Source organism: Entelurus aequoreus, linkage group LG15 (genome assembly GCF_033978785.1).
Source record: "Entelurus aequoreus isolate RoL-2023_Sb linkage group LG15, RoL_Eaeq_v1.1, whole genome shotgun sequence".
In the NCBI taxonomy this organism is placed as follows: Eukaryota; Metazoa; Chordata; class Actinopteri; order Syngnathiformes; family Syngnathidae; genus Entelurus; species Entelurus aequoreus.
The window spans coordinates 39384954-39529132 of NC_084745.1; the positions used below are offsets into that span (position 1 = coordinate 39384954).

The 144179-nt window shown below is 40.4% G+C and overlaps 2 protein-coding genes across 4 annotated transcripts in view; both read right to left on the reverse strand.

Annotated features, from left to right (window-relative positions):
* Positions 1-1849: 1849 nt before the first annotated feature.
* LOC133630148 (kinesin-1 heavy chain-like) lies at positions 1850-93934 on the reverse strand. 3 transcript variants are annotated; one of them, XM_062021506.1, is made up of 28 exons: positions 93579-93934; positions 87148-87291; positions 81221-81457; positions 68761-68848; positions 68612-68685; positions 68430-68534; positions 68307-68355; positions 68178-68233; positions 53790-53877; positions 52654-52778; positions 50802-50906; positions 46437-46582; positions 46122-46270; positions 36648-36856; positions 30261-30329; positions 26454-26660; positions 26211-26354; positions 21405-21593; positions 21050-21167; positions 18005-18060; positions 17833-17942; positions 17657-17758; positions 17526-17586; positions 15869-15940; positions 15122-15226; positions 8314-8527; positions 2869-2977; positions 1850-2297 (listed from the first exon to the last, which is right to left on the reverse strand). In XM_062021506.1, exons 3-28 carry the CDS (start codon positions 81344-81346, stop codon positions 2291-2293), a joined length of 2883 nt encoding a protein of 960 aa, XP_061877490.1. In that variant the 5' UTR covers positions 81347-81457; positions 87148-87291; positions 93579-93934; the 3' UTR covers positions 1850-2290. The 3 variants fall into 3 exon arrangements, with proteins under 3 accessions (XP_061877490.1, XP_061877491.1, XP_061877492.1); XM_062021507.1 differs by lacking the exons at positions 81221-81457; positions 87148-87291; positions 93579-93934 and adding an exon at positions 77240-77403; XM_062021508.1 differs by lacking the exons at positions 46122-46270; positions 46437-46582; positions 50802-50906; ... (8 more) ...; positions 87148-87291; positions 93579-93934 and adding an exon at positions 41583-42739.
* A 6099-nt stretch (positions 93935-100033) lies between these two features.
* The window catches only part of gfod1 (glucose-fructose oxidoreductase domain containing 1), a 44530-nt gene continuing 384 nt past the window's right edge, over positions 100034-144179 (reverse strand). Inside the window, exons 1-3 of the mRNA XM_062022075.1 lie at positions 143945-144179; positions 105182-105375; positions 100034-102423 (exon numbers count right to left, since the gene is read on the reverse strand). The exon at positions 143945-144179 is cut by the window's right edge and continues 384 nt beyond it. Coding sequence (XP_061878059.1) covers positions 101701-102423; positions 105182-105375; positions 143945-144179 — 1152 coding nt within the window. The 3' untranslated portion in view covers positions 100034-101700. The remainder of the gene's footprint in view (positions 102424-105181; positions 105376-143944) is intronic.

The following is a 144179-nucleotide window of genomic DNA, read 5'->3' on the forward strand; positions in this document are numbered from 1 at the left end:
AAAACCCGGACAAAGTTCAAATCCCCCTCAAAGGGTCTGGGGCTGGCTATCTTGGGTTCCCGTAGGAGGGGCTCCAGGAGGTTGGCGGCTGCCGCAACACTGGAACTCGGCACAGGCAGAGGAGCAAGGCTTGGACTAAGGTTGTCCAGTCTACTCAGCCGGCTAGCGAAGGCGACATCAAGCTTGTTCTCCAGGTTCGAAAAACGAGACTGGTGTTCCTGGAGCACAGCGTGCATGGTCGAGAGGTCGGGAGCCGCGGGGGTCGGGAAAGGTATGCGGACTTGGGTCTGCTTGTGCCGTCTGGTTCCGACATGGCTGGAACGTACTGTTGTGTACGGCGGGGGAAGGAGATTTATTGTGAGCTTGATGATGCGGTGGAGTGTGTATGCTACTGTGTATGTTGCAGGACTATGTGAAGCGTTACAAGCGTGGCGAAGTTGGTAGAGTGGCTGTGCCAGCAATCGGAGGGTTGCTGGTTACTGGGGTTCAATCCCCACCTTCTACTATCCTAGTCACGTCCGTTGTGTCCTTGGGCAAGACACTTCACCCTTGCTCCTGATGGCTGCTGGTTAGCGCCTTGCATGGCAGCTCCCGCCATCAGTGTGTGAATGTGTGTGTGAATGGATGAATGTGGAAATAGTGTCAAAGCGCTTTGAGTACCTTGAAGGTAGAAAAGCGCTATACAAGTATAACCCATTTATCATATATCATAATATTACCAGTGGTTGTTGTAAGTGCGTGTTGAGTGAGAAGGCGACAAGTCCAGTAGGGCGAGGCTGGAATGAGAATCCGTGATACAAGCGGGAGGTCCGTGGGGCTGAGAGAGACGTCAAGAGGTCCGTGTCCAAAGTGGGGGTCGAGGATCGAGGGAGGCAGTCAGAATCCAGAGCAGATCCAGGGAAGTAAGGCGCACAGCTCACTTCCAAGGCGACGGAGGGAATTCTGAGGAAACAGGGAAACGACAAGGACAAATGAACACAAGGGCGGAAGGACACTGAGAGCTAGCAAACAAGGTGAGGAGCCAGAGACATGAAGCTTACTACAAGTAGAGATTACATTCCAGCGCTGGGTCTCTGGACACGCTGGCTTTTATGGGGCGTGGTGTCATCAGCAGCAGGTGTGTTGATTGATGATTGCGCACAGCTGTGCAGGCGCGTGGCAGCAGAAGCAGAGCGTGTATGGGCGTGTCCTGCGGCGCATGCTGAGGAAAGAAAGGCTGACTGTGCACACGCCGTAACAGTGTACAGTATTTATCATTGTTTATGTTCAACTGTTGTACGTTGATGAGCAAATAAACACTTAAATTACATTTTGATGATTATTTAAATATATTTTTTACCGCTTGTCCCTCTCTCTGAGTCACGGGGGATGCTGGAGCTTAACCCAGCTGCACTCGGGCAGAAGGCGGGGTACACCCTGGACAAGTCGCCACCTCATCCCAGGGCCAACACAGATAGGCAGACACTATCACACTCACATTCACACACTAGGGTCAATTTAGTGTTGCCAATTAACCTATATCCCCAGGTGCATGTCTTTGGAGGTGGGAGGAAGCCGGAGTTCCCGGAGAGAACCCACACAATTACGGGGAGAACATGCAAACTCCACACAGAAAGACCCAGAGCCCGGGGATCGAATCCAGATCTTCGTGTATATATATATATATATATATATACAGTATATATATGTAACATAGATGTAAAGGTAAAATAAATGTCATCTTCGGAATACTTCAGGACATAATGACATCATATCAGGATTAATAATTTCTCTTGCAGATAAGTAACACCACTCACCACAAAAGTTTCCAGTGTAAATATATTATTTATTTCAATATAAATACGATTCAAAACCCACGAATAAGTCAATATTTTCAGCTGTCAGGTTTCTGCAGTTAAACCAGAAATATGTAAATATTTATCACCTTCATTTATCCATGGTAACAAGAGTAAGTTTAATATGCTTTTAGAAGAAGACCGTTTTACATTTACAATAATTTTGTTGATGAACATGTGACCATGTAATAATGCAATTACAAATGAATAACTACATGCTCAGAGAATGTTGAACACATTTTAACTAATTTTTCTACACCAAATGTTCAAATGAATACAAAATTGTATTGTTAGCTTACATTTTAATTCAGAATTGATAAATAAAAAATCCACTTGAAGTCATATTTTTGTGAAAAACTAGACAGTAGTAGACAGCGTAAGAACACAGGAGCTACGCACACTTCGATGGAGGAGTGTGTGTGACTTTTCTTAATCTTCATCTTCTGAGATGATCTTCAAGAACTGTTAGGAAAAAAGATAAAACGATGAATAAGACGGAAATAAATATAAATGCACAAGCTGTCTTACTGAGGGTCTTGTTTGGAGGACATAAATAAAAAAATTAAAAAACATGTTCATGCGGAGACTCCTATTTTGAAATGTATACTTTGAAAGGGTGTGTCCTTTGCACTATGATTGGCAACACTTTTCTCTCTGCTGCTTTTTATAGCTGCAGACTCCAGAATGATCCATTACTGAAATTACATTATTGTAGGGGTGCTGGGGCGCATCTCCAATATAATGTACCATAATACATACAGTATGATACTAATTCAATATTGTTGAAGTTTAAGTTTGAAATATGTTTCAAAAATTGTCCAATTCTAGCAAAAATGTAGAATGGATTTCACAACTAAAATGACTTAAGTATTATACAGTATATACTTGACATAATAATAACAGTCATATATATATATATATATATATATATATATATATATATATATATATATATATATATATATATATATATATATATATATATATATATATATATATATATATATATATGTATATTTAATTGCTCTCTTGCCTGTCATCCCCTTCTTTGATGCCAGAGTAGTTGTTGATGAGGTTGGATCTGTTTCCATTGGGGTTCAAAAGAGAGGCGCCTGGCAGCTGGCCTGGTCGAATGGGCTTGGCTGGGGTGACACGCAGAGACAGAGTTAGTCATGCAAACTATATATACTGTAATAATTATTGAACTATATGAATTAATAAATGTAATCAATGATTTGTTGCAGACCTACTGTGACACATTTATACGATAAACTTTGTAAAACATTTCCCAGAGGACATTTTGGATTCGATTGCTTTTCATGGCTGTCAATCACAGCTGTCGTCTAACTTGCTGTAGAGACCATAAAACACTACAAACGATGCTTTTGTGTCTTGGCGTTGGCCATATTTTGTGCATAGAAGGAACTAGAGATGTCCGATAATGGCTTTTTTGCCGATATCCTATATGCAGATATTGTCCAACTCTTAATTACCGATTCCGATATCAACCGATACCGATATATACAGTCGTGGGATTAACACATTATTATGCCTAATTTTGTTGTGATGCCCCACTGGATGCATTAAACAATGTAACACAAGTTATGGAAAAAAATGCCAACATGGCACTGCCATATTTATTATTGAAGTCACAAAGTGAATTATTTTTTTTAACATGCCTCAAAACAGCAGCTTGGAATTTGGGACATGCTCTCCCTGAGAGAGCATGAGGAGGTTGAGGTGGGCGGGTTGGGGGGGGGGGGGCAGGGTTTTATATATTGTAGCGTCCCGGAAGAGTTAGTGCTGCAAGGGGTTCTGGATATTTGTTTTGTTGTGTTTATGTTGTGTTACGGTGCAGATGTTCTCCTGAAATGTGTTTGTCATTCTTGTTTGGTGTGGGTTCACAGTGTGGTGCATATTTGTAACAGTGTTAAAGTCGTTTATACGGCCACCCTCAGTGTGACCTGTATGGCTGTTGACCAAGTATGCCTTGCATTCACTTGTTTATTTACCCCAGTAGTCAGAGGTGTGGACTCGAGTCACATGACTTGGACTCGAGTCAGACTCGAGTCATGAATTTGATGACTTTGGACTCGACTTGACAAAATGTAAAGAGACTTGCAACTCGACTTAGACTTTAACATCAATGACTTGTGACTTCACTTGAACTTGAGCCTTTTGACTTGACATGACTTGCTACTTTCCCCAAAACCCAAAGATTAAAAAGTTATTTGGGAGCGCGCCGCTCCGTATTTTTCCTTTTCTTTGTCTGTGTCTATCAGCGTGTTGTTCCTGTCAGCTGGTGTGCTCTCATTACAACAGCCAATCAAATTAGATCTACGCTGTTTTCATCCCACAGCTCTCATCCAATCAAATTGCAGGACAACCAATGAAGAAGAATTGTCAAACAATGCGGCAGTGAGAAACAATTATGCCAAAGTTAATTTCGTTCGGGTATTAAAACTACGACTCGGTCAACAAAAAACGAATTGCCCTATGCAAATCATGCAGTTCGAATATTACAGACGGAGACGTAACAACTTCCAACGTCGTTCGACATTTGAAGATGCTCAAAGAAGGGTAAGTTTTGAATGTAAGCTAACGTTTATTGGCTAAGTAACGTGACTTTTATTTGCTGTGTAGTTAAATCAGTGAGGCTGTAAACTCACTGCTAACGTTATAACCATAGACATCTTATAAGGGTAGGCAGCATGGAGCGCTACTGCCTACAGGCGCAGACGAGACGCGGGGCTGCCATCTTGGAGTGGTGATCCGCTCCACTAGTGCAATTCATTTGGCAGGAGCAATGAACTGTCAGCGCATTTAATTCATCTTACCTCACTGAATACCACTCATTTTCACGCGCTTTTTTGTCATACGTGTAGCTATGATAAAGGACACATGTTTTGGCGTGTTTTATTATTCATAGTTTGCTTAACAGTAATATAATATTCTTATACGCTATAAGTGACCAGACGTCCGAGATCAAAACTGGTAATATAATCCCAGAGAAAGGGGAAAAAAACGGTCAGCTATTTTTAAATTGAAGAAACAATATGATTAGGTTATATATACATGCGTATATCCTACATAAACAATGTATGAAAACATTAGATATCTATATATCTTATAGACTGTATCTCTGTTGCTGCAGCAGCAGAGAGTTTATTCTGTCTTGACACTTTGTATTGATATTTTGTATTACATTCTTCCCTTAAATGATCATGTTTACAGTCATTGTTTTATATGTATTTTTTATGTATGTCGCTTTGGATAAAAGCATCTGCCAAATACTTCAACATAAACATATATAAACACCTGTAAGTCTTTATATCAGCTAAAACCACCAATCTGTTTCACTAGATTCAGAATAAAACCAAATTCTGTCTTACCCAACAATGTTAGTATTTGAATATTGTTACTTGAAGACTTATTCCTGGTTACAATTATACTGTTAAGAAAGTATTGTCTTATATTTTGCCTAAAATGAGAATGCATCATAATCAGTGGCGGCTGGTGAATTTTGTTTTAGGTGGGGCTGAAAGTTTGTAAACCAAACCTCTGTAGGGGGGTCATCCTCCCCCAGAAGATTTCTTTGTGATTTTCACATGCAAATATTAAAGATCTTTGCTCCTTCTCAACTCTGTGGTAATATTATTTTCATAAAATACAACCAATAGTACATTAATGTTAAATCTTACTTGTGAAAAGTAATCACCCGATTCCTATTTTCAACAGTCCGCTCATTTGAGCAAGAAAATGCTGAACACCATCTTTGTTTTCTACCTGTCAACTGTCAGTTTAGGCTGCTCGCCGGCTCCTCATCACCACTTCAAGATGGCGGCCAAATTGCTCGTGTCACAGCAGCCAATGCTGCGTCTACTTATAAGATGTCTATGGTTATAACGTCATTGCAAACACGGCAATCTGTTGCGTCCACTGCAGTTCGCTAACCTTATTCATACTTTTTGTCAAGTGATTTTTTTTAAGCAGGGCTGCATGAGGTACCTATACCTAACATTACGTTAATCAATGTATCACACACAGTAACGTAACGTTAGACGCGATCAGCAGCACCGCGTATTTTAGCCACCTACAAAAACACAAACATAGTCAAATAAAGGTCAGTTAAACTGTATACTATATTAAGAATATGTGTACATATTGCATAGGGCCCTGACATCTAAAAAGTACAACTCTGTTTATTGTTTTGTTCATGTTTTTGTTATGTTTTTCATATGTACGCACACATCAACACACATTCAGTATGAGATGAGATCAATGAGATCAGGTAAGAACAGGATAGAAACTGCTGTGGAACTAGTTACAATGCAATATGCCATGGAAATACAATGTTAACACTTTTGTACAAATAAGTACAGTTGCACTTGTTTTTTCAAATGTGTTTATTCTGTAAAGGAATGAGTTAAATGTTTAAAATGACTGGATAATAGTGCTATTATGAAGTGCAATGTCAGCACTATTTTTTTTCCTGCAATTTCAAATGCACTTTTTTTAATAAATAAATACAGCGTTTTAAAAGCATACACAATCTGTGTAAATATATTAGTCTGTGGTTAAAAGGACTTGAAATGACTCGAAATTCAAAATGCAGGACTTGGGACTTGACTTGAGACTTTCCAGTCTTGACTTTGGACTTGACTCGGGACTTGCCTGTCTTGACTCGGGACTTGACTCGAGACTTGAGGGCAAAGACTTGAGACTTACTTGTGACTTGCAAAGCAATGACTTGGTCCCACCTCTGCCAGTAGTAGTACCATAGACATATAGTTTATAGATCCAGAGGGGATTGTGTCCTCCCACTGCTTTGCTTCATCAGAGCGTCCGCCATCTTTTACAGATTTATAGTTATCCATGTAGCACAGTTGCAGTAGAAATCATGGAATATTTACATTAAATGGTGACACTGTGGCGTTCAGTCTTCTTTTGGAGCAGTTACATGTTGTAGTTCATGTAAAAAATATGAAAAACTATTCATTCATAATCATTTAGCGCTTGCAATGTGATTGTACCAACCGGAAAGTGTTTTGGGTCTATATTTAGCACATTTTAAATGTGCGCGCGAACTGGCACAGTTACGCACAAATGACTGAAAAAAGAGGCGATCGCTCAACAAAGACAGATGATGGAAAGAGAATATAGCATCCTTGTGCGTGTCTACATATTTGTGCGGTCAGAATATAGAAATATTAGCCATATTGTCTATTCATCAATATAATTTTATAACCATAATAATAACTGCTGGATGACTTATTGGGATTATTGAAGCCATCAGATACCAAAATGAATTCAGATGATTATTTTGGTCTCTGCTGGTGTTTTTTTTTTAATGGTGTTTGTTTTTTATATACAGTATAAATATACATTATCAATATAGTTTCTATGAAAAAACTTCTTGCAATATACATTGTCCTGCATCTGGATCATTCCAGTGCAGTGAGCGCACCATGGCAGAGTGCACCTTCAGCATGCTTAAAATGAGTTCTGTTATCTAGATTGCATTTCTATATGCAGAAAGGATGGCACAGATTACAGTTGGGTGCTGCATGTTCCACTGAGTCCAGACTGTAATGATGTGAAAATGGGCACGGCCCCTTTAAGAGACTGAGGTCTCGAGTCTCTCACGTGTTCCCGGAAGTTGGATGTTGATAGCACAGAGAGCTGTAGCGGTGCCGGTAAAGAGTACAACGGAGTAGGATGGATGTACTAAGGTGTTCATTAAACACAGTTATATAAAGCAAGAGTGGACCTCACGTTTCTACACAGACCACGCCAACCTTCTTCCTGCCAATTTTCGAGCAAGTATTTTGTCTTTGCTTTTTCATTTGTTACTTTGTTTTTGCACTCGGCCTTTTTGTCCGCCTTCCTACAGCCAGTTTAGTTTGTACTTTGTTCCCTTTGTTTTTTCATGGCACTGGTTCCTCCACCCAGTGCCATTGTTTTTTGTTCCTGCCCTTATTCGGATATTAGAGACGTTTTTTGAACTGTAACATCTTCCTGTCTGTCTGGGATCTAAACTTTGCTGAGCGTAACATCCACAACATAATAAATAAGAGCAAATGCAGTAGATGTGCAGAAAATGAGTTGTCCATGGTGATAGCAGGTAGTACACTGTAGACAGTACACACAAAATACTCATTTAAATATGGCGATCTGCACGACTTTTGTGCTTGTTATTAATTAGCAATATTATACTTTGTACACAATATTTAGTACAATTTAGTAGGGATTTGAATCTTGAAAAACCAATGACTGAAATTAATCCCAGAGTCAACCCCCCAGCGAGCCTACTTTTTTCCTGTGCCTATTATAAAGGTATCATTTAATTTTTGTGATCGATCCTCTCACAAGTAATTGATCACAGCTGCCACATTGTACAAAAGAAGTAATAGGAACAAGTGTAAATGAGTCATTAAAAGTGAAGAAGCAGTAATTTTCTGTTGTACTTTTACTGTACCTATCTGAGCAGAGCCTCTCCTTCCCATGTTTTTGGGCTTGTTGGTGTCCTTAATGCGCTCAACTTCTTGCTGGTATTGTTGGCGCTCACGAGCTGCAATCTCTTTGGCCTCCTTCAGCGCGCCCTCTAGGGCATTCACCCGCTCCACTGTGGTCCGCAGGCGCCGCTCCATCTTCGGGATCTCTGAACGGAGGTCTGCATTGTCCCGTAACAACTGCATGCACGTAAACATACACAGGACAAAAAGGAGGGAGTAAATACTGGTAGCTTTCATTTATCTGACATTAAGGACTTATCTTAAATCACGGCAAATGACGGCATGCTGATACAATTTCGCATCAGCATGCCGTCACAGAAGGAAACACCTCCTAGGTAACACATGAGCCAATCACCACGCCCCTACGCCTGCCTGTACCTACCCGTTCTGTGCCCTATATAAACCATGGTATGTGAATGCTTCTATTAAAATCTCCTGATGATTGAGGGAAACCCTTCATGAAACAGGCCTGTAGAGATGACATAGTCTTGTGATTTTTCCCACACATACATATTACGCTCTACCACGGTATCGAGCACAATTTTTTTTATTTTTTTTATTATCTCATTAAGACACACATATATATATATATATATCTCTTTGGCAGCTTAGTCACAGATGACCATGCTAATTTACGCTCTTGTGTCAGACACTTATTTCGATTTGGTGTTTAATTTTTTATTTAATTTATTTTTAATTATTTTTATTTTTTTTTTAATTTTGAAATGGTACTTTAATTATTATTAATAGTTTTTTTATTTTTATTTAAATAGTTTTATCATCCTATTTTAGTCAATTATTAGTAATATCTTTTCAGTTTTAATGAGGGTTGTAATTATACAATGCACATATCTAATTATAATTTTCACATTTTAACTTGATGTTTTGTTGATACGGTACATTCATGTTTGTTGACAACGCCTAGCATGGCTGTACAAGCCAATTCTTGAGTGACAGTCCCGGTTGCACTTAGTGCAAACATGTGTAGAGACTTCATCCCGCTCCTGCTGTGCGATGGTATTTGCAGTATGTTTCTCTTCTCCTCTGCGAGCTGGCCTCTCCTCAAATCAGCCTCTGTGATACCCCGTCTTATTCTTATATATATATATATATATATATATATATATATATATATATATATATATATATATATATATATATATATATATATATATATATATATATATATATATATATATATATATATATTTATTTATTTATATGTATATATATATATATATTTATTTATTTATATGTATATTTATATATATATATATATATATATATATATATATATATATATATATATATATATATATATATATATATATATATATATATATATATATATATATATATATATATATATCTTGAAAATATTCAAACAAAACTGTGTTTAGATAATTGATACTTCAAACTTGCATAAATAAATCTTAAGGAATATAACATAACTTGGCTTCTGAGAGCTTCAAAATGTAATGAATAAAATGCTAAAGTTGTTGATAAACAAGCAATTATTTTAATAATTAAATATGGTCATTTTAAATGAATTAATATGATCATTTAAAATTAATTACTTCAAATATGTATATTTTAATGTATAATTCCATTGCTGGATGTAATAAGGAGTCAGAAAAAATAAAAATAAAAATACAATTAATTTTGATGTTTTTAGCAAAATATAGTAAAAATGTATGGTGGTTGGGGGCGGGGGGCGTGGTTGGGGGCGTGGTTATTTACAGCTAGACTTCACCAACTCGAGTATTTCATATATATTTCATATATATATATATATATATATATATATATATATATATATATATATATATATATATATATATGAAATACTTGACTTTCAGTGAATTCTAGCTATATATATATATATATATTTATTTTATTTACATAGAAAAAAAAAAAAAATACTTGAATTTCAGTGTTCCGGTGGCTAGCCATTAGATGGCAGTATTGTCCTGTTTAACTTCTCCGTTCATGATGAGTATATCATTTCGGCCGCCATGTCTGTAATTTCCTCGTTCTTCTGCTTCGTCTCCTTGTTGTGTGCGCAGTTGTGCACTCTATAAAAGCCCTAGATGTTATGACGTCTTTAGGCAGGCAAGCTGTTTTTATTGTGGGAAAGCGGACGTGAGAACAGGCTGTCCCCACTCAGTCTCAGGTCCGCATTGAGCTGGAGGGGGCGTGGCCTCCAGCTCCGGCTGAATACCGGGAGTTTGTCGGGAGAAAATCTCTGCCGGGAGCTTTTCGGGGGAGGCGCTGAATACCGGGATTCTCCCGCTAAAAACGGGAGGGTTGGCAAGTATGCTTTTGTGTGAATGAGTGTAAATGGGGGAGGGAGGTTTTTTGGGTTGGTGCACTAATTGTAAGTGTATCTTGTGTTTTTTATGTTGATTTAATTTGAAAAAAAAAATTAAACTTTTTTTTTTTTTTTTTTTCTTGTGCGGCCCGGTACCAATCGATCCACGGACCGGTACCGTGCCGCGGCCCGGTGGTTGGGGACCACTGCCCTATGTCAACAACACGGTCGGCGGACCGTCGGTGCGCAGCTCGTACATCGCCGCCCTATACTTCACCCTCAGCAGCCTGACCAGCGTCGGCTTTAAACGTGTGCGCCAACACGGACGCAGAGAAGATCTTCTCCATCTGCACCATGCTCATTGGCGGTATGCCAGACGCCTCGTATGGAATAACGTGATCGGGCAGGCACGCTGTTTATATAGTGGGAAAGAGGACGTGAAAAAAGGCTGTCCTCTCTCAGGTCCGCGTGAAAACCGGGAGATTTTCGGGAGAATATTTGTCCCGGGAGGTTTTCGGGAGAGGCGCTGAATTTCGGGAGTCTCCCGGAAAATTCGGGAGGGTTGGCAAGTATGATGTACGCTGATGATATGGCCATTAATATCTCCCAGTAGTGCAGGGTTCCAACAGCTTTATTAACATATGCTCAGACTATGGAGTCAAGTTTGACATCAAGTAAAATGCCACAAAGAGTATGGTAATGATTAGGGTTGCAAAATTCAGGGAATATTCAAAGGTGGAAACTTTCCATGGGAATTAACGGGAATTAACAGGAATTAACGGGAATTAATGGGAAATTAATGGGAAATTAATGGGAATAAACATTGAATGCAACATGCTAGATCTTGCAGCATGATTATTAGCTAAAACAACCTGATTAAATGCAAATTCAGTAGAATTTCAACCCTGCACAATGCATTCCTCCATCACATGTGCAGATAATTCCCAGCATGCTACCCAATACAGCAGGGCTATTGAGGTCACACTAGTATTTGAGCCCAAGGATTTCATCCAGTCAGGTAAGTGTTGATGATATTACTGGGGTAAATATATTTGATACATGGTATATAAATTCAATAGAGGTGTAATTGCTTGTTACTGTATGACTGTAGACTACTCCAGCAGACTTCCACTCAAGCTAGCTAGCTGTTCCTGTACTTGTTAAATGATTTTGGGGCCAATATCTCTAGCTAGCTAGGTTTATGTACCATCACAGTCTCATAATGAACCAAAAATATTTGTCCGTTAGCCGTGATGCTAATTTTCTCTATGTTAAATCCCATTCATTTATGCTAACAACGTTAGCGATATCGAATTTACCTTTTTTGTGATCTGTGAAGTTAAACGGGCAAATACTAAATCAAAACGTGTAGTTTCCTCTGCCTTCTGTTCTGCTAGCCATTCTGCTGTTATACAAGAATGTAGGTTATAGTTTGATTTAGCATGCTGATTGAGTGTTCATTTATTCATCTAGCCTATTTCTATTCATTTGTCCATCAGTAAAATATTTTTAAAGACTACTCCAATTTTTTAGCTGACTATTTATATCTGTGTGTGGCATTGCATTAGTGTTTTACAAGAATAAATAAATACAAACAGAATAATGCCACGTACACCATCTGATGTGTGGAGACATTTCGGCCCAACCAATGTAGGCGAAAAGGCTGTGTACAATTGCAAATACTGTGCAAAGAGCTACGTCAAAAATGCCACAAAGATGCAGCAGCATGTAGACAAGTGCCCAATAATATTTAATTATTGTAATTCCCCATTAGTTCTCATATATTCCCATTAATTCCCATGGACGGTGTCCAACTTTGAATAATCAAAAAATGGTCAATATTTCCAAACTTCCCAAGCTTAACTTCCCGTGGTAAATTTCTGGAAAGTTTCCCGAAATTTACTGGAAACTTTCTACCCCTTTGCAACCCTAGTAATGATATGTAGGACCAAGGAGGATCAACATCTTAATTTCCCAGGGATCTACTTGTCTGGTCAAACCCTGTTTGTGTGCAATAATGTAAAATACTTAAACCACCCCACGATGGCGGATGATGGTGACATGCTTAGGCAAAGAAGAATGCTGTATGACACGAAGGCGGATGATGGTGACATGCTTAGACAGAGAAGAATGCTGTATGTCCAAGCCAATATGTTAGTGAGAAAATTTCACTACTGTTCTGATGAAGCGAAGGTGTACTTGTTTAGAGCTTACTGTACCCCTATGTACACGGCACCCCTCTGGGTAAGGTTCAAGAAAGAGAGCTTGCGCAAACTCCAGGTTGCATAGAATGACTCAGAATCCTGCTCAGAAAGCCCATGGGTAGTAGTGCCTGCAAGCTTTTTTTGTGATTTAGGGATAAACACCTTCCACGCCACCCTGAGAAAACTGATGTTTAAGTTTACATGTAGAGTGCAGGGGTCCGAGAATGATCTTATTATACAGATAACCAATCCTAGGTGTAGTTCTGTTAGGTACCAATTTTATATATCGAAACACTGGTATTTGTGCGTTTTAATAGAATGTGTAGAAGCATTTTTAAAGTATATTTGTTATTGCTACTTTTACTTATTAGATGCCTTTTTACTGAATATGCACAAGCACTGTTTTAATATGTGATAATGCCTTTTATACTGTATTATTTGTTTTATGTACTGTATGTAATTGTATGTCTACTTGGACGTTGGAGTCTGCAATAACGCTCGATTGTAATTTGTTTATCTGACATTATGGATTTATCTGACATGGATGTATCTAACATAAATGGTCAAAGTAGCTTAGCTAAAAATAAAACAAGAGTTATTTTTCTTGCATTTCAACTCTTTCCAAGGAACAAGTTGTGGGGAGGCGGGACCGGCAGACCGACAGCGAGGTGTGCCATGCTCCAAGATGGCGGCGAGGAGGCGTGGCTGGTAGTCCGACAGCGGGGCGGGGCACACCTCGCTATGTGCCCGCTCCAAGATGGCAGCGAGGAGGCGTGGCCGGCGGACCCGCGTCCAAATGGGCTGCAGGTGCGTGGATCGGGCAGCTGGGCACAATCAATAAATCCCCTGTCAGTGCTTAAAAGGACGGCAGCCGAGAACGTCGGAGCAGAAGGAGGGGGAGAGCCAGCAGCACGGAGGACCGAGAGAGACGGAGAGAGAAGCCGGAGCCGGGAGGAGGCGGATGCTGAGCGCAAGAGAAAGAGAGTGCGAGGAAGACGGCGACACACGCAGCTGAAAAGCAGGCGGCGGAGCAAGCAGCAGGTGGAGCCGGAGCTGAAAAGCGCCCGGCGAAAGAAGACTGAGTATTATTTGCAAAAATAAAACAAAGTCACAACCCTGCTCAACCATGTCCTTCCTTGATGGTCCTGAAAACCCGCACGACAGCTGGAGTCTGTCACACAAGTATTCTCCCCTCCCCCAGCATGGTGGGATAGGGGTTAGTGCGTGTGTCTCACAATATGAAGGTCCTGGGTTCGATCCCCGGGCTCGGGGTCTTTCTGTGTGGAGTTTACATGTTCTCCCCATGACTGCGTGGGTTCCTCCAAAGACATGCACCTAGGGTTAGGCTAATTGGCAACACTCAACTGGCTTTAGTGTGTGAATGTGAGTGTGAATGTTGTCTATCTGTGTTGCCCCTGCTATGAGGTGGCGATTTGTCCAGGGTGTACCCCACCTGCCGCCTGAGTGCAGCTGGGATAGACTCCAGCACACCCCGCAACCCCAAGAGGGAAAAGAAATAGATGAAAGATAATAAGTCTCCACTTTTTTTAATCTAGAGACACTATTTAAAAAGATGAAATAGTGTGCAACCAAGAAAACACCCCTGATTACAGTAATAATTATGTATATTATTATTATTATCTACAGCAGGGGTCTTAAACATTTTTTTCGCCAAGGACACCCAAACTGAAGGAGAGAAGGAGCGGGGACCCCCCACAATAAACTGGTCATTAAGGTACCTTGTTATCGTGGAATACTAACTATATTGAAAAGATAACAGTATTGTGCCGCTAATCGTTAGCTGGTAAATAGCGCTCTAATTGACAGCTGCCAACGAGCATGCTAATCGCTAGCTGGCAACTACAGTGCTAATTGCAAACTGACAACTAACACGCCAATCGCTAGCTGGCAACTAACTAGCTAGCTGACAACTAGCATACCAATCGCTAGTTGATAACTAGAGCGCTAATCGGTAACTATGTTAAATGCTAACATAATAATAATACAATTGTTTATCCATGTTATTTATTCCCATTCAACTACATGAATGAAAGTGTTTTGGCTCACTCTTCATGTGTATTTAAAGATATTTACATTTGTAAAAAAAAATAGCAGGGGGAAATATGTAAATATATATTTTAAAAAATCTACCAAAAATTTCACGGCCCCCCTGTTGAAGACCTCTGATCTACAGTACATTGTCATTTTTTTTTTTTTTAATGCCTGTGAGGACGGACATAAAGGAAAGATGTTTACCTGTTTGTGAGCTTTGGTTAGCTGCTCCAAGTTGTTTTCCAGAAAGCAGATCTTTCGTCTTTGTGCAGTACTGACTTCTCTTTCTTCTGAGCTCATCTGTTCATTCTGCATGAAGCACACATTTATTTGCAACAAATACTTTTTAAAAAATCTTTATTACTTTTCCTGGCGAACTAATATCAGCACATTTGATATGTTTACGCACTCACTAACAGTTCATTATTTTTGGTCGCTATATTTTAACAGACAGAGACATAATTTTCAACAAAAACATTACATAGAAGTTATAAAATACATTTGTATTTGATCCCCAAACAAAACATGACAAAATACTGGGTGGAAAAAGTCTTGTAGTTGGTCACAAATACTCTCCAAATCCTGATGGTTTTGAAGCGGTCGTTTTGAACTGATTGATTGTTATTCTGTGACCCACCCTAACACACCTCAATCTTTACCATCTTGGCTAACTATCATAGAGGGGAGGGATTAACCCAAGTGGTGTCAATGTACCATTAATAAGGACAGAAGAAGAAGAAGATATAATGTGATTAGACCATTGAATGGTTGATTGTTTGTAGGGAATCAAACACTTACTTCACTCAATCAAATATACAACATTTCTTTACAGAAATAAACACAAAAACTCAAATGTAATGTTACTGTTCATATCTTTGACAAGGGGTAAAATTGAGAAAATCAGCAGGAGATTCTACTGTACTACTGTACTATTAAAAAGTGTCCACTTACCTTCTTGACTCGAATGACAAGGTCTTGGACAAAAAGTCTTCTGAGGTTGTGAAGAGTCTGCAGCTCACGGGCCTGGTAAAGACAAAAAAGACAACAAAAAAAAGACACACAAAGACAAATTATGGGGATTAAAATGTGTGGCTTCTGGGTGTGTGACTTCCAAACTGAAAGGACATGAGCTTCTTTAATTATGCAGCTTTCAGGACACCACATCCACCACTGTACATTTGGGAATAAAATGACAAACAATATTAATTATGGACAGAAGTTAGGACAGAAACAATCAGGTACACATTCTGAAAACACGCATGGTATGTTCGTTGTAGACACTAAATTGGTCATACGTGTCAATGCAAAAGCGTGTTTGTATTTATGTGTCCTGTGATTGGCTGGAAACCAGTACAGAGTGTAATCTTGCCTCTCATCCAAAGTCAGCTGAGATTGGCTTAGCTGACTGAATTTCATAAACTTTATGGTGGTTTGTGTGCCAGTAAAGACAATGCTGGGTTTCCTTGCCACTTCACTATTACTTTGATTTTAAAGTACTATTGAGTACACTGAGATTTAAGCACTATTAAAGTTTCATGCTAAAACGATGTATGTTTTAGAGACTATGAAGAGTTTTTTCCACACTCTCAGGGTCTCTTGTTTGTTTGTATTTTATCCGTGGCATACAACATGAGTTTAATGAATCAGGTGATTGGTGGGATCAATAATAGACACTGTGAAAAGCATCATCACTGCCATATTACCCAAAAATATAACATGATGAGTTTTGATAATTTTATACATTTCTCATTTTTAAAAGCTATTTTTAAATGTCTTAATGTGGTGTGTCCTGATGTGATGTGTAAAGAACTACAAAGATACAGTAGTGAAGTCGTGCAAACTCGAGCTGCAGTCGGTGGGAACTGTAGAGTGAAAAGGTGCCGGACAACTCTGGGTCAGTCTGCGTTCTCAGGGAAGGCCTCACATCTGTGGAATTCTTTGCCACTGGAGTTAAAGTCACAGTCGGACATTACACTTTTTTCCACAAAACTGAAAAAGTGGCTTAAGAAAAATCAGAAGTGTGAGCACTAGAACTGGATGTAGTATGGACAAATGGGGCCAATATTTTTTTATGTATTTTTATTTTGTACTTGTCTTAATCTTTTTGTATGTGTTTTTCACTTTTCTCAACTTTTCTTTAAAAGCCTAACCAGGGACGAGGGTTGCAAATTAGCCTGTGGCTCGAAGTCTTATGTACTTTGACATTGGTTACCTATGGGTAGCAATGTTTAATTGTACTGCCCCTTGTTTTATTTATTCTATTACATAATATAAATATACAAGGATCTGCTATTCTTGCACTGAACTTTCAGTATAGTGATGCGGGCGTTACTGATGGAACGGATTGGAAGGGATAATAAGTGCTGACAAAGTGTCTTCAAATGAGTTATAATCATAGAGAATAAGGTTATTTTATATATTTTTTAAACTCAGAGTCCTGCATATTTATATAGATTTTTTCTGCATTTTTTGTAAAAAAAAAAAAAAAGGAAGAAAAAAAATCCCACCAAATTATTTTGGGGGGTTTTATGAATATTTTAGGGAGGCTTCAGCTCCCCTAAGATAGGCCTAACGCCGCCAATGGTGTGATTGCATGTTGCTAACATACCACAGTTTCCTCCAATCCTTTCAGGTCTTGCCTGGTTTGCTCCCGTTTGTCCTGCTGCTCCCTGAGACAGCAATTCAAAGTTTAACTGCAGCAGTAAGACAATTGTAGAGCTGGAGAGGGAGAAAAGTTACGTGAGCTCTTGTAGCAGGCGACCCTTCTCCTGTTCTGCTGCTTTGAGTTTGTCACGCTCCATTCTGAGCCTCTCTTGCTCCAACATGATCTCCTGGTTCAGACTGCATGATGACAGGATTGTGCAGGTTTGAACTGTGTACTTTGTTACAGCCATGCTGATATTGCTGGTTCTTACTCCTGCAATTCAGTGATCATCTTCTCCTTGTGATCCAGCTCGTCTCTCAGGTTGCTGATCTGCCTCTGCTGAGCTTCTCTGTGAGATAAGATCTGCTTCTCCACAGCATCCTGAGCAGAGTGAAAGACGTTCAGAACATCGAACAGAAGAAGAGAACCTACATTTCTAGTACCTTCACTTCATTGACAGACTGGATCTCATTCTTCTCTTCCATGACATGTACTTTATCTGAGGAGATGAAGAAGTGTGCATATTAATATGTTAATACAATTTAGAAACGTCTAGTAAATGAAAGAGAGGACACTTTACGAAATATTCTTATTTTCAATGACATCGACTTTTTCCGAGGGTGTGAAAAAGTGTGCATATTGATATTTTTTATACAATTTAAAAGTCCTGAGTCGCTTGGGCATTGTAGGAGCAGCAAAGAGGGCCATTAAATCCGCAAGCGAAGCCGCAGAGAAGGGCACACGGTGGCTGTGGATTAAGAGGGCTGATCGGTGGATTGCTACTGGGACGCACCTGGGCGAGGGTGTATGATGTTGCGAGACCCGAAACACCCTATGAACCCCCATCACTGAGGATGTGTCCCAGTGCATCCTTGAGATATTTCTTGTACAGCTAATTTCTGGCACAGACAGTGGCCCCTAGAAATAGACTACGTGACAACCAAGAACTGTTTGTTCGACAACTGGAGAGACAGTTGGCAGCACGGAGCGACGGCACCCGGGACAGTATGGGTTAGCACCCCAGTCTGTATTTTTCGTGAGAGAGAACCCAAACAAGCTACAGAAAGGCATAAAGAGAGATACCCCCAAGAGATCCCGAGAGGGGGGGAGGATGAGATCTCCAACCGGACGGACCAATGGTTAACGATCCATGAAAACGGACAGACGACGAAAGTTACATGTATTTGCGGAAAGCTGTGCAAGAATCATTGTGGCCTGAAAATCCATCAGACCAGAATGAAATGTTTAGAGCAGGAGAGTGAGGTACAACGCACAGGTCACGGACCTGGTGAGACGAAGGAGGTGGGAGTCAACCCACAGAGCCCATTGTGATAGAGTAATTAGAGCATGTGGACTTGTTTCTTCAGCATTGTCCACACGTTTAAGTCATGACTTTGAGAAGGCCAGTCTAAAACCTTAATTCTAGCCTGATTTAGCCATTCCTTTACCACTTTTGACATGTGTTTGGGGTCATTGTCCTATTGGAGCACTCAACTGCACCCAAGACCCAACCTCCGGGCTGATGATTTTAGGTTGTCCTGAAGAATTTGGAGGTAATCTTCCTTTTTCATTGTCCCATTTGCTCTCTGTAAAGCACCAGTTCCATTGGCAGCAAAACAGGCCCAGAGCATAATACTACCACTACCATGCATGACGGTAGGAATGGTGTTCCTGGGATTAAAGGCCTTTCTCCTCCAAACATATTGCTGGGTATTGTGGCCAAACAGCTAAATTTTTGTTTCATCTGACCACAGAACCTTCCTCCAGGATGTCTTGTCTTTGTCAATGTGATGTCAGATGAAACAAACATGTAGCTGTTTGGCCACAATAAAATTAAGGTTTTAGTATGGCCTTCCCAATGTCCTGACTTAAACAAGTAGACAATGCTGAAGAAACAAGTCCATGTCAGAAAATCAACAAATTTAGCTGAACTGCACCAATTTTGTCAAAAGGAGTGGTCAAAAATTCAACCAGAAGCTTGCCTGAAGCTTGTGGATGGCTACCAAAAGCGCCTTATTGCAGTGAAACTTGCCAAGGGACTTGTAACCAAATATTAACATAGGTGTATGTATACTTTTGACCCAGCAGATTTGGTCACATTTTCAGTAGACCCATAATGAATTAATAAAAGAACCAAACTTCATGAATGTTTTTTGTGGCCAACAAATATGTGCTCCAATCAGTCTATCATAAAAAAATAACAGTTGTAGAAATTATTGGAAACTCAAGACAACCATGACATTAAATACAGGTAATGTCCAAGTGTATGTAAACTTTTGACCACGACTGTATACATAAACATTATGTATATACATTTATATTTTCATATATATGTGTATGTATATATATATATATATATATATACATATATATATATAAATACAAACATATTAATGAAAAAAAAAATATATATATATATGTATACACACATATACATATATATATATATATATATATATATATATATATATATATATATATATATATATATATATATATACACCGCCCCACCGGCAACTGGGCCCCCACGAGCCCACCCCCCACCCCCGGAGAGCGCGGCGAGGCCAGCCCCCGGCCACCCCACCCAAGTCGGCCGCCACAGGGCCACGGGAACCACCCACCCCACCCGCAGGGACCCCAACGATGGAGATGGAACAACCAGCAACCGCCCCGCTGAGCCCCCCCCCCGAGGTAGGGGGGAAAAAATAAAAATAAATAAAAAACAAATAAAAAAATTTTTTTTAATAAAATATATTAAAACAATTAAAATAAAGAAATAATTAAATATATTTTTAAAAAAATAATTAAAAGAAGATCACAGACATGCTGACACACAAGGTCACTACCCCAACACCTGGCCGACTCGTCTTTATATTTAGTTGTTATTTTATAACAATAATTCACACAAGATCCCTTGAAATAAATGACATTTTAATTACAGGCTGGGATGTACTTGGGTTTTGACTTTGTGTATTATTTTGAGTATATATATTTTTTTCTAATATGAAATGTGGTCTTGAGGAGTGATCACATTAATTAAATGACGTGTTTTTAATTTGTGCTGAATGTGTTTGCAAGTGGGTGAGCGTGGAGGAAGTTTTGACTTTGTGGATTATTTTGGAATCTTTCTCTTGGTTTCCATTAAATAAGGTCTTACAAGCCTGTGGAGAGGAAGTGTTGTCATGATCTGCATTTTACCTTCACTTTGCCGATGGTCTCTGCATTCTGGGGTCCAGACCAATCAAGATCAACACCGAAACGTAACAAGTATACCAAAGTTGACAGCTGTTCAGTGCAGAACTTTAGATGTAGTGTAAGTATACTCCAATTTTCCTTCACAAAATAAGGGATATATATATTTTTGCCACTATAGAAGTATCTATAAGTATCAATACAGAAGTATATATACTTCTGTAGTTCAAATTCTAATTTGAACTTGCACACAGCCACAAATAGATCATTGGATTTTGTATCAGAGCTTACTGTACCTTGTGCTCCAATCCTGACTATTTCTTCATTTAGATAATCCACATTTTCTTCCAACTGTCTTTTCTTCTGCTCCACATTCTGTAGACAGTCTGTTAGGGATTTTATCTTCGCTTCATGCTGCACACAAAAAAGCAAAAGCACAATAAAACATTCAGTGATAGTATTTGTTTAAAGACAGAATATAGTAACAGAGTTTGTTCGTGGTGTACTATTGGTGACTTGTTAACATTGACAAACTAACACAACTATCCAACATTCATTACAGTTTTTTAATCAACTTCAGTATTCTTTGACCCACAAGACACTAACACCACTGACGACAGATGTTGCTATGGAGATGGTGAATGTGCTCACCTGAGAGACACGTAGCCGACAAGCAGTTAACTCCCTCTCAGTGTCTTCCAGCTTCTGGGTACTGTCAGCCTGGGAGCTTTCCATGTGTTTGCTTCGTTTCACCATGCTTTTCACCTCCGACTTCATCTTACTGATGCAGAGTCGCGCCGCCGTGAACTCCTCGTCAATGAGACCACTGTTCTCGTGTTGCTGGTGGATCACGCAAAATAATTGCATCCTTACATTGAGCAATCAGTGGAGCTTTTATATGACTGTAATACACATGAATACTATAACATAATACTAATACCTGCTCAGTGGCCTTGTGGTTAGAGTGTCCTCCCTGAGATCGGTAGGTCGTGAGTTCAAACCCCGACCGAGTCATACCAAAGACTATAAAAATGGGACCCATTACCTATTAGCATGGGACGGCGTGGCGGAGTTGGTAGAGTGGCCGTGCCAGCAATCGGACGGTTGCTGGTTACTGGGGTTCAATCCCCACCTTCTATCATACTAGTCACGTCCGTTGTGTCCTTGGGCAAGACACTTCACCCTTGCTCCTGATGGCTGCTGGTTAGCGCCTTGCATGGCAGCTCCCGCCATCAGTGTGTGAATGTGTGTGTGAATGGGTGAATGTGGAAATACTGTCAAAGCGCTTTGAGTACCTTGAAGGTAGAAAAGCACTATACAAGTATAACCCATTTATCATTTATCTATCATAGCATCAAGGGTTGGAATTGGGGATTAAATCACCAAAATTATCCCCGAGCGCGGCCACCGCTGCTGCTCACTGCTCCCCTCACCTCCCAAGGGGTGGAACAAGGGGATGGGTCAAATGCAGAGGGTAATTTCACCACACCTAGTGTGTGTGTGACTATCAGTGGTACTTTAAAGGCCTACTGAAATGATTTTTATTTATTTAAACGGGAATAGCAGATCCATTCTATGTGTCATACTTTATCATTTCGCGATATTGCCATATTTTTGCTGAAAGGATTTAGTAGAGAAAATCGACGATAAAGTTCGCAACTTTTGCTCGCTGATAAAAAAAAGCCTTGCCTGTACCGGAAGTAGCGTGACGTCAGAGGAGGTAATATTCCTCACAATTTTCCTTTGTTTACAATGGAGCGAGAGAGATTCGGAGCGACAAAGCAACGATTACCCCATTAATTTGAGCGAGGATGAAAGATTCGTAGATGAGGAACGTTACAGTGAAGGACTAGAGAGGCAGTGATGGACGTATCTTTTTTCGCTCTGACTGTAACTTAGGTACAAGCTGGCTCATTGGATTCCACACTCTCTCCTTTTTCTATTGTCGATCACGGATTTGTATTTTAAACCACCTCGGATACTATATCCTCTTGAAAATGAGAGTCGAGCACGCGAAATGGACATTTAAAGTGACTTTTATCTCCACGACAATACATCGGTGACAGACTTAGCTACTGAGCTAACGTGATAGCATCGTTCTCAAATGAAGATAGAAACAAAAGAAATAAACCCCTGAATGGAAGGATAGACAGAAGATCAACAATACTATTAAACCATGTACATGTAACTACACGGTTAAAAATTCTCAGCCTAGTAAGGCTTAACAATGCTGTTGCTAACGACGCTAAGGCTAATTTAGCAACTTAGCAACCGGACCTCACAGAACTATGATAAAAACATTAGCGCTCCACCTACGCCAGCAAGCCCTCATCTTCCCATCAACAGCCGTGCTCACCTGCGTTCCAGCGATCGACGGCGCGACGAAGGACTTCACCCGTGGGTTTGGCGGCAAGCATCGGCTAGGCGTCTGCTAAGTAAGTAGTCCTTGTTGTGTTGCTGTAAGTATTGTACTTAGCCGCTAATACACCGATCGATCCCACCTACAACGTTCTTCTTTGCAGCCTCCATTGTTCATTAAACAAATTGCAAAAGATTCACCAACACAGATGTCCAGAATACTGTGGAATTTTGTCGAAGAAAACAAGAGGTTTTTGTATCGGGTCCGATGGGGTCCAACCACTTCCGTGGATTTTGTAACGTCACGCGCATAAATCATATCCAAAGGAGTTTTTCAACCGGAAGTGTGGCGGGAATTTTAAAATTGCACTTTATAAGTTAACACGGCCGCATTGGCATGTGTTTCAATGTTAAGATTTCATCATTGATATATAAAATATCAGACTGCGTGGTCGGTAGTAGTGGGTTTCAGTAGGCCTTTAACTTTATAATACTCGATGCTTACTAAACAATATGTAATATTAGGGGTGTCTATGGATGGGCACTATTTACATTTGAACCGATACGGTACCAATTCCCAGTATCTGGGAATTGATGTGAGTGTGTTAATAAATATTAATTGTTTTGATAATAAACATTTTTTTTTTTTGCAACATTTTTTCTCTGTGGCTCTCAACGAAGAGGATCGCACCTCTCCTCTCCTCTTTTCATCCCTGCTTACTCTTCAAATCATTTGGTCTGAACTTTTTGAAGCGCTTCCCTGCACTGCTCTCCAAAATCGAAACATTAAATTGATCGGCTGGTCTCTCAGTGCAATTGACAAGATTTTCTCGATGAGAAACATGGGTTTAGGGCAGACCTGGGCAATTATTTTGACTCGGGTGCCACATTGTAGAGAAAAAAAGGTGTATCGACAAATTCGGAAGATGCTGGCAGCCGGTCAAGAAACCATCAAGCTGCCACAAATGATTGATGGGATGGGCAGGTCTGTGGGCAACTAACAACATCACAAGATGTTTAACATTTTGGAGATGCTCTGTTCTGCAAGGCACAGTATGATCAATTTGAGGACCAGAAATGGACAATAAGCGTGAAACGTTTAAATATGTTTCACTCACTAACGGCGTGGCGCAGTTGGGAGAGTGGCCGTGCCAGCAACCTGAGGGTTCCTGGTTCAATCCCCAGCTTCTACCAACCTAGTCACGTCCGTTGTGTCCTTGAGCAAGACACTTCACCCTTGCTCCTGATGGGTCGTGGTTAGCGCCTTGCATGGCAGCTCCCGCCATCAGTGTATGAATGTGTGTGTGAATGGGCGAATGTGGAAATAGTGTCAAAGTGCTTTGAGTACCTTGAAGGTAGAAAAGCGCTATACAAGTATAACCCATTTACTATTTACTAAAACACAAATATTCTGATCTGAACTTTGTCGTTTGCCTGGCGATTCTTTGATCCCAGGAGATTTAAGACATCTACCTATTTGGAATCATGATAACAGGATATCTGCTGATTGGAGTAAGCATTGCCCTGGTGTATCGACAAATTCGGAAGATGCTGGCAGTCGTTCAAGAAACCCTTAAGCTGCCACAAATGATTGATGGGGAGGGCGACTAAGAAAATCGCAAAATGTTATATCTTGGAGATGCTGTCTGTTCTGCAAGGAACAGCATGATCAATTTGAGGACCAGAAATGGACAATAAGAGTGAAATGTTTAAATATTTTTTCACTCGCTAAAACACAAATATTCTGTCCTGGACTTCGTCTTCCTGCTGGAATGGCTTGGCAAGGTCCTTGCACAGCGAAGATGGTCCAAATTCCTTCCCTGTCTTTCATGGACATAGACCTGTTGCTTGTTGACTTTTGTTGGACTGACAGGCTGTGTTATAGCGAAAACATGCGAGAGCACCAAGGTTGAGAGACAAGCGACTCTTCAGCCTTACATACATGGAAAATCCACGCGGAAAATACACGCCACACACACACCCCCATCTGCCATCCCACTTCAACTTAAGGACAGCATAAGTCCATTCCAGATGGTCAATTATAAATAGGTTAGTGATTTTCACACCGACCATTGTTATCTGTTTGACTAATTTTACCTGATCAAGCCTTTTCTAAAATTACACACTACAAAATAATAGTATCAAAAAACAGTTGTATCAGGACAGACCTAGTAAGAAGTTTAGTTTACAGTTTAGAGAGCTCAGCAGCGCATGCACTTTTTGCGTCGGATGAAAAGAGCACAGCTCCCTCTCCCCATTCTCACCACATTCTACAGAGGCACTATAGAGAGCCTACTGACCAACTGCTCTGTCTGGACTGGAGCATGCAGTGCCTCAGACTGGAAGTCTGCAGAGAGTGGTGAGGACAGCGGAAAAGATCATCAGGACTCCTCTTCCTCCTATCCAGGAAATCGCAAAAAGCCGCTGTCTGACCAGGGCTCAGAAAATCTGTAGAAACTCCTCCCAACCCCACCAAGGACTGTTTTCACTGCTGTACTCTAGAAAGAGGTCCCGCAGCCTCCGTAGCAGAACCTCTGTAACAGCTTCTTCCCTCAGGCCATAAAACTCTTGAATGCATCAAAATAATCCCCTCAATTACCCCCCCCCCCCCCCAAAAAAAAAAACCAAAAACTGATTAACTTGTTGGAATATAAAGACAATATAACATACCTCCATAAATGTGGATGCATATGCAAAAGTGCAATACATTTATCTGTACAGTAATCTATTTATTTATATCTGCACCTTATTGCTCTTTTATCCTGCACTACAACGAGGAAATGCAACAAAATGTCATTCTTATATGTACTGCAAAGTTCAAATTTGAATGACAATAAAAAGGAAGTCTAAGTCTAAGTCTAAGTCTAGTATTTATGTTCCTGTTGTTATAACTATTCATTTTTGTGCAATATATTACTCCTCGTCCTCCCATTGTTACGTCATTACTTTTTTGTTCAAGCTTCTTTTTCAGTTTTTTTTATTGTCTTCTAATGTCTTCTCCTTTTTATATAGTGTACTTTTATACTATTGACTAATATAAAACAAAACCAAAATGTTTTAAACTGAATGGTACCACTTGGTGACCAGCTTCTTGCTCACCTTGATGTCGTTACTTCCCACTGCAAGACCGATCTCTGTTAGGTCTTTGAGTAATGAGGACATCATCTCTGTCACCCTCTTCTTCTGGTGGTTGGTCATCTCCTTCAACTTCTGGAGCTCAGAGTCAATTGTGGCTAAAGAGCTCTGGTAAGGACATGAAAAGACAAAGAACCAGTAGTGATTCAATTGAAATAAGTGTCATTATGTTAAAAAATATATATGATAAATGTTAAACCTGCTTACAGATTTTTCATTCAGTTCCTCACTGAGGGCTTCAAACTCTTTGGTTTTGTCCTCGACCTCCTGACTTTTCAAGTCGTAGTTAACAGCGAGCTCCTCAAGAGCTTGCAGCACCTCCTTGACCTCCTCCTTGGAAGATTCATTCTCTGCCAACAGTCGTTTCAGCTCCGTCTGCAGGTTGCCATGGTCGCGCTGGGATGAGGCGAGGAGCTTAACACAAAGAAGTAACAGAAAGTTCTTCAAGCTATTTGTTTGACCATTAGGTTTTAGGAATATTTATCATAGGATGAATCACTACTTCTGCTAATATGTACATTAAATACAAACTAAGAATAAATAAATGATTGCAATATTATCAACTGAGTCCTTATCAGCTTTGCTGTTCAACAACATATTCTTTAAGGCTCCTTGATGGTGATGTGTATGCCTCCAAGGTCTGTGATGTCCTACAACACCTGGCAAAATGATGGAATTACCAATCTTGTAGGATGTTCACTCAGTTGTTTAATTTTAGACAGACATGATGCAAAACTATAGTCATTTCAAATGGCAACTTTCTGGCTTTAAGTAATACTAAAATAAATCAATAAAATACATTGTGGTAGTCAGTAACAGTTTATATTTTAGATTAAGCATAGTGAAAATATGGAATCCCTAAATTCTGAGAATAAAATTATGGAATAATGAAAAACAAAAAAACACTACAACACACCACTCGTACTTTGTTGCACCACCTGCGGCTTTTGCTTAACAGTCTTTAAGGCATGGACTTAATCAGTAAAAAACAGTACTCTGTATCAATCTTGGTCTAAAATTGTCTGAGCGCTGTTGTCTGATCAGATTTGCAGGTTGGCGTCTTGTCATGTACCATTTTCTTCAATTTTCACCACAGAATATCTTCAGGCAGTCGTCTCCATAAATCTCATCGGAACAGCACCAAACAAAAATTCCAGGATCATCACATTTCCCAATGTAGATTCCTAATTCATCAATGAATATGACTTTCATCCAGTCATCCATAGTCCACAATTTTTTTCCCTTAGCCCATTGTAACTTTATTTTATACGTTTAGGTGCTAGCTTTTCTGTATTTAAATCTTATTTTCTTTAGGCAGTTTCGTACAGTTTGGTAAATCCAGTTTATGACCATTTGTTCTTCATTTGTTCTGCTGTGCATTTTCTGTTTTCAAGACATTTTGCTTTAAGTTTTCTGTCTTGAATGCTTTGATGTTTTCCTTGGTCCACTAGTATGCTGGCTTTTTACAACCTTCCCATGTTGTTTGTTTTTGGTCCAATTTTAGACACAGCTGACTGTGAATAATCAACATTTATTTAGCAATATTGCGTGAAGAAATTTTTATAATCTCCTGTTGGAGCCATGATTCTTTTCAATCCACCTGGTGCAACAGCTCTCCAAGGTGTGAACACTCCTTTTTAACTGCAGACTAATGAACAATCTTAATCTGATGCAGTGGTTAGCTTTGAAAATTTATAGAGTGATTCCATAATTATATCCACCTTTTCACTCTGCTTGATGTAAAAAGGAAAAAGTTACTAACACAATTTATATTATTGATTTATTTTAAGTGTTTCTTAAAACCAGAAAGTTCCATCCATCCATCCATTTTCTAACGCTTATTCCCTTCGGGGTCGCGGGGGGCGCTGGAGCCTATCTCAGCTACAATCGGGCGGAAGGCGGGGTACACCCTGGACAAGTCGCCACCTCATCGCAGGGCCAACACAGATAGACAGACAACATTCACACTCACATTCACACACTAGGGCCAATTTAGTGTTGCCAATCAACCTATCCCCAGGTGCATGTCTTTGGAGGTGGGAGGAAGCCGGAGTACCCGGAGGGAACCCACACAGTCACGGGGAGGACATGCAAACTCCACACAGAAAGATCCTGAGGCCGGGATTGAACTCACGACTACTCAGGACCTTCGTATTGTGAGGCAGACGCACTAACCCCTCTTCCACCGTGCTGCCCAACCAGAAAGTTGCCATTTCAAATATATACAGTTTTATGTCTTGTATATACTTTTGTGTAATGTGTATTTTCTGCTTTTTTGTACAAATTTAAGCAATAAACGAACATCGTCCAAGCCTGTAGATCCCATAATTTTTTCCAGGGGTTGTAGTTAGCGTTGTCCCTATATTTTTTCCTAATAAAGTTAATATTTGTATACATATATATGCGTCACTCCTCCGTGAGACACTCGTATCAGACCACTATTCAGAGACATCACTTGCCTTTAAAGGGGAAGTGCACTTTTTAAAAATGTTGCCTATCGTTCACAATTATTATGAAAGACATGACAATGGATGGATTTTTTTTAATGCATTCTAAATATTAAATAAGTGTAAATAAAAATCCGTTTTCAGCAGAGCCAATGGGAGCTCCACTATTCCGCCCATAAAATCCAATAAATAACCATTCAAAGAGCGCCAACAATACTCAATTTACATTTCGTGACTTGAATATTAACCAAGTATTAGTGATATTGTTATTATAAGCGCTAACGCAGACGAACTATTTATAGCGGCGACAAAACCATTCCGTGTGTCCCTATGTTTACATCATCGAGTGGTCTGCTGCTTCCTCGCTTCCTTGATCCCTGTAAGTTTATTGTAGATCATAAATCATGTCTCTCACCGAAAAGTAAATGGCTAAGGAAATAATTTGACCAGTTGGGACACTATGACAGTCATTTATGACCTGGAACTGGCAAAAACGGCACGAAAAGTGCTGTGTGAATGTGAGTGTGAATGTTGTCTGTTTATCTGTGTTGGCCCAGATCAATCGTCTGCATGGTGCAGCTGGGTCTTGACTACTCGCATATGGGTGCGCACTAGGCCTCTGACCACGGGATTCTGATACTTAAGGGTTCGGACACTGGACTCCGCCTGGAGGAAGTCGCGGTTGGCGACTCAGGGGTCAGGCTGTGGTGCAATCTCTCAACTGGCCAGCCGAGGCCCCTAGTGCCAGTTGGCTGGCAGCGGGCTGTTTTTGAGGCGGTCCACGGTCTCTCCCAGTAAGACCTGTGCGATGCCTGTTGCTCAGAAGAGTGTCTGGAGGGGGATGAAGAAGGACGTACAGGCCTGGGTCGACTCTTGTGTGGCCTGTCCGTGCGCAAAAGTACACCGTTAGCTGTTCCAAGTCGGGATCTGGGGTGGACCACTCCTCTGTGCATCAGTTGATGACCTCTGTGCGCTGCTGACATGTTTCCATTCAAGATGATCCCTTGCTGGCCTCCCAATGGACTGGTCTTTCATATTATGAAGTCAGGACCCGGGGTGGCCCACTCCTTATGCATTAGTCTGTGACATCTCGGCGCCCCCGACTTGCAAACTTCTTGCAACATGCATTTTCTTTCTTAATTTTAGCACAAGTGCAAGCACCTTCACTGTCCTAAAATAGGTTTTGTTGCCTATATTGCGCTAGCATACAGCACAGGGGGGTACATATTATATTTGTGTGCTGCATGTTCCACAACATAACAAAAAACCCAGGTTGGAGAGCGATGTCATGAATGTGAATTAAATGAGTGTCTCCATGGTGACAGCAGGTAGTACACACAAAAATACACAATTAGATATGGCGGTCTGCAACACTTTTGTACTTGTTATCAATTGTACACTTAGTAGATTACCTGCAACACGCACAATTTTATATTTTGTACACACTATTTAGCACTTTTATTTGAGAATAAACAGATCAGACTCTTACAATAATGTACAATTTGTGTTTGTTGATCCACTATTTTTAGTGGTATTAGTAAATCTGTGATGGTCATTAAGTACTTACCTCCTCCTGGTCCAACATCTGCTCCTTGATTTTCTCCAACAACTGAGACTGTTGATGAATCTCATCATCCTGAAAGAGTTGAAGGATGGAGAGTTTTAAGTGAGAGACACACTTTATGGTATTACATCACTGCTCTTTTTTGTGACAAAAACTGTGCAAAAGAGACAAAACAAGAGAACAAAAGACGACAAGCAAGGAGGCCACTATTGCTGAATGCAGTTTGGGTTGATAAAAATGAAATTACAAATTACCAGCAATAGAAAAATACATTATAAAACGTGAGATAGATTAGAAAATACATTGATAATAAATATAACTCTACTCACAAATTCATTAGCTTACAGCAAGGAATTCCAAAATACTGTGTTCTGTACATCGTTATTAATAGTAGCATTATCTGTTGTCTACTTGCAGTGTTCAAACATTATTTGTTGTCTACATAGCTGATGAATGTCACGTGTGGGGGGTCGCAGCTTACTGCGGGTTCGTTCTCCCGGGATGCAGACGGACCACTCGGACAAGGCGTGCAAGTAGGAACATGATTTATTCCTCAAAAATCAAACACGTACCAAAAACAGACAACAAGCAAAAGGAAAGCGTGCCGATCGCACGGGAACTAAGGTGAGACTTCGCGCAGGAATCAAGAAGCATAGCAGACAAGGAATGTACCCAACGTAACTGTTGCATGTAGTAAATGATGAAGCCAGACTGAGCGTGGCGAGCAAGGGGAATAAATAGCTCTCTGATTAGTGGTTGACAGCAGCTGAGCGTGCCGACCAGAGGCAGGTGAACCCAATTAATCCCCATGGAAAATAGCATGACAATGAAGAGTAATATTATTTGTTGTCCACATATTTAATGAATAGTAACATTATTTGTTGTGTACATAGTTAAAAAACAGTAACAATATTTGTTGTGTACATAGTTGATAAAGAGTAATATTATTTGTTGTGTACATAATTATTAAATGGTAACATTACTTGTTGTGTACACACTGGTAGTTAATAAATAGTAACATTATATGTTGTGGACACCACTGACAAATTATAACATTGTGTTTTGTGTACATAGTAAATGCATCATAACATTATTTGTTGTTTACAGTACATAGTTAATAAATAGTAACATGATTTGTTATGTACATATTAAATAAAAAGTAACTTTAATTGTTATGTATATAATTAAGAAATTACAAAATGTTTTGTTGTGTACATAGTTGAGTTGAGCTTGAGTTTATTTCGAACATGCAAGCATACAACATGATACATCACAATTTCCAGTTTCTCTTTTCAACATGTTCGAAAAGGAGTAGGAAGAAGCAGAGCTTATTTAATCCTACCCCTTTTCTTTTACATAACAGTTGCTAAAACTTTTGTTCACTTCCTGTTCTCCATTTACCCACAATATACTCCATAAGTAATCACAATAAACATAAATAAATAAATAATAATTGGTGAAGTAAATTACATTTCATATGATGAGATAAGTAAGATTATTTTGAGAGTGAAAGAATGGATGAATGAAATAAATTCAGAATGTTTATCATGGTTCTTCTTCTTTGTACTTTGTAAACACTTTAAGTTTGAAGAGTTTCTTGAAGTGGCTCATATTAGTACATTGTTTGATTGCTTTGCTTAATCCATTCCATAATTTAATTCCACATACTGATATACTGAAGGTCTTAAGTGTTGTACGTGCGTACAAATGTTTTAAATTACATTTCTTTCTAAGATTATATTTCTCCTCTTTTTTTGAGAAGAATTGTTGTATATTCTTGGGTAGCAGGTTATAATTTGCTTTGTGTATAATTTTAGCTGTTTGCTAATTCACTATAGTAAATGCATCATAACATTATTCGTTGTTTACAGTACATAGTTAATAAATAGTAACATGATTTGTTATGTACATATTAAATAAAAAGTAACTTTAATTGTTATGTATATAATTAAGAAATTACAAAATGTTTTGTTGTTTACATAGTTAATACACTCAAAGTTCAATATAACGCGATTGTTGGGGTACATAAAATACCATACCATCCGTCGACGAAGACAGGCACGCAATAATTTAGTGAAAAACAACGCAATTACCTCTGGTAAAAAAAACAGGAAAAAAATTTGGGGTCCACTGCATGATCCCGTTTTATAGAATATCACATTATATGAGGGGCCGTTAGAGACATTATTCAGAATTACCTCTTACATACAGTACTGAAATGCTCTCACATAAACAACTGAAATGTTTTTCTCTCACACACACTACTGAAACACTCTCATAAACACTACTGAATTTCTTTCTCTCGCACACACTACTAAAACACTCTCATGCACACTACTGAAAACCTCACAGACACACACACACACACACACACACACACACACACACACACACACACACACACACACACACACACACACACACACACACACACACACACACACACACACACACACACACACACACACACACACACACACACACAAAACATTAATTTTCAGTAGTACAGTAAAAGGTTTTCACTTGTATGTGCGAGCGCTTTTCAGTAGTGTGTGTAAGAGAAACACATTTCAATAGTATTAGTAAGAGGATTTCACTTGTATATTTGAGAGCTTTTCAGTAGTGCATGTAAGAGTAAAAAAATTAATTAGTGCGTGTAGAAGAATTTCACTTGTATGTGTGAGAGCTTTTCAGTAGTGCGTGTAAGAGAAAACAATTTCAGTAGCGTGTGTAAAACGATTTTACTTGTATGTGTGAGAGCTTTTCAGTAGTGCGTGGAATTGAAAGAAATTTCAGTAGCGTGTGTAAAAGGATTGAACTTTTATGTATGAGAGCTTGTCAGTAGTGCGTGTAGAGAAAACAATTTCAGTAGTATGTATAAAAGGATTTCACTTGTGCAGTATGTGTGAGAGCTCTTCAGTAGTGTGTATAAGAAAAAAAAAATCAGTAGTATGGGTAAAAGGATTTCACTTGCATGCGGGAGAGCTTTTCAGTAGTGTGTGTAAGAGAACACAATTTCAGTAATATGGGTAAAAGGATTTCACTTGTGTGTGTGAAAGCTTTTCAGTAGTGTGTAAGAGAACAACATTTCAGTAGTTGTCACGGCCAGCGCGCATTCCAATGCGCCCTCATCTTTGCGCTCTGCTTGTCGCACCTCGGGACATGCCCACGGCCGCGCACATCCAGAGACGCACCGGGCGCGTCTGCGCCGTGCAGCAGCCGCCAGCTGCAATCATTCACCGGCAATCTGCTCACCTGGCGCTAATGAGAGGTCCTGCCTTCAAGAGCCTGCTCAGCCTGCTATCCATCGCCTGAACATAACCTTCTGTTGCTGTCCCGTAAACTATCATCCTGCTCTATGCAAACCTTGCTTCGCTCTGTGTTCTCCGCCGTCGTGTTTGTATGATCTCACGTTTTCCCTTGTCGTCCTTCCTGCAGTCTGCCTTTGTTCCACATGTCGAGCTGTGCGTCTCGTCATTCCTCGTTTCTCCCCCAACTTCCCGGACTTCCTCTTGGATCCCGACATCCCGCTTGGACACAGACCTTCTCTGCCTAGCCCCTTTGGATTTGTCCGCTTCCTCCCTCATCACTCTGGTAACACTCAGCAATTAATTCCTAAACATAGTCTTACACCATACACCCTTTGGGTTTTGTCACACTCCATTCTGTAGTTGATTTTGTTTATTATTGTTTGATTATTTTATATATATATATATATATATATATATATATATATATATATATATATATATATATATATATATATATATATATATATATATAGCTTTACTGCCCCCTTGTGGGTCTGTGCCGTCACAACTCCCTCCTGTACACATAACAGTGGTATGGATAAAAGGATTTCACTTGTATGTGTGAGAGCTTTTCAGTAGCGTGTGTGAGAAGATTTCACTTAAACTGGAAAGCCTTCCGGTTCCGGTCACCGATAATGCCTGCCCTTTTTCAGCCAAGTTGTTCGCGAACGAAATGTCTGTCTAACTGCCGACAAGTAGCCTAACCGAGGCGGCAGCTCTGCTTCATAATTTGATGGCTTCAGCGGAGAATATAAGAACACTATCAACAGTCAGGCTGCAGCTGTCTGTTGCACCTCCAAGCCGTGACACCTGAGTGGTCACACAGCGTTGCCTTTCCCCAAAGCATCATGGCGCCGCCTGTTAAAGCTCCGGAGCACTCGTTCCGGAGCGAGTGTAGGCCGCAGCGTTATTAAGCGCAACGTTTCAGCTCATGGACATCGGGCAAGAGGAGGAAAATGTAATTAGAAATTATTTATTTCTAAATTATTGTTTAATCCCACGAAATGTAACGCAACATGGTATTGTAGTGAGCTAAACAGTTAGCCTTGTGTGCCTCCACTACACACAAGCTAGCAACTAGTGATTCTGCGGGTCCTAAGAGTCTCAGATCTATTGCAAACTTGGCGTTTGTCTTGGAGGGAGCCCAAAAAATACACTGTCAAATCAGCTAGTAATGTTTGCAGTGTTGTTGCTATGGTAACATGTCGGAATGTGAGTCACATAACTGTAACATAACTGCTGTGTGAGAGGGCATGGCTGCAGCTTAACATATACACTCAAATGTAACTGAAAGATGATCGTCTACTTACTGTATCAATCAAAGTTAGTTTATTTAGCCCTTAATCAAAAATGCCTCAAAGGGCTTCCAACTACTAAATATTTTTTCATCCCTTCTTTTATGTTTGAAGTCAGTTCTGCATTGCTGTTGCATCTGGCATAATCTAATGTTGTTATTTGGCTATATTGGTTGTTTACTTGAACAGTGCCTTGTTGCCATGTCTGACTGTTGTTACTGTTGTTACTTTTGTCTGTTGTTACAGCCTGTAAATCATCTGTTCGTTCATGACCCACACTGAATCAGTAATATACTGCATATTATTGCTGTGATGAAATAATTTTGTCATCAGCATTTGAAGTTAAAAGTCAATACCAGAGTAAAACATACCGATCATACATCAAACGTGTGTATGATCCCTTTTCTGTTTTTTGCTTATTTTTATGTATATATCAGCATGGAATGTCTGTTTATTTCATATTCCCATTTTAAATTACATATTTGTCACTCAGAAACACCAGTCTTATTTCAAGGTGGATGGACACCTCAGTTGACAAATGATGAGCTTCCTTCCCTGTGTTTAAGGCAAGGACAGAATATTCATGGTAGATTTTTGGCTCAGAGAGAAATTACGAAAACAAAGGTGTTCGGGGGGCTTGAAGTAATAAAGTATGTTAAAATAAATATATTTGACTGAAATATAAATGTTAGTGGGTAAAATAAAACTTATATTGACAACCAATATCCATTACTGATTTAACATTGTGTGGTGTCAGTATTTTGTATTGTATTCAGTATTAGTATTATGTATTGTATTTCCTAGAGCACTATGACTTATATTGTGTAAGCTGTTTTCATGTGATCTGATTGTTACATTCTTATTTCAGAGTCAGGACACAGCTGCATGACAATTTCAACAAGGACGGAATAAACAACCTCTGGATTCATGAAAGTTGGCTTCCAAACAGCTTGTCTCCACACAAATATATTGTTTGTAATAATCAATATATTTCACATAGAAACAAAACATTGTTCCACAAACAGTGTGTTGAAAACAATATCCTTTTTTTTTCCTCGCTCAAAAAGGTTCATTATATCTTCTTGTTTATATACTTTTCAAATGTTCTTGTAGTCAGACAATATATTCAGTATACTAAAAATATTTTTTATCTGACATGTTTCGACTGTCATCTGCAGACACCTGACCGTTGTGATGTGTTGCCTATCAGCTTTTCTTATAGGCCTGGCCAACCAGGCAGACGACTCCTCCGCCACTTGATGGTTAATGGGGGAGGGAGCTGATAGGCAACACGTCACAGTGGTCAGGTGACCCCTCTGAAGAAGACTGCAGATGACAGTCGAAACATATCAGGTAAAATATCCATCTAATTTATCGAAAATATTGTCTGACGACAGGAATATTTTAAAATAAAAAATATATCCTTTTTTTCAAAACATTTTTTGACAGAAATGGACTTTCATTTAAACATAATAGATTTGTTGAAATATATAATATAGACATGAGTCTGAGAGTCAATTAACCATGAATGTCCAATCTCATAATTATTCTGGACTGAACTTTCTGTTGTACTGTTTAGTGCTTGCAATATAATGTTTGAGTTCAAATAAATGGTTCTGTTCTTCAGCAGTGTGTATGAGAGTGTTTCAGTAGTGTGTGTGAGTGTGTTTCAGTAGTGTGTGAGAGGAAAAACATTTCAGTTGTTTATGTAAAAGCATTTCAGTAGTGTATGTAAGAGGTAATTCTGAATAATGTCCCTAACAGCCCCTAATATTATACTGTACCTTATCATCCAGCTCTTTGTAAAGCTTGGCCATCTCCGCCTCGCACTGTGGTGTCCCAGCAGGTGCCAGTTTGATGCCAGGAAGTCCGCTGTGTGCAGGTGAGGCTTGTGAGGCAGGTGTTGTCTTGTCACTGAGAGTAACATCCAAAGCTTGAACCTCAGATTTGGCCTTTTCTTTGTCAAACTGTTCCTCTACTGGAACACTTTCACCTAAAAGGGGCAACAGAAATTGAATCACTCGGTACGAAAAGCAGCAGCAAGTGTCAATGCACAATGGGCCTGATTGAGAAAGGCTTTGTTCACACTACAAGTGTAGTAGAAAGTCCAAATCTTAAACAGGAACAAAAGAGAATTTATCACAAGAGTTTTATTTACTCATAATCAAATGGTACAAGGTTGGATTGAACTGCCATGCAAACAGACAGTGTCTCCGGAGACGTGGGATGAAGCGCCCTTGAACAGGGAAAAAAAAGAAAGAGCTTCCAGACTTGGTCTAACTTTGTTATTTATATGTTTCCCTGGTGGTTGTGCGTCCTTCCAACAGGGGCCAGCTGTTTTTGGATCAACATTCTTGGATCTCTTCGCCATAACAAACAATCAAGATATCTTGTACAATGTCAGGGTGACGCGCCCTGCCATGTCCTCCTTAATGTTTTTCGACCTCGCTCTCTCTGGACTTTGACAAAAAACAAAATAGAAAAAAAAGTACAAAGGGCAGAAATTTCACTACAGAAGTCAATTCAGATTTTTTTGCCTATGGGTTAGTGCATCTGCCTCACAATACAAAGGTCCTGGGTTTGAGCCTATCTTAGCTGCATTCGGGCGGTAGGCGGGGTACACCCTGGGCAAGTCGGCACTTCATCGCAGGGCCAACACAGACAAAAAACATTCACACTCACACTCACACACCAATCAACCTGATGGACAGAAAATGTGGCCGCCAAAAAAAGACTGTGTTCACCAAAACAGAATTGTGAAACCAGATGTTGTGATGACGCAAGCAATACGCACAGGATTGTCTGCAGAGGCAGCATGTCTGTGATGTGGAAGTACTTTAATATATCTGAGATATACCCAAGGACCTCTTGTCTGAGCTGCCACATTATCGTGGTAGAGGAGTTTGAGTGTCCCACTGATCCGAGGAGCTATGTTGTCTCGGGGCTTCTATGCCCCCTGGAAGGGTCTACCAGGACACACAGGTCCTAGGTGATGGCCCAGACAAAGAGCAGCTCAAAGACCTCTATGAAAAGAAACAAACAAGGACACAGACGCGGGTTACCGAGGCCCTCCTCTGGTGCCAGGCCTGGAGGTGGGGCTTGATGGTGAGTGCCTGGTGGCTGGGCCTGTCCCCATTGGGCCCGACCGGACACAGCCCGAAGAGGCAACATGAGTCCCCGCTCCAATGGGCTCACCCCTCATAGGAGAAAGCATAGAGGTTGGGTGCAATGTGGGCTGGGTGGCAGCCGAAGGCAGGGGCTTTGTTGGTTCGATCCTCGGCTACAGAAACTAGCTCTTGGGACGTAGAACGTCACCTTGCTGAGGGTAAGGAGCCTGAGCTGGTGCCCAAAGTGGAGAAGTTCTGGCTGGATCTAGTAGGACTCACTTCGATGCACAGCAAGGACTCTGAAACCAGATCTCTCAAGAAGGGCTAGACTCTCTTCCATTCTGGCATTGCAAACAGTGAGAGGCAACGGGCGGGGGTGGCAATACTTGTTTCCCCGTGGCTCAGAGCCTGTACGTTGGAGTTCAACCCAGAGGACGAGAGGGTAGTTTCTTCAGCCTTTGGGTGGGGGGATTGGTCCTGACTGTCGTTTGTGTTTACGCACAAAACAGCAGTTCAGAGTACCCACCCTTTTTGAGTTCTCTAGTGCTCCCCCCGGGATGCTCATGATTTTGAGAAATAACGGCCCGGATCTGAACCCAAGTGGTGGACTTTTGTGCTCACCACAGATTAACATAAGAATGTCCATATGTGCATTTAGCGCCAGGAAACCCTAGGCCGCAGTTCAATGATCGACTTTGTGGTTGTGTCATCGGATTTGCGGTCTCATGTTCTGGACACTCGGGTGAAGAGAGGGGCAGAGCTTTCCACCAATCACCATGTGGTGGTGAGTTAGCTCCGATGGTCGGGGAAAATGCCGGTCAGACCTAGCAGACCCAAACATATTGTGAGTGTCTGCTAGGAGCGTTTAGCAGAGTCTCCTGTCAGAGAGTGTTTCAATTCCCACCTCCGGAAGAACTTTGAAGATGTCACAAGGGAGGCGCTGGACATTCAGTCTGAGTGGACCAAGTTCCGTGCCTCTATTGTTAAAGCAGCCAATCGGAGCTGGGGCCAGAAGGTGGTTGGTGCCTGTCGTGGCGGTAATCCCAGAACCCAGAGGGATGCCGTCAAGCTGAAGAAGTCCTATTGGCCCATGGGACTCCAGAGGCAGCGGAAAGGTATCGTCCGGCTAAGCGGCTTTAGCGGTCGCAGAGGCAAAAACATGGACATGGGAGGAGTTCGGGGAAGCCATGGAAAACGACTTCCAGACGGCTTCAAAGCGATTCTTGACCACCATCCGCCGTCTCAGGAGGGGGAAGGAGTGCACTGTCAACACTGTGTACGATGGGGATGGTGTGCTGCTGACCTCGACGCGGGATGTTATGGATCGGAGGAGGGAATACTCCGAAGATCTCCTGAATCCCACCTACACCTCTTCTAATGAGGAATCAGTGCCTGTGGAATCTGTGGTGGGCTCTCCCATTTCTAGGGCAGAGGTTGCCGAGGTAGTTAAAAAGCTCCTCGGTGGCAGAGCCCCGGGGGGGATTGAGAGACACCCGGAGTTCCTAAAGTCTCTGGATGCTGTGGTGCTGTCTTGGTTGACGAGACTCTGCAGCATTGCGTGGACATCGGGGGCGGTGCCTCTGGATTGGCAGACCGGGGTGGTGGTTCCTTTCTTTAGGAAGGGGAACCGGAAGGTGGCTCCAACTATCGTGGGATCACACTCTTCAGCCTTCCCAGAAAGGTTTATTCAGGGGTTCTGGAGAGGAGGCTACGCCGGATAGTCAAACCTTGTATTCAGAAAGAGCAGTGTGATTTTCATCCTTATCGTGGAACTGTGGACCAGCTCTACACTCTCAGCAGGATCCTTAAGGGTGCATGGGAGTGTGCCCAACCAGTGTGCTTTGTGGACTTGGAGAAGGCATTCGACCGTGTCCCTCAGAAAGTCCTGTGGGGAGTGTTCAGAGAGTATGGTACAAGGCTACCTGATTGTGGTGGTGCTCCTTGTATGATCGGTGTCAGAGCTTGGTCCACATTGCCAGCAGTAAGTCGGACCCGTTTCCAGTGAAGGTTGGACTCCGTCAAGGCTGCCCTTTGTCACTGATCCTGTTCATAATATCTATGGACAGAATCTCTAGGTGCAGTCAGGGCATTGAGGGGATCCGGTTTGGTGGCTGTAGAATTAGGTCTTGGCTTTTTGCAGACGATGTGGTGCAGCTGGCTTCCTCTGGCCAGGATCTTCAACTCTCACTGTATCGATCCGTAGTGGTGAAGAAGGAGCGGAGCCGGAAGGCAAAACTTTCAATTTACCGGTCGATCTACGTACCCATCTTCACCTATGTTCATGAGCTTTGGGTTATGACCGAAAGGATTAGATCACGGGTACAAGCAGCCTAAATTACTTTCCTCCGTCGGGTGGGGGGCTCTCCCTTAGAGATAGGGTGAGAAGCTCTGTTATTCGGAAGGAGCTCAGAATAAAGCCGCTGCTCCTCCACAAGGAGCCCAATGAGGTAGTTTGGGCATCTGGTAAGGATGCCCCCCAGACGCCTCCCTGGGGAGGTGTTTAGGGCACAACTGGCCGGCAGGAGGCCATGGGGAAGACCCAGGACATGTTAGGGAGACTATATATTAAGATTAAGATTAAAGTACCAATGATTGTCACACACACCCTAGATGTGGTGAAATTTGTCCTCTGCATTTGACCCATCCCCTTGGGGAGCAGTGGGCAGCAGCGGCGCCGCGCCCGGGAATCATTTTGGTGATTTAACCCCCAACTCCAACCCTTGATGCTGAGTGCCAAGCAGGGAGGGAAACGGGTCCCATTTTTATAGTCTTTGGTATGACTCGGCTGGGATTTGAATTCCATTTGGACTGGGCTTCCCTGTTAGGGTGCTGCCCAATGTGGCAGATGATTATAAAGGTTGTGCATCATGATGAGACCGATCCTCCATTTGTACTTCTTTAAAAAGTTTAAACTGCATAATAGTGTTGTGATTAGCTACACACGAGAAGTATTATGGACTAATCTTAATAATAACTGGACGTAGAAACTTCTTAGTTCTCAGTTTGGCCCGGGAGCTCTTTATTTAGTTTACCTCTTGGTCGAACACCGGCATATCCTCCACTTCCGGTTAGTGAAGTGCCATACATCCTGTTACAGCAGTAAGGAACAGACTTTCACAATAAAGGTTTCAGCTGTAAACATTACATCTCCCTTCAACAAAATAAGATGTGTATATGGAGATTGTCAATGGCATGCAGAAAAACTAAGACACTTAAACACAATTCTGAGCCGCAACATTTGAGTCATAATATACTGTAAATCTTTAGCAGTGCAAATAACGTCGGTACACCATATAACATCAGTATATTCGAAAGTGCTGCAGTATTTAAGTGTGTTACTTCTGGAACAAAATTAACAGCAGTGAACATCTCGCAATGTAACCTATTAATGTAGTGCAAAGTTACAAAACAGGTTCTTTTTTTTTTTTTTTCTTCTTTCCAATCTTTTCCTTTTTTTTTTTTAGTTTTAGGGCAGCGATCCGCCTACACCCTTTACAATCAATTATAAGTCGAGGACTTGCCTCGGCCTTATGACACGTCCATACCTTGTGCGTTGGCAAGGCTCGGTGTGAGCAGGTTCACACACAGAATTGGTGTGATTATGTTGCGCACCTGGGTCCTCTGGTGTAGTGTTGGAGTCATCATCGCTGGCCTCTGGCTGCTGTGTGATGGGTGTGTGGTTGTCTAGCAGGTGCCGTCGGTTGCGTCTGAATGACTCTCCATCACTGGTCTCGATGTGGTAGCTCCGCGGTGTCTCAGCTGGTCGGATGACTGTCGCTGATTTCCACGTGCCATCACCCTGCTGGAAACAGATGGGTGCTCCGGCGCGCAGCGTTGACAGCAGTCTGGTAGATCTGTTGTACTGTTGTTTCTGGTGCTGCTGGCAGTTCTCTCTCCTTGCATGTACAGTAGCCTCGGGGGTCACCTGAGGTCGAAGTTGTTGAGTTGTCGTGGGCAGGATGGAGCGCAGCCTGCGGCTCATCAGGATCTGGGCTGGGGATTTTAGTCCGTCAACTGGTGTGTTTCTATACTCCAGAAAGCAGAGATAGGGGTCTTTCTTGTCCTCTTTGGCCTTGGTGAGGATTCGCTTTGCAGTTTGAACAGTTTTTTCTGCTAAGCCGTTGCTCTGCGGGTAATGTGGGCTTGAGGTGATGTGCTGGAAACCCCATGACTCTGCGAACTGCTTGAATTCACTTGAGTTGTAACATGGCCCATTATCACTGATGACTCGGCGGGCAATTCCTTGCCTAGAAAACACCGCTTTCATCTTGTGAATGACAGCGGCTGTGGTGATGTTATGCAGGCGCTCAATTTCAAAGTATCTGCTGAGGTAGTCACAGATGATGATGTAGTTCTCAGAGTTCTATGTGACTAGATCTGTTGCTACAGTCTCCCATGGGGTCTCTGCAATGTCATGTGAGAGCATGGGTTCTTTGGTGTTGGCACTACGATGTGTTTGGCATATGTCACATCTTTGGACTGTTTCCTCAATCTGTTGACCCATGCCAGGCCAAAACATTATGTCTCTTGCCCTGTGTTTGCTCTTCTCAACTCCTAAATGTCCTGTGTGGATGCATTTTAGCATGTGTGGTCTGAGCTTGTGTGGAATGATTATTTTCTCACCCTTTAGGAGGATCCCATCGGCTTCTGTGATCTCGTCACGGTGATTCCAGTAATCGCTGACGAGTTGGTGACATCGTTTTCGTGTCTCCGGCCAGCCTGACCGGATGACTTGCTTTAGCTTGGAGAGCTGCTCGTCCTGAGCTGTCTCCATTTTGATGTTGTCCAGCCTGTCAGTACTCACCGGGGCTGTGCTAATGACAGTATGCACTTGTGTCTCCATAGCCTCGGATAGAGACTCGTCCTCTTCATCCATGGATTTTCTCGACAGTGTGTCGGCTACAGGGATCTCTTTGCCTGGTCTGTGGGTGAGAGTTATGCTGTATTTTTGTAATGCAAGCATCATGCGCTGTAAACGCGGTGGAGCAAGGGCTAGGGGTTTTCGAAGAATGGTCTCTAGCGGTTTGTGGTCTGATTCCACAGTTATGTTACGCCCATAGAGGTACTCATGGAACTTCTTACACCCATACAGAACTGCATACAGCTCCTTCTCGATTTGGGCATAATTTTGCTCTGTGCTGGTGAGCAACTTGGATGCATATGCTACAGGTCTTCCTTCCTGCATGATGGTTGCACCCAGGCCGTTTTTTGACGCATCCACTTGCAGTGTCACTTCTTTTTCAGGATCAAAGTAAGCCAACACTGGCCCTGGCTCCGCTGTGATGATCTCTTTCATCTTCTGAAATGCATCATCATGAATAGTGCCCCATATGAACTCTGTGTCCTGTCTTAGCAGTAGTCTGAGTGGTGCACACACCTCAGCTAGGTTGGGTGCAAATCTCGCTAGGTAGTTGACCATGCCTAGCACGGTTTCGAGCTCTGCCTCACTTGTTGGCGGTGGCATGTCTCTGATGGCTCTCACCTTAAGTGGGTCTGGTTTCAAACCGTTGGCTGTGAGCTTATGGCCAAAGTAGCTCACCTCAGAAACACAAATGCGGCATTTATCTGGATTCAGGCGTATGCCTCTCTTTCTGGTGCGGTCGAGCATGGCTCAGAGATTGCTGTCGTGTTCCTGCTTTGTTTTTCCAAACACGACGATGTCGTCAACAATGCCAGCTATTCCTCTCAGGCCTTCGTATGTCTCATCCACTCTCCTCTGGAACTCGTCCTGGGCGGACACGATGCCGAAGGGCAGCCTGAGGAAACGGTATCTTCCAAAAGTGGTGTTAAATGTAGTGAGCAGTGAGGATTCCTCACTTAACTTGATTGCCCAAGACCCTGATCTTGCATCTAGGATGCTGAAATACTTTGCCCCTGCTAACTTGGATGTCACGTCCTCCAGTGTGGGTAGGGGGTAATATGGTCTCATTGTTGCCTTGTTTAGGGGTCTTGGGTCTAGGCACACTCTGAGTTTGCGTGTCTTGGGCTTTTCGCACACTACTAGGGCATTAACCCACTAGGTGGGCTCTATCACCTTGCATATTATTCTGTCCCTTTCCATGTTTTCTAGCTCTATTTTTAAACGGTCTTTAAGAGCAAATGGTACCCTCCGTGGTGGGCAGACAACTGGTGCTACTTTGGGGTCTATTCTGAAATTGCATTCGCCTGGGAATGTGCCGATGCCTTTAAAAACATCTGAGTACTCACTTAGGATGTGGTCTGACTGGGTGCTGTTCCCTTCGTCACTGTCGACTGTGTACACTACTTTGATGAGTCCCAGGGCCTTGCAGGCTTTGTAGCCTAGGATGGGTGGGCCTTTACAGTTTACTATGTAGAACTTTTCTGTGGTTGACTTAGCTTTGTATATACTTGCTATTTTGCAGTAGCCGTTCACTTCCAGCGCATGTCCACCGTAGCCGGTTAACTTACGGTCAGCAGTCATTAATTGTGTGCTGGGCATTAGCGTATTAAAGTCTTTGGCTGGTATCACACTTGCTTGTGCCCCAGTGTCTAGCTTAAAAGTCAATTTTCTGTTCTGTGGCCCCAACCCAATGGCTGCATATGCACTTTCCTCGTCTTTTTTTTCTGTAGTAACAGTGTCCACAAATAGCTCTGAGCTATCATATTCATTGTCTTCACCAACTGTGTGGATTTCTCTGTGCACTGTTCTACCTGGGGTGTGGGACTTAGTTTTGCACACTTTTGCATAGTGGTTGAATTTTCGACACTTTAAACATTGTTTACCTTTTGCTGGGCACTATGTTGATTTATTGTGGTGTCCTCCACACTTGCTGCAGGCATTTTCATGCACTTTTGGGCTGTCATTGTGCCTGCTAGCTCCCTTTATGAAACTTGGCCTTCCAGGTTTGCGGTGGATTGCGTGTACTTCGTGGCTACCGTTAGCCATAGCCTTTAGCTGCACTTGTGATAGCTCATGGGAGCGGGCTATATCGATCGTTTTTTCGAGCGTGAGCTCCGGCCCCTGGCTGAGTAGTTTTTCGCGCACTCTGGGTGAGTTGGTAGCGAAAATAATACGGTCCCTGACCATCTCGTCGCTGTCTGTGTAGTTACAGTCTTTAACTAGTAGCTTGAGATCTGTCACAAAGTGCTCAAATGACTCACAGTTTCCTTGCGTCTTCTCCTGGAATTCATATCTTGCAAATATAGGGTTTGCTTTCGGGGTGAGGTATTCTGAGAATCTGTTGTAATATGTTTTTAGCAACTTAGCTTCATCTTCAGTCAGTGTCCACGTGTTGCTGATGTCCCGTCCTTTGTCGCCGATCCACAGCAGAAGAAAGCTGCATTTTTCCTCTTCTGCTCTCTGTTTGAGCGGTCCTGTGAACATGAGTTCTGCATGTTGCTTGAATCTCCACCACGCATCTGGTAGGTTAGATGAATCCCAGTCCATCTTCGGGGTAGGTACGCCAAACGCTTCCATTGTTGACTTCTTCCCCGCCTTTTTTTTTTTTTTTTCTCGACGAATTTACTTTTTTCTCGCGGGTCCGTCGTCTTATTACTTTCACTCTGACACCATGTTGTGATTAGCTACACACGAGAAGTATTATAGACTAATCTTAATAATAACTGGACGTAGAAACTTCTTAGTTCTCAGTTTGGCCCGGGAGCTCTTTATTTAGTTTACCTCTCGGTCGAACACCGGCATATCCTCCACTTCCGGTTAGTGAAGTGCCATACATCCTGTTACAGCAGTAAGGAACAGACTTTCACAATAAAGGTTTCAGCTGTAAACATTACAAATAGTATTTAAATGATGTAAATCGGTCAAGTAAAACCTGACTTATGAACCACAATAATAGACATTATTTCCTGTGTCAGGTGATGAAATATGACACCAGCTTCCTATTTGTGGAAAAAAAACAATCACTCAAAGCATTAAAGGCCATTTTTGTTTGCTGAGGGAGAGAAAACGGTAAGCCAGCTAATGTGGACAAAAGAAGGTCTACACAAGTCTGACTGATGTTTCTTGATGTTTAAAATTTTTAAAAAAATTTTTTGTGTACAATCTGTAAATGTTACCTGTCTGAGGCGTCACCTGGATTTACTGGATTGTAACGATTTACTTTTTAATGATGTGCGATTATTGTGTTTGGCCAAAGGCTTGCAGGACAGAAAAAGGTGAGATGATCTTACCACTCCTCCAGCGATTGAGTTCAGTTTCCAACCAGGTCACAGTGCCTCTCAGCGTCTTGTTCTTCTCCTTCTCCTTTTCATATTTGTTTTTCCACTGCTCTGCTGTAAGCTCCATGTTCACACACACCGAGTTCTTCACCGTCTTGGCCCTGGTCACAGAAAGCCGTGACAAAATATTGAATGTATAAAAATACTTTACAGAACATATCATCATAATATTAAAGATTTTATTGTTTTTAACAAAAGAAAACAGTTAAAAGCAGAGAAAAAGTACATTATTATTGAATTTGATATAAAAAAAGACGTGGTGAGTACCTTTGTCCAAACAATAGTGTGGACCTGGTCTCTGCATCGTTAAAGGAGGAAGGGGAACAGCAGATGACCATGGTGGTCCGACAGTTCCCTCCTAAGGAATCCTGCAGGATCCTGGTCATCTTACTGTCTCTGTAAGGCACATATGTCTGACACAGACACAAAACATGTCTTTACATTCATAATTAATAAGAAATAATGCAATAATTACTAGGGCTGAAATTAAGGGTGCATGATAACTATGAGGAATTATGACATTATACTGATAAATCTGATACCATTAAAAATAGGTTAGATAACAGAAAAAAACTAAAAACGCTCCAATAACACAACAGTTGTCACGGCCCGGGCGCACTCCAGTGCGCATTCATCTGTGCGCTGCGCTGAGCGCTCCTCCAAGCGCACTCCTGCGCACGCCACTCCTGCTGCAGCAGGTGGCTGCATTCAATCTGCAATCAGTCAGCACTCAACACACCTGTCGCTGATGAATTCCCTGGGCTTCTTAAGCCGGAGTAAACCTGTGTTCCGGGGCAGAAAGCAGCGACCTGTTCCCGTGCAGTAAGCCGACTTATCTAGCTCTATGCACACACTCTCTCTCGCTCTGTGTGTTTTTCCCCCTCCGTGTTGATTTGTCTCGTGTCCCTTGTCGCCAGCCAGCAGCATTCCCCCGTTTCCTCGTCACGAGCTGTGTGTCTCCCCGTATTCCCTCTGGTTCCCCTGGCTGCCTCTTTGGATCTCGACCTCCCGCCTGGACACAGACTTTGACGCCTCGCTCTTGCCCCAGACCTCTTGCCTGTCTCTGGATCTCCGAGCTTACCTTGCACCCTTGGACTTCCGCCTCTCGCTCAACACTCCTGGTAACACTCAGTTAATCGCTACACATAGTCACATCATACACATTTTGGATTAGTTTTCACACTTCATAATATTGTATAGAAATAAATAGAGCTAAACTACGTCCCTGCATTCTGTGCCGTCTTCTTCCGCCCTGTACTGTACCAGACAGCACAGTAACCTTAGTCCCGCCTTTTTCTCGACCCCCCACGGTTCCCTATCTGTCGACCATGCGTCCTCGACGCTGTGAATTGCCCCAACCTGGCAGAGTGTCTCTCTCCGACCAGGAAAAAAGGAGAATTTTTGATCAATTGAAGGCTGATTCACTGCCATCGTGGTATTTCTCAGAAGACGAGGAGGATGAAGCATACCACGCGGCCGAAGATTTGGAGGCATGGAACAATGATCCCGGGACGTGGAGTGCTTAGGACGCGATGATAGCGGAGACCCTCAGCTATTCGCCCGAAGAGCTGGAAGGTATGATGTGGGGCCCCGAGGGTTCGCTGGTCCCCATCGACTACGTCTGGCCCGGGGACATCGCCGCATCACCGTGCTGGTCGCGTCGGAAAGGACGAAGACCTCCTAGAAGGGCTTCGACTAGCTGCCGGGACGCTCCGCCTCCAGTGACTCACGTTCCGCCTCTAGTGATTCAAGCTCCTCCCCCAGTGATTCAAGATCTGCCCCCAGTAGTTCAAGCCCCGCCTCCAGTGAGTCAAGCCCCACTTCCAGTGATTCAAGCTCTGCCCCCAGTGACTCTAGCTACGCCCCCAGTGACATTGGCTCTACCCACCGCTCTGGAATTTTTTTCTGGCCCTCCTCAACAATCTCATGGTGGAATGAGAGATGGACTGTTTAAATCATGGGTGTCAAACTCTGGCCCGCGGGCCAAATTTGGCCCTTGAGGCGATATCAAATTAACACTAGAGCTGGCCCGCCGATTATATACAGCGGCGGTGCCGCGGTAACACCGCTAATTCTCATACTTGCCAACCCTCCTGGGAGACTCCCAAATTTCAGTGCCCCTCCCGAAGATCGTCACGTCCGCTTTTCATCCAGTCCAACGAGTGCTGGCCCAGTCACATATAATGTGCGGCTTCTGCACGCACACACAAGTGAATGCAACGCATACTTGATCAACAGCGATTCAGGTTACACTGAGGGTTGCCGTATAAACAACTTTAACACTGTTAGAAATACACGCCACACTGTGAACCCACACCAAACAAGAATGACAAACACATTTCGGGAGAACATCCGCACCGTAACACAACATAAACACAACAGAACAAATACCCAGAACCCTTTGCAGCTCTTCCGGGACGCTACAAGGTGTGTGTGTGTGTGTGTGTATGTGTGTGTGTGGGGGGGGGGGGGGGGGGGGGGTTGGTGGTAGCGGGGGTGTATTTTGTAGCGTCCCGGAAGAGTTAATGCTGCAAAGGGTTCTGGGTATTTGTTCTGTTGTGTTTATGTTGTGTTTATGTTGTGTTATGTTACGGTCCCCTGCTGGACCACCACCACCTAGTCTTTGGCAGGCCAAGCCGCAACCTCCAGCCAGACCACCACCACCTAGTCTTCGGCAAGCCATTCTGCAACCTCCAGCCAGCCAGACCACCACCACCTGCTCCAAGGCTGGCCCCCATTCCAGCACCCGCTCCTAGGCTGGTCCCCGTACCAGCACCCGCTCCAAGGCTGGTCCTCGTATCAGCACCCGCTCCAAGGGTGGTCCCCGTACCAGCACCCGCTCCAAGGCTGGTCCCTGTAGCAGCACCCAGACTAGTCCCCGTACCAGCACCCAGACAGGTCCCCGTACCAGCACCCGGACTGGTTCCCGTAACAGCACCCAGACTGGTCCTCGTGCCAGCACCACGGCCAGCTCATGCTTCAGCACCTCGGCAAGCTCCTCAGCCTGCTGCTTCATCTTTGGCTCCGACAACATCGTCCTCCTTTTCTCTGACTCCGACGACATTGTCCTCCTCGTCTCTGGTTCTGACGACATCGTCCTCCTCGTCTCGGGCTGGACTTTCCACGGCGCCGCCATCCTCCTCGTCTCCAGCATCGTCGCCTCTGCACACGGCGACCCCTGTGGCCAGCGGATGGACGCTTTTTGCGCCAACAGCAGCGACGCCCAGGACGCAGGCGTAGAACCTTTAGGCTGCTGTGGTTCTGGCGCCGCTTGCGTCCGTCTTCCCGAAAGCAAAGGAGGTGGCCGTTCCATGGTCGCACACCTCGCCTGCTGCAGCGGCGTTCTACTTGCCACCAGACTCGTCCCCGGTGGATTCGCTTTCACACTTCATAATATTGTATAGAAATAAATACAGCTAAACTACGTCGCTGCATTCTGTGCCGTCTTCTTCCCCCCTGTACCGTAACAAAAATACCTGTATTGTGCTATAGGAGCAGAGGGAGCAAATTAAATTAAGCGCTCCTTTTCTCCAACCTTTTAGGAGGTTGTAAACTTCCCCTGAGCTCATTGAAAACAAACATAGCGTTGATTCTTCACTGTTTTATAGGAACAGATTGTTGTGCTATTTGCACTAAATGTTCTGCAAACATCCTACGAGGAGTTGAACAAAATTACATGCATCAAGACATCAAACATTATCAGCCACCTACAACACCAGCATTGCTATAACAGAGTTTTGAAAACCTAAGAAGACGCCTGCTGCCAAAGAAACTGGAAAGAAAGGCCAGGGGCTTGTTTGTATCACCAAGTGCAAAAAGTTTGCCAGAAACGACCCGACGATCAAAACAATCAGTGATTTCATAATGACAATGATGGCACAAGACAACCAGCACTTTATCATAATTAAAGAAACTGAATTTTGTCAGCACAAATCTACATATACACCTTGTTAAATCCATAGTTGTTTGACTCTTTCACAACCTACACTTATTATTTTTGGTGTCTAAATCGGTCTTGAAAAGCAGGAAATTATCAGTATTGGTCTATATATATATATATATATATATATATATATATATATATATATATATATATATATATATATATATATATATATATATATATATATATATATATATATATATATATAGTTCAGTATGGAGCAGCACAGAAAGTTATATGATATTCTGTTTTGTTTCAAACAAGATTTTATTACACATACTGTACATGCGTGCGCAAATTTTTTTTTGCAGAGAGCATGTCCTTGATTTTTAAAGAAATCATTTTTTTAATCATCATTATTATAATCATTATTAGACTCATAACAGTCTTGTTTTAAAACATTTTTTTTTCCAATTGTCTAATTCCTGCTGTTTTTAATGGAAGGTACTGGAAGGACAGCTGACATTTTATACAGAAAGAATAAAACTAATGCATCAAGTGAAATACATGACACACTTTCAGCAGGAAATATATTCTTGTGCGTAAAAAAAAGGACAAAAGAAAATTCTAGATGATGAATGATATCCAGCAAGCTCATTAAGTAAAAGAAAATAACATCACAAAAAATAATTTTGAATTTACATCATATTTATTTATTAATTGTTTGTGTGTATGTATGAATTACTTACTGAGCCCTCGGCCAATGCAGAAATAACATTTCCAAGTGAAGACAGAGACTTATTGATCATCTTGGCTTCATCCAGAACTGTACCTTCTGCTCCAGTTTTACCCACCTTGCAATGGGACAACCACACGTTAGCATTCACACGCATGCACACACGCACACACACCAAACCTCCTGTTTTTCCAATGAAATCACATTTTTTGTCTTTCTTTCTCAGAGGCTTCCCGATCCCGTTTACCGCCCCAGATTTTGGTCTTATCATTATTGCTGCTACTGCAGCAATCGGGTTCCCTTAAAAAGCCTCGGCTGGGGCCATATTTTGGCTCCCGCGCACACTGGGAGACAAATATATTGTACATACAAATTCACATACATTCTCACATACACACATTCATACATATATACAAACATACAGTATGTATATTAATTCATAAAAACATACATACGCGCACACATTGGTACTTACCCACATACATAGGTACCTACGCTCCCACATACATACACAAATACAGTACATACCTACACACTCACGGTACATACATCCACACGCACCTTTACTGTACAAACATACATATATACACATACTGTACATACAGTATACAGGTACAAGCACATATGCATACATACAGTCATGCATATAATCACGTTTCATCAAACATATACTGTATCAACGTTGTTCCCCGAGGGGAAACTGGGTAAAACACGGCACACTGACAAAGCTTAACCTATTGTTACTATAACAATCTACAAGGTTAATACAGTTCGCTTCTCTTTCTCCCCCTCTATTTATCTGCTTTATTTTGTAATTCAAGTTATATTACATATGTATTGTTGCATTTGAAACAATTGTATTGTTAATAATAGAGGTAATTATTGTTATTATTCATTATCACTAGTGCTATTTCTATTAGTATTTGTATTGCTCCATTTGTAGTGCAATAATGTTCATTGACATTTTTGTGTTATTCATATTTTGTTTCACTAACTGCTTCTTTGCTATCACTTTTCGTATCATATTTGTACAAATCGTATTTGCTGATTCTTTTCTGTTGTTGTTGTTGTTGTTGTCTCTCTGTCTTATACCCGCAATTTCCCCCTCTGTCTTTCTTTTTCCCCTCTTTCTATCCCCTCCTGCTCCGGTCTGGCTGAGCCAAACATTAATATAAATCCATTTAATAAAGTCAAATACAAATAAAGCAACAAGAGAGGTATCCCTCACTTCTCTTTTGTAAAGTAAATATGTACAGCAAATATGGGCATCTACATTAACAATATGATTTGCCTGAGTAGCTGGACAGGACAAAAAAAAGCCTTGGCAACATATGGGGGGGTCATGTAGAGTGGAGAGTTGCATGTTATGTAATTCAATCAAATTAACAACGCAAGAGTTGACTGGACATAAAGATGATGGAAAAACACTTATCTTAGATAGGACATTTATTATATTTAACTAAAGAAGAGCAGGCAGCAGTTCCTCATACTCTCAGAACATCGAGGGAGAAATTATATGAATCAGCTTGAAACATTTCTCTATAAGTGCTGTGAAAGAGCCCAGAATTGTTTTTAATTCAGTTTATGCAATTATACAGAGTTTCTCACAAGAAAGCCTTACAATAAACTAGATAACTGGTAGAATGGTTAAAGACAGTGTCTTGTGGGCATACAATAAGTCCAAATACAGTGTAGCAAGGAAGTATTTTTTACTTTTTAATTGATTTAACAGCGATTTGTGTTGGAAATGAAAATCCCTTATTTTTACCCAATTTCCTGGGAAATCTCCCATTTTGTGAAATACAAATGTTGACAGGTATGGTAACACACACAATCACACAAAAGAATTGAAGAGAGAGTCCTACTTTTTCACTGCCAGCCAGATCAACAAGGCAAAGTTTGCTGGTGAGTTTCTGTTCTGTCTGAGAGTTTTCCTGCTTTATGCTGAATTGGAAGATGCTGTGACTCCTGGAACTGTGCTCGTTCATGTCTGAAAGCGGAATAATGACTGACTGAATAGTGTAAACAATGAAACAAAGTCACACTGTGACAAACAATGTTTGTGAGAAGCAGATACTTCCTTCATGATGAGAGCTATTGTGATTCTAGTTCCCTAATAAAATTGTATCATATTTTATTATCTTTTATTATACTGTACCTATATATTTCACAAACTGTACTTGTACACCCCACAATGTTTTGTGGAACTCAAACAGTTAAATGTTTCTTTGTAATATAGTTAACAGTTTGTCAAAAATACATTTTCTGCTTCTATTCATTATTTAATGAATGATCAGACTGGCAAACATTAAGTATTTGAGCAACAAATCAAATGCTGCACTTTAATTTGCTATTCATTAATTTTCTAGCCTTTGTCCTTTTTGGGTTACAGGTAAGCTGGAGCCTATCCCAGCTGTCTTAATTATTACAGGGAGCATATACATTCATATTCACACTCATATTCACAGCTATAGATGATTTCCAGTGTCAGGCATGAGGAAAAGAGACCTGTACTTGGAGTTAAGGCATGCAAGAACAGAGAGAACATAGAAACTCCACTCAGTTAAACTGAGATTAAAATTTTGAACCACCTTGTTCTGAGGCAGACATGTTTATTTTGATTTACTTTAATTTCATAATTTTAACTTTCCTTTTTTCTTGCAACTGTATCACTAAAAAAAAATACAACCGCTGGAATTGTTGAGGAAATGCCCTCCAGAAATGAGATTCTGAAGAGGCAACATCTTGAAACAAGGTGTCGCTAGGACTGTTGCTGTGTTGTTCCTACTTCCATTGAAATGCATTTTACTGAAGACAGTAAAAAATGTCATGTCAGCATGATGAATATTACACATGAAAACTGCTAATCGATATGATTTATGCTGACTTTAAATAGAACTAGCACATGACTGGAAGTGTACTTCCAGTGACTGCAGTCAGGAGACTCGGAGAGGCTGAACCCATGTGAGGCAGCGACACTGCACTCGGCACACAGACTCACTTGTGACGGCCACAATTCTGCTGTTTTTGCCTTCATCGATGGCTTCCATGACCTCATCAGGACTGCACACGAAGCGCTCAGTACACCCCTGAGGGAACATCACAAGGCACACAAGCGTGTTCAGGGACACTCTTAGCACAGACAAGCATTTATCAGCACTGGGAACCAAGACCAACCATATTGTGTCTGGTGGACTCTCTTAATTGGGAACACTAAAAGAGGATTACATGTTTTTCTCAGTATCATTCTCTCCATCAATGTCCAAACCTTATTAACTGAGGTGAGAAACACAGCAAGTGTGGAAACCACTATTATATAATCTTAAAGGCCTACTGAAACCCACTACTACCGACCACGCAGTCTGATAGTTTATATATCAATGATGAAATCTTAACATTATAACACATGCCAATACGGCCGGGTTAACTTATAAAGTGACATTTTAAATTTGCCGCTAAACTTCCGGTTCGAAACGCCTCTGCGTGTGACGTATGCGTGTGACGTAGCCCGGCGAACACGGGTATGCCTTCCACATTGAAGCCGATACGAAAAAGCTCTGTTTTCATTTCATAATTCCACAGTATTCTGGACATCTGTGTTCGTGAATCTGTTTCAATCATGTTCATTGCATTATGGAGAAGGAAGCCGAGCAAGCAAAGAAGAAAGTTGTCGGTGCGAAATGGACGTATTTTTCGAACGTAGTCAGCCACAACAGTACACAGCCGGCGCTTCTTTGTTTACATTCCCGAAAGATGCAGTCAAGATGGAAGAACTCGGATAACAGAGACTCTAACCAGGAGGACTTTTGATTTGGATACACAGACGCCTGTAGAGAACTGGGACAACACAGACTCTTACCAGGATTACTTTGATTTGGATGACAAAGACGCAGACGTGCTACTGTGAGTATGCAGCTTTGGCTTTTTTTTGCGTATGTACGTAACTTTTTTAAAATATATAAGCTTTATGAACCTTGGGTTAGGTGAACGGTCTTTTGGGCTGAGTGATTGTGTGTGTTGATCATGTGTTTGAATTGTATTGGCGTGTTCTATGGAGCTAGGAGCTAGCAGAGGAGCTAGGAGCTAGCATAACACGTACCGTACCGTACGTGCGCGTCACGTACGTAACTTTTTAAAAATATATAAGCTTTATGAACCTTGGGTTAGGTGAACGGTCTTTTGGGCTGAGTGATTGTGTGTGTTGATCGGGTGTTTGAATTGTATTGGCGTGTTCTATGGAGCTAGGAGCTAGCAGAGGAGCTAGGAGCTAGCATAACAAACACGCAGGTGTTATTATGCAGGATTAATTTGTGGCATATTAAATATAAGCCTGGTTGTGTTGTGGCTAATAGAGTATATATATGTCTTGTGTTTATTTACTGTTGTAGTCATTCCCAGCTGAATATCAGGTACCGTGAGTATGCAGCCTTGGCTGCTAAACATTCGATAACTTGACCGTATGTGCGCGTCACGTACGTAACTTTTTAAAAATATATAAGCTTTATGAACCTTGGGTTAGGTAAACGGTCTTTTGGGCTGAGTGATTGTGTGTGTTGATCAGGTGTTTGAATTGTATTGGCGTGTTCTATGGAGCTAGGAGCTAGCAGAGGAGCTAGGAGCTAGCATAACAAACACGCAGGTGTTTTTATGCAGGATTAATTTGTGGCATATTAAATATAAGCCTGGTTGTGTTGTGGCTAATAGAGTATATATATGTCTTGTGTTTATTTACTGTTGTAGTCATTCCCAGCTGAATATCAGGTCACCCCCGGCTCTCACAGCATCTTCCCTATCTGAATAGCTTCAACTCCCCACTAGTCCTTCACTTGCACTTTACTCATCCACAAATCTTTCATCCTCGCTCAAATTAATGGGGAAATTGTCGCTTTCTCGGTCCGAATCTCTCTCACTTCATGCGGCCATCATTGTAAACAATAGGGAACTTTGCGTATATGTTCAACTGACTACGTCACGCTACTTCCGGTAGGTGCAAGCCTTTTTTTTATCAGATACCAAAAGTTGCAATCTTTATCGTCGTTGTTCTATACTAAATCCTTTCAGCAAAAATATGGCAATATCGCGAAATGATCAAGTATGACACATAGAATAGATCTGCTATCCCCGTTTAAATAAAAAAAATTCATTTCAGTAGGCCTTTAATACTAATATCCATGAACTGTAGGTCAATATATGAAACATAAATATTAGGGCAGTCAAAATTAACTCATGTGATTAATCACAAAAAATTATCACATTATTCATGTACACACTTAGATTAATCACACACTTTATTTTGACCGCATAAGCTCTTTTAACTTAGCCGCTGTCCCTCAGTTATCAGATCAATGCATACGTCAGTACACAAATGAGTGAGGAGACTACGACCGGTGTGCTTGCTGGCAAATTTCACTCCAAAATACAGCCTGAAAGAACTTTAGATAAAATTATTACCAAGTTTTGTGCTAATAAAGCAGTGGTCCCCAACTTTTTTGTACTTGCGGACCGGTCAATGCTTGAAAATGTGTCCCACGGACCGAGGGGGGGTGGTTTAGTAAAAAAAAATTGTATTTTTAATTTTTATTTTTTGTCATAAAGAAATACAATCATGTGTGCTTACGGACTGTATCCCTGCAGACTGTATTGATTTATATTGATGTATAATGTATATAATGTGTTTTTTATGTCATTTAATTTAAAAAAAAAAAAAAAATTAAAAAAAAAAAAATTATATTTCTTGTGCGGCCGCGGTGGTTGGGGACCACTGTAATAAAGGATGTGCATTCAAGTACAATGTTCTGACAAAAACATTGCATTTGTATATAAATATTGGGGTCCTTTCTTAAGATAATTTCAATTATGCAAGTTAGTAATCACCTGTGATTAACCAGGATTAATCCAAATTCCAAAATGTGATTAATCTGATGTAAAAAAAATAATAATTTGACAGCTCTAATAAATGCATAGCCTACATCTCAGCTTGGTGATAGAAGTGACATTTAAAAAAGATATATTGGTTCTGATAGTATTACTATTTTAGTAACTATATCACATTTTTGAGGTTTTAACAGAAACTTACCAAATCTTGCAAGCATTTGTATCATGGTGAAGAGTGTTAACATTGATCTTGACAGAACGCATGGAAATCCTTATAGGACAATGATATACAATAGAACCGGAATATACAGTATATAACTGGAACTGAAACTACCCATTACTATTTTACATAGTAATATAAGACTGTATGACAATGAAGGATTTTAGTTTGTTGACATGATTTTCTTCCTTTTGTGCATATTTTTTTAAAAATAATTATTGTCATTTCATCTTATCTTATATTTGTATTTTTTAGAGCTGCTGTAATAATTTGCTTGTATGTTTTGACTACAATGACAAGTTACTTTATTACACACATTTATGTTTCAATAATAATCAAAATGTGTGTAAAATCCACTGCCATGCTTATATTTTGAAGCTTATTTTGCAATGAACAGGAATTAAGTGTGTGCATGTTTTATTGTGTAATTAGTATGGATGGATATAAACACGTTATTAAAGAGAATACAAAAAATACTTGCAGTGCGTTGGTGTCTTGCTAAAGGAGAGGAGCTACACTTCCATGTTTAAATAGCAGTTTCACACATTAAAAACACAAAATGTGGATTGTTACGATCATGCTTTGATTGTCAAAAAGGTTCGGTGATATATTTTTTTCTTCATGAATACATTTTTCTGATATTCTGTACTTTACATGTTGTACAACTTAGTAGTAGTAGTAGTAGTTTATTTTGGACATGTTCAAAACAAAGCGAAAGAAAAAATTATGAAAAAAGGAAATATTCTAGATAACATTCCAATAAGGTAGAGAAATAGAAACAAATATTTCCCAATGAAAACACATAAAAAATTAAAACAATACATAATGGTTGGGGTTTTTCCAAAAGTGGGAAGAAGTGAAACCTATTTACTCCCACCCCTTATTGAATAAACCAAATAACTAGCTTTCTTATCATCATAATAATTATATACAAAGAGAAATTTACCGGTTTTATTACAATATATTATCAACAATCTTTTACCCACATTACCCGCTTTTCTTTGGCACAAAAATACAGTACATAAGTACAATATACAAATACTGTATATAGTCACATGAATACAAGCCTTAATTGTGTCATGTCTGTGTTAATCATGTTTTTGTTTTGCTTGGGTTTTGGGCTCTCTTTTTAGTTCCTGGTTGCACTTCCTTGTTTGGTTTGGTTTCCATGGTCACCCATTAGTTTTCACCTGTCTTGTCACGCACCTGTTTCACGTTTTGAGTCACGCACCTGTTTTCACTGATCACGTCACTATTTAAATCTGTCTGTTTCTGTTGTTCGTCCTGGCGTCCTCACACATTCACACTCTGATGATCCATGCTGCTCTTTTTCATGTTTTTTCATGCCAAGTAAGTTTTGTTTATTAAGACCACAGTTAGTGTTGTTGTTTCTTTGTTCATAGTTTTTGTGCCCACGTGCATGTCTTTTGTTTCTTAGTCAAGTTGTATTTCCGCCTTTGTGCGCGCCATTTGTTTGCTTCCTTTTTGTTGTAGTTTATTAGTGTTAAACAATAAATCATGTATTTAAATTCACGCCTTGCCCGCGCCAATTTTCCTTTGCCTTCCGGAGAAGCAAAACCCAAGAACCCAGTCATGACAGTAGGACGCCAGCAGAAGAGTTTCTCCGCAAAAAAATTGGACAATTTTGACGAGGCAACGTGAGAGGTCCTCCGCGCGATGGAGGAAGAGACGCTGCGTTATTCCTCCGGTAAGCGCAGAGACCTGATGTGGGGGCCAGATGGAAATCTGCTGCCATTGAGCTCCAGTTGGTCCGAGGACGGCGCTGCGTCACCGCAGTCCCGGAAGCGCCGCTCCAGACCAAGGACATCAGGGAAGGCGAGCGGACAGCATGCGGCGCTGCCGCAGGCTCCTCCCACTCCGGGCGGAAGCAGGTTGCTGCCAGCTCCACAGCTCCAAAATGACATCACAGACCAGGATTTTTTTTTTCTGAACTCTTTTTCTTTTCATCATCCGCCTCCAACCAAAGACTCTAAAAACATGATAAGACATTACCAAGACATGTTTTTAGAAATAAGAGCATGTCAAGCCAAGCCACCCAAATTTCATGCCCCGCCCCCCAAGACTCAAGCCACGCCCATGTCACAACAGGTTTCTTTTTTTTCACCCACTCAATCACATGTAGAAAAAAAAGGACATTTTGGACAATTTAGAGGGGATGATTCTGCCCCCCTCCTGACCTCCCTCCACCCACCCCAAAAGACGGTTCCAGACCGCGGGGAGCGCGTCTGGGATCCGCTCCTTGAGGGGGGGGCTAGGGCTGGGAATTGTTCAGGTGGGGTGGGTCAGCATCGCCATGCCAAGCCACAGCCTCCAGCTCGGCCACCACCACCTGTCTTTCGACCTGCCAAGCCACAGCCACCAGCACGGCCGCCACCACCAGTTTTTCGACCATGCCAAGATCCACCTGCTCCACGCCCAGCTCCACGCCAAGCCCCACCACGCCAAGCGCCACCAGTACCTGCTCCACGCCAAGCGCCACCAGTACCTGCTCCACGCCAAGCGCCACCAGTACCTGCTCCACGCCAAGTGCCGCCAGTCGCAGCTCCACGACGCCAAGTGCCGCCAGTCGCAGCTCCACGACGCCTAGTGCCGCCAGTCGCAGCTCCACGACGCCTAGTGCCGCCAGTCGCAGCTCCACGACGCCTAGTGCCGCCAGTCGCAGCTTCACGACGCCAAGTGCCGCCAGTCGCAGCTCCACGACGCCTAGTGCCGCCAGTCGCAGCTCCACGACGCCTAGTGCCGCCAGTCGCAGCTCCACGACGCCTAGTGCCGCCAGTCGCAGCTCCACGACGCCAAGTGCCGCCAGGCGCAGCTCCACGACGCCAAGTGCCGCCAGTGCCACCAGTCGCAGCTCCACGACGCCCAGTGCCGCCAGTCGCAGCTCCACGACGCCAAGTGCCGCCAGTCGCAGCTCCACGACGCCAAGTGCCGCCAGTCGCAGCTCCACGACGCCAAGTGCCGCCAGTCGCAGCTCCACGACGCAAAGTGCCGCCAGTCGCAGCGCCACGCCAAAACCAAGACACACCATGCCAAGACCAAGTCCAAGACCCCCCATGCCAAGACACACCATGCCAAGACCAAGTCCAAGACCCCCCATGGCAAGACACACCATGCCAAGACCAAGTCCAAGACCCCCCATGCCAAGTCCAAGACCCCCCATGCCAAGACCCATGCCAAGACCCATGCCAAGACCAACCATGCCAAGACCAAGTCCAAGACCAACCATGCCAAGACCAAGTCCAAGACCAACCATGCCAATTCCAAGACCATGTCCAAGACCAACCATGCCGAGTCCAAGACCAAGTCCAAGACCAACCATGCCAAGACCAACCATGCCAAGACCAACCATGCCAAGACCAACCATGGCCACGACAAGCTTCACCACGCCAAGCTTCGCCGCCTGCTTCATCTGCTGCTTCTACGCCTGCCATGACGACGACACCGCACCTGTCTTCTCGTCGGCCACGGATATGGCCGCTGCCTGGTCGTCCGCCACGCCAAGTGCGCCCACGTCATCGTCTGCCACGGATGTGGCCCTTCCCGGGTCGCCCACCTCGCCTGTGGCGGCGGCGTTCCACTCGCCGCCGCCACATGACTATGCCTCGGTGGATTCGGGGCCACTTGGCCTGGCGACCCACCGCCATGTCCCCCTCCCGCCCCCCCATGACTCTTGTTCATTTTTTTGTGTTGGGACATCTGGGATCTGTCCGTAAGGGGGGGGCTCTGTCATGTCTGTGTTAATCATGTTTTTGTTTTGCTTGGGTTTTGGGCTCTTTTTTTAGTTCCTGGTTGCACTTCCTTGTTTGGTTTGGTTTCCATGGTCACCCATTAGTTTTCACCTGTCTTGTCACGCACCTGTTTCACGTTTCGACTCACGCACCTGTTTTCACTGATCACGTCACTATTTAAATCTGTCTGTTTCTGTTGTTTGTCCTGGCGTCCTCACACATTCACACTCTGATGATCCATGCTGCTCTTTTTCATGTTTTTTCATGCCAAGTAAGTTTTGTTTATTAAGACCACAGTTAGTGTTGTTGTTTCTTTGTTCATAGTTTTTGTGCCCACGTGCATGTCTTTTGTTTCTTAGTCAAGTTGTATTTCCGCCTTTGTGCGCGCCATTTGTTTGCTTCCTTTTTGTTGTAGTTTATTAGTGTTAAACAATAAATCATGTATTTAAATTCACGCCTTGCCCGCGCCAATTTTCCTTTGCCTTCCGGAGAAGCAAAACCCAAGAACCCAGTCATGACAAATTGATGGTAACGCCAACCAATAACAAGTAAATAACCACCCAAATAATTAGAATAATAATGTAAACATGTTGTGAATGTTGGAAACCCTTGTTCTTGTACATACTGAAAACCATGTCTGTATCAGGTTTTTTTTTTTTAAACCAAATTAAGGATGGACATTCTTTTAGTTCTGCATTCAAACTGTTCCATAGTAAGTAAGTACATTTTATGAATAAAATGTATTTACTTACTTACTTACTTACTGAACCCCACATATTGAAACACAAATGCTTATACATGTTGTGCGTACATTCTGAATTTTAAGTTTGAAATTACCCTTTAAATTATAATCCCCTTCCGTTTCAGTGAAAAAGTTTTTGCACATTTCCAGGCAGTAAATTGTTTATTGCTTTATATGTAATTTGTACTGCTTGTAGTTCCACAAGATCTTTAAATCTCAATAGTTTTGAATGTAAGAAAAATTTATTTGTGTGATCCCTATATCCTGCTTTATGAATGACCCGTATTGCTTTCTTCTGCAGGGTGATGAGGGAATATAGTGTGCTCATGTAATTATTGCCCCAAACTTCTGCACAGTAGCGCAAGTTAATGGCATTCTTATCTCTGCATGACAATGTTTGAACTTTCTCTACCTACTTAGTAATAAAATGTAATATTCAGGCTGTTAAACATTCTGCAATTGCGGACGATCAATCAGAACAGCTATAAAATAATATACCATAGCGATGGTAATATTGTGTAAGGAACTGTAATAATAATAATTAATAGATAAATAATTACCATGAATTGATTTACGTGGACCCCGACTTAAACAAGTTAAACTTATTCGGGTGTTACCATTTAGTGGTCAATTGTACGGAATATGTACTGAACTGTGCAATCTACTAATAAAAGTTTCAATCAATCAATCAAAATTACCCGATTTAGGCTGCAGAGGGCAGTGGCAGGTATGCCTGCAGTATTAAACCCAGTTGCAGTGGTAGCGAAGAAGAAGATACATGACAATATACATATATATACATATATACACAATAGTTGTTCAAAGAGAGAAAGTCTTCTTCCTTCACATCACCGCTGCCTTTACAATACACTTAATTTCAATCTGCCAGAAAACATTTATTTAGATAGAAATATCACATAATAAAGCAGAATAACAGAATAGCATGATCTATTGTAAGACCACCAATGAGAAAAGACTTGACATGGTTTCACGAAAATCTCAGATAAAAGTGACTTTAGATTTCTTCTCTACCTTCTTTGTTTCTGCTGAGCTCGTAGTCCATCTTACTAAAGCAGTTCGAGTAACAATCTACATTGTATGATTTCAATGCACTTAACTGTAATCCAAACACAGATTTCAAGCTTCTCTTTGTGCAGTTCTATGTTTGTACTAGCTGTTTTCAAGCCTGTGGCTTAACAGTAACTGGACGCCATTACACATTCTCCCAAACTACGGAACGGGCAGAGGGTCAAAAACGTTAATCGCTTTAAAGGAACTTATAGTTAACACGTTTTTATCATGTTAACTTTGAGAGCCCTAATTGTAACACATGCAAACTTGACTCAACGCTGATCCACAAAGCTTGTGTGTGTCACGTTGGGGGGTCGCAGCGTGCTGCGGGGTTGTTCTTCCAGTGCAAAGACAGCTCCGGACGACAGCGTGAAGGTAGGCTTGGATTTATTTAACATAAATAAATCACTACCATAACCACAAAAATACAACAAAAAAGGCAAGCGTGCCTAAAACACAAATGAAGCTGCTAGTTAACAGAAACTATGACATGGACTATGAAAACTTACTTGGTCAGAATGATACCTGAACTGGTGTGACATAAAGACAATGAACGCAGAACGAGTGAACAGAAAGAAAGACTTAAATAACACAGACATGATTAACAGGTGCGTGACTCAAAACGTGAAACAGGTGCGTGACATGACAGGCGAAAACTAATGGGTGACCATGGAAACCAAACCAAACAAGGAAGTGACACCAGGAACTAAAAAAAGAGTCCACAAAACAAACAGCACATGGCCAAACAAAAACATGATCAACAGACATGACAGAGCCCCTCCCTTAAGGACAGATCCCAGATGTCCAAAAACAAAAAAAAACAAGGCAGGATCAAGAGTCATGGGAGGGCGGGAGGGGGACATGGCGGTGGGTCGCCAGACCAGGTGTCCCCGAATCCACCGGGGCAGAGTCAGGTGGCGGCGGCGGGTAGACCGCCGCTGAACCTGACGAGGTGGGCGACCTGGGAATGGCCACATTCGTGGCAGACGAGGAGGTCGGCGCACCTGGCGTGGCGGACGCCCATGGAATGGCCACATCCTTGGCCGACGAGGAGGTGGGCGCGTTGTTGTGGCAGGCGGCGAAGCTTGGCGTGGTGCGTCAGGCGGCGAAGCTTGGCGTGGGGGGTCTTTGTCTTGGCATGGGTGGTCTTGGCCTTGGCATGGGTGGTCTTGGCCTTGGCGGTCTTGGTCTTGGCAGCGTGGGTCATGGTCTTGGCAGCGTGGGTCATGGTCTTGGCAGCGTGGGTCATGGTCTTGGCATGGTTGGTCTTGGTGTTGGCATGGTTGGTCTTGGACTTGGACTTGGTCTTGGCATGGTTGGTCTTGGACTTGGTCTTGGCATGGTTGGTCTTGGACTTGGCATGGTTGGTCTTGGACTTGGCATGGTTGGTCTTGGACTTGGTCTTGGTCTATGCGAGGGTCTTGGTCTTGGCGTGGTGAAGGAACCGGAGCTCGGCGTCGTGGTGCAGGAACCGGAGCTTGGCGTCGTGGTGCAGGAACCGGAGCTTGGCGTCGTGGTGCAGGAACCAGAGCTTGGCGTCGTGGTGCAGGAACCAGAGCTTAGCGTCGTGGTGCAGGAACCAGAGCTTGGCGTCGTGGTGCAGGAACCGGAGCTTGGCGTCGTGGTGCAGGAACCGGAGCTTGGCGTCGTGGTGCAGGAACCGGAGCTTGGCGTCGTGGTGCAGGTACCGGAGCTTGGCCGCGTGGAGCTGGTACCGGAGCTTGGCCGCGTGGAGCTGGTACCGGAGCTTGGCCGCGTGGAGCTGGTACTGGCAGCACTGGAGCTTGGCGTGGAGGAACTTGACGTGGTGCAGGTGGCCTAGCTGGGGGTTGCTGCTTGGCAGGCCGAAAGACCGGTGGTGGTGGACGGGCCGGAGGTTGCTGCCTGGCTGGGCGCAGCTGAGTCACCCCACTATTACAGCACCTGGCCCTAGCCCCCCCCCCCCTCAAGGAGCGGATACCAGACGCGCTCCCCGTCTGGAACCGTTTTTTGGGGTGGGTGGAGGGAGGTCAGGAGGGGGGCAGAATCCTCCCCATTAAATTGTCCAAAATGTCTATTCACCACCTCCACTTTAGACTGGGTATGAAAAAATCTAAATTTAGAAAAAATCTTCTCAAAAGGATTTTTTTTTTAAACAAAGTCCTTAGTGGGTGGCTGACAGAGGGTGTAAATAGAATCAAAAAAAAATTCTTGGTCTCTGACGTCATGACCAGTGGGCGGGATGACATCATCAGCACGGGTCTCCTGCGGCGGCGAGGAAGACTGGGCTGGTTGGGGAATCCTGTGGTCCGGAGGAGGATCCTGGGGGAACGACGCGCCATGCTGGCGAAAAGAAGCCTTTCTGGCTGGCCTCCATCTTCGCCAGCGCGTCTCCATCACCTTCTCATGGCTCGTCTGCGGAAGAACGTCTGCTGCGTTCATTCTGTCACGTCGGGGGGTCGCAGCGTGCTGCGGGGTTGTTCTTCCAGTGCAAAGACGGCTCCGGACGACAGCGTGAAGGTAGGCTTGGATTTATTTAACATATTTATTTAACATAAATAAATCACTACCATAACCACAAAAATACAACAAAAAAGGCAAGCGTGCCTAAAACACAAATGAAGCTGCTAGTTAACAGAAACTATGACATGGACTATGAAAACTTACTTGGTCAGAATGATACCTGAACTGGTGTGACATAAAGACAATGAACGCAGAACGAGTGAACAGAAAGAAAGACTTAAATAACACAGACATGATTAACAGGTGCGTGACTCAAAACGTGAAACAGGTGCGTGACATGACAGGTGAAAACTAATGGGTGACCATGGAAACCAAACCAAACAAGGAAGTGACACCAGGAACTAAAAAAAGAGTCCACAAAACAAACAGCACATGGCCAAACAAAAACATGATCAACAGACATGACAGTGTGCAGAGGATTGCGTGTCTTAAATTAGCATTATATGAAACGCAATTCATTTGGCCTGTCTGTCTTCATGATTATGTAGAATATATGCTGATCATCAAAACGCCCACAATACTAGGAGAAGAACATGCAAGTATATTGTCATGTATTATCATAAGTCATTCAACACGCGCTATGTGATTTATCAGGACTAAAACGGTTCTGCGTGCACTATTTTGTGTCTTTATTTACACTCATAGTTATTTACAGCATTTTCTTGCGTCTTGATCATTACAGTGCACGCTTGCAGTTAGTGTCAGCGTCTCCCAGAGACAAGTGGGTTCTATTGTAGACATCACTGTAAGAGTGCTTCTAAAATGCCTGAAATGGTGATCCATATATTTGTGTGATACATGTTTCAAAACATAACAAACATCAGGTTGGTGATAACAAGGACTTGCAGTAAGGTGACAGCAGGTAGTACACACATAGTCCTCAATAAAGGGGAGCTATAATTTTTTTCTACGTTTAAAACACTTCTTTGTGGTCTACATAACATGTAATCAGGCACGTGCACACATAGGGCCCTATGGGTGCTTGAGCCCCTGCCCTTTTTTGCCTCATCTTAAAAAGTGCCCTCTGCCTGTGTGTGTGTTTTTTTTTTTTTTTTTTTTTTTTTCTTTAAACAACATTAATAAATTCCTGTCAGGGATGTAAAAAAAAACAAAAAAAAACAGCGGTACAAAAACTCCATGTTTTCTTGTAATACCGGGTTGTTTGAGCCTGCCGCTTCCGCCAGAGAGAGAGAGAGAGGGCGAGTGAGTGAGTAAGTGAGAGGAGAGAGAGCCAAGTTACTGCGCCCCTGAGGAGACGTGACAGTGGAACAACTTGAACCTGTGAGTTATGGTCTAGTCGCCGTCCACTTATTCAGCATCTAAAATGGGTAATATTTCAGAAAAAAGCTGTATTATTCTATTATTCAATGTGTCAGCTTCTGTTTTTGCCGGACGTCGGAGCACGGCACATCAATTGAGCAGGCACATCAATTCCTCACAGAGCAGAGCGGATCGTGCGGGACAGGAAGTAGTGTACAAAATACAAAATAAAACACCGGGTTAATTTTCAAAATAAAATGCACTGTGTTTACGGCGGATCACATTTCTCTCACAGTGGAGGTTTAGATATAAAGTTTATTGTGACTTTGCTATTACTGTGTGGGTTAACAAAATAATAATAATAATAATGATAATAATGATGATAATAACAATAATAACAATAATAATAATGATAATGATAATAATAATAATTATTATTATTTTCAATGTTCATGTTGCACTGTTCAATGTTCAATATTAAAGTGCTTATCTTTAACAATAAATAGCCTATTAATAAACCAGTGTTTTGTTGCTTTTCTTGTCTTCCAAGCCTATGATAATGTGAATTAACTCATTATGACCATAATTTGTTGACACAAAAGAAATGGCAATCACTTTTACCTACAAAGGACACACAGCTAAGTAGTTAGCTTCCTATTAGCAAATTTAATTTTACATTGATTTCCATATTGTGTAAAGGACCAAAAAAAAATGTCCTGCCCTTTTCTGACTTTGAGCCCCTGCCCCTCTATAATCATGTGCACGTCCCTGCATGTAATGATGGTGTTTGTTTGGTAAAAATGTGCATATATCATGATTTACAAGCCACTTTCTGACTGTCTTTTCAGGATGCGCCGTTTTGTGGGCGGTCAAATTTACAAGCCTCCACTTTGACTGCTTCTTCTCCCCGTCATCCATGTTGTAGTTTTTAACGCTTCCCTATCGAATCTACTGACAGATATAAGTTAAAACTATACGCTAATTTTTATTAGAAATGGCAACAGTGGAGTATGCATGTGTATGTCCAAGGCAGTCTGCCCGACAACAAGATAATGGAGAAAAAAAAGGAACTTATTGTCTACAGCAGAGGACTACAATGGCGGACTAGCGCAAAGGTCTTCGGGTAAATTTCTACCATATATGGAGATATCCACTGATGTCACAGTTCAGAAAACACCACAAGTCAGAGCAAATTCCAAAAGACTTGTTTGGCGGAAGTATGAAGGAAAGCAATATTATTTTATAAACATTTCCGCCATGCCTCCACGGTTTAATTTCAAATTTTTTGGACTTATGGGGATCACAAATACACAAAAGCAGGTACCATCAGGTAAGAAAAGTTGGTTTTGCATAATAAGTCCCCTTTAAATAAGGCAGTCTGCACCACTTTTGCACTTGTTATCAATTGTACACACACGCCCACTAATAGTACACACCATTTAGTACTTTTTAATTGAATCTTAGTGTATTAAGCCCGGTAATGTTTAATGTGGTCGTGTTTAATCTTGTTTGTTGAATATATGCGGGCCAATAAAAACAAGCTGTGTGCCAAAAATGGCCACACTTTGGACACCCCTGCTTTATCATCTATTATGTCCTATACAGACTAATGCTATTACTACTAATTCTAAAGGTGCTTTATGGAAGTCAAACTGTGTCAAATAATGACAAAACTTACACCAAACCTAGTGTGTGTGTGACTACTGTTGGGACTTTAATTTTTAACTTTAACTGTTTTTGGGGTGTTTTTAGAGGGCTTTGAGAGGGCTTATAAGCGCAATAGATTACTCCCATTAGCTGCATTGTCAGCCACCTCGTACTTGACGTATTTTACAAATTAGAATGCATAAAAAAAACAATATGTGTCCTTGTCTTACATGGGGATTGTAAATGACAGGCAAAATTAACAAAAAAGTGCAATTCTCCTTTAACTGTGAGTCAACACTAAAAAACACATCACACATGTCTTACCTTTACGTACGGCACTCTGTTTTTGTCTTCATGGACAGAGAGGTTGGTCTTGGTCACTGCAGAGGACCACAAAGAAGAATGTCATCCCTGTCTGCTAAAATTATGTATCAGCGAAGAAGTCATTCATACCGTCCAGCAGATCTCGGATTTTGTCCAGATAGACTTCAAAATAAGACACCTATAAATAAAAATCTTTGGAATGAGACTTCCAACTCTTTGACGTGTGATTGATTATTAAAATTAAAGGCTTACTTTGATGTGAAACTCCAGGTTCTCATCCATAGAATAAATATAATTAAAGATGTCCTCCACAATTCGAGGAATGATTCCCATCATGTCTCCGTCATGAAGTTTTCCCTACAGCACAATCAAAAGACATAAATCAACAGAAAAACCATTGAAAAAGTACAAATGATCATTTGAAGCTGTTGTACCTCCATTGTGTGCGTTTTACCAGAGGATGTCTGCCCGTAAGCAAATATTGTGCCATTGTAGCCATCAAGTACGTCTGACCTCACAAAAAAAACATTTTTATTGAACTGAATGTTTGCATTGTGTGTGTTTGCACTTTCATAAGGTTTACCTTTGATAATCTTCTGAGCCACAGCATTGTAGAATTGTACCTGAGTAGTAGTGGACTGGAATACATGGTCAAAGTAGTACGGTTTACCCTGTGAACAAGAGTATTCAGAGCGTCCATTACAGTTTTTCTTCATTGCTTTGAAGCAGCACTCAAATCAGAAATCAGATTTTCAAATACACTGCTAGACAACATGACCCAATTTGTTGGCAAGAGGCTCTAACCACACCAAAGCATTTCAAATACGCAACAACTAGAGATGTAACAAAATGAAAATTCCATTTCACGGTTATTGTGACCAAAATTATCATGGTAATCATTACTACAGCAATATTGTTAAATGTGCTCATAACATATTTATACACACACTGAAATCTTTTAACCAAGTAAAAAAAAAAAAAAACTATAATAAATGAACACACAATATACATTCTAGATAGAAAAAACTTTTAAGAGTCGTATTTTTATTTGAATGTTTAAATGTTTTAGATTTGTTTCTTTTTATTGGTAAAGACAAATTAAGTGTTCACTTTGCTTCATGTCCGGTTTTTGTTGGTGTAATATATACATTTAGACTTTTTATTACTGCTACGAGTAATTACTTACTTGATAATAACAACATATTTAAAACAAAGCAAATATAGTACTTAAACAAGTCAGGCTTTTAATGGCTCTTTCAAAATGTTCACAAAGATCCGGCTCACTTCCAAGATCCATAAACCCCATCAATTTAATTAGAGATGTAACGTTCACAGACGAGTCGGGTACTTTGAACGGGTCTTTCATGTGAACGATGAGAACCTGTCTTGTCTTGTTTTTTTTGTGTCTTGTGAATTTCATGTTTTAGTTTGAAAAATAACTCTCCTCTCGTTTCAGGTCACTTGCCCTTCCTTATGTGTCATCAGTCTGACGTCATCCCTGATTGTTTCCACCTGTTCCCCATTACCCCCATGTGTTTTGTAAGCCCTCGCCTCCCTTTGTTCTGTGCCAGAATGTCTTGTGCATCTTCAGCGTCATACCCAAGCCTTGTCTCGTCTTGTTATCCAGATCCTGAATTTCCAAGTTGGTATTTTGAGTTTTCCTTTTCTCCTCTTAAGCAGAGTGAATTTTTGTTTGTAAAGTTTTCAAATCGCAGTGGTGAGTTCAGTTTACTTTTACAGTCTCTTCTTTTCCTAATTTTAGAGTGACCTTTTGTTAATTATTTCTCTAGATAAGAATCAGTGTAGAAGCTTTATAGCCCGTTGTTTTTCCCTCCTTTTGGAGCGTCTTTTGTTGTTTAAATTCATAGTTATATTCCTCGTTAGTATAGTTAGAGATAGATATTTTTGTTTCTTCCTTTTGGAGTGATTTTCGGTTTGTTCACATTTTGTGAAACCTTTTCGTCTAGTTAAAGTTTATAGCCGTTGTTGTATTGCTCTGACTCAAGAGGTGAAAAGTGAACTTTTCAAAATAAAAGCCTGCCAGATTATTCCCCACCTCTGCATCTGGGTCCTATTTTTGACCAAGTCCTGACAGAACCGTTTGGCAGTTGTAATTTGTTTGTTTGAGAGCCGTTCTTTATGCAAATTGCCCAGGCTGCCCTCTCAGAATCAGAATCAGAATGGAAATTACAGTGCCTGTCAGCCCGGGTGAGGAGTGAGTTAAACTAGAACTAATCAGCTGGAAAATTCCTGCACACATAGCATTTCTCGTAGCATAGTATATAACTCACAATGTTTTTAGAGGTAGACATGCGTTCTGGTGAGGTGGCAAATTATGAAGCGTTAAATCTATCGCAGCACCTGCAAATAATCTCAAAATCCCCACCATATCAATTCCTAGATGTGATCGAAATTATTTAGTAGGAGTGCACATATTGCCCGTCCCCTCAAAAGGGGTGGAGGGGCCGTACTAATATCCAGTGAAAACCATAACCTTAGCCCTAACTGAAGTAATAAATATAAATTATTTGAGGTGCTTACTATGATGTCTGTCACATCGCTAACTCTGCATCTGGCTGTTATCTATCGCCCCCCTGGGCCCTATTTAAGACTTTATTAGCAAATGTTCAGAGTTTGTTGCTGATCTAGTGATACACGCAGATAATATAATTACAATGGCGGATTTTAATATCTATATGAATAACCCGTCAGACCCTCCTTTCACGGCGCTCCAGACTATATTTGATTACATAAATAATAAATGAACCGACGCATCGCAACCGTAATACGATAGTTTACAAAGTTATGGTACTCCCGTACACTAAAGTAATGTCCGATCACTACTTTACAAAATCAAAGTTCTCACTCATTGTCAGCAAGCTACTAATAACCAATGCTTTAGTAGCCACAAGATTAACGCTACCACAATTACGACTTTTGCTGGCCTGCTGCCCTTGGTATTGGCATCATTCCATAACCTCACTAACAACTTTAACGATGCCCTGCGCAATGGCATTTATAGTATAGCACCGCTAAAGCTAAAAAAGGCCCATGATAGGCATACGCTCTGGTTCACAAAAGAAACCAGAGCTCTTAAACTATCATGTAGAAAGCTGGAACGCAAATGGCGTACAACTAAACTTGAGGTTTTCCATCAAGCATGGAGTGATAGTTTAATAAATTATAAACACGCTCTTACCATAGGTAAAACTAATTACTACTCTAATCTCATCTGCCTCAATTTAAAACAATCCTAAACATTTGTTTAATACCGTAGCATCGCTAACCCACCAAGGGATTTCTCCCAGTAGCTCCACCCACTCGGCTGATGACTTGTAGCAATTTTTTACTAAGAAAATTTAATGATAACGCATCCCAGCTCCAACTGGGTTCTATTAACACAGATACAAATGTGTGTACGACGGATATTGCGCTCCAAAATAATCCCTCTCTTTTTGAGAGAATAACACTAGAGGAACTCCTGCGACTCGTAAATGGGACAAAACAAACATGTTTACCTAAAACACTTCCTGGGAAACTTGTCAAGGAGCTGTTTGTAATATTATGACTATTAGTGCTAAATATTATTAACTTATCACTTTCCTCTGGTATTGTTCCCATAGCATTCAAAACAGCGGTTATTCATCCTCTGCTCAAAAGATATAACCTCGATTCTGACCATCAAGTAAAGCTCGCTCCAGCTTCAAAGCCTGATCAAGCAAAGCTCGCTCCAGCTTCAAAGCCTGATCAAGTCAAGCTCGCTCTAGCTTCAAAACCCGCTCAAGTCGAGCTCGCTCCAGCTTCAAAGCCTGCTCAAGCCAAGCTCGCTCTAGCTTTGACGCCCGCTCAAGCCAAGCTTTCTCCAGTTTCGACGCCCGCTCAAGAAAAGCCTCCTCCAGCTTCAATGCCCGCTCAAGCCAAGCTCGCCCCAGCCCTGCATTCAGCTCCAGCGTCACATCCAGCCGTAAAGCCAGCTCCAGCGCCGCATCTAGCCCTGCAGTCAGCTCCAGCGTCGTATTCAGCCCTACAGTCAGCTTCAGTATTGCATCCAGCCCTGCAGTCAGTTCTAGCTCTACCTCCGGCAGAGTAGGATGCTCGCCTGGCGTGGAAACGTCCGTCAGGCACTCAGGGCCTGCCTCATCATTGACCACAAATGTGGCCAGTTCATGGACGCACTCTGCACCATCAGCGACAATGCCCAGGACTTGGAATTCATGGAACTCTTTAGCTGCTGAGGTTTCGGTTGCTCTTACATCCGCTTCCTCGTTGGCCAAGTATGTGGCCAGTGTGTGGACTTGCGCCTTGCCTGCTGCAGCGGCTTTCGAACCGCCCCCACCACCAGACCCGTCCCCAGTCGATACTTGGTCTGGCTACCCGCCGCCAACTCTTCCCTTCACCCACCAGTGACTTAGGACTTAGTGTGCTTTGGTTTGGGATGTCTGGAATCCGGCCATTAAGTGGGGGTGGGGGGGTGCTCCTGTCATGATCCGTGCCCTCCGATTATGTCTTATTTGTGTTTGTGTATTATTCTTCTCTATGTTTGGCGATTAGGTGGCGACTTGTCCAGGGTGTACCCCGCCTTCCGCCCGTGTGGAGCTGGGATAGGCTCCAGCACCCCCGCGACCCCAAAAGGGACAAGCAGTAGAAAATGGATGGATGGATGGATGTTTGGTGTTTTGTTTTTGGTTTTAGTGCTTCTGGCTTCCTTTTGTTTACATTTCCGTTGCAACGAGCCAGGCTGAGAACACAAACTTCGCTACAATGCGATCTAAATGCAACACAGTTAACATTAATACCATTTATTGTTGCATCCCTACAAACAACCCAACTTGCTATCAATCAGTACACATTGGACTACAAAATATAGCAGTCTTATTGCTTAGAATTTTAACATAATTTTTGGCCTCAGATCCGATCAGATTTTTAGTACCGATCCGATACTGCTACACAGATTATAGAAATTAAAATGTTTTATAGCAAGTAACTATAGTAAACACAATAACACATTTTTATCAACCTTATTTTATTCAGTATACAATTTGCTAGTATTGTTGTAAATCAAATGCTGTATTAAATGTGTGGTATAGATTAGAACGCTACCTATATTTTTTTTTAACAAAATAAAAGTGTGTGCACAATAACTAAACAAAAACAAAAACTACTATTGGCTCCCATTTAAATAATTTGTGCTTTTCCCTCAAAGCCTACCAGTATATACTGTGTACATATATATATATATATATATATATATATATATATATATATATATATATATATATATATATATATATATATATATATATATATATATATATATATATATATATATATATATATATATATATATATGTGTGTATGTATATATAGATATATATACATATATAATATATAACTTTTTGTGTATGTCAAGGGCCTAAAAAATACATTTTATAGAAGAAAAAACACAGCAATTGCAATAGGACATTTGCGGAGCTCTGCATGGCCCCTGTGAGACTTGCTCCATTGCTCGGGCCCTAATAAAATAAAATAAAGTAAATTAAAATAGAATAAAATCAAATACAATACAATACAATGAAACCACTTTAGCTTTTCATCGTTATTTGTAGCAAATGGGATCAAGATCTGAACTTGTGAAACCGAGTTATTACAGTAACGTTTCGTGTTTTGTGGCGAACCATCAGATCAAAGCTTGGCACCATGCCACGCCTACATCCTATCATTTGCAAAACATATATTTTCAATTGATCATCCCCCATCAGTTTAGTATCAATCTCTGATCACAAAGTGCAGAAATGACAGCTAGATTGGTGAAGGCGTGGGGCAGTTTTCGCTGCTAGGGTCCACCAAATATGAGTAGATAGGAACACTTCAGGGTCTCATCATCATAATTTCTACCAAATAAACTCAAGATCTGAATTCATGGAGCCGAATTATTAACATTTCGTGTTTTGTGGCGAATCATCTGAGTAATGTTCGGCGCCATGCCACGCCCGCATTTAATGGCGTAGGCAAAATTTCTTCCCAATTTATCATCACCTGCAATTTTAACCGCGACTCATTTGGCCAAAGTCCCAAGGAGCAGTTTGTTAAAGTATGACCCCTTTTTTTGCGAAAAATGAAACCCAAAAACCAAGATGGCAGAATTTCTGTACATTTTCAGGTATGGGTTCCTGAGACTTTTATGTGCGGCCCGTCATGTTAGACGTCTCCTGCGATTTTTGTGGCGATAGGTGAAATTGGTAAGAGGGGCTCTTTTTTTTCTAATTTTAAAGGCGGCGCTAGAGAACCAATTTTTAAATGTCATTTTTCGTCACCCCCAAAATATAAATTTTTTTGCCATACCTGACACGCCTGTAAAATATGACGACTTTTCGTGCATGTTCAGGGCCTCAAAAAGGCGTCCATATAAAAGAAAAAACAACAATTTCAATAGGGCCCTTGCGGTGCGCTGCACGCCCCCTTGCAGGGCTTGCTCTGTTGCTCAGGCCCTAATAAAATATTTTCAATTTGGTTAGGAAGTGAAGTGAAGTGAATTATATTTATATAGCGCTTTTCTCTAGTGACTCAAAGCGCTTTACATAGTGAAACCCAATATCTAAGTTACATTTAAACCAGTGTGGGTGGCACTGGGAGCAGGTGGGTAAAGTGTCTTGCCACTCAAAGCGCTTCACAGAGAAGTGAGAACCCATCATTCATTCACACTTGGTGGTGGTAAACTACTTTCATAGCCACAGCCGCCCTGGTGTAGACTGACGGAAGCATGGCTGCCAGTTTGCGCCTACGGCCCCTCCACCCTCCACCTATCATTCATCATTCATTCACCAGTGTGAGTGGCACTGGGGGCAAGGGTGAAGTATCCTGCCCAAGGACACAACGGAAGCCATGCCGCCCCACATGTTGGATATAGAGAACATACAAACTCTTTATGTAGTGAATCAAACATATTGAAAGTCAATGATTTTGTGCATTTTCAAACAGCTAAAATTATGCACAAAGAAAATTATAACATGCTACCCAAGATTGTACAACAATTATTCTCAACATAAGAGGAGAAATAAATAGAGATATAACCTTAGAGAGAAGTCTAATCTAAAAATGTGTATGCACATACAACACATACTGATATGTATATCAGTATGTGGAATTAAATTATGGAATGGATAAGGCAAATAAGTCAAACAATGTATTAATGTGATCCAGTTTAAGAAGCTGTTCAAACTCAAAGTGTTTACAAGGTCCAAGAAAGAAGAATTTTGATAATCATCTTTAAAAATGAGATATTATTCATCTCATCTGTGAATCATAACTGACTTAACTGTTTATTAAGAGATCTGTTGTATTTCACTGGTAAATTGTGTAGGGTTTGTACACCTTTTCCATGGCCAAATTGAAGCACTTTTTAAAGACTTTCAAGATCAATTTTCCAGTTTTCCCAGTACCCTTCAAAAGGCGAAAACCAGTGTGAATCAATCCATAGCCTTGTTGTTTGAGGTCACCAAATGGTGTCTGTAGGAAAAATGCGGAAAATCTGTTAAAACCTAAGCCTAACATTTAAGCAGCAGTTATCATTAACTGAAAGGGGCATAGAAAATTAAGCAGTGTTTCTGTAGACTATTCAATAGGGGTGTGAAAAAAAATCTATTCAAATTCGAATCGCGATTCTCACGTTGTGCGATTCAGAATCGATTCTCATTTTAAAAAAATCGACTTTTTATTTTTCTTATTTTTTTAATTTATTTTTTAATTTATTTTATTTTTATTTTTTTAATTAATCAATTCAACAAAACAATACACAGCAATACCATAACAATGCAATCCAATTCCAAAACCAAACCCGACCCAGCAACACTCAGAACTGCAATAAACAGAGCAATTGAGAGGAGACACAAACACGACACAGAACAAACCAAAAGTAGTGAAACAAAAATTAATATTATCAACAACAGTATCAATATTAGTTACAATTTCAACATAGCAGTGATTAAAAATCCCTCACTGACATTATCATTAGACATTTATATACTGTATATATATATATATATATATATATATATATATATATATATATATATATATATATATATATATATATATATATATATATATATATATATATATATAAAGAAAGAACAGTGGCTTACACTTGCATTGCATCTCATAAGCTTGACAACACACTGTGTCCAATATTTTCACAAAGATAAAATAAGTCATATTTTTGGTTCATTTAATAGTTAAAACAAATTTACATTATTGCAATCAGTTGATAAAACATTGTCCTTTATAATTATAAAAGCTTTTTACAAAAATCTACAAACAGTTTGTAATACTCTGCTTGCATGTCAGCAGACTGGGGTAGATCCTGCTGAAATCCTATGTATTGAATGAATAGAGAATCGTTTTGAATCGGGAAAAAGTCGTTTTTGAATCGAGAATCTTGTTAAATTGAAAAAAAAAAAAATCGATTTTGAATCGAATCGTGACCCCAAGAATCGATATTGAATCGAATCGTGGAACACCCAAAGATTCACAGCCCTACTATTCAATGCCATTGGTGTTTGCAAACGTGTCTCCATTTGTGTTTTTCAAATGTCTTGTTCTTTTTCTTACTTGCAGCACTCAATGACATTGAATAGCACGGATTGATTCACATTGTATTTGTGCTTGTAAACTGCATAATGTGATAAAAATACACACACCCTCAAAACGTCAATTTCACTCATTTATTAACAAAACTGTTCAACATTAGTATAAGGATAATAAATTAAAGGAAAATATTTAGTTTGTTTCACAACACCTCAGTCACCTTTCATTAAGCATATCTAGCCTTATAACTGTGGCTATGATAACCAATCGATTTTTAGTTGAGGGAAGTTCTTAACATTATAATTTATCATTGACAAACGTTCGCTTTTTTCCTTTCAGAGCTCGAAATAACTGTCCGTAATTAACATTTAATCTAGCGCTGATCTCACAGTTTAGGTCTAGCATGTACCAAAAGGTTAGAAAACAAAACTTTAGCTAACGTTAGTTAATTTATAGGGCTAGTAATCTCTGTGGCTTACCTTTCATATGACTCGAGAGAGCCGACTCTCCCATTGCGAAAAGCTGGATTTCCTTTTTGCATACATTGCAGCAGGCTACACGTGGATTTGGTCCACGTTTTATCCAAAGTTTGTATTTGTCATTTTCCATCCAATGGTCATTAAAACGACAACCTCCCGGCATGATGGACCGATGCACCACTGTCCTGTTGGGGGCGACACAGAGCCGTATACCTGTATACGGCTCTGACATGACAACAACCTAATGTAACGGCTCGTGCAAAGCCAACAGATCAAGCGTGTAGCTTTCATTTTTAAGGAAACTGTCAAGTGTTTTGCTTCTATGCTGTGTTTATCCCACACTTGAAAGGGGTGTACCAATGCTGAATGTAGATTTTGGATTTCACTCAAAAGACCAGACTGTTGTTATTTATTTCCTTTTATTTTCCCTTCAATTTGCAACAGTTTCTCCAAAGGAAGTAACTGCTTCTTTTTTTTTTTTATTTAGTCTTTTTCCAGTCTTGTTTAGCAGTCTTTTTAGCAGTCTTTTTAGGTGAAAAACCTTGAAAGACAAAACACCACAAGATTAACATGTTGTAAAAAATCAACCAATTATTAATCCCATAATAATTTACAATTATTAATTAGGCTATCAAACCCTTAACCATTAAACAAGTGCAAGAAAATTGACTATTTTTTCCCTTTAAGTTAAAACAGATTTTAAATAAATTGTCTCAATGTAAATGCAGCAAGATATATATAAAATACATTCAACCCCAGAAACACAATAGATTAATGCAGCAGAAAACCCAATACGCAAATACATAAATACCTAACCAATTAACCATCTATTTCCCCTGTTTTAGATACACATTTAAAACCCATATCCAGTATAAATGTATTATTATTTTAGCAGTGAAACACTCAATCTTAACCGCTGTCCACCGGTAGAAAAATGCCCCGTTTATCCTATGTCCTCACTAGCAGCCAATGATCCAGCCGAGTTAAATCCAACACTTTATTATTTATTATTTAGTTAATCCTATGCCCTCACTAGCAGCCACTGATCCAGCACAGTTAAATCCAACACTTTAAATTGGGCGACTTCACAATCCTGATGCAGCAAACTGCTACAACATTTATTAGACCAACCAAAGAATGTACAACACCTATCAACCCATCCTTACCAGCCAACAGTTACACAAAACACTATGAGTATTTAGCCTCCAGACTAAGCACGCTACATGCACACAACTTCTCCCCTTCTCTTACCTGGGGTCGTCTAGGTGAATAGGGGTGCGGATGTGCTCTACCAAGTGCTCTATAATAAAATACAATTTTATTAAAGGCCTACTGAAACCCACTACTACCGACCACGCAGTCTGATAGTTTATATATCAATGATGAAATCTTAACATTGCAACACATGCCAATACGGCCGGGTTAACTTATAAAGTGCAATTTTAAATTTCCCGCGAAACTTCCGGTTGAAAACGTCTATGTATGATGACGTATGCGCGTGACGTCAATCGTTGAAACGGAAGTATTCGGACACCATTGTATCCAATACAAAAAGCTCTGTTTTCATCGCAAAATTCCACAGTATTCTGGACATCTGTGTTGGTGAATCTTTTGCAATTTGTTTAATGAACAATGAAGACTGCAAAGAAGAAAGCTGTAGGTGGGATCGGTGTATTAGCGGCTGGCTGCAGCAACACAACCAGGAGGACTTTGACTTGGATAGCAGACGCGCTATCCGACGCTAGCCGCCGACCGCATCGATGATTGGGTGAAGTCCTTCGTCGCTCCGTCGATCGCTGGAACGCAGGTGAGCACGGGTGTTGATGAGCAGATGAGGGCTGGCTGGCATAGGTGGATAGGTAATGTTTTTAGCATAGCTCTGTGAGGTCCCGTAGCTAAGTTAGCTTCAATGGCGTCGTTAGCAACAGCATTGTTATGCTTCGCCAGGCTGGAAAGCATTAACCGTGTAGTTACAGGTCCATGGTTTAATAGTATTGTTGATATTCTGTCTATCCTTCCAGTCAGGGGTTTATTTCTTTTGTTTCTATCTGCAGTTAAGCCCGATGCTATCACGTTATCTCCGTAGCGAAAGTGCTTCGCCGATGTATTGTCGTGGAGATAAACGTCACTGTGAATGTCCATTTCGCGTTCTCGACTCTCATTTTCAAGAGGATATAGTATCTGAGGTGGTTTAAAATACAAATCCGTGATCCACAATAGAAAAAGGAGAAAGTGTGGAATCCAATGAGCCATTGTACCCAAGTTACGGTCAGAGCGAAAAAAGATACGTCCTGCTCTGCACTCTAGTCCTTCACTCTCACGTTCCTCATCCACGAATCTTTCATCCTTGCTCAAATTAATGGGGTAATCGTCGCTTTCTCTGTCCGAATCGCTCTCGCTGCTGGTGTAAACAATGGGGAAATGTGAGGAGCCCTTCAGCCTGTGACGTCACGCTACTTCCGGTACAGGCAAGGCTTTTTTTATCAGCGATCAAAAGTTGCGAATTTTATCGTCGATGTTCTCTACTAAATCCTTTCAGCAAAAATATGGCAATATCGCAAAATGATCATGTATGACACATAGAATGGATCTGCTATCCCCGTTTAAATTTAAAAAAAATTCATTTCAGTAGGCCTTTAAGTGGGGTTTGGCAGGTTGCCAGGCCGCCGCGGTTGCGAGCTCGTGCATCAGCTGACGAGACAGCTGTTCGCCGCTACAGAAACTTATTTTATTTTTTTCCATTTTATAATTAGCCTATTGAATCAGACTGCCGTTATATGATGAACATTTCCAAGCATTTCCAAGCACTTCACCCAAAAATTCAAGCATTTTTCAAACCTTGAAAACACAACATTAAAATCCAAGCATTGTCAAGGTTTTTAAGCACCCGTACAAACCCTGATTGTGTTACAAAGTGAGGACAGAAAGTGAACATTCGTGCTAGCAGATTGCTATGAACTGGAAAAGGGGTATGATTAAATAAGATTGGCTTCTTCCTACTCCTTTTTGAACATGATACAATGCAGATACCAGTATGTAACTATATGATGTATAATTTGTCATTGTATTTATGTTCGAAACTTAAACCAAACCAAACCAAATCAAATGTATCTCCATACTAGCTCCCCTATGACTCTGAACAACATAGGTGGTAGAAAGTGAATGAATAAACTTATAATAATTCCGTTGAATATTTAAAAAATCAATAGTTTCTTAGTGCAACAAATGAGGGATTTCAACTTGACAGTGACTCAGCATGTTTGATTCCCTAAGGCAGAACATTCCAAACAGAAAATGCACTGTTGATTGCAGATTACATTAACGTTAGTCAAGACTTCCAATGCAGAGTCAAAGAAGAACCAAACCTACTGATGAAAAACTTTTTAATGCTATATTAAAATTAAAATGCAATATTACACTGTCACACAACTTATAGTTCAGTGCAACCCGTTTAAGTCCACAATGTCAACATAAGTGGTTGGCAACATAAACAAACTAACAATTGGTGATACATTCACTTGTGACTTTATCCACAAACATAAGCAGAATGTATGATATTAAAGACAGTTTGTTGACATCATTTTGTTAATTAGAAAGGAGGACGAGAGAATGGTTGAGAAGTCGCCCACAAAAGGAAAAAAAGGACATTTAGTTTTATGCACAAGGTAAAGGGGAACTGCACTTTTTTTTAAAATTTGCCTATCATTCACAATCATTATGAAAGACATGACGACGGATGGATTTTTTTTCAATGCATTCTAAATATTAAAGAAACGTAAATAAAAGTGGAGCGGAGCCAATGGGAGCTCCACTATTTCGCCCATAAAATCAAATAAATAACCATTCAAAAAGCGCCAACAATACTCCATTTAAATTGCCACTATACTCTTGTGCAATATGTTGGTGTGTATGAAAGTGGAAACAACATGGATTCATCAGCACATTGTTATTGATTTTTGATAAGTTGGGATGATTACTCACCGCGATCTGCACACAGTCATCCCCTTGAAACTTTGGGATGTATTTGTCTCCTCGGGCCACCTCGGATTTGTTCAGCGGCCTGAAGCGGCACACTACCTTGATAGAGCACTCGGCTGGGTTGGCCATGTCCGCCGCCTTGGAGGGTCACAGACTTCTTGGTGAAGTTTAGGCTGAGAGGAGGCCGCGCCTCTACTGCACAGCTGATGGACCACTTCCTGCAGGTTGTGTCAAGTAGTCCTTTAAAAGCGGACATCAGCAAATAAAGTGATGAGAAAAACATGCATTCGGAGGAGGTATTCGAGTAAAGAACTTTAGCATAAATACTAATTGTCAGTCTAAACTAAGTTTGACTTTAGCTACTCAACTAGCTGTCAGAGGAAAAGAGCAAAGAGCTTCTTACAAGAAGAAAAATGCAGCAGTGATGAAAAGCTGCAAGCCCAAGGAAGTCACAGGGTGTGAGGATCATGAGACAAATCCTGGCTATCCATTAAGAAGCTCAACATTGACAAAGCTACTCATTGATCACAAGAAGATCTTCATACATAAAAATCCTTTCAATGCTCACTCCTGAGTCGCCATGCAGCGGACACGAAGTGTATCAGGTGTGTTTCCTTGTTGTATTCTTTCAGAAATAACAGACATCTGGTATGAGCAGTGTTGGGTTAGTTACTGAAAAGCAGTAACTAGTTACAGTTACTAGTTACTTTATTTCAAAAGTAACTCAGTTACTAACTCAGTTACTTACACCAAAAAGTAATGTGTTACTGTGAAAAGTAACTATTTAGTTACTTCTTTTTTTCTGATTTTTTTTTTAAGGCTCCCATTACATATACATCATCATCATGGCGCCGATGAAGGCTGCCTCGGTGCTTTCGTGCGCTCTGTTTTGTTTGTTTTTGTACATAAATTGTGTTTCCGGGTGCTCTTACACCCGTGAAGAGCTACTGAACATCAGATCCACCATCCCTATGGACTTGTTACCGGTCATCTTAGCGTCAGCTGCGGATTTGGTCCATTCTGTGCTCAAAAGAGGGAAACCGCATCGAAGAGGGAAGCGAGCGGGCGCACTTGTCCGTCTTCGCGGACGGGGATTACGCACGCCTCTACCAGGCATCTTCCTCTCCAACGTCCGCTCACTTGCCAACAAGATGGACGAGCTAGCGTTGCTGATGAGAAGGAACAAGGACTTCTCCTCATCCTGTGTGTTGTGTTTCACGGAGACTTGGCTGAGCGCAAGTGTCCCGGACAGCGCGCTTCAACTGTAGGGCTTTCATCTCCTCCGCGCGGACCGAGACGCGGCGCTCTCTGGCAAAAAAAGAGGCGGTGGACTCTGCTTCTTTATCAACAATAGCTGGTGCACAGACGTGACAGCGATTTTTAGACACTGTTCTTCTTCTCTGGAATATTTCTTCATCCACTGTAAGCCCTTTTACTCACCGCGTGAGATTGTTTCATTCATTCTCGTGGCTGTTTACATCCCGCCCGGCGCGGATGTGCGTGACGCTCAGCGCGCGCTCGCAGGACAGATCTTACATGTGGAACGGTCTTTTCCTGACTCTCTTGTTATCGTGCTTGGTGACTTTAACAAGGGAAATTTGAGCCAGGAATTACCAAAGTATAGACAGTTTATTAAATGCCCGACCAGAGAGGAGAACACGCTGGATCACTGCTACACTACATTGAGCAAGGCTTTTCATGCAGTCCCGCGCGCTGCTCTTGTACTATCAGATCACGTGATGGTGCACTTAATCCCTTCATACAGACAGAGACTGAAACTGGCTAAACCTGTTATGAGGAACATTAAGTATTTCACCGCCGAGTCTGTGGACGAGTTGCGTGCTTGTTGGGAAACGACAGACTGGGAGGCAATTGGAGCGGCCACGAACAATCTGGACGAGTATACGGACACTGTGACCTCATACATACAGTTCAATGAGGCGCGCATCATTCCAACGTGCACCAGGGTTTGTTATAACAACGACAAGCCCTGGTTAACACCCAAGCTCCGACAGCTGCGCAAAAAGAAGGAGGATGCGTGGAGAAGCAGGGACCGAAGTACATACAGAGAAGCGAAGTACCACTTCACCAGGGAAGTGGAGAAAGCTAAATCTGTGTACTCTAACCGTCTACAGGAACAGTTCCGCTCCAATGATTCTGCGGCAGTTTGGAGAGGTCTAAGGGCCCTTACGAACTATAAGCCCAAAACCCCCCAGGCCCTGAATGACCGGACTCTCGCTCAGGGCCTCAACACACATTACTGTCATCATGAACGGCCTTCAGCTCATCAAAGCCATGCTCCCCCCACCATCACCCTCCCCACCAATGCCAGCACATCATTAAAGGAGCTAAAGGACTCAAAGGACTCCAATGACATCACAGGACTCCAAAAACATCATAAGACTGTAAAGACCCTCTCCATTAAAGAAGAGGATGTACGCCGGCAGTTCTTGAAGCTGAATACGCGGAAGGCCCCCGGGCCGGATGGTGTCTCCCCCTCCACTCTCAGACACTGTGCGGACCAGCTGGCTCCTGTCTTCACTGACATTTTTAACACCTCTCTGGAGCTATGCCGCATGCCGTCCTGCTTTAAGACCTCTACCATTGTCCCTGTCCCCAAGAAAGCACGGATCACAGGACTAAATGACTACAGGCCGGTCGCGCTGACGTCTGTGGTCATGAAGTCCTTTGAGCGCTTGGTCCTGCCCCACCTCAAGGACATCACCGCCCCCCTCCTGGACCCACTGCAGTTCGCCTGCAGAGCCAACAGGTCTGTGGATGATGCAGTGAACCTGGCCCTCCACTTCATTCTGGAGCATCTGGACTCCCCAGGAACCTACGCTAGGATCCTGTTTGTGGAGTTCAGCTCTGCCTTTAACACCACCCTCCCTGGACTGCTACGAGACAAGCTCTACCAGCTCAGCGTGCCCGACTCCCTCTGCAGTTGGATTAATGACTTCCTGACAGACCGAAGACAGCACGTACGGCTGGGGAAGATTGTCTCGGACAGTCGAACCACAAACACTGGTACTCCTCAGGGCTGTGTACTCTCCCCCTGGCTCTTCTCCCTGTATACAAACTGCTGCACCTCCAGTCACCAATCCGTAAAACTGCTCAAGTTTGCGGATGACACCACCCTCATCGGGCTCATCTCGAATGGCGATGAGTCCGCCTACAGGAGAGAGGTGGACCGGCTGACGTCCTGGTGCAGCCTCAACAACCTGGAGCTGAACGCCCAGAAAACAGTGGAGATGATCATGGACTTCAGGAAAGTCACAGCCCCACCATCCCCCCTCACCCTGATTGACTCTCCCACCCCCGTCCCCATTGTGGACTCCTTCCGTTTCTTGGGCACCACCATCACCCAGGACCTCAAGTGGGAGCTGAACATCAGCTCCCTCATCAAGAAGGCCCGGCAGAGGATGTACTTCCTGCGGCAGCTGAGAAAACTTAAGGTGCCGACCGAGATGCTGGTGCAGTTTTACTCAGCCATCATAGAGTCTATCCTGACCTCCTCCATCACAGTGTGGTTCCCCGGCACCACAGTCCAGGATAAGAATAGACTGCAGCGCATCGTACGTGCTGCTGAGAAGGTGATTGGCTGCAAGCTCCCATCCCTCCAGGACTTGTTCTCCTCCAGGACCAGGAGGCGTGTGGGTCGGATCACAGCTGACTCTTCTCACCCTGGACACACACTATTCTCCCCTCTCCCCTCAGGCAGGAGACTACGCTCCATCCAGACCCACACCTCCCGTCACCTGAACAGTTTTTTCCCCTCGGCCATCAGGCAAATGAACAATAACTCCTAACAGCAGCTCCTTGAATTCCTTGAATCCCTTCTAAGTCTATCTGATAGCTCAGTCACAGCTCTTTTTATACCAAATATGTGTTATATGTGTTTTATGTCGCACGTTTGCACCAAGAAAAATTCCTAGTTTGTGAACCCGTTCTCAAACAATGGCAATAAAACTATTCTGATTCTGATTCTGATTAATGCCCTTTTAGCCTTCATTTCAGTACTGTTATTGCACTGGAGAATAATACATTGTGTTGATCAACTTGACATGTATTTGCATCACTGAACTCTGCTAAGCAATGTGGTCTACATACAACACACAAAGACAAAGATATGTTTCAAAGGGCCAATTTATTTCAGGCCAGAACAAATTGACAAAACTACTTTAAATAGCTGCATCATAACATACATAAGTAACAAACAGCATAATAACAACATAGCTGTAAACCAAGGAAGGCACACATGACATACACAAAGCCTAACCAGGCATTTTTTTTCTCTCAAGGAATTCGGAAATAAAATCATGTCTTCATGAGATCAACACTGTACTGAAGCCCAGAACACTCAAAGCATTTCCCCAGTTTTAGTTTAGAGAAAAGGAAAGATTGGCCTGGCCCACTAGGATCCCACTTTATGTTTGTGAAGTTTATAGTCTATACATTTAATAATCAACCACTCTAGAAGTCTAGAATGAAAGTCTAGAATGAAAGAGCATATAAGAGAATTGACAGAGTATGTACCTTTAATGATGAATGATGAGCAGAGGCGGAGTTTGGAGTGTTTTCTTTAGCTCGCTTTCCATGTTTATGTATTCACTGTCCAGGTACTTGGAACATGTTTTCCGTGACATTTACTGTTTCACGCCGGTATCATGCTAATTAGCTGCCTGAAAGCGGGTGACTCCACTGTAGAAATAGCCTCCATGTCTTCTAGCACATACGCTGCAATGGCTCTATCAATGTTGTCATGGCTAGCAGTCCCTCCGTTAAAATCCTTAAGTGGAGCTGAAGTGGCATTGGAATCTGTGTCTCTCTTTACTAGCTTTGTCGAAGCATGTTGCTTTTGTAGCTGTTTCAGCAGATTTTAATTGCTGTTTTGGGCAGTATTCCCGGGCGTGGTCACCGCTGCTGCTCACTGCTCCCCTCACCTCCCAGGTGGTGATCAAGGGTGATGGGTCAAATGCAGAGAATAATTTCGCCACACCTAGTGTGTGTGTGACAATCATTGGTACTTTAACTTTAACTTTAAGTAGATGGGATCTTTGATCCAAGACACAACTTACATTTAACTAAAATGTTCTTTTCTTTGTGCTCGACAAAAGAAAAGTATTGAGAATATCTCCATGTTAAGGCTCCGCGATGATGTCTTGTTAGTTGTTATGAGAGTAGCGTATGTGTGTGTGTGTGTGTGGCCCTTTAAGATATGACAGCTTGTGAGGTGAGTGACGTCAGTGAGTGAGTGGGCGAGAGAAGTGAGGGAACGGCAACAATGAGTAGCTTGGTGGATGGCTGCGTGCAAGACGCCAATAAAGTCACAAAGTTGGAACAAACCGCCGGCCTCGTCATTCACCCTCGAGTCCGGAGCTGTAAAGACACACTGCCGGGTAAAGTGAAGGGTGTTACACTTACATCTCCTCTGCGCTCCTCGACTACGGTCTGGGAGCCCCCTCCCCCAGGCCCCACCCATACAAAGCACGCCTCTTCTTTTCCTTGTGACACAGAAGGACGACACCGCAGCGCTTCAATAAAACATACTCAGATTTTCTGTTTCTAGCCGATACTACATAAAAAATAACGTAAAATAACGCAGTAACGCATCATGTAGTAACGGTAACTGAGTTGCTGAATATAAAAAATAACGCTTTAGATTACTAGTTACCGCCGAAAATAACGGCGTTACAGTAACGTGTTAGTCCCAACACTGGGTATGAGTGTCACATGATGTATCAGGATAATAAAAAAATTGTGTCTGCTTCAATCTTCATAAAACACAATTATGCATTTAACACAAATGTGAACATAAGTTAATATTTTAGACAGGCATCTGATGATTTCATTTGTGCCTGACATGAAAAAGAAGATTTTACAAATGTATAATTTCATGGCTCACGAGGCACAGAAGGTTTTCCACTAACCTGAGGGTTCTTGGTGCGAATCCCGCGTCCTCCATCCCAGTCATTGCCATTGTGTACTTGAGCAAGACACTTCACCAACTTTGCCTTCAGGGTCCAAGATGCTGACCTACGACCCGGATTCCGTCACCGGGCACCACTGCTGCTCTTCAAGAAGATGATTAAAAGGCAGCGATTAATTTCCCTGTATATTATTTATGTGATAAATACATCTAAATATAATTCAGTCTCTATGATGCATTGCAGGTCGGACTCTGTACTTACACCCACAATAATACAAACATTGTTTTTTTATTTGTGGTGTTTCTGATATCTGTTTTTTTTATTTCCATCCATCCATCCATCTTCTTCCGCTTTTCCGAGGTCAGGTCGCGGGGGCAGCAGCCTGTGCAGGGAAGCCCAGACTTCCCTCTTCGAAATCGTCTAGCTCCTCCCAGGGGATCCCGAGGCATTCCCAGGCCAGCCGGGAGACATAGTCTCCCCAATGTCTCCACATAGGTCTTCCCTGTGGCCTCCTATCGGTCGGACATGCCCTAAAAACCTCCGCAGGGAGCTGTCCGGGTGGCATCCTGGCCAGATGCCCAAACCACCTCATCTGGCTCCTCTCGATATGAAGGAGCAGCGGCTTTACTTTGAGCTCCTTCTGAATGACAGAGCTTCTCACTCTATCTCTAAGGAAGAGCCCCACCACCCGACAGAGGAAACTAATTTTAGCCACTTGTACACGTGATTTTGTCCTTTCGATCATAACCCAAAGCTCATGACCATAGGTAAGGTTGGGAACGTAAATTGACCGGTAAATTGAGAGCTTTGCTCCTTCTTTACCACAACGGATCGATACAGTGTCCGCATTACTGAAGACGCCGCAACGATCCACCTGTCGATCTCACGATCCACTCTTCCGTCACTCGTGAACAAGACTCTGAGGTACTTGAACTCCACCACTTGGGGCAAGATCTCTTCCCCAACCCGGAGATGGCACTCCACCCTATACCGGGGGAGAACCATGGACTAGTACTGGAATTCATACATTTATGAATATAAAAGTTAGCCAATAGTATAATGAGGTTGCAAAGGTAAAATTCCTTTTCAAATTTTTTTTCATACAGTGTAAATCCAAATAGCACATCTTTAATGCAAGTGTGGGAGTCGGTTCTGAAGTATGAAGTAAAGAGACGTAACTTCGTCACCTCGCCTGGTTATTGACTCCAACCCAGAATATTACACTGCCCATACCTACGCTCCTTCAAAGGCTGTGGTACTGGCTGCAAAGCATTGTACTTTCAAATACAACAATGAGTAGAGAGGTATGTTATGTGAGTATATGTGTAAATAAATGAACAATTCTAGCTATAAATATACTCCTCCCCCTATATATATATATATATATACTGTATATATATATATATATATAGCTAGAATTCACTGTTTCATATATCAAATATATATGAAATACTCGAGTTTGTGAATTCTAGCTGTAAATATACTCCTCCCCTCTTAACCACGCCCCCAACCACGCCCCCGCCCCACCCCCGACCACGCCACCCCCCACCCCCCACCTCCCGGAATAGGAGGTCTCAAGGTTGGCAAGTATGCCTCTGTGGGCATAAATGGGTCATCAGCTGGGGACCACTATTCATCAACGTTTCGCTCCTTTAACCCAAGTACGTCTCATGGTGGCGGAGCAATGGCAGGGATATCTCCCTGCCACCCCCTGCTGATTCCCTAGGTGTTTGCCTCCCAACTCTTATGCTTCCTCCTTAGCCACAGCCAGAAGATGCCTTTGCCCGCCTCCTCAGCCGGCTCTTTCATGGCTTTCCGATGCCCCGCTCCTGTGCATCCAATGTTTCGGAGTAGGCGGGCAGTTGAGGAACCCACGAAGCCCCTACACCCTACTTCCACAGGGCAGATGACAGCTTTCCAGCCAGCCTCCCTGCACTCTGCTGCCAGGTCAGAGTACTTGGCTCGCTTCCGCTCATAAGCAGCCTCCAACCCCCCCTCCCATGGCACAGTGGGAGGGGGGGACCAGAAGAACCGTCTTGCAAACCTCTGACCAGAAGACCAGGTCTGGCCTTAGCGATGTTTCGACGATCTCCCTGGGGCACTGGAGCTGCTTCCCCAGGTCGACCCTCATGCTCCACTAATTTCCTGGTGAGAGGAGTCTCGCTGTAGCTCTCTGGCGGGGGGGTTTGGCACCCTCTCCAGCCCTCATGAACTGGATGGGATGTCTGGCTGAAGCGGAAGGTCTGCTATTCGCCTCCTTTCTGCAGGTCTCTGACACCTGTGCCAGCTTTCTCAAAACTTGGTTGTGTCACCATCTGTAGCGGCCTTGCGACAACGCTGTCGTGCAGCCCGACAGGATGTGCTGGAGGCTTGTATTGATGGTGTTGCAGAGGGGACAGGTCTCCTCGGCACCAAACCATTGGTGGAGGTTTCGGGGACAAGGCAAGGTGTCGTACGCTCTGATCAGGAAGCTGAGCCTGGCTTGGGGGATCACCTACTCAGTGGCCTAGTGGTTAGAGTGTCCGCCCTGAGATCGGTAGGTTGTGAGTTCAAACCCCGGCCGAGTCATACCAAAGACTATAACAATGGGACCCATTACCTCCCTGCTTGGCACAAAGCATCAAGGGTTGGAATTGGGGGTTAAATCACCAAAAATGATTCCCGGGAGCAGCACTGCTGCTGCCCACTGCTCCCCTCACCTCCCAGGGGGTGAACAAGGGGATGGGTCAAATGCAGAGGACACATTTCACCACACCTAGTGTGTGTGTGACAATCATTGGTACTTTAATCTTTAATCTTCCACAGGTCAGACCATGACATAGACCTGTCTGTGAGACCTTCCCATGATGTCCAATGACCTTGCTGGCCATGGGACACCGCTTTGATGTTTAGGCGTTCCTGCTCAGTTCTTGCCACTTCTGCCACCACCATGGCTCTCCGGTCTTCTTTGGAAGCCTTTGACCAGAACAAGGGAGCCTCGCACCTCCCAAGGCCTGCTTGAGCTTCCTGAACTTCACGGTGCTTCGGCCTGCAGATTGCCGTGTCAACCTCTTCTTGGGCTTTCCACTTTCTTCCTGTTCTTATCTGGGTGCCGGCTGCTCTCACCAGCTGGTGAGTGGATTTCCTCAGCTCCAGCACCAGCCGAGCCTTCTCTTGCTTGTATCCAAGGCTGATGGATCGCAGTGGTAGTTGCAGTGAGTTCCTACCAAAGAGGCCTACGTCTGAGAGGCACCTTGGTAGTCCCAGCCACTTTCTGATGAACGAGCTTGCCAGCCCGTCCATCTTGCTTACCACTGAGGAGGGGATTTCGCTCATCTTCAGTGGCCACATCACCCTTTGGTACAGTATGAACTGGTAGCACCATACTTTGTACTTCCCAGGTAGTTGGCTTTGATTGATGTTGGCCAGGCCATCTGCGAGCTGCTTCCTCACCGTCTCCCCTATCTGCCAGTCAGAGAGCTCTGCTGTGTAGTTGCGACCCAGGCTACGAACAGGTTGATCTGCCAGCAATGGGATGTTCTCACCGCCTGCGACAAAGATGGTGTTGTCACTTCTGACTCCTTTCCTGATAGACAGACTACGTGATTTGGGGGGATTTGATCTTCATCCTCGCCTAGCCCACAAGCTCGCCGATCCTCTTTAGCAGTCTTGTTGTACATGCTTCTGTCTGAAGTAGGGCGGTGATATCATCCATGTAGCCTCTCACTGCTGTTAGCCTCTTTCCTGAAGGCAGTTTCACTCACTGTGTGCGTCTTCGACAGTGCCACTCTCAGAGGCACTGGTGTCCACCAAGGGCCCTCCTGTGCCCTCCGCCTGCCTTTCCTCAGCAACGGTGGATCCCTCAGCACTGTGGTTTGCCACCTGGCTTTGGGTTCCTCTTGTCTGACCTGCGGTTGCAGTGCAATGTTGCTGATGGCCTCCCTCTTTGCACTTTTTCCTTCCCTGGTGGATACGCAAACCTCTAAAGGTGGTCACCTTCTCCCACCCACACCTGCACCTTCTCATGATCCTAGACTCTTTGTCGGTGTCCGTTCCAGTCGTTACCAAGAAATCCATCTGATTCGATCCGCTGATTACTACTCACTGCAGACTCTATGAGAGCCAACAAACATAACAAAACATCACTTACTGTACAGGGTCTGCTATTATTAGGATGCCAACTGCTTGGACGTTCATATATTCCCATTTAGATTAAAAATGTCTCATAATCCTCGCGAAGGAACAGGGTGGGGGAACAAGTGCTTTTCGTGTACCTAGTCCAAAAGAGCTGTCAAAGTGTCAAACTTGTCGGAATATATCCTCATCCATGTACTTTTCAGGTGAGAGACATGATTTATGATTTACAATAAACTTACAGGCAGCAGGGAAGCGAGGAAACAGCAGACCACTCGATGAAGTAAACATAGGGACAAACGAAAGTGATTATGTCGCCGTTATAAATAGCTTGTCTGCATTAGCGCTTATAATAACAATATCACCAATACTTTAATTTAATATTCAAGTCACGAAAATGTAAATGGAGTATTATTGGCGCTATTTGAATTGTTATTTATCGGATTTTATGGGCGAATAGTGGAGCTCTCACTGGCTTAGCTGTAAGCGTGTCAGGAACTCGCATGGCTGCGGCGGTTGTGACCCCAAGATTCAGGAAACAGGAGCATGACGTGTAGGTAAGAGTCTTTAATGTACTCAACAAAGGAGGAGCAGTCATGCATATAGTAGAAGGTCCTTGACATAATTAGCACCGGGGTCCGCAGCAGGGCTAGAAGCGTGTCCAGAGCTTGAGGCGCAGGCGGCTGGGCTGGAAGCGTGTCCATTGCTTAAACAGCAGGCAAAGGAGGTCGCCAAGGTGCAGGCAAAGGAGGTCACCGAGGTGCAGGCAAAGGAGGTTGCACAGCAGCACACGGAAAAAATGGCGGCGGCTGCACAGGCGGCGGTGGCCGAGCCAGAGGGAGAAGGATTGAGCCCACTGTGGCCCGGGATCGCACAAACCTGGCCTTCATGTCCTCCAGGAATTGGTCCAGAACGTCGGCTCAACATCGCCAACAGGGGTTCCCGAGAGGTAACTTTTATGCACAAGGATTTTGTCAGGAACTCGCATGGCTGCGCGGCTATGACCCCAAGATGCAGGAAACAGGTGCACGACGTGCAGGTAAGAGTCTTTATTGTACTCAACAAAGGAGGAGCAGTCATGCATGCAGCAGAAGGTCCTTGACATAATTAATCGGCGAGACCTGACAAACAGGCGAGGCAGCCAGAAAGCAGCCTGATTGGCAACTACAACCAGGTGTGCCTGGGTGCCAATAAGGGACAGGTGAGGGAAACGCGCGCTCAGGGAGACATGCAGGAGTAACAAAAATAAGAGCGCCAACAGGAAACAAACATCAACCAAGGAAACACAACCAGACGTGAAGTGACAGATCGTCACAAAACAGACATTAATTTTCCGTTTACTTAATGTTTGGAATTCATTCATTCAAAAATCCATCCGTCGTCATGTCTTTCATAATAATTGTGAACAATAGGCAAAATTCCCCAAAAACGTGCAGTTCCCCTTTAAGAAATATGATTATTTTAATTATGTTACTGTTTAGCAACCCTAGTGAGCACATTTTGTTACAAACATTGCTCATTCATGCTAAATTATTAGAAAAAAATTCAAACTTGACACTTTTTATGTTTAGTACCAAATTTAGGCTACTTTGCATTGAACCAAAATACATGTATTCATTGTTTTTTTGTCCTGTCCAGCTACTCAGGCAAATCATATTATTGATATAGATTGGCGACTTGTCCAGGGTGTACCCCGCCTTCCGCCCGATTGTAGCTGAGATAGGCTCCAGCACCACCCGCGACCCCGAAAGGGATAAGCGGTAGAAAATTGATGGATGGATGTACATATTTGCTGTACAGATTTACTTTACAAAAGAGAAGTGTGGGATACTTCTCTTGATGCCTTATTTGTATTTCCATCCATCCATCCATTTTCTACCGCTTATTCCCTTTGGGGTCGCGGGGGGGCGCTGGAGCCTATCTCAGCTACAATCGGGCGGAAGGCGGGGTACACCCTGGACAAGTCGCCACCTCATCGCAGTGCCCTTATTTGTATTTGACTTTATTAAATGGATTTACGGTATATTATTATTTGGCGCAGCCGGACAGGAGCAGGAGAGGATAGAAAGATTTAAAAAAAGTAAGATAAGGGGGAATTCATTCTAAATAATTGAAATTTAAAATGTATTATAGAATTCAGACCTTTCATAACAATTTTAATGCTAAAACCTGACAGTAATATTATGCTAGCTTGTTTTCTATGAATAAACTGAATGAATATCGTAAGAACAGTAGAATTGGAATAAACACCTTCTAAAAACATTAAAATGGTTTCAAAATTAGCTTTAATTTGAGCTTTTGAAAATGAGCTAGCTTACCTATGTACACGCCGCCATTTTGGAGAATATCCTGTGTTAGTCACGGTCGTGACTGTCACATGACAAGCATATATAAATGTTTTACGCTACACTTCACACACACTAATAAGTTCAAGTTAATTACAATGTTATACGGCTTTGCTCGGTTGGTAGAGTGGCCGTGCCAGCAACGTGAGGGTTCCAGGTTCGAGCCCCATCTTCTGCAATCCTCGTCACGTCCGTTGTGTCCCTGAGCAAGACACTTCACCCTTGCTCCCGATGGGTCATGCATCACACACTGATCAGTGTGTGAATGGGTGGATGTGGAAATACTTTCAAAAGCATTTTTGAGTACTTCGAAAGTGAGTATACAAGTACAAACCATTTACCATTTATACCGGGCACATTTTTGGACATTTAAATTGTGTTGGGGTTTATAATCAGAATGAACAGACTGTTATTGAGCTTTAAAGTGAAGCAGTATCTCCTACTGCCAGCAGATGGCGATATGGTATTATCATGTGCATGTTTGATAAGGAACATAAAATAACCATTTCTCTTTTATGTGGCAGCATCAATTAAATTAATTTTACAAACTGTATGAAGAAGGACACTATTTAATTAACTAAAAGCACAAATGTGTGCTGTAATGACCTTAAAAACCTGTTGAACAAGACAAGTCAGTTAAAGTTTATAATTGAGCACACGTGGCGATGAAGTGTGTGAGTGGAAAACAGAAAACAGGTTGTTTTAAACAAAGGCATTTTATAATAATATTTCATAAACAGGAAAACATGAAGCAGAATGCATTTTACATAATCCCACTAAGTTTCAGCAACACACAACAAAAATAAATATCATTGACACGCATGAGAAGACTCGTCGTTGTAAACAAATAAAATACATACAGTACATATTTGGACACATATAGCATTTCCATATGTACATTTTCAGTAGTTGTACGCACATACTGTATAGCTAATATTAATTTAGGAAAGTGAAAGCACACATGGGAAGTGAGACAAAAAAAGGCAATCTTTTGGTTTATGTATTTTTAAACACTAGTGTTTTTGGATTAAGTTCAATCTTCAAGGTTGTACTTTACGACTGTACATACTGTATGTACATACCTTCAAAGTGAGATCACAGTTTGGTATACCACAGCTAACTGCTATAATTTTAGATATATATATATATCTAAAATTGTTGTTGTTAATATATATTAACAACATTGTTGATGTTAATATATATTAACAATATTAATCCAAGCCTAACTTATAATCATTATGTCACAAATTGAAGTCCACAAATCTGTTGAAAAAGACTAAAATTAGCAATCTTGCCTAAAACATGATGATCAAATACTGTATTTATGTATCTGTATTGGGAAAACCAGTAAATGCACCAATGTGACTTTGACCCACGTCACCAAAAGCTAGCAAGTTAGCACAAATTTCTTATAGAACAATTTAAAAGGTTATAGATCAATAGACAATTAAAACATAACCAATTTCTAGTGGAACCCGCTTATGTTGACAACTCTGTGTGGACCAACTCATCAAGATCTGCTCTATCCTGTTCTTAATACTACTAAGACGCGGCGTGGCTCGGTTGGTAGAGCGGCCGTTTCAGAACTTGAGGGTTTTGGGATCGATCCCCACTTCCGTCATTAATGTTGTTAATGTCATCATTTACAATAAGCAGCAACATAACTACTGTCTTATTACACAATATTAAAACATGCACGCACTCACTTCCTGTTCAGTGCAAAGTAAGCTTCAAAATAAAAGCCTCGCAGTATACCCTGGATTCTACCACAGCAACTTAATACAAACATTTCATTGTTTTTTAGATTGTTAGCCACCAGAAAAAAGTTTATTGTAATTGTAGTCAAAACAAACAAGACAATTATCACAGCAGCTTTGTTGGACAAGATAATAATCATTTTAAAATGATAATAAATTGCAATAATAATATGCACAAATGTAAAGAAAAAAAAAGATGTCAACAAACATTACAACATTAACGTTCTGCTTATGTCGCTGAACAAAGTCACGCGTAAATGGTTTGTTCGGCTTCAACGGTCATGTTGACAACCGCTTATGTCGACGTCAGTCAGCAAGTCCAAGGGGTTTCAACACAAATGTGTTCCACTGTAGTGTTCATAGTTATGGTGCTTTGTAGCAGAGAAAATAAACTAAAATATGTTTTGTTTTAGGGCAGCACGGTGGAACAGGGGTTAGTGCGTCTGCCTCACAATACGGAGGTCCTGAGTAGTCGTGAGTTCAATCCCGGCCTCGGGATCTTTCTGTGTGGAGTTTGCATGTTCTCCCCGTGACTGCGTGGGTTCCCTCCGGGTACTCCGGCTTCCTCCCACCTCCAAAGACATGCACCTGGGGATAGGTTGATTGGCAACACTAAATTGGCCCAAGTGTGTGATTGTGAGTGTGAATGTTGTCTGTCTGTGTTGGCCCTGCGATGAGGTGGCAACTTGTCCAGGGTGTACCCCGCCTTCCGCCCGATTGTAGCTGAGATAGGCTCCAGCGCTCCCCGCGACCCCGAAGGGAATAAGCGGTAGAAATGGATGGATGGATGGATGTTTTGTTTTTTTGAAGAATGTTAGTAAGAAGACGTATGTTTTGAGGGGATAGTTAAAGGCCTACTGAAATGAATTTTTTTTTATTTCAACGGGAATAGCAGATCCATTCTATGTGTCATACTTGATAATTTCGCGATATTGCCATATTTTTGCTGAAAGGATTTAGTAGAGAAAATCGACGATAAAGTTCGCAACTTTTGCTCGCTGATAAAAAAAAGCCTTGCCTGTACCGGAAGTAGCGTGACGTCACAGGAGGTAGTATTCCTCACAATTCCCCATTGTTTACAATGGAGCGAGAGAGATTCGGAGCGACGATTACCCCATTAATTTGAGCGAGAATGAAAGATTCGTGGATGAGGAACGTTAGAGTGAATGACTAGAGAGGCAGTGAAGGACGTATCTTTTTTCGCTCTGACCGTAACTTAGGTACAAGCTGGCTCATTGGATTCCACACTCTCTCCTTTTTCTATTGTGGATCACGGATTTGTATTTTAAACCACCTCGGATACAATATCCTCTTGAAAATGAGAGTCGAGAACGCGAAATGGACATTCACAGTGACTTTTATCTCCACGACAATACATCGGTGAAACACTTAGCTACTGAGCTAACGTGATAGCATCGTTCTCAAATGCAGATAGAAACAAAACACATAAATCCCTGACTGGAAGGATAGACAGAAGATCAACAATACTATTAAACCATGTACATGTAACTACACGGTTAATAATTCTCAGCCTGGCAAAGCTTAACAATGCTTTTGCTAACGACGCTGAAGCTAACTTAGCAACCGGACCTCACAGAGCTATGATAAAAACATTAGCTCTCCACCTACGCCAGCCAGCCCTCATCTGCTCATCAACACCCGTGCTCACCTGCATTCCAGCGATCGACGGCGCGACGAAGGACTTCACCCGATCATCCGTGCGGTTGGCGGCTAGCATCGGCTAGGCGTCTGCTATCCAAGTAAGTAGTCCTTGTTGTGTTGCTACAGCCAGCCGCTAATACACCGATCTCACCTACAACGTTCTTCTTTGCAGCCTCCATTGTTCATTAAACAAATTGCAAAAGATTCACCAACACAGATGTCCAGAATACTGTGGAATTATGAGATGAAAACAGAGTTGTTTTGTATTGGATTCAACGAGCTCCGAATACTTCCGTTGCCGTCGTGACGTCACATGCATACGTCATATCCAAAGGAGTTTTTCAACCGGAAGTTTAGTGGGAAATTTAAAATTGCACTTAATAAGTTATTGGCATGTGTTGCGATGTTAAGATTTCATCATTGATATATAAACTATCAGACTGCGTGGTCGGTAGTAGTGGGTTTCAGTAGGCCTTTAAATATACAGAATATTAGTTCAATATTACATGACATATACTGAATATTAGTTCATGTAATATACAGAATGTTAGCCTTCACCTTTCATACCTTGAACAGCACTGCTTGAACAGAGTGGAAGAAGCCAAAACAAAACACCCCAGCTCTCATAATAACAGTACATTGTTGTTTGCATAAAATATTGCATTTACATGGGAAAAGTATGATTAATGTTGAATTATATTCCATCACGCTGAGTCAGCAAGCTGATAAGTGTGCGGATAATTTAAAAACTTAAAAGCAGAACTATATTAATACTTAATGTACCATATAGCAGGAAACACTCTCATAAAGCTGAAGGTTCACTTGAAAAAAACTATTATATTATATATGCTACTCTGCTTAATAATATCAATCAAGCTCAGCATTTCAGTGCAGATGTTCAAAATGTTATAAGACATTTTCTTAATGCATACTTCACAAGTCGTACAAAGGAAAGACAAACATTTGTAGTCTGCTTATTAATTATCCTGCTTTTCATGTTTTATCAGTTAAATAACATTTCTTTACAAGAAGCCTACACTTTAAAGGTGTTCAAATGTCTACTGTACATTTGAGTATTTTCATGTTTTCCCTTAAATTAATACACAACATAGTGTAGACACAAGCTGCCAAACAAGACAGGCTGAAATAAGCAAAGTAAGTCATGTGATCACAACCTTACAGCAACTTTTATCACAACTATTCTTTTGCCTCGCTGTCAGCCAGGGGCGTCCAAACCTTTCCCCCCGTTGACTGCATACAGAAATATAGATGCACTTTGATATTTTACATTTCCTACACTAACTTAGTTAATAAAGTCAAGCATGTCTATAGCGAACACTCAAGGAAACCGCTACAGTGTTTTAAAATATGCAGGTTGGCAGCCATTTCGAGTGCTTATTGGTAATTACAATTGGTGATATAACGTAAGTGTAGTACGTATAGCAAGTAAGTATAGTAAGTTTACAAAAACCGCAAGCATTGTTGTTTATTAAATTACTAAACCTAGACATTATGGAAAAACAGCACAAAACAATTCACATCATAGAAACTTTGTCCTAAAAATAGTAAACAAATGACTGATGTCCAGTTTGGCCCCAATTGAAATGTGGTTGAATTGTAGATGATTGATGAGCCTTTTGTTTGCTCTTGTGTATTGCTGCACCATGTTGGGGCCATTTGGAAGTGCAGTTGTGTTTGGCTTTATATCAATATTTGCCTGCACTTATGTATATGTATATATATATATATATATATATATATATATATATATATATATATATATATATATATATATATATATATATATATATATATATATATATATATATACATATATATATATATATATATATATATATATATATATATATATATATATATATATATATATATATATATATATATATATATATATATATATATATATACAGTATATATTTATATGTAAATATATATATATATATATATATATATATATATATATATATATATATATATATATATATATATATATATATATATATATATATATATATATATATACACGTAGGTATATATATATACGTACATATATATACATACATACACACATATATATTAGGGCTGCAACTAACGATTAATTTGATAATCGATTAATCCTTCAATTATTACTTCGATTAATCGATTAATAATCGGATAAAAGAAACAAACTACATTTCTATCCTTTCCAGTATTTTATAGGGAAAAAAAACAGCATACCGGCACCATACTTATTTTGATTATTGTTTCTCAGCTGTTTGTACATGTTGCAGTTTATAAATAAAGGTTTATTAAAAAAAATAAAAAAATAAATTATACAAAAAAAAAAAAAAATGCCTCTGCGCATGCGCATAGCATAGATCCAACGAATCGATGACTAAATAATCGCCAACTATTTTAATAATCGATTTTAATCGATATAATCGATTAGTTGTTGCAGCCCTAGTATATATATATATATATATATATATATATGCATATTTATACACATATATATTTGTTGAGTGTTGTAGCTCTGACAAGAGTGACCTTCGGGTTCTCGGTTACCTCCCTGACTAGGTATATATATATATATATATATATATATATATATATATATATATATATATATATATATATATATATATATATATATATATATATATATATATATATATATATATATATATATATATATACACATATATATATATATACACATATATATATACACATACATGTATATACAGTATATATACATATGTATATATATACATATGTATATATATATATATATATATATATATATATATATATATATATATATATATATATATATATATATATATATATATATATATATATATATATATATATATATATATATATATATATACAGTATATATATATATACATATGTATATATATATATATAGATAGATATATGTATATAGATAGATATATATATATATATACATATATATATATATAGTTTAGTTTTTTTTCGGTGGGGGAAAAAAGGACATTTGATTTGTATTGTATTGTAAGTGGAGGAGTTCAAGTACCTCGGAGTCTTGTTCACGAGTGAGGGAAGAGTGTATCGTGAGATCGACAGGCGGATCGGTGCGGCGTCTTCAGTAATGCGGACGCTGTATCGATCCGCTGTGGTGAAGAAGGAGCTGAGCCGGAAGGCAAAGCTCTCAATTTACCGGTCGATCTACGTTCCCATCCTCACCTATGGTCATGAGCTTTGGGTTATGACCGAAAGGACAAGTTCACGGGTACAAGCGGCCGAAATGAGTTTCCTCCGCCGGGTGGCGGGGCTCTCCCTTAGAGATAGGATGAGAAGCTCTGTCATTCGGGGGGAGCTCAAAGTAAAGCCGCTGCTCCTCCACATCGAGAGGAGCCAGATGAGGTGGTTCGGGCATCTGGTCAGGATGCCACCCGAACGCCTCTCTATGTTTAGGGCTCGTCCGACCGGTAGGAGGCCACGGGACGGGGAAGACCCAGGACACGTTGGGAAGACTATGTCTTCCGGCTGGCCTGGGAACGCCTCGGAATACCCCGGGAAGAGCTGGACGAAGTGGCTGGGGAGAGGGAAGTCTGGGCTTCCCTGCTTAGGCTGCTGCCCCCGCGACCCGATCTCGGATAAGCGGAAGAAGATGGATGGATTGATGGATGTATTGCATTTATTTTAACGGAGACTCTATCTATTAACATCATGCATCATATTATTGCAAAGATTTTGATATTTGTGGTCGCTATGAGGAGTAAAAAAACATATTTTGGGACATAAAAAAAGTGGCCACATTAAACAAGATTTATAACAATAAATTCCCTGGCAGGGTACATTTTTGTGGCTGCTATCGACGTGTTTGACTGTACTTTTAAAAACATCAACATCCTGTGTCTCAGATTTGTGTTATAGCTGAAAAAACAACCTTATTCATATTACACTTTTGCTGTTATTGTTTTCTTTTCTTTTACAACTTTTTCATAATGTTCTCGTAAAATTACGATTTTATTTTCATAATATTTTGACTTAATTTTCTACTTTATTATTACTTTACTTTATTCTTTTTGTTTAAAAATAACCAATTATTTTAACCTAATGCTTTGAAAATGATTCGTTGCGACCTTATGATCGCAAAATTACAAAACAATATCTCATAAGATTACAACTTTGATGATTTCCTGCACATAAAATGACTGCATTTTTAAAACGTGTTTTTTGTTCAATTGTACTTTTAGAACATGCCAAAGAGGAATAAAAACAATCTTGGGCCCCACTTTGGACACCCCTGGTGTAAACATGTAACATAAACAATTATGTCCTTTCATGTTCACTAAGTAATAATAATTTTTACTTCATCGTATGAAAGCTTTTAGACGGGAAAAAGGCATCTTTATAAATAAAGTTGGGATTGCTTGTTATGATTTCTGCAAGAAGACCCAGTCAGTAGTTTGCCAGCAGCAAACATGTTGATGTCATGAAGAACATATTTCTCCCATCATCCTTTGCTGCAGTAAGATTCTCCCATCATCCTTTGCTACAGTAAGATTCTCCCATCATACTTTGCCGCTGTAAGATTCTTCCATCATCCTTTGCTGAAGTAAGAATTTCCCATCATCCTTTGCTGCTGTAAAATTCTCCCATCATCCTTTGCTGCAGTAAGATTCTAACAGTAGAGCGACATTCGACTTCGCCGCATGGCCTCACTGATCAGATACGCCGGGCTGACCTCAGGTTCTTCCGTCATGATGTTGATGCTCTGCCATTCTCCACACTGGTTGGACTTCTTGATGGTGTCTACAACACAAAGAGCATGAAGACAATCCTCAAAGGTGGCGGCCATCGTCAAAGGCCTGCTGTCCCATGTCCTCCTGTCCTCCTGGTCCTGAAAGGCCAGCCTCACCGCCTGGATCATTCTGATCATTCCGGTCAGGTACGGAGCAGGGATGTCACTGAAGGCTTTTTCCGGTAACGAAGCTTTTTCGAGAGGTGTTGTGTCTCTGAGGAGGAGTTCATGACCGCCGTTGTTCTTCTGCCCAAACAGGTCCACCCCTCTGACCGTCAACCTGCCAACTGTCCCCACCACCATCACTTCTTGACGGAACTCTCCAGGAACGTTGAAGTTTAGTGTGACGGTGCAGCAGGCGCCTCCTTCTAGAACCATCTGGAACGTGCAGAAGTCATCGCTGGTGATCTGACGGATGCCTTTGATGTTTTCTGTCTGCTTGACAAAAGTTTTCAAGAAGCCGTGAACTTTGGACGCCCGTTGACCCGTCAAGAAGGTGAGCAGGTCGATGATGTAACTTCCTACTGAGTGCAGGCCGCCGCCACCCATCAGGTCATCACAGCTCCAGTTGTACTTCTTACCTAGCAGACTTCCACTGTGCACCTGAAACAAACAACATTAATTGTTCACACGCTTCAGTCGGTCCCGTTTATGTCGATATACAGTAAACAACACACAGATTTTTTTACAAGCTTCAATCTGTGTATGTCAACATAAACCCGACATGGATTGTTCACACGTTTATGTCGGTTTACGTCGACATAAACGCAACATGGATTGTTAACATGCTTATGTCTGTTGATGTCAACATAAACACAACAGCTATTGTTCACACACTTGTCCATTTATGTCGACATAAACAACAGATTTTTCACACACTTCATTTTCTCTTGTTGACATAAACATGATTGTTCACACGCTTGTATCGGTTTATGTTGACATAAACACAACATGGATTGTTCACACACTTATCTTTGTTTATGTTGCCATCAACTCAACATGGATTGTTCACACGCTTATGTCAATGTAAATTATAGCCTCAAGTTGGCACACCTATCTTTGAGCAGTTTTGCTCATTCCTCTTTGCAGCACTTTTAAGCACCATCCGTTTGGATGAGAAACGTTGGTTTTCATCCAGGATGCTGGTTTTCATCCAGGATGCTGGTTTTCATGTTGGTTTTCATCCAGGATGCTGCATTCATCTTTCCCTCCATCCTGACTAGTCTCCCAGTTCCTGCCGCTAAAAACATCCCCATGGCATGATGCTGTCACCACCATGCTTCACTGTAGGGATGGTATTGTTTGTATTCTGACATGTGACTTCATCCTGGAAGTGAAAAACAGTGGCGGTCAAACAAGACAAGATGGCTGTTGTACAGCAAGCAGCACAAACTCTCTCAGTACACAAGGGGACTAGATCAGATACGAGCAAAAAATCGAACTATGCAGTAGAGTAGATCTCTATACTTTATAAAAAAAAAGTTGTCGAGAGCTGTCACTCTGACAGAGTGACCATCGGGTTCTCGGTTACCTCCCTGACTAGACTAAAAGACATCCTGGATGAAAACCAACGTTCCTCATCCAATCTGATGGAGCTTGAGAGATGCTGCAAATAGGAATGGGAAAGAGGAATGGGTGAAAATGGCCAAAGATAGGTTTGCGAAGCTTGTGGCATCGTATTCAAAAAGACTTGAGCCTGTAATTGCTGCCAAAGGTGCATTAGTATTGAGAAAAATGCTGAAAATACTTATGTACATGTGATTTTTTATTTTTTATAAATTTGCCAAAAACCTTTTTGAAAAACACTTTTCACATTGTCTTTATGGGGAATTGTCTGTAGAATTTTGAGGACAAAAATGGATTTATTGAATTTCGGAATAAAAATTAAATGTGGAAAAGGCGAAGCGCTGTGAATACTTTCCGGATGCACTGTATATATGTACAAGTACAAAATAATATAATCTTAATGTATATATAGGTATATGCATGTATAATATATAGTAATCATACTGTACATATTGGTATATGAATGCACAATATAATATCATACTGTGTATATATATATGTATGCACAATATAATATACTGTAGTACATGATGTCCAACAAGACAATAACCACATACAATCTAATGCAGTAAAACTGCACATTTTATAAATAATTTTTATGACTTATCTAATGCACAACTGTGTAATAATCCTGTTGTCTAAATAGCATATTGATACAATACACCTGTGAGGTGTTGATAATTTCAGCAAAAGACAATTGATTACTAACACATTTACACACCTTTGTCAACAATATTTTAAAGAAAGTGTGACATTGTTTTAGTCCAGCTCATGAAAAATATATTACATTTTTCTTGAGTGCATATGAATAAATAAATGAATACCTCCAAAGACATGCACCTGGGGATAGGTTGTTTTGCAACACTAAATTGGCCCTAGTGTGTGAATGGGAGTGTGAATGTTGTCTGTCTATCTGTGTTGGCCCTGCGATGAGGTGGCGACTTGTCCAGGGTGTACCCCGCCTTCCGCCCGTTTGTAGCTGGGATAGGCTCCAGCGCCCCCCGCGACCCCGAAGGGAATAAGCCATACTTGCCAACCTTGAGACCTCCAATATCGGGAGGTGGGGGATGGGCGTGGTTATTTACCGCTAGAATTCACCAACTCGAGTATTTCATATATATTTCATACATACATATATATATATATATATATATATATATATATATATATATATATATATATATATATATATATATATATATATATATATATATATATATATATATATATATATATATATGTATGTATGAAATATATATGAAATACTCGAGTTGGTGAATATATGTATGAAATACTTGACTTTCAGTGAATTCTAGCTATATATATATATATATTTATTTTATTTACATAAAAGAAATACTTGAATTATCTATCCATTAGATGGCAGTATTGTCCTGTTTAACTTCTCTGTTCATGACTGAGAAATCATTTCGGCCACCGTGTTCAATGGAGAAGTCTGTTCTACATATTTACAGGCAACATACACCTTCCACTTCGAACTGTCCTGGATGAACTGAAATTCTTGTTTCCATTCGTTTTGGAACTTGCAAGCGTATTTATATTGTGGGAAAGCGGACGTGAGAATAGGCTGTCCCCACTCAGTCTCGGGTCCGCATTGAGCTGGAGGGGGCGTGGCCTCCAGCTCCGGCTGAATACCGTGAGTTTGTCGGGAGAAAATCTCTGCCGGGAGGTTGTCGGGAGAGGCGCTGAATAACGGGATTCTCCCGCTAAAAACGGGAGGGTTGGCAAGTATGGAATAAGCGGTAGAAAATGGATGGATGGATATTTGACATACCTGTGCCTCACAAACAAGAAGTTCTCCTATGTATCCTTCCTCGAACAGCTCCTTCATGCGAACGAAGGCTGGCAGGAAGCGTAAGACATTACCCATAATGCTTAGCAGTTTAGGGTAGTACTGAGCAGCAGACATCATACGAAAAGCATCAAGGGGAGTTGCTGTGCGATCACAGATGACGTTCTTTCCAATACCTGCAACAAAAACACACATTGGCTTTTGGTTAGATGGACACTTCTCTTTTTTGAATTCGAGTTTTTTTCTGCTTTCATTTGTGAGTTTTGTAAATTTAGTGCCTTCTTTTTCTACTAGACAGTTAACTGAACATTTAATTGGCAAGTGACAGACCAGGAAATGGTTGGTTATCATCTAGTTATTAACTAATGTGATTATTAACTACACAATTAAACAATAAATATGGCTATTAATTGTCTTTTTTACACCCTGATGGGACTCCTCTGGTTTATATGTCCGAGGACGCCAACATGTCCCAGTAGCTCATCACAATTTTAGTGTGGGTATAATAATAAGGCGGATGTTTTCTAATGTGTGTGATAGCAAAAACACTTTTTTCAAACTCATAAAACTTTGTGATGGTCATAAGCAGGAATGTTTTTAAAATCTCAGACAGAGGAGCAGACTTTTGAAAATTAATCTCAAAAGAAAAATATTCTGTGCATAAAATGTTTTTTTAATTTATTGTACTTTGTGAAATTTTCTGCTCACAACAAAGTTAGCTTTGCAGGCTCAAAAACACGTTTTTATTCTTTATTTTTTTGAAGCTGCATTTTGTCTGAAGTATTTTACCACGTCTTGTTTAATAACCTGTGAAATAAACCACTGAAAAAAACACCTCTTGTAGAAACAACCAAATGTACTGTAGTGTGTGTATGTAAGTGTCATGTATTGTGTGTAATGTGTAGTGTACTGTAGTGTGGTGTGTATGTAATAGGATAGGATAGGATGAGATAGGACAGACTTTATCCCTCAATGGGGAAATTATATGGTTGCAGTGCAGATTCAAGAAGTACACAAACATGTAAAAACACATGAGAACAAGAAATATTAAAGAACAAAAAGGACTCAAAGAACATTAAAATGTCACATAAAAAGTGTAGAATGTAGTGTGTGTACTGTAGTATGTAGTAGTGTGTTTTGTGTGCTTACTGTAAGCTCTGCTTCTTCCTACTCCTTTTTCTAACTGTTAACTTGAGTCTGTGATCAAATGCAACTGGGTATTCTTGTCTAGAATAAAATAAACTGAAACTGAAACTAGTGTTTGCCATGTGGCGCGTGTTATACAGCGTGTGTACTGTGTTGTGTAATTGTGCACTGACTCCTGGGCTGTTGTTTGGATATTATAGTATTGTGGGTATATCTGCCTCATATCTAGTATTTTTTTTATAAACTATAATATACTATATTACTATACTGTTGTCTTTCTTACAGTCAATGCTGGCTGGGGGGTGAGAGTGAAAGTGAAACTTCACATTCTAATCTGCCAGTAGGAGCAATTGGCCAAGCTAGGAAACTAATCCTTTTGACCCAGATCTGAATAACATGATGCAGCCCACAAACTCTAACCTACAAGCAATACACAACACTTACACACACAACATGCACAACAACTTTCTTTGTCACCTTCTGTTGCCCAGCACACATAAAGAGCATATGAACAAATATTATTTTTTTTATACAGAAGTTGTAAAGTTGTTATGGCTCGTAATGTCTGCAGCAGAAGACTCCAGACCTATAGACACACTTACACCCTGGACAATGGGCATATGCACACACATCCCCATCCCAGGCCTTAAACCCCCCTGGGGCGATGGAAGGATGAGGCGCGCTTTTTTGATGTTGCAAGTTTTGTGGTTTCTGTGTAACATGTATATTTGTGCCGATGGATATTGAGTTTTTTTTCTTGCCATCAATCTGGACCCCCTCCCCAAGAGCATAGTCCCCCGCACCCCCCAGTGTTCAGCTTCTCCCCACCTTTTAAGGGCCGCTGGAAGTTGGCAGACCCGTCAGCGTTCCTGTTCTGTCTCCCTGTAATGTATGTCTGCTTTTGAACGGGATTGTGCTGAAAATCACAATTTCATCTAGGACAGTGGTTCTTAACCTTGCTGGACGTACCGAACCCCACCAGTTTCATATGCGCATTCACCGAACCCTTCTTTAGTGAAAAATAAAATGTTATTTTTTGTCAAATTCATGACAAAGTTTTGTTTTTTTACTGGTGCACAAAATGAACCGTGCAGGAACCACAACATAATTACACACCTGAAAATCAGATGGAAAATTAGAGGGAGTATGGGGGTATCCATAATACATCGATAGGGAGAAGTTTTTATTTACACGATGAGTCGGGTGTGTCTCCGCTGAACCCCTGAGGCCGACTCACCGAACACCTAGGGTTCGATCGAACCCAGGTTAAGAACCACTGATCTAGGAGATTAATAAAGTATTTCTGATTTTGTTATCATCAAGAAAGAACTAAAGTTAAATCTGCTGCATTTATGTGTGTATTTATCAAATAAATACCAACATAAAGTTTCTGCAGGACTAAAGTTGGTCTCTAGGGGAGGGCGTGGCGCTGTTGGGAGAGTGGCTGTGCCAATAACCTGAGGGTTCCTGGTTCAATCCCCATCTTCTACCATCCTAGTCACGTCAGTTGTGTCCTTGAGCAAAACACTTCACCCTTGCTCCTGATGGGTCCTGGTTAGCGCCTTGCATGGCAGCTCCCGCCATCAGTGTGTGAATGTGTGTGTGTATGGGTGAATGTGGAAATAGTGTCAAAGCGCTTAGAGTTCCTTGAAAAGGTAGAAAAGCGCTATATAAGTACAACCCATTTACCATTTACATTTGTCTCTGTCAAACAGACTCACTCTTTGTAGACAAAACCCCACTCTGCTTTGTCACATAGTCATTGGAGTACTGTCATCAACCGTAGATGTATAAGCAGTTGCAGTTCAAGAATTATTTTACTTTAAAACTATCTTTAAAAATGGTATAATAAATAAATTATTTGTAAAAGTTGTGACGGTTATATTGAAAAGATGAATTTTGGTGTGTGGTTTGCTAATGTCTGATGAAATACATTGATGGAGAAGATTATTGTTAAACACAAAAAAATCTAAACTACAGTTTGTGTCGACGTAAGCGGTTGTCAACATAATCAAAATCAAAACGGACACTAACCATTGCTTGCATGTTTACTTTGTCCAAATAAATAATAATAATTTGGGATAAAGGATTTCTCAAACTACAGCACAGTGTTTCCTACAGAACAGCAATCAACTTGTGGCAGCGATGTCAAGGTCGGTGTGACGTTATATTTCATTTTCACAATTGGCTATGGATTTTTCAAAAGGCTACAAAATGTTATACAACAAATTTGTGTTATTGTGTATTAATATAAACATATAATGTTACATTATGTGATTTTGCGGTATTTTTCAATTGTTGCTGTTGATTTTATGACTACAATGTAGCACAGGCTGCACTTTTTACGCGTCTGGTTTATTTACATATATTATTTTGCTCTCCATGAATGTTGGAATTTATTTTGGCAGACATTTAAACACTCCTTTGAATTAGAGATGAAGACATTTTGAACTTTAGATTTTTTATTGATAGTTTCCAATGAAATTACTGTAAAAGTAAACACAAAAAGGAAAGTACACTAATATACACATGAAGTACACATTCATGTGGGAATCATGTTAAATCAACAAAACAGTTTGGTATCAACTGAACCCCCCCAATAACTTTTAACTCTTATGCTGCTAGCTAATAGCTAACATATGATGGAAGATAATTTTGAGATGCTAACAAAAATCAGCATCACAATCGTTTTCAACTTTTACTAACGAATAACAAATAAGATTTTAATGGAACAAAATTGACAAAAAAACAGCAAAGGGATTTTTACTTACTAGTCCAGTCTGCTGCTCTGCACTCTGTGCTGACTAACTACAAAGCCTTAAACTACCTTAAGATCAAATTTTAATACAGGTAAAAGTCAATGGATTGTTGAACACGATTGGCAGCACAGCACATAAATCACCTGGAAGGTGAATTGTTAGCTTTCTACATCGTAAAATCTTTAAAACAAAATTAGATACATATTAATTTGTGGCGACCCTAATGAATGCATGTGGGAAAAAAACACTGCAGCAGTGTGTTGACATAGATTTCCTCTATTTGTGCATATTTTTTAAAATTTCTAATTTATTATTATTTATTTATTTTTCAATTTGAATCTGCAATACCTGCATTGTTAGCCGCCTCTTGCTGTAGTTTATTTTTTTTTTTACCATTTAGAATGCACAGAAAGTAAAGATATGTGTTCTTGTCTCACATAAGGATTATGAATATTGGGCAAAAAGAGCAGTTTTCCTTTAAGGTGCAGTCACGCTGGTCAGTTACTGATGGTCGCTTAAAGTGCCAAACATAATGGGACATGTCCTAATAATTCCGGATCAAAAAGTCAGACACATTATCCATTAGGCCTTCTGACAAATACCACCCTTTTCCTGTCCAAAATGGGATTTTCATGACTAATTTAAAGGTGCAGTCACACGGGGACGGTTTCCCATATAGACCTGCAACCAGATTGTCCCTAATCAATTGTCTTTTCCACCCATAAGTAATCCATAAAAAGTATACAGGTCATTTTCCTCACTTTGTGACCTACTTTGGTTCTTTCTGACCAAAAAACATAAAATACTTATCAAACCTGGGTACCACGTAGGGCAGACCTGGGCATTCTGCGGCCCGCGGGCCGCATCCGGCCCTTTGTGTATCCCTGTCCGGCCCGCGTGAGGCCAATCATAAATTACAAAATAAATTTTAAAAATAATCTATGTTAAGTGTGCAATACAACGGTGCTGCTTTTGTTTTGAAAAGCGTTATTTGTATTACTTCCGTGTGGACGTATGCGCGTGTGCGATTGTGAGTGAATTGAACAGCGCAATCACAAATTACAAAATAAAGTTTAAAAAACATTTATGTCGTGCGCGCAATACAACTGTGCTGCTTTTATTTTGAAAAGTGTTATTTATGGGCGTATGTCCGGGTGTAACCTGTGAGTGAAGGTGCACAGCGACAAGTGATGAGACGCTGAAAAGTGAAAAGTTGATGAGGAATGGCGTGTTTTCAACAAGACATGTACTGCCGAGTATTTCTTTACAGAAATTAAAGGTAAAGCCGTGTGCTTAATTTGTGGTACACCGTTTGCTGTGTTTAAAGAATATAATTTGAATCGCCACTACACGACGAAGCACGAGGAAAAATACCGGAATTTGTCCGATGAAGCGCACGCAAGGGAGGCTGATGCGTTGATGGTAAAACTGCAAACCCAACAAGGACTTTTTGCCAAATTTCACACCCCCAGAGATGCAGCTGTCAGGACAAGTTTTGTCATTTCTCACAAAAGCGCCAGAAAAAGTAAGGCGTTTTCTGACGGAGAGTTTATTAAGGAGTGCTTATTGGACTCTGTTGCGCTGTATGTCCGGAGACTTGGACTGTTTTTCGCTGGCTTTAATTGGATGAGAGCTGCGATGTACGTGACACCGCCCAGCTGCTCATGTTCTTACGTGGGATAACTGCAGACTTTCAAATCACGGAGTAGCTGGCAGCCATGCAGTCAATTAAAGAGACAACCACAGGTAATGACTAGTTCACATAGGTAAATGCGTGTTTGGACCTGTTAGGACTGAAATGGGACAAGCTGGCAGGTGTGACAATCTAATCCACTTTATTTATATAGCACATTTAAACAACAAAATTTTTCCAAAGTGCTGCACAACAATATTAAAAACAATATTCAAATATTATCCTTAGCTCCACCAATGACTGAATAAAAAGAAAAAATAATTACATATAAAACCAATATAAAAAACAATATAAAATAAATATGATTAAAAACGATTTTTAACAACAGATGGTTGTCCAAATCTGACGGGGAAAAATGTTGGATAATGCAGGATAAAGTGACAGAAATTAACCCTGTGCAGAAATGGACATTCTTGCATTGTATAATACATCAGGAAGTGTTGTGTAAAACAGTGATACAAATAAAACCATCAAAAGCAATCTGCTTTTGTATAAAGTTAAGTTAGGTTAAATTAAATTATTAGTATTATTATTAATTATTATTATTATTATCATCATTATTATTTATCTTACGGTATATAAAAAAAAAAATTGAGCAAAATTTAATTGAAATATTGTCGTGTGGCCCTCCAGCAGTGCTCGGGTTGCTTATGCGGCCCCCGGTAAAAATTAATTGCCCACCCCTGCCGTAGGGACTCAAACTCTTAATGTCCTGATCTGAAGTCAGACACCTTATCCATTAGGTCACATGGTCCTAGATCAGAACAGGGCAAAATACGGCCCTACATAATTTTTTTAGACCTTTAACATCCAAACTGTCGCCAACCGTTATGATGTGCAGTGCTGTTTTTAAATGACCGTAAGTCTTGAACTATACAAAGTATTTCAATGGCTGAAATCTGCGCTTTTGGGTGTTATAGGAGTTATTACGGTAATTTACGTCACAGCAGCTCAGACCAGGAACAAACCACAGTGGACAGGGTTTGTTTTCAGAGCAGCCAGCCGAAACGCATGCGGAAGCAGATTTTTTATGTGATAATATATCACATTTTAGGTGTTCGATACACCTGGCCTTCATATTTTGCTGTTTTTTACATTTTCGTTGTGTTTTGCTTAATTGTAAAAGATACACAACTATTGAGGAGCTGGTCTGAGAAGTAAAAGAGGAGTGACATTCATATGTTGTTAAAATTCTGTGTTTTATTGTTCATAGTTAATATTGTCAATCCCACTTTCTTTATTTTACTGTACATTTTGGGTGCCCCATTCAGTAAAAAACTGTAAAATTCCATTCCGTTTTTTTGAGGTGGTCGGTCATAACTTTTTTAGAACTCTATCGGACATTGTGACTTTTGGTATTAGTGTTCCTGAAAAAAAGGGACCCAAACACACATACTGTACAGCAGATTTTTACAGCTAAGTGTGTACATATAATTTATACACACATACACCTTGAACCCCTAGACACATTTTTTTCTCTCAATGTGGCCCCCGAATCAAAATATTTGCCCAGCTCTGTCCTAGATCATTTAGTATTTAAATGTTTTATTTTTTTTTAATACAAATCACATGGTCAATGTTTTGTTGAACATGATTAGAAGCACATTTGCAATGTGAAATGTTAACTTTCCATATCATTAAATCTTTAAAAAGAAAATATATTTGTATTTATTTGTGGTGGCCCTAAATTTACTTGTGGCCACTCACCACAAGTATGTAAATGCACGGAAAACACTGCGGCAGTTTTTTGACAAAGTATTCCTCCATTTGTGCATATTTTTATTTATATTCTTGTGTTTTCATGTGGTATTCTATATTCTTGTCTATCAGACACTACTGCTGGGATTTTGTTGTATGTTATTAGTACTGCAATGCTTTTATTTTTAGGCTGAACAGGAAGTGACTGTGTGCACGTTTTAATGTTGTGTAATTAGTAGATATGTTGCTGCTTATAGTGATAATGATGAAGTCAACAATACATGTCGACATAAACGGAACATTTTTCATTGTTAATGTCGACACAAGCGGTGGAGCACATGTTATTCTATAAGGTTTAATACTTTGAGGTCTGTTGTCACTAATTGCTATTGAAGGTAATAATGACGCAACATTGTGTTGAAACTAGCAGTGCTCTGGTGGTGAAAGTCTTAAAGTGGTGCAACGAGTCATAATGGAGCTGTTGCCCCAACATCAATAATTCATAAACAGGAAATACTGTATCTGACAAGGAGAGGCTTGAATAACATCTTGCAGAGACAAGCAAGAAAAAACTGACTTATTTTGTCAAAATGTAATGCTATAATGAAGAATACAGTGAGTGAATTAATGACAAGTTGATCGAATTGTTATTGTGTTGTTGTGGTGCATTACTGTACTTCTGATGAACACTAACTATGTCACATATCAACACTTCACATGGTTAATTTGAGCCGACAGAAGCCCAACAACCTTTGCCTGAGTAGATCTTACACATACAGTAAGACGTGTTAGGTAAACAAGGAGAGCGCATGAAATAAACAGCATCTATTTATAGTGTCGAACCAGATGTCAGTATGCGTGTACAAAATTGAATTTTCAGGGGAAATAACCGTCATGTGGGAAGGCTCGCAGGAAGTCAGGACCTTCTTCATTTAAATGGTAAATCTGTTTTCACACTTGACTATGACTGTGAAGTTTGTTAAAATGCTGATTTAAACATGCATTAACTGGCTGTTCTACCGTTTCTTTAAGAAATGATGTTTTCAATGACATTTTACTCAACTAGAAAGTGAACTAACTATCTTCAATAACAACTTTTATCAAACTTTATCATTATCATTAAGCAACAACATAACGACTGTCTGATTCAAGGTTGTCCAAAGTGTTGTCCAGGGGACAATTGCAACTCGCAGCTTAAGTTTAGTTGGACCACAGCAAAAAAATAAAAAATAAAAATAACATTTCGAGACAAATCAGTTTGTTTACCTAAAAAAATGTCCTGTGCTTTATTCTGACTATGAATCACAAAATTATCTAATGCTCTTGGAGAATTTCCAGTAAAAAGCATTACCGGTAGTATCAGTATTGGCAACATGTATTAACATGGTATCGACAACGACATGTGCAGTATCACCCAGCTACTTAACTGAAAGTGTAGAAGTTTTGCTTCCTTAATGAACCCCGGAGAAAAAAAAGAGGGAAGAAACAGTTAAGATGATGAAAGATAATAAATGCTTCACAATAGAAGGTTCTGCACACCCATGCTAGAAATAGAAGTGTTGTGCACGTGCTGGGCGGGGATGAGAATGAAGTCAGTGTGCAATGGTTTACATTCCTGCATAGTTGGAAAATACTTTGTTATGCCTTGACTTGAAGTAGATACTAAACTACGATACTACATCACTACAGTGCATATGATTGTAACAGCCAACACTACTATATCATGTATACTAAACTATACTGAAACTACTATAGTAAAATATACTACAGTACAGTATACTGTATATGATTGTAACCTTACTACTCCAGTAAACATCAACAGACAAGGTATGAGCGCTCTCATTTTATCGCAAATGTTTCAACGGTGATTTCATTTATTCAGAATGTCTGCTGTTACTTTCCAGCTAGATAAGATAAACAGTTTTCAAGGCTGTCATTGGGAATTTAATATTTCGATATCTGACTAATAACTGCAAGTATGTGTGATCCATCATGAAGCAAAGATTTGAACTATAAATGAGGCCTGGGCCGGTAACAAATTTTGCTCGACAATATATTGACCTACAAATTATTGCCGATCAACGATAATATTGCCATTTTTTTCCCACCAAATTAACCACAAATGTAATGACAATACATAATAATAATGGAAGTATATCATTTCAATGAATTTGTATTTTTCGTATACTTTAACATTTTAATTGAAATGTAAACTTTTAAATACCAAGTTAAATAAGACAAACAAATAATACAAATCAAATATACTTTATGTAAGCAAAATTTTGCACTTGAATAAATAAAATCACAACCAAAATCAATAAAATAAGTTTTGTCTCGGTTTAGGAGGGGATAGGGGACCCTCAAATATACACAACCAAAACAATAAACAAAAGGACTAAATAAAGTAATGTTGAGTAAAATGATCACCGTTATTATTATTATTGTGGTATTGTTGAATGTGCTCAAAAAGTAATTATACACACACTTCAATTTTATTAACCAAGGTATATTTTTTTAATAACTATAATAAATAGACACAATATACTTTATTGGCAGAGGAAACATCAAATATTGTTCTGGCTTCATAAGAGACATATTATTTTTATTTGTGTGTTTTTAAATATGTTTATCTTTTATTATAAATTGATGGGCAGCACGGTGGAAGAGAGGTTGGTGCATCTGCATCACAAAACGAAGGTACTGGGTTCGATCCTGCGCTCAGGATCTTTCTGTGTGGAGTTTGCATGTTCTCCCCGTGACTGCGTGGCTTCCCTCCGGGTACTCCGTCAATGTCTTTTGTTTACAGGTTAGCTAGCGCAGTCGGTCCGTACGTATCACAGTGAATGAATGACATTTTTTTGATTATTTAAATTTAATACGGTAACTAACCGTCGAGAGTTTTAAAGGGGTTATCATTACTACCGTTTATTTGTAGTACAAACACTCGCAGCTGCAGAAACCGATGCAAAAGAGTGACCGCTCTCGCCGAACACACACTTTAAAAACACAAACTTCGAAATGAACGTAAGACACTCGATGAAGAACACGAGAGTACACCCCCTTCTTTTCGTTCCAACAGACCAAAAATTCTAAATTATTTTGGACCAGTGGCTTTGACTTCCATTTTTATGAAGATATTAGAGAAGATGGTCAGGACTGAGATTTTAAAACAAACTCAAACATAATTAGATCCTCTGCAGTTTGCATAAAGAGCCACAGAGGTGTGGCAGATGCCACTGTAACTCTTTTAGATATGCTTTTTAAAATATTCGGACAAAAAAGGAACTCATGCCAGACTTTTATTTGTAGACTTTTCTTCAGCTTTTAACACGATCCAGCTGCATATCCTGATTAGCAGGATGGCTGAGCACTTTAACCTGACTAATAACTTGATGGGCTGGATTCCTAACTTTTTAACCAGCAGAACTCGGAAAGTCAGGGTCAATGATACTTTGTCTGTCAGGAAAGGCACTTCCACCGGCTCACCACAAGGTTGTGTGTTGTCTCCTCTGTAATTTATTTTGTACACAAACATGTGTCAAAGTAAATATGACAACAGAACAATAATCACATATGCTGATGATTCAGTTAGTTAGTTTGCTAAATAGAGCTGAAAGCAGCCACGGCCCCATTATTGATGATTTTGTACGCTGGTGTGATGTCTTACCTCCAGCTCAACTTATCAAAAACAAAAGACATGCTGATCGACTTTAGGAAGAGACCCCAGTTAACTATTATAAAAAAACCAGGTAATTGAATATGTGCACGAGTATAAATACCTTGGGACTATAATTGATGAACAACTGAAATTTGGACCAAAGAACCACCATTAGTTGTTATGTAGACCACAAGGAAGAGTTTTAAATGTAGGAAAAAAAATCATGTTAGGTTAGGTTAGGTTACTTTATTAGTACCCTAAGGTAAACTTGTATTGCAGCCAGCAAGATCAGGACATTCATTTAAACATACAGAGCAAGTAACATCTTAGAGATGCGATACAAAAACCTACCACATAACAAGCTTCACAAACATTGCCAAGATCACAAAATAGTACATGTACTCCAAGTTCCCCATAAAGAGGATAAAACATATACAATCCCAATCAGATAAGATTTGGGACAAGCCAGAATAAAACACCATAATAAAAGAATAATAAAATAATAAATAATAAAAGATTAAATACAAAAATAAATTGCACTAAAATAAATATAGGCAAAAATAGGTACTACAGCTTATTTGGTTCTGTGACAGCTGGGAGAAAACTACATCTGTACCGTTTTGTTTTGCCTCTTGGGACTATAGTCCCAAGAGGCAAAACCTCCCATCTGGACGGAGGTTTTTATAAAAACCTCCGTCCAGATGGGAGAAGCTGAAAGTGGCTGTGTTGGTAGTGAGATACATCAGTTAAAATGGAGGAAGCTGGAGACAACTGAGACTCACCAATTAATTTACCTGACACTTTAACAATTTGATTTAGGGAATTATTGTCCTTTAGTGACAGGTGACTGAACCATGAGACCAGGGAGAAGGACAAAACAGATTCTATAAAAGCCCTTTAAGACATGATCATGATGGTCTTGTCAACATTTAAATGAGGCAAGACCTGTACTGTTCGCAGACAGTACAAACTTTGGTGAGCATTTTTACACAAAGAATCACAGTTAGCTTTGAATTTCAGTTGTGTTTCTTTTCACAATATACCTTTCTGTGGTCACAGTGTAGAAACACTGTTTTAGATGGATGGATAGATGGATCTTTATTGTCATTGCATAAGCACAACTAAATTTTGTTTTCAGCACAAACCCGTTCAAGATTAGACAAACAAACAGTGGGTTGCAGAACAAGAACGCTGATGGGTCACCATAAGGCGCCACATAAAAGGTGGGGAAAAGGTAGATGCTGGGGGAGGATGAGTAAAAAAATTCAATCTCAGACTGGGCTCCAGTCTGGAGTGGGAAAAAAAACTCCATAGCAAATCACTTATGCATATTACATCATACAACTCGAGACTTGCAGCACACATAAACAAGTTACAGATAATTTTACAAGACTTGCAACAGAGGGGAGGGAGTCGGGGCTACGGAGGCAGACTGCTGCTATTCAAGCGCTGCCCAGCCGATCACCACCCCTAAGGGATTCAAGCGTGGAAGGCGTGGGATGGGGAGTGGGGTATGTGTGTGTGGTGTACATTTTTTGTGGATGCATGTGTGTGTGTAAGCCTGCAGCATGTCTCTGTTCCACGAACTTGGTGTTCTTGCAGCCGCCAGTCAGTCCAAAGTCAACAACAACAGGTGTGTGTCTATCAGAGACAAGAAGGGAGTTTGTTGTGTCTTCGCCGCACTGTCCTTCGGGAGAGTCTCGAAGACAGGGAAACAATCCAAATTAGAATGATTTGTTTGCAAGCAAAAATAAAATGTTCACTCTTAATTGTCTATTAGTGGTCCTCAAATTCATCCTGCAGGGCAGACAGTCCGATACTACCCAAATCACAAGTGTTCACAGTTCTGCCCGCATCCTCCAATCATTTGTGGCAGCCTCGGGGTACTTTGAAGGCTGCCAGCAACTTCCAATTTGTCGACAAACCAGAGCAAGGCTTACTACAATCAGCAGATGTCCTGTTGTCATAATTCTGAACAGGTGGATATTTTCACATCCTCCACATCCTCGACTGCAAGGGTCGCCAGGCTCGCGGCACTCCTTGTTCTCAAAGAGTCCGTCATGTGTCCAGTAACAACCGCTCCGTCAAGACAGGCAGGTTCTCCCAAACCCAAGATCTTGTCAATTTCGTTGAGTGGCAAGTTAATTAGTTACATTGTTTAGATTTGGAGAGCAGTGAAAAAAAAGGCAAGAAGAAAGTTAAGACAAGACAAGACAAAGAAGCAAGCAGGAGAGATGAGGGAGAGGGAAGGGGAGCGTCCGCCCTCGATGAGTGCCAGTGAGAACTGGACTCGCTCTCATATTGTGCTGCACTCACCATGTCACAACTTCATAATACAACAGTCAGACACTCTCTTTCTGACAACAATATATATATATACACTGTATGTATATATTATTTTAGTACTTCAAAAGTGAAGTAAAAACTGTTTTAGAATTAAGTTCCCCATACTTGTACTCATGTCAACATGCACAACACAATTAGTCATTAATTCTCCCTGACTAAAATACATTTATCAAAGAAACACAACCACTTACTTTCTTTAAAACATTTATTCAGTATTTTTTAACTTTAGAAAGTTATATGGTTGAAAACGATAAAGATGCCAAAAAACATTAAAAAAAAAGATCGGAAGTCCTCAAAGGCTTATTTTGAAAATGTAATTTTGTTTATAGATCATATGCAATCTGTTGTTGTGTTCCCTAATTTGAGCGTACATAAATGAAGGTGTGTGTTGCTAAGTCCGACTTGGACGTGATCTGGACTGTACATGGGTGCTTATTTTGAAAATGTAATTTTGTTTGTGGAATGTATTGAATCTGTTGTGTTCCCTGGTTTTCAGTGTACATAGGTGAAGGTGTGTGTTGCTGAGCCCGACCTGGACATCATCTGGACTTGACCTGGTTTTAAGAACCCTTTAAACAATCTCATTTTATTGACAACCTGGTCTGGTGAAGATAAGGTCCTTTTTAAAAAAATATATATTTTTTTTCTTGAATAAAAAAGAAATTAAAACAATATAAAAACAATTACATAAAAAATTGTAATTAATGAAAATGTTAGTGGACCAGCAGCACACACAATCATGTGTGCTTCAAGGACTGTATTGTTCTATATTGAAGGAACCAGAAGTTTAATAACGGAAAGAGGGGAGGGAGGTTTTTTGGGTTTGTGCACTAGTTGTAAGTGTATCTTGTGTTTTTTTTATGTTGATTTAATACAAATTTAAAATAAATTAATTAATAAATAAATACAATTTAAAAAAAAGAAACACAACCATCAAGGGACTCAAACCCTCAATCTTCTAATCCGAGGTCAGACGCCTTATCCATTACACCACATGGTCCTATGGCACGTTACCTGAAGTTTATCATATTGTTCTGTGTAATGATTATATATGTCAGCAACACAACATTTTACTGAAGACAACAATTTTAATAGTGTACACTGGAACTCGCTAATGTTGATAACCCGTCTATGTTAACGTGTGTTCTCTCTCAGGAGGCTATATTGCACTGAACATACAATAGAACGTGTTTATCTCGACGAGTCTATGTCGACCAACTCATCAAGTCGTGTTCCACTTGTCTTCTAGTGACTAAAACCTGACCACTTCACTAAAATATTGTTTGTTTATGATCATTCGCTTTTGTCGACACAAACGGGTCATTTCTATGAACTATCAGTCCGACTATGTTGACATGTGTTACAGTATTGTTAAGGTCAACATTTTCACTAAGCAGCAACATAACTACTGTCTAATTACACAACATTAGACCATACACACACTAACTTCCTGTTCAGTGGAAAGTTAGCTTCAAATTAAAAGCATGGCAGTATTCCCCTACCCCACTGTTTTACATAGTTAGCCACAAGAAGAAAGATTGTAGCAAATGTGTACAGCAGTTCTGTTTGATAATAATACAAATTATCAAAAGAAAACAGAAGAATATAATTAAAGATATGCACAAATGGAAGAAAACTATTTTAACCAAAAAAAAACTACTTAGTGGTCATACAGTACATTCTTTTTATGTTTCTAAACAAATTCACAAGTAAATGTGCAATGCTTCAGTTATGCCAAAACCGCTTATGTCGACGTTAGTCAGTGAGTCCAAGGTGTGTCGACTAAACGGGTTCTAGTGTAAATAAATCTAATTAAAATGTGCCTGAAAGAAAATATTTAGTAATAGAAATCTATATTTTTTGTGATTTCAGGTACTTATTCTTGCTTAGATGTCAGCTTTTTGTATGATGTGTAAAACTATAGTACTAAAACTATAGTACTAAATATATATATTGCCTATACTGGCTCACCTGCACTGGCTTCCTGTGCACTTAAGATGTGACTTTAAGGTTTTACTACTTACGTATAAAATACTACACGGTCTAGCTCCATCCTATCTTGCTGATTGTATTGTACCATATGTCCCGGCCAGCAATCTGTGTTCAAAGAACTCTGGCTTATTAGAGATTTCCAGAGCCCAAAAAAAGTCTCCGGGCTATAGAGCGTTTTCTGAAGCTGCAGTCCATTATCAGACAACATTAAGAATTTATGACTGATGAAGATCATTAGTTTCACTCAGTTTAACTTTCTCCTTCCAATAATGTTGTTGATTTCCTTTACTGCTAAAAGTGTTGCCATTAACTACGAGACTATGGAGGGTTGAGCCATGACCAAAGAAGCGCTCGATGGCCTCTGAGGTTCTAATATGTGCACTAAAAGCATATTAACAATCATGACCAGGCACTCATCTTTTTAATCACTGCATTAAGCTACAAAACAAACTAAAACCATAACCATAACAATACAGTACATGATCATGAAGTAATATGTGCAAACTCTCTTGATCCGGACACAGTCTGATAATTACCAAAAGTAAACAGACTTTAATAGTCGTAAGGCTGCATGTTTATTATATAAACGTATGATAAAATACAGGCCCTGCGATGAGGTGGCGACTTGTCCAGGGTTTACCCCGCCTTCCGCCCAATTGTAGCTGAGATAGGCTCCAGCGCCCCCCGCGACCCTGAAGGGAATAAGCGGTAGAAAATGGATGGATGGATGGATGATAAAATACTTTTTTTTTTTTTTTTTTAATCATAACAAATTGAGACACTTTGATGTTGCTACTTGTTACAGGTTTGATTGATAAGACTCTTAGGATCTGATATACTAAGATAACAAAATACAAATAGTGTGTACAAAGTAGGGATGATGTTCGAAACCGGTTCTCCCGGTTGTTCGATAAGAAAAGAACCGATTCCATGGACTCGAATCCCTTTTTGAGAACCGGTTCCCGTTATCGAGGCCACTATAGTAAAGAAAAAGAGTTGGTTCTTTATTCGAATCCCTGAGAATGAATCCCTTCCCACAGGAAATGCCCTGTGGAACGGCAATGTTATGCCCATTTGATTGTAGACTCTTACTGACACCTTGTGGCCATATGAAAATACTATGCGTCATTAGTTTGGCGACGTCAGTTCAGTTCATGAGACAACTGAGAAGTAGACAAGTTGTGTTAGCTCTTACAAGCCTTGGAAAAGATAAGTCTGTAAGTAAACTGTTTAACTTCTTTATGTAACTCAATATTAAGGTGGAAAGTGGTTAAATTTGATACTAAGATGTTTATTGAAAAACGATTTTTGTGCACTGCTTCAATGGATGTTTTGAGGACTTAAAATGGCTGCCAATCGTGTATTTCCACCATCGAAATAGTTTCAACACTCAGAAGTATTTGTTTGATGATAGTACTGTATATTTGTGTGAAGCTAATATTTACATATTGTGTATTACATTTCAGTATGTTAATTGAGTCACATAGCTTGTACATTTGTCATTGTGTGTATTTCAGTTTAAAAAAATAAAAAATAACAGTCCAGTGTAAGACAAAAATAAAGATAGGAAAAGACAAAGCAAGATCAACAACAATAAAGAGCCTAAATGGATTAATCTGCTTTGGAACTTTATTAGACGTCTTAGATTGTTTGTTAGCTGTCTGCCAAGCTGTATAACCTCAACACGTATAGTGAGGGCAGAACAGGCAATATGCAATTATTGCCAGGCTTTGCTCTCATGTATGGGGGGAAGAATTGTTGATTGATGACTGTGGTGTTCTTAATGTCATAGTGTGTGTAGTTAGTATGTTCCAATAGCAGCAGAAGTGCACTTTTTGGAGAACTGTATTATTTTCAGTTTTGTGCCCAAGGGAATGATTTTATTTAACGCTATATTATTATTTATACACCTATAGTGATCACAGAGACAGGTTGTTTTTGTGTTACTGTATATATTTGTTTTTCTGAAAAATCCCACTTAATATACTTTGGGTAACAACAGTCAATATTTTTTTTTTTTTTTTTTAGGGGGGTAACAGTCAATATTTATTTATTTATTTTATTTTATTTTTTCTTATAAAATAAAAGTGAGCTTTTGTTAAACCAAATATTGTTTTTTTTTCATATACAACCTATCTGGAATCAATAAGAGAATCGATAAGGAATCGGTTCGATAAGAGGATTTGATAATGGGCTCAAACGTGATAATTTCTTATCAAACATCATCCCTAGTACAAAGTATAAAATTGTGTGTACTATTAGCCGGTGTGTTGTGGGTGATCTACTAAGACTGTGTGTACAATGGATAACCGCCATATATAAATGAGTATTTTGTGTGTACTATGTGTCACCATGGAGACACTCATTTACTGCACATCCATGACATGCTCCAACCTGTGTTGTTTTATTATGTTATGTACCACGCAGCACACAAATATAATCAGCTCCACCTTCTTTAGAAGTTCCTCCAGCGAATACAACGGAACCTAATTTTTAGCACGCCGAAGCTGCATTATGGGACACGCTTGCACTGACAGTGAAGATGCTGGAATGATCCAGGTGCATGAAAAGCATGTTGCAAGATGTTTTTTTCATTTATATATAGAGGAGATATACATTTGTTTTGGTGTCTGCTGGCTCCAAATCAGCCCTTAAAGGGTCTGTTTGCAACTTGCTCTACGTTGCATTCAAGAACACCATCGGCTAACTTATGTTACATTAGTGGTTTAACAGAACACATTTAATAAACAAATGTCTATATTTGTCACAATTAGAAATGTTGGCTTTGATTGGCTTTATTTCATGTCCGTACACGGGCACATTCCCACGGTGCCTGCTCAACAACAGGAGAGATCTTCGCGTAGGAAAGGATTAAAAAAGGGATGCAATGGCCGCCGTGCAAAGTTTAAACAAGTGAGCGAGACTATAAATCATTCCAAACACCGCCCTTGCGCCTTGCTTTTGTTATTTTTCTGCGTCTGCGTATCCTGAAGGTTTGAATTAGAAACTAGGATCCACTATGGACTGGAATCTCACATAATATGCTAGATCCACTCGACGTCCATTGCACCGGTCACCCAGAGGGGCGTGGGGGGTTCTGCGGTCCCCTCCAAGGTTTCTCATTGTATCCCATTGGGTTGAGTTTTTTCTTGCCCTGATGTGGGATCTGAGCCGAGGATGTCTTTGTGGCTTGTGCAGCCCTTTGAGACACTCGTGATTTAGGGCTATATAAATAAACTTTGATTGATTGATTGATGATAATGCAGATCACAATGATAGGACGCGAGCGACTTCTAAGCATCCACCTGACTGCAGCAGCTTTAAGTTAGCAACTATAAAATGTAATTGCTGGACAAAAAAAAAAGGCAAATATTTTTATTTCTAACAGTCCGAATATGTTGACAAAAGATTCTTTCTCCATTGTCTGTCATTGCAGAGCCATTTGTAACCGTGACAGTTTGCATGCACCTAAATATTGACACGAAACAGTTTCAGGTGTGTGTTTTGTGTGTTTTAATAATCACAATATATTCTGCACATACATGAAGACAAACACACTAAATGGATTGTGTGAATTATTATGATCATTTAAAAGACACAATCATCTGCACACAAAAGAGTTCCCCTTCAAAGGCTGTACAAATACATTTAGATAGATTTTTTTTTTTTTGATGATTGACACATACCATACACACTACATACTGTACTGTACGTTCATACTGAAAGTAAGGAGTTAACCGTCATGACAGAAGTGAAATCTGGTTCCCACAGAGAAAGTAAAAGTGTTATCACACTCCAACCTTCTGTGGTCGTAACGTCACCTTGGGTCTAATTAACTGCTGAGCGAGGCTAATCAGCACAGTTGTCCTCTGCATGCACGTTTTCGTCACAACAAACGAATGACAGTCTTGTTGTTTTATTATTGCAGATGAGTAAATCACCTTCACTTCAACAGCCTCTTCTAGTATCAGTATATGGTCGATACTACAGTGATTACATTGATATTTTTTTATAATCATATATTTATTTTTTGTAGTTTCCGTTGTTGTTTACTATAAATCGGGGAATAATGATCTCGATACAGGAAGGCTTTGAGGGGAAAACCCAAATGATTTAAATGGAAGCCAATAGTAGATTTTGTTTTTGTTTTGTTATTGTGCACACGACATTTATTTTTGTTAAAAAAAATACATGTGGCATTAAATACCACACGTTTACTACATCCTCTAGTTTACAACCATACTAACTGATTCTACTTCTAATTAGATAAGCTTGATTAAAAATGTGTTACTGCGTTACTTTATTTGCTATAAAACATTTTCACTTCCATAATCTGTTGTCAACGTATCTTAATCGTGATGTGTGTGTGCGTGCGTGTGTGTGTGTGTGTGTGTGTGTGTGTGTGTGAGGGAGTGTGTGTGTGTTTGTGTGTGTGTGTGTATGCGTGTGTGTATGCGTGTGTGTGTGTGTGTGTGTGTGTGTGTGTGTGTGTGTGTGTGTGATGTACAGCTTTATATTGTCAAAGTGTATTAAAATTGGAAATTTTGTCCAGAATGGAACCAATGACCCAGTAATTGCATTATTTTTTATGGGAATATTTGTGTCCAAGTAATAACTTTTGTAATTGTGAACCCTGTATTAAGTTAATTGGGGTTTTACTGTATTGAATTATTTTTGAGAGTACATGCGCTGTATCACAAAATGTAGGAACACAAAAGGAAATAACACAAAATGTACAAGGACCACCTGTATTTGTTTTATTTATCTATTTATATATTTTATTGTATGTTATTTATTTGTATGTTGATTTTATGATTGCATTTAATTGTATACTTTTTATTTGTATGTTGATTTTATGATTGCATTTTATTGTGTATTATCTGATTGTTGATTTTATAATTGCATTTTATTGTATGACATGTATTTGTATATTGATTTGATGAATACATTTTAATGTATATTGTTTACAGAGGCGGGCCTTGTGTTTCCCATCTAGGCCTTCAGTGATATCAGACTTCAATGATTATCTTTCAAAAAATACCATAAATTGATGTCACCACATGACCATTGCTGGAGAAATACTATACAGGAACACATTTACGCCCTACTGGCATTGAACCACGTCAACAGTGTACAAAACGGGTTATTTTCTGGCGCATTTAAAAATCGATTAAAACACATCAGCAATTAAAATATATCTTATGTGGTACTGTCAAAATTAAAATTGCTAAATATTTCAACTAATTATTCGACGCTGTATAAGCCAGTGATACACTTCATCGTCGGCTGATTCGAGTGGAAATGGCGAGCATTTCTCCATATGATCGCCAGAACAGCTGAGCTAGCTTCCGGAGTTGGCCAACATAGTCTCACAAGATGTAGTTTCTCTTTAAATATCCTTCTTGAAAATGGCCTTGCAAATATATATCTGCCACCTAATCAATATTTTGTTCTCCTTCTCTGCTATCCCGGTCTGGCTACGGCGCAACACTTCCTGCTTCCTGCTAAATTGAAACTTGTGAATGGATACTCACTTTGGAGTGACAAGTGAGTATCCAATCACAGTCTCGTTAACATCAGGCTACTTGGATAGGCTACTGTCAACAACTTGTGATCTGATTGGCTATCGCAACTGTCTATCAACTCTGTGTTCTCAAATTCATCCGCTAACGGTCCCGGTGAGTATCCAATCACAGGACGCGTAAATGTCACGTTCAACGTGAGGCTAGCTAGAAGGCCTTACTGACAACAACTCGTGATCTGATTGGCTATCGCAACTGTCTATCAACTCTATGTCCCCGTTCACTTACAGTGCACTGACGCCCACATTGTTGATTTTGAAGGCCTTTGGTAGATTTCACACAGCATGGCAACATAAGCTTGTTGAATTCTGATTGGATACAAACTAAAACTAAAAACAACAGCACTGGAACGAGCATAATATGACATGAAGAGAATATGAGTACTTTTAGATATTTAGGGAAATTAAGTAAAAAAATGATTTTATCTTTGATTATGATCATGATTTCTGGTTATGTTAGGCCAGCAGAGAAGGCCTTGCTGGCCCTGACAGCACACCACTTATTGTTTATTTGAATACTGATTTCATGATTACATTTTATTGTATGCCATTTATTTTATCGATTTTATAAAATACATTTTATTGTATGCTATTTTTTTGTATGTTCATTTTATGATTGCCTTTTATGGTTTATTATTCATTTCTATATTAATTTTATCATTAAATGTTATTGTATGCGGTTTATTTGTATGTTGATTTTATGATTGCATTTTGTGGTATAATTATTATTTGTATATGGATTTAGTCATTACATTATATTGTGTGTCTTGTATTTGTATGTAGATTGTATGACTGAATTTTATTGTATATTACTTATTTGCATGTTCATTTTATTATTGCATTTATTGTATGCCATTTATTTGTGTGTTGATTTTATGATTGCATTTTATTGAATGCCATTTATTTGTATTTTGATTGGATGACAATGTCTTACCGCAAACATTGGTAAGACATTATCAAAAGTTTCACTTGACGTCTTACTCGGCTGCTGTCGTGTTGAACTCAAGTAGAGTGAAACTATTGAATACTTGGCTGTGGAAATATGGATTGGGTAAAAGTTATTACAGAGTTGTTAAGATATTCCATCATAAAGGTACAAAAAAGTTGTTAAAACAAACAAAAAACACAGGGAAAGGTTGCTGCCGTGTTCATACTGTCATTCTCTTCTCTTGAACTTAAATTGTAGAGGGATGTTTAGGATTGATTTACATTTCCTATTGTCCATATATTTATGATACACATGAGAAGTTTGGATCAGGAATATTTAGCTCAGTTGGTGAGCTGCTAAAAAGATGAACAAGGTGGAAGCTACCAGACCGCTGTAAAAAAGTGGCGTAGAAACGAAAAGGACAATGTCGGGATGCTATGAGGATTAAATAAGCCCCGCCTTTTTTCCCCTGGCGGCTTCAGTTAAGGGCGTGCGGAACACATTTGTGTCAGGCGGCTGGGAATGTTAACAAGCAGCATGGCGGCTCCAATAATAGCTTGATGTTTTTCTTTAAGCCAATACTACACGAAAGTAACGAAGGTACTTAAGGTTCAGTTAGGGCTCAACAAATTCAAAGAGTTCAACATGAACAACACTGATCATGTGACACCAAAAAACTACTACAGCTAATATAATATACAGAATGCAGTGGAACCCGCTTATTATGTTGACAATCAGGCAGTGAGAAACAGTCACTGGGACCAATAAAAGGAGGAGGAGGAGCAAGAACATACATTGCTGCTCGTTTAAATCTGTTGTCACGGAGATGAAATGCATGGACTTCTCTCTAGAGGGGGAAAGGAAACCAGGATAAAACCAGCAAGTTTGATCATTTTTGGAGATAGAAACCCAGAAAGTGTTTAGAAGAAGAATAATTTGTTGTTGTCACATGTTTTACGTACTGCAAAATGTTGTCTGCATTTGACCCACAATCTTTTATGTTTCCTTTTAAGTAGAATTGTACCTCAACTTACGAGTGTTTTGAGATAACATCTGTCTCAGCTAATTATTATGCTTTAAAATGTGTGTTACACGCCTGCCTACCACTAGTTGGCGTACTGAATGTCACAGTAAACCCTGTAAGATCCAACCAAAACATCCACTCTTACTCACTAGCATTAGCTTATAGCAAGAGATGGACATAACTTTTTTTTCTAAGCATGGGAAGGAAGGAAGCGGGTGTGAAGGACAGTGCTGAGAAGGAGTGGATGATATTCATTGAATTAAAGAAGGAAATCATCATAAACATGACGGAGCGTTTAGCTAGCTCACTTGGCGAAGCAGTGTGTATAAGGTAAGACGATATCTGGCGTTTGGGATCTGCATAAATCCTGAAAAATTGTGCGGGTCCGCCTTTGTAGTCCGTGCCGACACCATAGTCGATAAGCTTCTTCTTTTTCTCTATCTTCTTGTTATGGGCAGTGTTGGGTTGGTTACTGAAAACCAGTAACTAGTTACAGTTACCAGTTACTTTATTTCAAAAGTAACTCAGTTACTAACTCAGTTACTTACACCAAAAAGTAATGTGTTACTGTGAAAAGTAACTATTTAGTTACTTCTTTTTTTCTTCTTTTTTTTTTTAAGGCTCCCATTAATGCCTTTTAAGCCTTCATTTCAGTACTGTTATTGCACTGGAGAATAATACAATCTGTTGATCAACTTGACATGCATTTGCATCACTGAACTCTGCTAAGCCATGTGGTCTACATACAACACACAAAGACAAAGATATGTTTCAAAGGGCCAATTTATTTCAGGCCAGAACAAATTGACAAAACTATTTTAAATAGCTGCAACATAACATACATAACTAACAAACAGCATAATAACATAGCTGTAAACCTGGCTTCACCCAAGGAAGGCAAACATGACATACACAAAGCCTAACCAGGTGTTTTTTTCTCTCAAGGAATTGTGAAATAAAATCATGTCTTCAGGAGATCAACACTGTACTGAATCCCAGAACACTCTACGCATTTCCCCAGTTTTAGTTTAGAGATAAGGAAAGACTGGCCTGGCCCACTAGGATCCCTCTTTATGTTTGTGAACTTTATAGTCCATACATTTAGAGTGATGTGATATTCAAACACTCTAGAAGTCTAGAATGAAAAAGTATATAAGAGAATTGACAGAGTGTGTGTACCTTTAGTGCTGAATGATGCGCAGAGGCAGATTGGAGAGTTTTCTTTAGCTCGCTTTCCATTTTTATGTACTCACTATCCACTGTGTCCAGGTATGTGGAAAATGTTTTCCGTGCCATTTGCTGTTTGACGCCGCTAACATGCTAATTAGCTGCCTAGAATCAAGTGACTCCACTGTAGAAATAGCCTGCATGTCTTCTACCACATACGCTGCAATGGCTCTATCAATGTTGTCCTGGCTAGCAGTCCCTCCGTTAAAATCCTTAGGTGGAGGTGAAGTGGCATCAGAGTCTGTGTCTCTCTTTACTAGCTTCGTCAAAGCATGTTGCTTTTGTAGCTGTTTCAGCAGATTTGAATTGCTGTTTTGGGCAGTAGATGGGATCTTTGATCCAAGACACAACTTACATTTAACTAAAATGTTCTTTTCTTTGTGCTTGACAAAAGAAAAGTAGTGCGAATATCTCCATCTTAAGAAACTCAACTTCAGCTCCGCCATGATGTCGTGTTAGTAAACACAGACACCCCCCCCCCCCCCCCCCCCCCACACACACACACACACAGAGCGCGCCTCTTCTCTCCCTTGTGAGACAGGAAGATTCAGACACTGCAGCTCTCCAATAAAACACACTCAGATCTTCTGTTTCTAGCCGACACTACATAAAAAATAACGTAAAATAACGCAGTAAGGCATCATGTAGTAACGGTAACTGAGTTACTGAATATAAAAAATAACGCGTTAGACTACTAGTTACCGCCAAAAATAACGCGTTAGTCCCAACACTGGTTATGGGACATTCATCCTCCACTGTTGCCATTTGTAATATAAAGTAGTGTAAAGTTCTTACTTATATCTGTCAGTAAACTCACCATGAAAGCGCTAAAACATACCGGTGTAGTGAGTATACATTATTCACCCAAGGAACTTTAGTTATTAGAGAGTTGTGGTCGGACGGTTTTTCACAGGACACATTTCCAGCGTTGTTGTTGCACTAGTGAGCCACGGATGAGAAGATGCTGCTCCGTTATTGGTTTGAAAATAGACCATTCATCGGCAGTGCGCCTTATAATCTGATGCGCCCTATTGTCCGGAAAATACGGTACATAAAAACATTGTTTTCCTAAACTCAGATTTGTCATATTGTCATTCTGCCACGTTTACAACTTATAAGAATGTGTCCATTTTCAGATTCTTTAGTTCGAGTCTAAATATTGAGAGTTGAGTAGGATCTATTTATTCCCTTAAAGAGGAACTGCACTATTTTTTTATTTTTTTTATTGTGTCTATCGTTCACAATCATTATAAGAGACAAAAAGACAAAAAAAAATATTTTTTTTTTTTTTTGCATTCTAACAAGGCTCGTTCTCGGTGACTAGCAATGCAGCTAATGTTAGCGATCAATTCTACCTCTAAATCACTTTAAAAATGCATTCAAAAACTGTTGGAGCGTAGCACTGCTAGTCTGCACCATACTGAAGCAGCATGGGTCAATAATAACAATATCTAAACATTTATCCATGAAAATAGGGAAAAGCTGCTGATGGTGTGTTTAAAGAAGAGGAAGCTGCAAGAAGACAGTGTAGAAGTCCACTCTCCAAGATGAACATTGTACATTATTATTAATGTACTACATTTTATTTTATTGTATTGTTTTTTAACACTATTTATTATCTTAAAGTTATTTTTTTCTTTTTAAAAGGCATGTTACATGCTTAAAATATTTTTTTTTTGTGGCCAAGCACTGATTAAATTGATTTTAATTTTATTTTAATGGGTGACGCTGTTTCGCAATACAAGTTTTTTAAAGTACGGACTGGGTCACAGAACCAATTAAACTTCCATCCATCCATTTTCTACCGCTTGTCCCTTTTGGGGTCGCGGGGGGTGCTGGAGCCTATCGCAGCTTGTGAATTGATTATATTTGTATGCGAGCACAGGGTCATACTGTATCAAGGTTAATTTGTGTCCTTATTAACAAAGCTTTTTTTTTACACTGAATTTATATAACTAAATGTTTTTGCATTTTAATTTTGTGAACTTAATCAAATTATGCTGACAATTTCATTGAATAAAAATTAGTGAACAAAATGTGTGTTTGAAAATGGGTCTACAGTGTTTTAAAATTCAGTTTATAATAAACTAAGACCCATCCAAATGATCAGAATCAGGTGTCCTAATCACTTGGCCCAGCCACAGGTGTATTATATCAAGGGCTTAGGCATGGGGTCTGTTTCTACAAACATTTGTGAAAGAATGGGCCGCTCTCAGGAGCTCAGTGATTTCCAGCGTGGAACTGTCATAGGATGCCACCTGTGCAACAAATCCAGTTGTGAAATGTCCTCGCTCCTAAATATTCCAAAGTCAACTGTCGGCTTTATTATAAGAAAATGGAAGAGTTTGGGAACAACAGCAACTCAGCCACCAAGTGGTAGGCCACATAATCTTACAGAGAGGGGTCAGCGGATGCTGAAGCGCATAGTGCAAAGAGGTTGCCGACTTTTTGCACAGTCAGTTGCTACAGAGCTCCAAACTTCATGTGACCTTCCAATTAGCCCATGTAACAGTAAGCAGAGAGCTTCAAGGAATGGGTTTCCATGGCTGAGCAGCGTCATCTAAGCCATACATCACCAAGTCCAATGCAAAGTGTTGGATGCAGTGGTGTAAAGCACGTCGCCACTGGACTCTAGAGCAGTGGTGACGCGTTCTCTGGAGTGATGAATCACACTTTTCCATCTGGCAATCTGATGGACGAGTCTGGGTTTGGAGGTTGCCAGGAGAACTGTACATTTCTGACTGAATTGTGTGAAATTTGGTGGAGAAGGAATTATAGTTTGGGGTTGTTTTTTAGGAGTTGGGCTTGGCCCCTTAGTTCCAGTGAAAGAAACTTTGAGTGCTTCAGGATACCAAAACATTTTGGACAATTCCATGCTCCCAACCTTGTGGGAACAGTTTGGAGCGGACCCCTTCCTCTTCCAACATGACTGTGCACCAGTGCACAAAGCAAGGTCCATAAAGACATGGATGACAGAGTCTGGTGTGGATGAACATGACTGGCCTGCACAGAGTCCTGACCTGAACCCGGTAGAACACCTTTGGGATGAATTAGAATGGAGACTGAGAGCCAGGTCTCCTCGACCAACGTCAGTGTGTGACCTCACCAATGCGCTTTTGGAAGAATGGTCGCAAATTCCTATAAACACACTCCGCAACCTTGTGGACAGCCTTCCCAGAAGAGTTGAAGCTGTAATAGCTACAAAAGGTGGACCGACATCATATTGAACCCTATGGGTTAGGAATGGCATGGCACTTCAAGTTCATATGTGAGTCAAGGGAGGTGGCCAAATACTTTTGGCAGTATAGTGTATATACATGCATACACATATATATACATATATATATACACACACACACATACACTGAACAAAAATATAAAAGCAATACTTTTGTTACTGCTCCTATAATTCATGAGTTGAATTCAAAGATCTAAAACATTTACTCTATACACAAAAGACCTATTCCTCTCCAACATTGTTCATAAATTTGTCTAAATCTGTGTTAGTGAGCAATTATTTTTTGCCAAGATAATCCATCCTACCTCACAGGTGTGGCATATCAAGATGCTGATTAAACAGCACGATTATTGCACAGGTGTGCCCCAGGCTGCCCACAATAAAAGTCCACTCTGAAATCTGCAGTTGTATCACACAGCACAAATGCCATAGATGTTGCAAGTGTTAAGGGAGCGCGCAGTTGGCATGCTAACTGCAGGAATGTCCACCGGAGATGTTGCCCGTGAATTGAATGTACATTTCTCTACCATAAGCCGTCTCCAAAGGCGTTTCAGATAATTTGGCAGTACATCCAACCAGCCTCACAACCGCACACCATGTGTAACCATACCAGCCCAGGACCTCCACATCCAGCAGGTGCACCTCCATGATTGTCTGAGACCAGCCACCCTGACAGCTGCTGCAACAATTGGTTTGCATAACCAAATAATTTCTGCGCAAACTGTAAAAAACGGACTCAGGGAAGCTCATCTGCATGCTCGTCGGCCTCATCGGGGTCTCGACTTGGGTGGGCAAATGCTTATAATTGATGGCGTCTGGCATGTTGGAGAGGTGTTCTCCTCATGGATGAATGATGAATCTCGGTTTTCACGGTTCAGGGCAGATGTTAGACAGTGTGAGTAGCGTCGTGTGGGAGAGCAGTTTGCTGATGTCAACGTTGTGAATTGAGTGGTAATGGTGGGGGTGGGGTAATGGTATGGGCAGGCGTATATTATGGGCAACGAACGCAAGTACATTTTATTGACAGTGTTTTAAATGCACAGAGATACCGTGACGAGATCCTGAGGCACATTGTTGTGCCATTCACCTGATCACCATCCCCTCATATTGCAGCACTGTGAGCTGAGATGGATTATCTTGGCAAAGAAAAATGCTCACTAACACAGATTTAGACAGATTTGTGAACAATGTTTGAGAAAAATAGGCCTTTTGTGTCTATAGGAAAAGTTTTAGATCTTTGAGCTCAACTAATGACAAATGGGAGCAAAAACAAAAGTGTTGCGATTATTTTTGTTCAGTATATACAGTCGCGATCAAAAGTTTACATACACTTGTAAAGAACATAATGTCATGGCTGTCTTGAGTTTCCAATAATTTCTACATCTCTTATTTTTTTGTAATAGAGTGATTGGAGCACATACTTGTTGGTCACAAAAAACATTCATGCAGTTTGGTTCTTTTATAGACTTAGACAAACTTTAATGATCCACAAGGGAAATTGTTCAACACAGTAGCTCAGTTACAATGATGGAAAGTGTAAGGATGGAAAGGACAATGCAGGTATAAATAGACTAATATAGCTATAAAAAAATCTAGCATATATACGAATATATACATAATATGCGTACAGAATAATTTATATACAGATATATTATATTATGTCTATAACATATATACAATATAAACCAATGACCATGTACAATATTACAGTATATACAGTATATATGACAGCAGCAGCATAAAATAGAGAGTAGGTCTATTTATTATTTATTTATGAATTTATTATGGGTAATATCACATGCACAAAGATATAAGACCTTCTGGAGGAAAGTTCTGTGGTCAGATTAAACAAAAATTGAGCTGTTTGGCCACAATACCCAGCAATATGTTTGGAGGAGAAAAGGTGAGGCCTTTAATCCCAGGAACACCATTCCTACCGTCAAGCATGGTGGTGGTAGTATTATGCTCTGGGCTTGCTTTGCCGCCAATGGAACTGGTGCTTTAAATGGGACAATGAAAAAGGAGGATTACCTCCAAATTCTTCAGGACAACCTAAAATCATCAGCTCGGAGGTTGGGTCTTGGGCGCAGTTGGGTGTTCCAACAGGACAATGGCCCCAAACACACGTCAAAAGTGGTAAAGGAATGGCTAAATCAGGCTAGAATTAAGGTTTTTGAATGGCCTTCCCAAAGTCCTGACTTAAACGTGTGGACAATGCTGAAGAAACAAGTTAAGGTCAGAAAACCAACAAATTTAGCTGAACTGCACCAATTTTGTCAAGAGGAGTGGTCAAAAATTCTAACAGAAGCTGGTGGATGGCTACCAAAATCGCCTTATTAGGAACATGTAACCAAATATTAACATTGCTGTACGTATACTTTTGACCCAGCAGATTTGGTCACATTTTTAGTAGACTCATTTATAAATTCATAAAAGAACCAAACTTCATGAATGTTTTTTGTGACCAACAAGTATGTGCTCCAATCACTCTATCACATGTTTATTATTTCCGTCAAAACCACATGCATGGTGTGCCGCTTTTGTTGACATATAATGTGAGATTGGTCTGTTTGTGTTGACATGTATTGTAATTATTGGCAACTTCATTCATAACAATTGTCTAATATGCACTCACTGACTTCCTGATGAGCTTCAAAATAAAAGCATGCCAACAACTACCACAACATACACATTTGTTTTCATCTTTTAGATTGTTAACCACCAAAAGAAACATTTGTAAAACCTAGAAGCGAATTCGCACAGCAGCTCTGTTAAAGTTAAAGTTAAAGTACCAATGATTGTCACACACACACTAGGTGTGGTGAAATTTGTCCTCTGCATTTGACCCATCCCCTTGATCACCCCCTGGGAGGTGAGGGGAGCAGTGGGCAGCAGCGTAGCCGCGCCCGGGAATCATTTTTGGTGATTTAACCCCCAATTCCAACCCTTGATGCTGAGTGCCAAGCAGGGAGGTAATGGGTCCCATTTTTATAGTCTTTGGTATGACCCGGCCGGGGTTTGAACTCACAACCTACCGATCTCAGGGCGGACACTCTAACCACTAGGCCAGGGGTCGGCAACCCAAAATGTTGAAAGAGCCATATTGGACCAAAAATACAAAAACAAATCTGTCTGGAGCCGCAAAAAATTAAAAGCCATATTACATACAGATAGTGTGTCATGAGATACAAATTGAATTAAGATGACTTAAAGTAAACTAAATGACCTCAAATGTAGCTACAGATGAGGCATAATGATGCAATATGTACATATAGCTAGCCTAAATAGCATGTTAGCATCGATTAGCTTGCAGTCATGCAGTGACCAAATATGTCTGATTAGCACTCCACACAAGTCAATAACATCAACAAAACTCACCTTTGTGCATTCATGCACAACGTTTAAAGTTTGGTGGACAAAATGAGACAAAAAAAGAAGTGGCATAAAACACGTCCTAGAAAGTCGGAGAAAGTTATACATGGAAACAAACTAAGGTGAGTTCAAGGACCGCCAAAATGAGTAGGACAAAACGGCGCTCGCCAAATACTCGAATCAGTGAAGCATGTTTAATACAAACAGTGTGCTTTATAACAATTAGGGAGGTTTGTGTCATGTTTGTCCTCCTACAGAAACCATATTAAAACAAAAAATATATTTTTTTCCCCTCATCTTTTTCCATATTTCATACATTTATGAAAAAGCTCCAGAGAGCCACTAGGGCGGCGCTAAAGAGCCGCATGCGGCTCTAGAGCCGCGGGTTGCCGACCCCTGCACTAGGCCACTGAGTAGGTAAGATAAGAATATTAATAATACATATGCACAAATGGAAGAAAACCATGTCAACAACACACAATATGCAATCAACACACATTGACATGATGTATGTGAACAAAGTCATGGGTAAATATGCAAACAATGGCAAGTTTCAATTTCAGTTATGTTGACAACCGCTTATGTTGACATCAGTCAACCACTCCTAATGACGTCGACGTGAACAAGTTCCAATGTAATAATATTCTACAAACAGCACTTTAGCGTAAAAATAAAGTTCATATTTGACGCGTGTGAAGATTTAACCCAAACACGTAGCAAAAGTTCACTTCCAAGTTGTCAGTCCACAGCAAAGAAAGGCGGAGCTTAAAGTGGGCGGTGACAAGGAGGTTTTCGAGCAAGGAATGCTGACTAAGCGTGCATGAAAGAGCGTCTCCTCTATTCATCAAACGCACAAAAGAAATTTCAACTGGAAGGAAAAAGCTTTTTCTTCTTTCTTTTCTTCATCTCTAACTCATTTCCCACAAGAACGCTCCCAGAGCAAATATTAGCATCTTAATAGATGTGTAGAGAAGGTGACCCTGAGAATCATTGGACTATTTTTTATCATTCTCATGTTGGCTTTGACCAAATCCTCTAAGAAAACACAATAAAAGACAAAAATCAGTAAAATACTCATCGGCCACTACCAAAACATGTTCTACAGCAGTGATTCTCAAACTGTGGTACGTGTACCACTAGTGGTACGCAGGCTCCCTCTAGTGGTACGCCAAAGAATCACTTGATTAAAGTGCAGTTTCCTATATTCAAACACAGTGTTACTGTTCAAACTCTGTGTGATGTTACAGTGACCAAAGTATTAAATATACTTGTTAAACAAAATATCTGCCCTTTTTTAATAAATAATTAGGCCTACTACGCTAATGTATTTTAATGTTGGTCATTATGGTAGTACTTGGAGAGCCAAGTGTTTTCTGAGGTGGTATTTGGTGAAAAAAGTTTGAGAACCACTGATCTACAGGAATTATGCAGCCTGTCAAACCTTTAATCCGACTGCACAACTTTACCTAAATTCATTTACCAAAAGACCAACTTTGTCACCGGATATTATCTAAAAACTACCATATAAGTCTTGGAATATTTGAGCAATGACTGACGAGGAATGTATCATTTATTTTTATATTAAAGCTCAAATTTATCCATCCAGTTTCTTCTGATGAAGAACTGTGGTGTTTTCATGCTAAACTCATTCCAGCCACAAGAGTAATAGTAAGATTAATGATAGTCTCAGTACTCAGTAGTAGGAGCAGGAATAGTAAGTAGTGTCAATAGTAGTAGAAGTTGTACTAGCAGTAGTGGTATTAGTATTGGTATTAGTAGTAGTAGTAGTAATAGTGGTATTAGTAGTCGTAATAGTAGTAATAGCAGTTAGTAGTGGTAGTACTAGTGTAGTAGTAGTAGTAGTATTAGTAGTTAGTAGTTGTAGTAGTAGTATTTGTAGTATTGATAGTAGTAGCAGTAGTGTTAGCAATAGTAGTTGGCGTAGTAGTAGTAGTAGTAGTAGTGTTAGTAGAAACAGTAGAAGTAGTGTTAGTAGTAGTAGCAGCCGCAGCGGTAATAATAGTAGTAGTGTTAGTAATAGTAGTAATTGTAGTGTTAGTGTTAGTAGTAGTAGTGTTAGAAGTAGTAGTAATGTTAGTCGTGTTAGTAACAGCAATAGTAGTAGGCGTAGTAGTAGTAGTAGTGTTAGTAGTAACAGTAGAAGTAGTGTTGTAGTAGTAGCAGCAGCAGCGGTAATAATATTAGTAGTGTTAGTAATAGTAGTAATTGTAGTGTTAGTGTTAGTAGTAGTAGTGTTAGAAGTAGTAGTAATGTTAGTCGTGTTAGTAGTAGAAGTACTAGTGTTAGAAGTAGTAGTAGTTTTAGTCGTAGTAGTGGAGTTAGTAGTAGTGTTGGTAGTAGAAGTAGTAGTGTTAGTATTAGTAGTGGTATTGGTAGTAGTAGTAGTAGTAGTGTTATTGGTAGTAGTAGTAGTCTTATTAGTAGCAATGTTATTGATAGTAGTAGTAGTTGTGTTAGTGTTAGTAGTAGTGTTGGTAGTAGAAGTAGTAGTGTTAGTAGGAGTAGTGTTATTGGTAGTAGTAGTAGTAGTAGTGTTAGTAGTAGTGGTGTTAGTAGTAGTGTTGGTAGTAGTAGTAGTGTTGGTAGTAGAAGTAGTAGTGTTAGTAGAAGTAGTGTTATTGGTAGTAGTAGTAGTAGTAGTGTTAGTAGTAGTGGTGTTAGTAGTAGTGTTGGTAGTAGAAGTAGTAGTGTTAGTATTAGTAGTGTTATTGGTAGTAGTAGTAGTAGTGTTATTAGTAGTAGTGTTATTGATAGTAGTAGTAGTGTTTGTGTTAGTATTAGTGTTGGTAGTAGAAGTAGTAGTGTTAGTATTAGTAGTGTTATTGGTAGTAGTAGTAGTAGTGTTAGTAATAGTAGTGTTAGTGTTAGTAGTAGTAGTGTCAGTGTTACTAGTAATAGTAGTGTTAGTGTTAGTAGTAGTATAAGTGTTAGTAGTATTAGTAGTAGTGTTATTGATAGTAGTAGTATCACAAAGGAAGAGGACATTTCCAGAGTAGTAGAAGAACAAGAATAACAAGAAGACGACTGACATGGCAGGTTTTTTTTTCTTATTCTTCTGTTATTCCTGATCTTCCTGCCTGAGCAACTTCAGAGTGTGCTGCATCACTCTGAAGCACAAATCAGTCTCTGTTTTAAAAATGCAATCCAAACATTTACCCATGAAAATATAGAGAAGCTGCTGAATGTTATGAAGGGTTTCAGTTATGTTCTGTAAAATAATTGCAATGCCAGTCGAGGATGTGGAAAAGTTGTATGAGGATCTAAAAGCAGAAATCCAAGGCTTCCTGGTAATCCTTCGTGGACTTCAGTGAAACTATGCGAAAAATAAAGGCTTGTTCTAGTTATGTCGACAACCGTTTATGTCAACATCAGGTAGACAGTCAGTTTTGATGGGTGTCAACGTAAGCGGCTTCCGCTGTTTATGCATGTTGGCTGTCCTAAAAAGTGATGTATTACAACACATGACATGACTGCATGTGTACTAGCGGCATGTGTACATGTAGTAAGTCTACATGCATTATGTGTACCTGCTGATCCTGTACTTGTAGTATGTATATATATATAGTATTGCAGTATAGGTACTTGTAGTACATGTACATGTAGTATGTGTACTTGTAGTATGTATATATATATATAGTATTGCAGTATAGGTACTTGTAGTACATGTACATGTAGTATGTGTACTTGTAGTATGTATATATATATATAGTATTGCAGTATAGGTACTTGTAGTACATGTACATGTAGTATGTGTACTTGTAGTATGTATGTATATATAGTATTGCAGTATAGGTACTTGTAGTACATGTACATGTAGTATGTGTACTTGTAGTATGTATATATATATATATAGTATTGCAGTATAGGTACTTGTAGTACATGTACATGTAGTATGTGCACTTGTAGTATGTATATATATATATAGTATTGCAGTATAGGTACTTGTAGTACATGTACATGTAGTATGTGTACTTGTAGTATGTATATATATATATAGTATTGCAGTATAGGTACTTGTAGTACATGTACATGTAGTATGTGTACTTGTAGTATGTATATATATATATAGTATTGCAGTATAGGTACTTGTAGTACATGTACATGTAGTATGTGTACTTGTAGTATGTATGTATATATAGTATTGCAGTATAGGTACTTGTAGTACATGTACATGTAGTATGTGCACTTGTAGTATGTATATATGTAGTGTTGCAGTATAGGTACTTGTAGTAAATGTACATGTAGTATGTGCACTTGTAGTATGTATATATGTAGTATTGCAGTATAGGTACTTGTAGTACATGTACATGTAGTATGTGCACTTGTAGTATGTATATATGTAGTATTGCAGTATAGGTACTTGTAGTACATGTACATGTAGTATGTGCACTTGTAGTATGCATATATGTAGTGTTGCAGTATAGGTACTTGTAGTACATGTACATGTAGTATGTGCACTTGTAGTATGTATATATGTAGTATTGCAGTATAGGTACTTGTAGTACATGTACATGTAGTATGTGCACTTGAAGTATGTATATATGTAGTATTGCAGTATAGGTACTAGTAGTACATGTACATGTAGTATGTGTACTTGTAGTATGTATATATGTAGTATTGCAGTATAGGTACTTGTAGTACATGTACATGTAGTATGTGCACTTGAAGTATGTATATATGTAGTATTGCAGTATAGGTACTAGTAGTACATGTACATGTAGTATGTGCACTTGTAGTATGTATATATGTAGTGTTGCAGTATAGGTACTTGTAGTAAATGTACATGTAGTATGTGCACTTGTAGTATGTAAATATGTAGTATTGCAGTATAGGTACTTGTAGTACATGTACATGTAGTATGTGCACTTGTAGTATGTATATATGTAGTATTGCAGTATAGGTACTTGTAGTAAATGTACATGTAGTATGTGCACTTGTAGTATGTATATATGTAGTATTGCAGTATAGGTACTTGTAGTACATGTACATGTTGTATGTGCACTTGAAGTATGTATATATGTAGTATTGCAGTATAGGTACTAGTAGTACATGTACATGTAGTATGTGCACTTGTAGTATGTATATATGTAGTGTTGCAGTATAGGTACTAGTAGTACATGTACATGTAGTATGTGCACTTGTAGTATGTATATATGTAGTATTGCAGTATAGGTACTTGTAGTACATGTACATGTAGTATGTGCACTTGTAGTATGTATATATGTAGTATTGCAGTATAGGTACTTGTAGTACATGTACATGTAGTATGTGCACTTGTAGTATGTATATATGTAGTGTTGCAGTATAGGTACTTGTAGTAAATGTACATGTAGTGTTGCAGTATAGGTACTTGTAGTAAATGTACATGTAGTATGTGCACTTGTAGTATGTATATATGTAGTATTGCAGTATAGGTACTTGTAGTACATGTACATGTAGTATGTGCACTTGTAGTATGTATATATGTAGTGTTGCAGTATAGGTACTTGTAGTAAATGTACATGTAGTATGTGCACTTGTAGTATGTATATATGTAGTGTTGCAGTATAGGTACTTGTAGTACATGTACATGTAGTATGTGCACTTGCAGTATGTTTACTTGCCGTTGTGTACTTGCAGTCTGTGTACTTGTAGCTTGCACTACAGTATGTGTACTTGTAGTATGTATACATGTAGTACGTGTACATGCACTATGTATACTTGACATTTGTGTACTTGTGGCTTGCAGTAAGTGTACTTGTAGTATTTATACATGTAGTATGTGTAGTTGGAGTATGGGTACTTGTAGTATGTCTACTTGTAGTATGTGTACTTGTTGAATGTGTACTTGCAGCATGTGTACTTGCATGTGTACTTACAGTATGTATACATGGAGTAAGTGTACATGCATTATGTGTATTTGCTATTTTTGTACTTGCAGTCTGTGTACTTGCAGCTTGCAGAATGTGTACTTGTAGTACGTGTACTTGTCGAATGTGTACTTGCAGTATGTATACATGGAGTAAGTGTACATGCATTATGTGTACTTGCAGTCTGTGTACTTGCAGCTTGCAGAATGTATACTTGTAGTATGTGTACATGTAGTATGTGTACTTGCAGTATGCGTACTTGCTGTTTGTGTACTTGCAGTCAGTGTACCTGTAGGTTGCAGTACATAATGTGTACTTGTAGTATTTATACATGTAGTATGTGTACTTGCAGTACGTGTATTTGCAGTATGTACAGTATAGATGTAGTATATATACATGTAGTAAGTGTACATGCAGTATGCATACTTGCCATTCATGTACTTGTAGCTTGCAGTATGTGTACTTGCAGTACGTGTACATGAAGTATGTGTTCTTGTAGTATGTCTACTTGTAGTACGTGTACTTGTTGTACGTGTACTTGCAGAATGTGTACTTGCAGTATGTGTAGTTGCATTATGTGTAAATGTAGTATGTGTACTTGTATGTGTTCTTGTAGAATGTGTACTCATAGTATATGTACTTATAAGTATGTGTTCCTGTAGAATGTGTATACAAATATATGTGTACTTGCAGTACGTGTAATTACAGCTTCTTATAGCAGTGTGTGTGCTTGCAGTATGTATTAGTAGTATGTGTACATGTAGTAGGTGAATGTGTAGTAAGTGTACTTGTAGTACATGTACTTGTAATATGTGAACTTGTAGTATGTGCACTTGTAGTATGTTTACTCGTATGTGATCTTGCAGTATGTGTACTTGTGGTATGATAACTAGCAGTATGTGTTCTTGTAGAAAGTGTATAAGAGTATTTGTGTACTTGTAGAATGTGTACTTACAGTATATGTACTTGTAGAATCTGTATAATAATATTTGTGTACTTGTATAGGATGTGTACATGTTGTATGTGCACTTGTAGTACAGTATGTGTACTTGCAGTATGTGTACCTGAAGTATGTGTATTCGCAGAATTTGTATGAGAGTATTTGTATATTTGCAGAATGTGTACTTGTACTTGTTGAATGTGTATAAGAATATATGTGTACTTGTAGAATGTGTACTTGCAGTACGTGTAATTACAGTATGTGTGTGTGCGCTTGCAGTATGTATTAGTAGTATGTGTACATGTAGTATATGAACATGTAGTAAGTGTACTTGTAGTGTGTGTACTTGTAGTATATGTACTTGTAGAATTTGTACTTGTAGTATGTGCACTCGCATGTGTTCTTGCAGTATGTGTACTTGTGGTATGATAACTAGCAGTATGTGTTCTTGTAGAAAGTGTATGAGTGTTTGTGTACTTGTAGAACGTGTACTTACAGTATATATACTTGTAGAATGTGTATAATAATATTTTTGTACTTGTATGTGTACATGTTGTATGTGCACTTGTAATACATAATGCGTACTTGCAGTATGTGTACCTGCAGAATTTGCATAGGAGTATTTGTATACTTGCAGAATGTGTACTTGCAGTTGTCGAATGTGTATAAGAATATTTGTATACTTGTAGTATGTTTACTTGTAGAATGTGTACTTGCAAATGAGTACTTGCGTGGCGAAGTTGGTAGAGTGGCCGTGCCAGCAATCGGAGGGTTGCTGGTTACTGGGGTTCAATCCCCACCTTTTACCATCTTAGTCACGTCCGTTGTGTCCTTGGGCAAGACACTTCACCCTTGCTCCTGATGGCTGGCTGCTGGTTAGCGCCTTGCATGGCAGCTCCCGCCATCAGTGTGTGAATGTGTGTGTGAATGGGTGAATGTGGAAATACTGTCAAAAGCACTTTGAGTACCTTGAAGGTAGAAAAGCGCTATACAAGTATAACCCATTTATCTTTTACTTGTAGAATTTTTATAGGGATATATATTTGCAGAATGTTCACTCGTAGTATAAAGTGTATATTGTAAATACTGTGTAAAATAAACTGTGCTAACTTGTGTGTCAAGTCAGGTTGTTGTTAATATTTGCATATTATGAATATTCATACACTTTGGGTCAGCAAGAAGCTCCATGATGTTTCATGTCATCAACATCATCATCACCGGGATGCAGCGGCAGCATCCCCGCCCCCCTCTCCCAATGTTCCCCGCCACTCACCCAACGTTTTAACGGCGATCTGGCGCGTCAGAGGCGGCGGAAGGTTGATGCAAACCAGGTCGACGTCCTGATGCAGCAGAACGTCATCGATCCGGTTGGTAAAAAACGGGACGTCCATGTCCTTGGCGAGCTCCTCCGCCTCCTCTTGCGTGTGAGCCCACAGAGCTTTCACGGAAAATCCTTCGTGCTTCAGCAGCGGAATGACGACTCTGGCGGTCAGACTGCTTCCGAACAC

Bases quoted from the DNA above. Each gene is read 5' to 3' on its own strand.
- LOC133630148 (XM_062021506.1), bottom strand. From the start codon at position 81,346: ATGGCCAACCCAGCCGAGTGCTCTATCAAGGTAGTGTGCCGCTTCAGG. The intron at 68,356-68,429 runs GTAAGCCTTTAA...TTTTATTTATAG, and splicing joins ACCTGGAGTTTCACATCAAA to GTGTCTTATTTTGAAGTCTA. The intron at 17,943-18,004 runs GTACTAGAAATG...CACTCTGCTCAG, and splicing joins AGTCTGTCAATGAAGTGAAG to GATGCTGTGGAGAAGCAGAT.